Source organism: Adiantum capillus-veneris, chromosome 17 (assembly GCF_014529385.1).
Source record: "Adiantum capillus-veneris isolate H3 chromosome 17, ASM1452938v2, whole genome shotgun sequence".
Lineage (NCBI taxonomy): Eukaryota > Viridiplantae > Streptophyta > Polypodiopsida > Polypodiales > Pteridaceae > Adiantum > Adiantum capillus-veneris.
The window spans coordinates 43,473,194-43,617,372 of NC_140947.1; the positions used below are offsets into that span (position 1 = coordinate 43,473,194).

Below are 144,179 nucleotides of genomic sequence, written 5' to 3' on the forward strand. Positions count from 1 at the left end.
CTGACCATCCGAGCAGCACGTGCCCGCTTTTGACAGTGGAGACATGGTTTCGACCCTACTTCGGATGTTCTAGTAAAGGAGGCAAACATCCCCATCTAGGTCTGCTTTCTGGGTTTGTGAAGGGAGTACTTACCACTTTCATCCAGGATCAGCTCAGCCATCGGGACTGTCCTGGAGACACCTCGTACGGCAGCCTCAGTAGCTGCCAAGGCGACTGGCATTCCCTCAGTTTGAGTTTTGGTCAGAGACACTCACACGCTCCCGAAGGTTATTCTTTTGCCTCGGGCACATGGGGGTTGGTTTAGACAGAGTGTGGAGTATTCGGGCCTCTCAAACCAGTGCTTCATTTGTCGACAGATGGGCCATCTAGCAAAGGCATGTCCACGGAGGAGGCCTCGACCTACACCACAGCCTCAGCCCTAGCCTATAAGGGATGGCCTGTAGCCACAAACAGAGACACATCGCACACATGCAGAGCCACCCTTTGAGCCTAGGGCTCCAATGGAGGAGGGATGGCAGCCGGCCCGTGGTAGACGACGACAGGGGCCACAGCGTCAGCCTGGCACTCAAAGTGGCCCTCAGGAGCCTACTCAGCAATAGTGGGTTCCCACAGGGAACCGCTTTGGTCCTCTTGAGCAGGAGGAGGTCTCTGGTCCAACCCCCACCCCAGCTTCACCCTCGATAGCCCCTCCCCCCCCAGAGTTCCCCCCCTCTTCCTCATCCTCACCCCGCCTCCTGCTCCCGCCGCCTCTTCACCCCGCCCCTCTTCTCTGCCACTTCTCCCAGCTCCTTCTCCCCCCCCCCCCTCCTGCTCCAGTTCCACAGTTGACCCATGGGGCAGGGCCTTCTCCGATGGCTAGGAGATCTCTTGGCGGCACCTTTGCCACGAGTCGCCTAGCGAGAGAGGGTCAGCCTTTCTTATGGCCCCCTATGCAGGTACAGACATCTTCCCTTGCAGCTATCCCTCGTGGTCTGATGAGCATTGACATCCTGCGTCGATGGGACTTCTTTGACTATTGCTTCAATCGTTTTCTCAGCGATCCCTCAGCAGACCATGAGGCAGCCTGCCTGAGGGTCCATGCTCTGTTCCTTGCCACTAGGGGGACAGAGGCCTTGGACTCGGCAGTTGGTTTCTCCTTCCCCCTTTGCGGTAGGGCCCAGACAGAGTGGACTCTCGACTCAGTGTTGGGATGGTTGCACACACAGGTCCTAGAGTTCTCTCACCACATGGAAGAACTAGGAGTTACAGACTTTGTGGTCATTGGCCAAGTTTGCGGTGACACCTCCAGACTCAGCAAGATGTAGGCACATTGTGGTTTACTTCTTGCTGATACACAGTGCTTGCCATGCTATGTATACATTCATGAGGACTCCTGGACAGAGGAGGTTGCTTTACGTACGGCTCGCTCTGCTTGGGCTTGGGCTAGGCACTCGTTGTAATCATGCCTATCTAGAGGACGCTCGGATGCGGATTACTCCCCATCCAAGCCAGCCTCGAAGATAGCCCGTCTAGCTGCTGTGGCAGCATCTGTTCTCTTTTTCTCCCCATGAGAATCGTCTCATGGAACGTGCAGGGACTAGGTGGGCCCCAGTTTCAGCATCAGCAGGGCCGACTACGTCAAGAGCTTCAGTGTTGCCTTGTGGGAGGAGAGATTGATCTCCTTATGCTTCAAGAGCACCATTTGTGTGAGAGCCGCATTCGACGATGTGGTCAGCTTTTGCGTGGACGATATGATACTTTTTGGTCAGCTTCTTTTGGCCCTGGAGGCATCCAGGGTGGGGTATGTATGACTATTGCGGACTCATTGCAGTAGGCCATTGTGGGAAGAGGGATTATTGTGCCAGGCAGGGCTCAGTGGATTACTATGCAGGTTCAGGGTGGCCTAGTGGGTTTCCTGAACATCTATGCACCCAATGTGGCGAGTGCTCATGCAGAGTTTTGGTCACAGATTGTTGAGTCTCTGTTGCAGGCAGAACATTGGTGCATAGGAGGGGACTTCAACATGTTGGAGGACCCTTCTGACAGGATTGGTGGCAGCCATGCTACTGTGCATGGAGTTGAGTTGGTAGCTTGGGAGAGGTTTTGTATGACTCTGAGGGTCTCGGATGTGTGGCAGCACTCTGGTTTTGTGAGGCCCCCAAACAGTCTTGCCTTCTCTCGATCGGACCACAGAGTGGGAGGATTAAATCTTTCACGGATAGATCGCTTCTACACTAATGACCACTTCAGTGACTTGGGAGGGTCAGTGGGCATCCTGGCAGGGACCTCCTTCTCGGACCATGCACCAATGATCCTCACAGTGGCAGACAGGCAGAGGAGTGGGAGCACGATGCTTCGCATCCCAAAGAGGGTCTTGTTGGACTCAACACTCAGAGAGAGGGTAGAGGCTCTCTAGACAGAGGGCATGGACAGGCAAGATTCTCATGCTAACAGAGTGGCCTCAGGGCTAATTCAGATTAGCCATTTTTTTCTTCAGGAGTCTCTAGCTCGCAAGGCTGCAGTGAGAGAGGTGGAGCAGTGTCTCAGACAGGGCATTGCTTCATTACAGAGGATGCAAGAGCAGCATCCAGACAGTCCTTGGTTGGAGGAGCAGTTACAGTAGGCTTGACAAGAGCTTGCTATCACAGAGGAGAGGCGACATGAGTTTTCTTTCCACCGACAGGCATTTCAATGGACTCAGGTGGGCGACAGAGTGACTGGTGCTTTCTTTGAGGCAGTGGGACCTCGACACTCGCATGCCAAGGTCAATCAGTTGAGGAGCCCCAACGGGTCAGTTGCTTATGAGCCCGAGGATATGTGTGCAATTGCTACTGACTTCTATCGTGAGTTACTGTCTGCAGAGCCCCAGTCAGAGCGTCAGGATCATGCAGGGAGCAGGTTTGGGCACAGATGCCTTGTCTTATGACTGAGGAGATGCGTCAGTGACTAGAGATGCCACTTCAGCTTGAGAAGCTGCACACGGCTCTTAGGGCCCTCCCCCGTGGTAGCTGTCCAGATGAGGATGGGTTGACTCCCAGCTTTTTCTTGGAGTACTGGGACCTGCTTGGCCCAGATCTCTGTAGTGCTTTTCAGTACATTTTGCACATAGGAGTGATGCCTAACAACATGAGTGAGGGCCTGATCTACCTCATTCCCAAGGAGGGTGGCTCCTTGGATGAGATTCAATAGTGGCACTCCATCACCATCCTCAACTCAGCCTACAAAATTCTTGCCAAGGCTCTGAGTTTGAGGATTCAGCCACTTCTAGAGAGCCTTATACATGGGACCCAGACAGGTTTTTTCATACGACAGAGTTGACTGGGACTTTCTAGAGGGCACTCTACGCAAGATGGGCTTCTCAGATGCTTGGATCAGAGGGGTGTCAGCCTTGTACAGACATGCTCATAGTCAGGTACTTTTGGCAGGAGGTAGAGGTGATCGCTTCATGCTTACATGCTCAGGTTAGACAGGGCTGTCCTCTTGCCCCCTTCCTCTTTTTGTTCTATGCGGAGGCGATGAGGAGGTTTTTGATGTCACAGCAGGTTGGTCTACAGGGCTTAGCACTCCCTATTCGGGGAGATGAGCTACTGGACGTTGAGTCTGCCGACGACTCAGCCTTGTACTTAGATGGCCAGGAGGCCAACCTTCACAGATCGATGTGAGTAGGCTTTGGAGGCCTTCTATTGTGCATCGGGTGCACTGGTCAACTGGAGAAAGACAGTGGCTTTCTCTGTTGGTAGTGCTCTTGTGCTAGATTGGAGGTTTCAGATGGATTCCCCCAGGGACTGCACTTTGGTACTTGGGTTGTCAGGTTGGTTTGGACTTGTCTCCCGAGCAACAGATTGCTCCCCTTCTCCTGTCTATCAGGAGAAAGTTGTTACGTTGGAGCTCAGCACGACTTTCTTTGGTTGGCAGAGTAGTAGTTACCAACCAGGTGTTGTTGGCGACTATGTGGTACATCACTTCCTTCTAGATCTTCTCGAGTTCTTGTATCAGCCAAGTAGAGAGACTGATCAGGAACTTCCTTTGGTCAGGACGTGACACCATTAGGAGAAATATGAACCTTGCATGGGCCTTCTAAAGAATCCTAATTTTTAGGGATTAAGGCTAATGTTGTGTGGGGTTAAGGAGGCAAGGGCATTGAAGAAGGTAGTTTTGAGTAGGCTTTTCTAGCCTTTTTTTGGACAAATGTAGGATGTGGACTACTTTCTCTCTCTAGCTTTTTTTAAAAGGAAGGAAGCATAGGGATGTGACCACATAAGCAAAAAAGTGGGTCACTAAGAGTCAAAATATGACTTTTTTTAAAAAAAAAACATTTTTACTAATTTTTTACTTAAAACTCCCTCCCAACATATATACATATCCAAAAATCATTTTTTTGATTTTAAAAATATTTTCTCCCAAAAAGTAAAAAACACTTTGTTCTCTCCTCCTCCTTCCTCCTCCCTCCTCTCTCCCTCTCCTCTCCCTCCCTGCCCCTACCTTCCTCCTCCTCCCCAATCTCTCCCTCCCCCCCCCTCCCTCCTTCTCTCCTCCCATCTTCCTCAATCTCCCTACCCCTCCTCCTCTATCTTTTCATCATTTGCTTCTTCACACAACAGCTTCCATGGTGCTCACGGACCTCACAAATGGTTTGTTTCCACCACCACATACTCCGCACACCAAAAGCATGCATATTCTCTTACCCACGGCGTTTGCACCGAAGACCGCTAGTGAGGGTGATCAAAGGTCATCACAGGAACGTTGCACCGCTTGCGAGACCAATGTTGACATTTGGGTGGATGGCCATTTGTACCCTTACGATCTTATAAGCCGCTTCCATCCATCCTTTAATAGCCTTTTGACATTTCTTCAATTTCTTGGGAGGGGAGAAGCAGGCTTGTTAGGCTATTACAAGCGGTTGTGTATGGGTGCAGGTGCTTCTTTGCATGTGTGGATGCACGAATGTCAAGCTCTTCATCTCAAGACGACCGCATTACAAGAGATTTTTGCCTCTTCGGAGAGGGTGGTTAAAACTCTTGAACAAAAAATGCAAGAAAAGGATTCCCACATTAAGAAGCTTGCTGACACCATCACATACTTGAAAGAAACACCCCTTGGTGCAAGGGAACGCAAACGCACGTATTCATCCATTGAAACTCTTGCACATTCAGGAGGAGCGGATCCCGAATCCAGAAAGGTTATCCGTAGCAATGATGTTCACTTTAATGAAGCCAAATATCATTCTAAACCAGAGAGGATTGAGGAGATTAGAAGAGTTGTCTTCTAAGAAGATGGACCTGCACGTGCAAGACAAAATGTTAGGGCTCAAGAGGAGCAAGGACAGGATAGAGTGGAACCACAGGTTGTGGCTGAGCCTTAGCCACCTATTTTGTGTAAATCGGGACGTATCTCATGACCTCCTGATCGGTTTGTTCCATCTATGAACTATGTCATGTTGACTGATTGCAATGAGCCTTCATGTTACAAGGAAGCAGTGCAAATGAAGGACTCCGGGAATTGGCAATTGGCCATGCAGTCAGAGATGACAGCTCTGCATAAAAACCAGACATGGAAGCTAGTTAAATTACCACAGGGCAAAAAGGCTCTACCTTGTAAATGGCTTTACAGGTATAAGATCACCACTCATGATAGTCAGGCAAAGTACAAAGCAAGGCTTGTTTCCAAGGGCTTTAAGCAAGAACAAGGCATTGACTTTAATGGAGTCTTCTCACCGGTGGTCAAGATGACTACATTGAGATGCTTTCTTGCATTGGTTGCCATATTGGATTTGGTGTTGCACCAAATGGATGTCAAGACAGCGTTCTTGCATGGTGATTTAGATATGGAAATTTACATGCAGCATCCAGAAGGGTTTGTTGAGAAAGGCAAGGAAGATTTGGTATGCCAGTTGTTAAAGAGTCTTTATGGCTTAAAACAATCACCGAGGGCATGGTACCATAAGTTCCACAAGTTTACGCTTTCTCAAGGCTACAAACGTAGTGAGTTCGATCACTGTCTATATACAAAGAAGGCTAAGGATGGCAGTTGGCTGATCCTTATTTTGTATGTGGATGACATGTTGATTGCTGGCAAACACTTGGAAGAAATTTCAGCTTTGAAGTCAAAGATGGCAAAATCGTTTGACATGAAAGACATGGGTGAGGCAAGTCATATACTTGGTATGCGCTTTGAGAGAGACAGATCACAGAAGTTGATTTGGTTATCTCAAACAGAGTATATTGACAAGGTTTTGCAACGTTTCAATATGGAGAAGGGAAAGGCATTGAGTGTTCCATTTCCACCATATGTGAAACTTAGCAAACAAGATTGTCCTATGTCTGAGGAAGAAAAGGCTGAACTGGATAAGATTCCATATGCGTGTGCAGTGGGTAGTTTGATGTATGCAATGATTGCTACACGTCCGAATTTTGCATTTGCAGTGGGAGTGGTTAGCAGATATATGTCAAATCCCGGTAAGAAACATTGGGAGACAGTGAAAGGAATATTGAGATACTTGAAAGCTATAAAGAGTATGCGTATATGCTATGGGAGTCAGGAGCTAAGTGTAAAGGGTTTTACAGACTCAGATTATGCAGGTGACTTAGACAACCGAAGGTCTACGTCAGGGTATGTCTTTACATTGGCTGTTGGAGCAGTATCATGGCGTTCTAGATTACAAGATTGTGTTACTCAGTCTACTACAGAAGCTGAATATGTTGCAGCATCAGAGGCATGCAAAGAATCAATTTGGCTTAATCGACTGGTAACAGATTTGGGAATCAACGAAGAATTGCCTGTGTTATATTGTGATAGTCAGAGTGCTATACAATTGGCTCGCAATCCAGTTTATCACTCAAAGACAAAGCATGTGGATGTGAAGTATCATTTCATCAGGGAAATGCTCGAGGATAAGCAAATTCCGCTTGTCAAAGTTCACACCACAGAAAATCCTGCTGATCTACTTACAAAAGGACTTCCCTCAAAGAGTTTTGTGCATTTTCGCAAGCAGTTAGGTGTAGGGTAGTACATCACTTCTCTACATCTCTTATATATTAGCTTGTATAGTAGCTTCTATCACACTTAAAGTACCACATTGGACTTTAAGTGGGAGGTTGTTGGGGTATAAAGCCCAATGTGGTCGCCAAGGTAAGTGGACGGGCTGCCAGGTATGTACACATACTCTTTTGTTAAAACCTAATAAGAACTCACTATGCTCTACACATTACAGTAGAGCGAGTTCATCATATCGTCGTGCTCTTCTTCTCGCACTCTCTCTCGCGTCGCACTTCCGCTCGTACTCCTTCAAGGTCAACCTCGCAAAGAAGGCCACAAACGAAGATGTGTTCTCCCACATTGGGACATACCTACACATTCAGGACACAATGCCAACTTCCCTTTATGCTTCGTGCGCAACAAAGACAAGGGAAAAAGATAAGAAACAATCCATAAGTCCTTCTGAGAAGGGCTTTCTTTACACAATGTGGAACAATATTTTTGTGGACCTTAGAACGCTTCAATAAGCCATGCTTAGATTTTACGAGTTACCTGAAGAAGGTGACACACTTTACTTTTTTCTTTGGTATTGTTCTTATCATAGAAATTGAAGTTTAAGGTCTTGGCACTATTTATTTTGTAGTGCTTGACACAAAGTCTCTTTTGTGTTGAAACTCGATGAGTGTCAGATAGTGAAAGGCCAAAGGTTAAAGAGACTAAGTGTCACTCTAATGAACGAGGCTCTTTTGCAAACCAAGCGAAGGGATTCAGTTGAGCCATCTCCCACCCCATCTTTTAGAGTGCAATCAGAGAAAGACATTTGGTGGTTGGGTGCTATTGAGGTGCCCAAAGAGACCAATGGAGTACTTTCATGGATTTTTGAGAGAACTCTATGGATCATAGAAGTAATACACTCCCAAATTGCAGGTCAAAAGTTGGAGATCGAGAAAGCAACAACTCAATCGTTGACAGCAGGAATAGCGACTATCAAAGGATGCAACAAGAACCCAACACCAACATTGGGACTAGTCAACTTGAACGTGATGGTACATAGATATTCATGTCCTCATCAGTTTGTATGCTTACTAGATGAACACATGAATGAGACAATGATCCTTGGAATTCCTTGGATACGGACGTACAAGGTAGTACCAGATTGGGATACGAATCAGCTCAAGTTATCACCTAAAGGTGGACAACTCATTGTTCCAATTGCACCAAGCAAAGAGGAATGGAAAGGCAATTATCAACAAAGAAAACCACGAAGTAATTGATCTTCTCCATCCTCTCAACAAGAAAATTCTACCAGTATCATGCAAGGAGTCAGGCAAATCTGGGTACCGAGGACAAGTCGATTCAAATCTGGGTGCCCAAAACATCATCGATGGTACCAAAGACGGTTCCAAAAAGGTCAAAACACAGAGATGAGCTTCTCCGAGCAAGGAACCTAACACAAAATGGATTTGGAAGAAAAAGAAGCACTTATCTCCTCCGCAAACTATAAAACCAATCAAGCAATGGAGAGTTAAGTCTCAGAAGACTCCACCACACCATTCTGCACCAATCAAATCAAGCTACCAGTGGCGAGAAAAAGCTCAACAACAACCATTGTTGATACCAAAACCTCATATATACAATCAGCATGTTGAAGCATCCTGATGGCACAATCAAGCAGAGAGCACACAAGCTACAAGATTTGCTCTTTGGAAGACAGCATCAAAAAGCCTCGACATCAGAAACCCTTGAGTTAATCACTCAAGACCCACCTCTTGCACCGCATAATGGTTTAACCTACATTGATCTTCAAAGCATGGTAGAGCCAACCACGGCTATGCATAAGACACGATTGTTCAACCCATGCACACAATCATCCGAGAGTACGCCATCTACGAGGGGTGGAAGGGCACTAAGTAATTAAGGGCAATGTTTGAAGAGGGAGAAAAAAAGTTTGATGTTGACGTGTGATTTTTTGCAAAATTACCCAATAATGCCCTTATAATTCATCAACAGGGAAAATTTAACTGATAATATTTTTTCGATGAGTGTAAATAGTGTATATACTATCAGAAAATCATCAAAAAATAGTCCTTTTTTTTATTTTTCATCATTTTTCTTGATATTGAGACTTAAAAATGGAGAAATCTAACTTGTTCCTTTTGGAGAGAGAGCTTTTCGACCTCTTTCGCGCGTACTTTTCGGAGTCTACAGTTGTCCGTTTTCAGCGCCATCTCACACAGGACATGAGGGGTAAGTTCTTTACTCATCAATGATCCATTTTGTACGACTAGTAGCTAGTCTAAACCCCTAGAAAAAACCCTAGAATTCAAGCAGTACACGAAGACCTACGATCAAAAACTGACCATAGCAGCATGCCAACTCAACCAAATCGGATGGGATTTGAACTGTAGCATGCCCCAACATAATAGAACGTTTCTATATCATCAGTTGACCATTTGTAAAGGGTCGAGGGGGTCCCCATAAGAAAAGCTAGATTTTTGGCAGATGCCAGAATTGGGTTCTGACTCCACAGAAAGCTTGCATAAAAGGTGTATACACAATGTGCATGATTGGTTTCGTGAAATCAATCAAGCAAAGCCCTCAAAAATCAGAAAACGGCTCGAAGGTTACAAAGCATCAAATTCGACATACGACATCAAACTGACTCCAAATGAGCCAGAATTAGATGAGTTGCTTCACAACTATGTTGCGGACAAGTCCATACCCTCAAAAGTGACTACCCAACTCAACAGGTAGTGTAGTCACAAAAATCAGATATTTCAAAGTTGAAAAAGCAAAAGTGATGACGGCAAGACCAAACTTTTCTAAACTCAATTTAGGACTTGTTTTAGGTGTATAGAATGTGTTTAAGTCAAAAAATTTAAGTTTTGCAAGAAAAATGTGACTGCTATAAATAATCGTGATTATTTACTTTTGCACTATTTTTGCTTCAAAGTTGCATCATCACATCATCTATCACTTGTACACACCTAATACATGCCAAAATTCAAGTATGAGCCAAAATGATCACATATAAATTGCCAACAAATGCAAAGAAGTCTTTGCAAGCCAAATTCTTAGTTATGAGCCATATTTTTTGATCCAAATCACCTCATATCACATACACAAGGTCTATACAATGCCTAGAACCAAGTTGTACCAAAAAATGTCCATTTTGGTAGAAAAGTTTATAATCACGATTATTTACTTTTTGTCCAAAATGGTAGAAATTTGCAATTTTGCCATCATACATCCAAATTACATGATGCCCAAAGACACTAGCCAAGTTTGAACAAAAATGGAGCTCAGAATCTCAAAATCTCTTTACATCTACTGTTTCAGAGACCTAAAGCTTAAATCTGGCACCATTTTCATCCTATGCATCCAAATGAGCCCATATTTCACTCAGAGTATCTATTTGGTATACACTTCAAGCCTATGATGCCAAGTTTATAAAAAATTGAAGAAATTACTCACATGTAAATAATCGCGATTATTTACTTTTATTGCAAATTTTTTGTTTGGACTTTGTAATTTTGTTCCTTACATGTTTTTATGCATCTTTGCTTGTTCAAAAATTGATTTGAAGAAAATTGGACCAAAATAGTCAACATTTTAGACTGAAGGACATTTCAGAGAAAAATCTGTCAAATCTGTTAACTTTGACACTCTATTCACTGAACAGGAGCCATGCAAGCAGCAGAGAAAGCCAAGAAGAAGCTCAACCAAAAAGGAAAGTTGCAAGAGCTACCAGCATACCAACTAGACTCCGATTCAGTAAAGAATGCCAAAGCAACCTATCTTTCAAGAGAACAACTTGAAGAGCACAACACCACAGTGTTCACCGGCAGATTCAAGAGTGAGGAGGGACATCAGGTAGAGCTGCAACTTCTACCAAAAGAAGTGTATGATGTCGTTGCAAAACTCGAGACCAAAGAAGCCAACCGAAGGCTAGGACTCAAAGATTTCTATGAAAAAGAGCCGTGTGGAGTGGAGTTCCAAAAGTCTTATGAGCTTTTGTCCAGCTGAATAACATCAATTCACAAGAGATAAATAGCAGAAAGAAATGGAGGAGCTTGGTGAATTTCTTACAAAATTGTCAGATGCATGCAAAGCAAAAGATAAACAACTGACAGAAGTTACAAATGAACTTCTAATGACAACCCTGTCAGCTCAAAAGATCCAGGTTCAGTTAGATGTAGCAAATGCCTCCCTACAGTACTCCGAGCAAAGAATAAATGATCATGCAATTTTCCTGCGACAAATCCGAGAAAATTCCGCAATGTCCTCGATCAAAGGAACAGACGAGGTCTACAAGGCATTAGAGAAGAAGAATAAAGACCTCGAGCTGAAGCTTAGATTGGAGCAATCTCAACGCAGAGACCTGGCTTTGATGCGGGTCCAAAGAGAAGATGAGCTACTGAAAGAATTAGCAGAACTTAAAAGAGTCAACCAGCTATTGAGAGAGGGACGATCGAAAACCCAAGAAGAGGCAGGCACTTCAGAGAAGTCCCATGTAGAGATCCCCTCTATCTCATCCGTTGAGATAGAGACGCGGCCATCCGAAGAGCTAAGTGGCATGGAAGAGTTTCAAATACACATAAGTGAATCAGACACAGTGCCAATGATCCAGCTTTCAAAGGCTAAAGAAGATACACTGAAGGAAAAAACTACACAAGAGGTAGATGAGCAGTGGAAAGCAGCAATGGATTGGGAGCTGATAGTTCTTCACTCCATCAATGTTACACAACTCATTCCCAATCAAATCAATGTGCAATGGCACCAACAATCCGTGCCCTACCCTCTTATTAAAGTGGAGCTGCTACAAGTTAAAGAAAGGATTTATACTGACATGCAAATCGAGGGCGCAGATCAAGACCACCCGAAGTGGACGCTGATCTCGTTGAACAAGAACCCAAGGTACTTGATTTTGTTCACAAGAGCACCTGCAGCCCTGCAAAAGGATCTAACTTTCTATCATGTAACACGATTAAGGACTTGGCAAGCACATGAGGCACTACTAAAGAAGCGGCCAACTTGGCTGAATTACCCCAGATTGCCTACACCAACAAATGGACCACCGATGGAGGAGTACATGTACGGGCGCCATGTCCTTCTTTAGAAGCCTACCAGATTTATCATGTGCAATGTTATACAAAATCTGTCGAATGCTACTCATTTGCATCAAAGTGTTCCATGAGCTAGAGCAAGCAGGCGCCCCTTGGATATCATTCCTCAAGGGTAACAAAGGGTTGTGCTATGATCTCAGTGGGCAACCTTCCGAAGAAGTCCTCTATGGCTTCTACGCCATATGCATGTTTTTACCTTCTCACAATACGCTCGTGTTTGAGGAAGCATTCTACACATGGTTCTTCACTTGGCAAATGAAATATTTGGGCCAGTGATCAGCAACCTAACAGCACGCTTTGTAGGTTACTCAGCAGTGGAGCTAAAAAACAAATTCACTATGCAATTCTTATAGGTGTCAGATAAGGAAAGGAAAACCAGATATCAAAAGGCTCTAACAACACTTAAAGGCCGCCTCGCCAGCCGTCAACCCAAAGACTATTTCAGTCCATAAAGCTGTGTCAAGGATGACACAGGCAAGGAGGGGGGGAATGTTAGCAGTAGGCTAACCTAAATACCATTTTTCGAAGTTCTCATTGTAAAAACACTTATTATTTTGATAAATTGGGAATATTGTAACTCCTATTTTTTGGATAAACCTTGTAATCGATGAGCTGGGGCTACAAGCTTCCAGATTATATCAACGTGTCATGAGCCATCTTTGGTAGAACTCCCAGATTATTAGTTTTGACCACCAAAAACCTTGGCTAAGGTATAAAAGCCAATTTTTGTAAGTTTTGGATAATGAAATACAGTGTGAGCTAACGGCGCTCACTTCTCTCCTTCTCGCGCTTCCTACTCCCTCCTCGGTTATCACATTGCAGTCGTGTTTGTTGCATTGCAACCGCAGGTAAGAGCTCTACGCATTGACGTAAACACATCACGATATTTAGTAGCTTTTGGCATCGTCGACCCGCGGCCTAATTTCATCATAAGTAGGAATTTATGCTTCAAAATCAAAAACTAAGCATAGGCGGGGTATTGGGACATCATTGCTAAGCATTTAGGTGCATTCTGGGTCAAAAATCCACTGCTGTTAATAATCATGATTTTGGCACTTGACCTACAGTGGGGTTTGAGACCATAAACATGTGTGCTTAAGTCTTATAAACATGTCATAGAAGTTTTGTTACGTTTAGATGTCATTTGATGGTGTACAGGATATGATTTGTTTATCGATGAGCGATTGGCTTTTGGTGATTTTAGTCACTTACTTGAGTGTAACTTGAGTTAGACGCGATTTGTTAGTTGTTTTTTGAGAGATTGACAACCTCTTGTAGCCTCTATGCACTAATTGAGTCAATTTCGTTCCATGGATTGATAATTTAATTGTGGTTCTCGCTAAAACTGCAATAAGATAGGATAGTGAGATTAGACACGCTCGGATGGGAGAAATGAAACAACACACAGGACACAAACTCGACGTCTCTCTATAGCCCAGCAGATATCCAACACCCCAAGCCACACAGAATCACACATACGTACACTATCTGTAACTGGCACCGAACAGTCTCGCTTACGAGCAACTTTGGCTACACACAATCCCCTTTACCAACACACGCACCAATGCACCCATATCTGTACATCCACTCACACCGGAAGACCTCGCACACCTCGATCGGATACAAATCCACTCTCAACTTGCAACCACAATCAATCTCTCTCTCTATCTCAGCACACACACACAATCCGGAGCCGTCGCTTCCACGGATTCTCGACACGAGACAAGATGGACGAGATTGATAAAGTCCGAACACAAAAAAACCCAATATCCTTCATAACAAAAAAACTAGTACAATGGTGGTGTCGACAATCTTCACATTCTTCATCATATGGCGCATCTTGGCGGCCTCTCCCTTGCTCGCTCTTTTGTAGCTGGCTTCCCTCGTTGGCAACCTTCTTGCTTCGTTTATCTTGAAAAACTCCACAATGGCGGCCACTTCTTCTCGTTCAAAGGCTTCGACTGGCGCTCCTTCGCTCACAGTCCTTCTTCCAAAGCTCCTTCACTTAAAGCTCTCGATCATCTCTGTCAAACTGCACATGACGCCCTCTGAATCAGCCAGGCACGTCTGGCAACCTCTCCAAAACCTCCTTGCTCACGGCTTGTAGCCGTCACGCTACTCAAGGCGTCGCCTTCTTTCCTCATATGGAGCTAATCCCTGTATATTGGCCGCCCCCATTCTTTGGAGCACTCGACACCCCTCAGCCAGCCCCTTGTGGTATCCACGGTCCTGCTCATCAACACCTCGGTCCCTACAAGCTCGCCCCCCACCAGTCCTTGGCGAACTCCCCTTTCACTGCATGGCCACCTCCTCCTGCATGGCCACCCAGTGGCGCAACCCTTGTGGCCTCCTCTTCAACAGCGCCCTGTCCTATTCTCTTCAATCGACCCGGAGGTCATGCCTCCAGTGGCTGCAGCCCCCGCGGCTTCCTTCTGGACCTGCCCCTTGATCTCTTGGCCCCGGCAACTGATGGCGCCCTCAGCACTCTTGCAATTCCCTCCTTCTCCGGGCTTCACGCACCTATAGGCCCCTCACCTTCATGGCCTCCTTAATCCTCCTGTTCCATGCCCCAGGTGGCCCCTCCCAAGCCAGCCCGCCTCCTCCTTTCCTGCATCCCCTGCTCACCCACAGATGGCCCCCTTTGAGTGCACCTTGATCGGGCTCCCTTGCAGCCCCCTCTTCTCTCCCTATCCGATCTGCCACCCCTCTAGCTGTTGGAGTCGCCACTATTCCTTCCAGCAGCCCGTCTCTGGCCGCTCTCTAGTGACCCTTCAGCTCTGATGCCCCCCCCCCATCAGCTCACGGCTTCCCTTGTTTGGCATGCCACCCCGTTTTGGCAACTCCTGCTTTTTCTTATGCATGGCCACAAGGTGTCGCTAATCTTGCTCACTATCGGCTGCTCCTCATGCAACTCGCCAAAGACGGGCGGCTCTCCCCGGATTCTGCTCGTCGCCATCTATTGTAACTGCAGCTCGCCATTATCTTCAAAAAAACAATTTCCTTTTTTTATAAAAACTTTGACTTAGCTGCGTTTCCCGCGCTGTTCAATGGCCGACACCTCTCGATTCCCTTCTCCACATGCCTTCAACTGCGAGCCTCCATTGCATCATAAAACACTTCCTAGAAGTCACCATAGTATTGACAGCTAGATAGTTGCACAAATGAGCCACACCCAATGCCGCATACCACACCGCAAAGAGCACAAGCGTCGGAAACCTTGCACTCAATAGAGCTAAAAATCCATGAATGGCCTCCCAAATGCCACATTTGGCATACACACCACAATTGGGCCTGTTGAACATGTCATCAAGAGTAATTTCAACCCCGCACCCAACTGCCTACAACTCTCCATGCACCAGCTTCTGACATGTCTTCTTCACATATAAAACGGGCCTTCAACAATCTCGAACCACTAGGCATGTCTCGCACATTGTCAAATAGAGTGCACTGCAAACATCTTGCTCAAAATCCCATATCACAAGCTTCATAGCACCTTTATCCAGTATCCCTTGTTTTATTTCCAAGCTTGTGATATTAGCCTTTGCTCCTGCCACCTGTGATAGGAAGAAACACTGACCGTTTCCACTAGCAAGTGCTCATCTTTGCGCCCCTATCCCCTAGCTGCATCAAAGACCTTCCCAATGTTCTCATCATTTGCCTGCGAACTGCCATGCCTAGGCTTCTTGCGCTTCCATAGGTCGGCCATCTTTAGCTGTACCAACGCGTCCCACATCCTCCGAACATAGACTCCTAGGGCTTGGGCTCAATTATATTCCTCCTTCTCCTCCACCCCCACCAAATTCCATACTAAAATCATACTCTAATTTAAAAAGAAACCTTCATTTTAAAATGTTTTTTAAAGATGCTTCCCCTCCCACTACCCTCTCTCTATCTATCCCTAACCCCTAGGGGATTCACTCTATATACAAAACCGGTGCCACCTGCGAGCGGACAACTTTGATAAAACCCTTATATATGACTCGTATTAGGGAATATGACCCCCTTTCTATGCTTATACGACAATCCATGCAAAAAACTAGCATACCTCTATCTTACATATAAAATTTAGGTCTTACATGATCTAACTGAGTACAACTAATCAAAGAGCGTGTAGCATAGTGATTAGCAACGTACTAAGGAACCACTTCTATTAATAACTAGATGTACCCTCAATGTGTCTTAGTTTGACTTTCAAACTATGTGCCCATTCAGCCTGCACTCTAGCTACTCGTCTAATTTAGAACCATCTAAATTACTCACAAAACATGGTTACAAAGTTTTGTTAGGTTCTCCGTATAAATTTACATCTATACAAACTCTTTATAGATTTCATCCCTCAACAAATGAACTATATACAAATCAGTGTTAGTTCTTGCATGTATCTTTGTAGCTATTGACTCACAAGTTCGAAGGTAGAATCTTTTGGGAAGCCATGATTTTGAAACACAAAAACATCCTCTCATGTTTCTCTTTTCTCACTTCTCCCTCCCCCCCCCCCCCCCCCCCCCCCCATAAATATCATACCCCCTACTTTATTTTTAAGCTAGGGAGATAAATTACTGGGGGCCTATGCATAACTTATATGCTTATGTAACTTGTAAAAAAAAAAACCTCCCTTGCACTTACGTGGTGCAATAATTTTCCATGGTGAATCCCCCGGGCCCTAACCCATCTTGGAATCCCCCCTCAACTTCCTCTACCCTTAACCTTGCTTTCAATCATATCTTCACCCTCCTTAAACCCCTTCTCTCTTTCATTCCGTCCTTTCGCACCAAACCTTTCTTTGTTGAGGCCCTATCTTCTTTGAAGAACGACCATAGCATTGTTATCAAACCGGCCGATAAAAACCTAGGACCCGTTATCCTCTCCAAAGAGTGGTATAATAAGGAAGCCCTTCATCATCTCATGGACCCTCTTACCTACTCTAAAGTTTATGTCCCCCCTCTAGATTTTGTTGGTTCCCTCCTCACCTCCATTGTCTTAAATTGCTCCCTTCTCCCCAACAATGAGAGAGACTTCATCTTCTCCTCTTCACGGGTTAAACCAAAGTCTTGCCCCTTCTTTCTCCTACCTAAAATACATAAACCATCTCTTGTAGGCCGCCCCATTTGCTCTTACAAAGGCTACATCTTGGAAAATGCCTCTAAATGGCTCCATGCACAACTCTACCCTATTCTCCTATCCAAAAACCAACACCTCAAAGGTTCCCACTCCCTTGTCTTGGACCTCAGTTCTATCCCCTTTCCTCCCCATATTATCCTTTTCTCTTTTGACGTTGAATCCCTCTACCCTAGCATCCTGATCATGGAGGGGCTCTCAGCTCTCAAAAATACAATCCAAGAATTTTCTCCCTCTCCAAAAGTTTACTTCATTATATCCCTAGCCTCTCTCATCCTTAACCACCACTATCTCTCTTTTAAAGGAGAATTTTGGCACCAAACCAAAGGCGCAGCAATGGGATCAAATTTTGCAGTCGTTTATGCGTGCCTTTTTCTTTGTTCTTTAGAAGAAGGCATGAAACTTCTCACCTCCCCTTCTCTTCCGTACTTTAAGAGATTCATAGATGACGCTTTTGGCATTTGGAATGGCCCTTCATTTAGTTTAAAATAGCTCCTTCAAAGCTAATGGGCACCCTCTCCAAGAACATATCAAAATCTCTTCTTATATCTCCTCTCAAGAGGCTTTTATCTTGGATATCCTTTTCTTCAAAGGAGCCTCGTTTACTGCCTGTGGTATACTTGACTCACATTGCCACCAAAAAAGCCTTAATTCCTACAACTATATCCCTTGGCGGTCTTGGCATCCAACACACCAAAAGATTGCTTTCATTCTTTTGGAACTCAAAAGGTACATCATCCAAGAAATCTCACTTTCGAGCTTTATCACTATTCGTAACCTCTTCTTCGCAAGGCTATCCCCACCCCCTTTTGGAAGCTTGCTTCATTTTTGTCTCTTATGAAACTAGACCTTCTCTCCTTCACAAATTGCAAAAAACCAAGCTTTCACCAACCATTGTAAAAATTTCCTTGTCCCTCGTTACCCGCACTCTTAAGCTTTTCCGCTCCATAAACAAACCCCTCTCTAAACTTCTCGAAGATAATCCCGAGCTTGCACACCTTCCTAAACCGATCGTGTGAATTGGCTTAATGCTCCAAACCTTGGCACCCTCCTCTCAAAAAATCTCGGTCCTACCTAACCCTTCTGTACCAAGTTCTCCTCCACCCCGCTTTTACCCTTCATATGTTTCCCTTCTTATATCCTTTCCTAATCCTGGTAACCTTACAAGTCTCATTAAAACCCTTTTTTAACTAGCTCTTAACCAAGGCCCACAAAATCTTTAACTAGCCCCTAATATCTTGTACTCCCTCCCTTCTTCTTCCCACCAATTCCTTTCCCTCCCTTTTTTTCATGTACCTCCTAGAGTTATGGAGGAATAACTCACCATCAAAACTAGCCCCCTCCTCCCTAACTACAATACTTTGTACAATTTTTTGAACCAAGACTCCCTATTTATACCCCCTCCCTCCCTCTTTTGTTTACACCACTGAGATGAGATAATGTGGCAAAACGTGTTTGGTGTAAACTTGGTGTATTTGTCATTTTGCCCTTCCCCCATTCCACTCCACCCCCCCACCCCCCAAAAAAATTATCTAGCCCTTTGTCAATCACAAGTTTTGCTCGCTTTTATTTGTTAAAGTTTCAATACTCTTTCAAGGTAGAAGATAGTGTGCGTGTAGAATTGGTAGGGATTCTCACTTATAGGGTGCATGAAAAGGAGATTAAAGTGCCTGAAGTAAAGACCCTACCATTTCCACCACCAAAAAGTATTCCTAATTCTTTTACCTTGTTCTTTGATGGAGCTTTTTGACGAGCCACAAGAAAAGCAGGGGGAGGGCTAGTGTTGCTCAACCCAAGTGGAGAGGTGGTCATGAAAGAGAAGGTCAATCTACCAGGTTCAACTAGCAACAATGAAGTAGAATACGACACACTAATTCATGGTTTAAAGATGTGCATTGACCAAGATATACAACATCTCATGGTGGTAAAGGGAGATACACTTCTCATTGTGAAGCAGATTTTAGGCATTTGGGCATGCAAGAATAAAAGCTTAAGGACAAAAGTTCATGCCATTTGTAGGTTGTTTAATCAGTTTGAAGAAGTGCAACTATATCATATTCCTAGGAAACAAAATGAAGATGTCGATTTACTTGAACAACAAGCAATTACATGTGTTGAGAAATAAGTGGAGGTCATCATGGTGGCAGCAGCTGTCAAGCAACCAAGATACCAGGGATTGGATTCATTGGCTCCCAATTACCTACATTTTGGAGGGCGAGTTTCCACAAGACTTCACAAAAGCTCAAAAGAGGAGACTCAATACTAGCCTGTTTTTTTCATCATATCCATATATTATATTTATGCATAATCCACAACCATGCATATTTTCAAATCCCTAAGAATCAATTAGGTCATGCTCTTATGCAAGGAGGGGTTCACCTTTGGAGTCATATGCAAATTCAACAAAAGGGGGGCCACTGAATACTTTTTTGTGAAGAAAATAGGTATTTTGGTGGGATTTTCTATATCCATCTCCACTCCAAATTTGAAGTAGTGATTAATGACAAAATGTGGACCAAGAGCTGAATAATCACCTCAAAAATTTGGATAATTTTTGGAGCTACCACCGGTGAGATAGGATTTTTTGAGTGGACCCAGTCTACCCACTTTCCTCACAAGGTAACCCATAGTCTTCTTTCACCTCCTTTCCTACTTCCACGCACAAAAACACTCATTCCTCTCCATCCCTCACTCAAACCTGCAACTTTCATGGCTTCTTTCATCTTCTTCACCATTCCCATCTCTCCCTTACTCCATAGCTCAAAATTATCATCTCTACACACATAAAGCTCAATTTCTCTCTCTAGAATCAAACTCATATTACCATAGCCTCTTTGCTCTTTCATAAAAAGAGAAAAAATCAACAAATAACCAAACTCAATCTCTACAAAAGGAGGACTTTGATCATGAAAAAATCAACTTTTCCATGGTCACAAGAACTACACCGACAGAGTTGTACAACCGCTTCATTCACTAGAGGAGATAGGTGGAAAAATCCCTTTCCATCTTGTGGTTTCCATCAAATTGTGTATATTCTCATTCTTCTCTTACTTTTTATCATTGTATAAATCATGTGATGCACCTTGAGTGCATATTCCATGTAATTTTACCCCATCCTACTATACAAAAAACTATTAACACTAACCACTAACATACTAACACAAAATAGCCATTGATCTAACCATAAAAGACACCTCACCTCAAGCCTACATGTGCATAGTAACTCTCTCTCTCTCTCTCTCTCTCTCTCTCTCTCTCTCTCTCTCTCTCTCTCTCTCTCTCTCTCTCTGCTTCCTTAAAACTCTACTTTCACCTTATCTACCATCAATAATGATCTCTTTTGAGCCCACATCCATGACTCAAGCAGACAAGGAAGGCCCGTAATGTTTGGATATTCAAAAAAAATCATAATCCTGATTTGTTAGGTTATAAATTAGGATTTCCAATAATTTTAATGATAGGTATCCAACCTATAAATAGGCCCCTCTCTTTCTTGTAAATTACCTCCAATATCTCACATAGCACCCCAACACTCTATGCGTGAGGAGAGACTTAGGCATAGCAACCACTTTGTGAGCTTCACTTTTGGTGTGAGAGAAGCTTTCAAGCTACACATTACAAGTGAGAGAGTGTGAGTTCAAAATCTCAACACCACTATTGTATATGCTCCTCCATCATCAATATATTGACGTTTGGTGCATCAAAGACATGATTTGACGTTCAAATCTTCGTCCTTCCACTTGTGCAATACAGTTTGGTGAATTCAAGGTGACTTGTGTATTTTAAGTTTCTATCATTTGATCTTGTTTGATGTGTTTTCATTTGCCAATTTTGTGTCCATTGTAAGAGGGTATTGTGGTGAGAGGTCTCCCACACCCTAAGACAGTGTGTGTGTGTTGGCGGTGTTTAGCATTCACTAAGCTTTGGGTTAGTTTTTTTACAAGCTCTACGGTAGCATCATAACGAACCATCTCCATTTGCAAGTCACAAACAAGGTATTACGCAAGTTCAATTCCTCTCTTTCTTCCCTTTGGTCTAACTCTCTCTTCCGCCATTTGGTGGGTGTCTTTGTGTGAGATTGCTTGTGTGTGTTTTGTAGCGCATCTTCTTGGGTGTGACAAAATCTCTCTTGCATACTAGTTTGCATACCATAACTAGGTGGTGCCCCTTCACTTGTTTGGATGTGGGTTTGTTGTTGTTTCTTGCTTGTGGTTGCCCCAACCCCAATTGAGCAGTATGGGAGACTTGAGGGTACGTTGTTTAGAGGTCGCCTCTTTTGTTGCCCGCCCCAGACCACCTCACCATCACAGACACTATATCTTTCAAAGCCAGCCACTGCATCTAAAAGTTAATCAATGAAAGGTAAAGGGTAGGGATCTTTCTTGGTCTACATTTAATGGCTTGTAATCAATGAAAACTCTCCCATGCCCATCTTTCTTTGGAGTGACCACTACCGGGCTCACCCATTCAGCATTATCAACTAGCACAATGAACCCTACATCCAAATTCTTATCCACTTCTTCCTTTAAAGCATTCATTTTCTCCTTACCCATCCTTCTTAATTTCTGTCGTATTGGCTTTGCCCCTTCAACTAGTTCGATCTTCACAGGATCTCCAACAAAACACGTTATTTCCTGATATGAAGTGATGAAAAGATTTGGAAACATGTCCAACATTGTGAAGTACTACTCCTTCTTTCTCTTTGTGCCAAATCAGCACTCATCATATTTTGAATCAACTCTTTCTTCACTGGAAATTCCTATTTAGGCTGCATCAACTCTTCAAGTTTCTCTAGATGGATTGAAACATTTATATTCTCTAACACTTTCAACATTTTACCCACTTCTCTCTTCTCCTCGTCCAACAACAAGAATGATTATTCACTCTCGTCATAAGAAATGGAAGCAGTGCTACTTTTTGAATCTTCAGAACTATCTTCACTGGTAACTTCGAATTCATCATTTTCACTCACATCTTCTAGTGCCAAAGGTTGCTTGTTGGTAGTCATATCAAACACCCTCTTTTACTCTTCCTGCCATACACATAGATTGTGCCTTTGCCCCAATCTTGCACAGCACCAACAACTCTCAACCAAGGTCGTCCCAAAATGAGAGGAAAAGCTCCCAGGCCAGTTGGCATAACATGAAAGTTTACTATAACCTTCACATTAAAGACTTCAACTTCCAAATTCTTAATCAGCCCCAAACACTTCACTTTGGCATGGTTTGCTAGTCGAATCCTAAACCCAGATCTTCCGCATGTAATGAGACTGAGTCTCTCGACACATGACTGTGTGATCACACAAACTTGAGCACCTCCATCAATGTAGGCCTCTCCCATGCCCACACCTTTGTGCCAAGCGTTCACCATAGGAAAAAAGTTGGGTAACTCTCCCACAGCCAACACTCTAACTTGTCCATGCTTTGGCTCTTTCTATGGATTCACTAATGACTTCCACTGCCTCTTAAGTTTGGGCACCATATTCATCAACTATCCAAAAGTACAATCTACTTTTCTCGCAATCAGGTCTTCCTTTAAACTGTAAACTGTTTGGCCTTCCCCCAAAGGTAATTTCTTTTTTTTTGGGACTGGATCAGCATAGCCCTCCCTCTCTCTTTTGCCTACGGACATCATATCTTCTTCTTTCTTTTCAACCCGCACAATACCCACATGACCACCAGAGGTTGAGGCCTGATTTTATTTTTCAATACCTTGATCTCCCCATATATCCAATGCATAATCATTAGCCATGTTAGGAATTTGCTCGGGAAGTGGAAACATATCACCTCTCATCCTTGTTGGCTGTGAACAATAAGTGATGATGTGACCAAGTTCACCACAATTATAACAGGTAGGGATGAACCTCCTTTGCGGCTCAAAGACACCTTACCTTGTCCACAACCCATATTAGCGTTGGACTGAGCTTCACATGCCTAGGCCATTCCTCTACCACGTCCACGACCACGACCACCTCCACCTCCACCTCCAAGAACACACTAAGTCGCAATTTGTGCATCATCTCGGGGGGTGCACTATGTAATCATGTTAATGTATAACCTGAGTTCGAAAGGAGGGGTTTTAAAATGCAAAAATTTTAAGCAAATTAACAGAGATACATTAAAATAAGGGGTTTTTATATTCAATTTTGAAAATTTTTCCTAAAATAAGGGGTCATTTTATTCATTCAAACATGTTAAAAGAGCGGTTTTTTTAATACCTCGTGAACGCACATTATATAGGGGGGTACTGAACGGTGAACCCCCCGAGTGCATCATGGTCATCATGTCTTGCATATTTCACTATAATTGTTCAGTATTAGGAACCCTTTGATCAGGTTGGGCTCCAATCTCTGCCTGATTTGTCTCATTTTGGCCACCATTACTTTGCACAAGGACCGCTTTCCCATACTCATTAAGTCTTTGAGTCTTCCATTCTTTCTCCTTGGCGATAATGACTGCTTCCTTGAAGATAACGGGCCTTTTCAACTCAACTTTGAAGTTCAGACTTTCTTTTAAGTTTACCAAAAAATGGTCCTTCTTTAACATGGATAGAGGGATTTCATTTCCCAAAGCTCGGGTGAACTGCATGACAAAATCAGCAACACTTTGATTATCCTTCTGAGTGTACCCCAAAATTTCATGCCAAACTTCATCAGGTACTTCAATGGATCTGTACTCTGCCAAAAAGTCTTGCTTCATACAATTGTAGTCCAAAACCACCCCTCGAGTTTGTGCCTGCACCAACTCCTCATGATTTTGTAACCAAACTTTCACCTCATCCTGTAAATTGTATTGCAATAGCCGCAACAATATACCTTGGTTTAGTATATTTCGCACAGTAAGCAATTGACTTCCAATTTTTCAATAAAAGTCTGTGAATTTCATTAGGAAATCCATGAAACTGTGGGAACTCATCCGCCATGTTTGATTGCCACAAGAACACTTACATGTGACGTCGAAAGATCAAGCAATGTCGATGGATTGCTCCTATACCTAATCAACCTCACACTGGGTAACCCGGCCCCTAGTGCTTGGCTTCACAAAACCTCATGATCATCCAAAGGCTACAATCCAATCACACGACCGCCTCAATTGATGTCCAAAATTTGCACATACATAGGCGGTTGTCCATAAGGACCCACATCCCCTTTACATTCTCTACCTACAGAATAGACATATTTCACAAGAATTGGAGCATAGGAGCACTTTGCTCCTCAGTGGGGGCACCAAAACAATGTTAGCATGCAAACAATAAGAAAAATGATTGCCTCTATAGCCTTGCACAAATCACAGCGTCAGAAGAAAGAATCACTACACCGTCGAAAACCACTGTGATAAACACCTGTAGAGATTTATGAAGAAACCTTCAAACATGAAATACAATCAAAATTAGCAAAAACCGAGGACATCATTACGAAGCTCGTCTCATGGAGATGTCTGTAGAGTATCCATAGGCAAAAACCATATGAAAAATGAAAGAGTTATGGCCACTCGAAATGGAGGGTGTACTCTTTCTTGCTAAAAAATGGGCTCTGTGGAAGTTGTACAGGTGTTGCAGCTATTAAAATGGGGGTCTCTCTTCTCAGCCGACAAGGCTCTCTTTGTAGGCCTCTTTTAATTGGTTCATTTTTTGCCTTTTTTGGGTAGAAAATGAGGTGTCGGTGACCTTTTGACCAAGGCAATGGGGTGGGGGCAAGTGTCCAGGGACCAAAATTTAAAGCCAGAAGCCTATCCAACTGAGTGGGAACCCAAAAAATGTGTCCCTTCTCCCCCATGAAGCCCACGAGCCCCTCCATGGCCAAGCCTTGAGAGCTCCTCTCAACCTTGATACAACCATAATGGGCTCCCAATGTGCCCTATATACCCTCCACTCTCCCCTTTTCCCTTGCCATGTGGGATAATTCCCATGCCACATGGAAACATCCTCCCCAATCCTCCCAACCCCCTTATGCCCAATTCATTTCCAACTTCTCCCCCAAGCAGGAGAACTTCTCAGACAACCTTCCCCAAAGCATAACTTGGTGCTCCGAGAATCTTTACCCTGGCTGTGAGAGATGGTAGAGAGAGATAGCAAACAGATCATGAAGCACAATAGAAACCTTAAACTGAGAAGAATTAGTATTAGAAATCTTAATCAATAAAGTAATTACAAGAAGGGTCGTTAACGGCTTAGAAGGGGCATGCAAGAGAGCTTAAACACCTCTGCATGCCTTAACGACGACAATTATCTATCGAGAGGTTCTCTTTGTCCTGCTTCTCGGAAAGCTGTGCACTGAAAATTTGAAATATCTGCAATTCGGTGCAGAATTAGCCCCTATGTGTGAGATGCAAAAATGCTCAATACACTGTTTTCCTTCTCCCTTTGCGATCTGGTGTCGGATAGAGATCCTAGAATCACCAGTAATTTTTGGAAGGGTCTCTTTGAGAATTTAGGGACAAGGCTAAACTTCTCTTTGGCTTATCATCCACAAACAGATGGCCAAATTGAAATAGCTAACCTAACAATTCTTGATCTACTAAAAGCCTATGTAACGGAAGTAGATCAAAGATCCCAATTGGAGAAGTACTTACCCTTAGTGGAGTATGCTTACAATAACACTGTACATACTTCCACGGGAAAAGCACCTTTCGAGGTAATTGAGGGAAGATCAAAAAGTCCCTTGCTACTTTAGGTACATGGGAAGATCTTCGTTGCAGATGAGTATAATAAGGCCATAGGGTGTATATGTACTCATCATGAACCAACTACATATAGCATCCTATGGCCTTAAGGCCATAGGATATATACATACTCATCCTGAAACACCTACTTGTAGTACCCTATGGCCCTAGGCCATACGGTGTATATTTACTCATCGTGAACCACTTATGTATAGCATCCTATGGCCCGAAGGCCATAGGATGTATACATACTCATCCTAAAACACCTACATATAACACCCTATGGCCGTAGGGCCATAGGGTGTATATTTACTCATTGCGAACCAACTACATATAGCATCCTATGGCCCTAAGGCCATAGGATGTATACATACTCATCTTGAAACACCTACATGTAGTACCCTATGGCCCTAAGGCCATACAGTGTATACTTACTCATTGTGAACCACCTGCCAATGCTTGACATGCAAAAGGATTAAGGCGGAGAGAGTTACGCATCTTGCGGTGAGAGAGTGTCCCTAGTGGTTAGCAATACAGAAAGTTTTGATTGTCGGCTTCACAGCTAGCGAATAAGAAAACCTTTGCAAAGGCTCTGTTGATTAGACAAAGAATGTTTGCAGGTAGCAACAAACTCATAACTTTGGATAATTTTTTTATAAACAATTTAGGACTATCTTCATTAGACCTTGTTTGAGAAAGAATTGTTTCGGTGATTTTTTAAGGGATGTATGAAAGAATTCGTGCCCCTTTTCGAACACAAATCCCCCGACATTCTTGGTGAACCCAACGCGAAACGAGCTGGGGTGGGAGGTAAAGATGGAGATGCCTGAAGAGTTGATGCAGTTTATTGAAGATTACAATTCCAATAGATTTGATAAAAATCTAGCATTTGCAGATATGCCAAAAATGTTGGGCTTAATTCAGGGATGTTTGCAAGAAGTGAAAGCCATGAAGATGAAAAAGCAGATTGATCATGCAGTGGAGATGGCACTTGATGTCGTACATGCACAATATGGTATTTTTCAAGGACATGATCCAAATGGACTCCTTGCATGCTATAAAGCAGAGATGAAGAGCCGAGGAGTTCTAGAAGATCAGATGATTTCGAGTTTTGAAGAAGTGGTAACTTCCGAATTTAAAGATAAGGTTTGAGAACTGGCAGAAACATATCCCACACAGTGGGACTATTTTGCAGATAGGTTTGTTCATGAAACCTCAAGGATTATCGAGTTGGCAATGAAGGAGATTATCGAACGAGGCCAGATTGTTTTCTATAAGAAGAAGGGGATCAGATGCAGCTCCTTAATTATGATCAATTTTGAGAACATATTTCTGCAAGGAGTAAAGCCAAGGCAAATACAGCTTTGACAGTAGCAGATTCAACTTTAGAGGACCATATTTTGAGCAACCTAGCAAAGGGAAACAATGAATTTAATGCTAAAATAGAAATATGTGAATTTTCTAAAGATTGCTCGCATGGAAGTTACCTACGATAATGGTTCTGGTGAAGAGCTAGATTGTACAACAAATGTTTTTCAAGCTATTGACCTTGGCATGGGATGTTCTTAAAAAGTCTATCAAGAAGATGAGCCACTACACGCTACTAATGGATCTATCGGCACTATAGCTGAGCAGGATAACAGGTTTATTATAGATGATTGCATCAATAAAGCTATTATATATACAATACCTAAAAAATTACAGGAGGTTGATGAGCTGACACAGGATATGCTTGAGGGTATTCCTTCAGAGGGGGTGCTAGATGAACCTTCGCAGTGTTATGATAGATTACTAAGTAGCACGGATGCAGATAAGGAAGCAGAGGACGATATTGATGAGTTTGAAGATTGCCTAGATCATGCTGATTGTGAACAGGATATCGACAAAGATTCTACATCTATACTTATACATGGGATGCATGAGGAGATAACTTCTACTGTTTTGATGAATGTTGATATTTTGCAGAGTGATTTTTCTGACGATGCTATGGATGAAGATTTACAGGCTAAATTTGTTTTCCATGATGAAGTTGAAATTCCAGCAGGTAAAAATTCCTCTAATGATACAGGTCCAGAGAGTCCCAAGGTTTTTTGTAATGGCTATGAAGCTAGAGGGGGTGATGATCCTAAATCATCCTTGATACTTCAAATGGTACACATGTTTCTTCATTTTCTTGGACAATATGCCAATTATGGTAGGATTTGGATGCTATTTTTTTTAATGATGCTTACGTCAGTGATGGTTTGGCTACTAGTAAAAGGGAGTCAATGCTCTTTAAGGCTTACTGGTAACGAGCTTAAGTTGCTAGGATTTTATGGGATATGGGTACGGTGTTGCATTATGCTTCAAGTGATGCTCTATTATATTGTGGGGCCCATCAATGTTGTGTCATCTTAATGGTATTCGATCCAAGAGATTCTAAGGATCTTCAAAACCAGGTTCAATACGGAAGGTTACTTGTGGATATACATCTTGGTTGCATGCTATTTGATCCAGGAATAGCACACCTACTGATGGGGGCTTTTCACAAGCCAAGCTCCCATACCCCTCTTCTCTCATCCCCACCCCATGAAAACCCCCTCTTATGGAGGGAGTGATAAAAGGCATTGGAAAAAGTAAGAAAAAAATAAAGTATGATTATGTAAATATATAAGAAAGGTAAAATAGGCCACCTCATGCCTGCGGGGTAGCCCATCCCCACCTTGCCTCCTTTTTCTTCACTGTTGCCCCGCCGGGTGTCCCTTTTCCTCTCCTCCACTCAAAAGGTCAACCCCCTCTCTCTTCCCCTTGTCCTTTCTCCTTTCTCTCTCCCCTCAAGCTACCCCACCTCTCACCAAAAATGCATTATAACTCACCAATAATGCACCCTAACTCACATGCAACTTACCCTATCTTCCAAAATAGTATACCCCACCCCCTCTTTCTCTCTCCTATCATATCCCATGACCCAAATACCCCCCTCTCTCTCTAAAGGGCGCCATGTCTTTTGTCTTGTAGCTAAATAACCTCCCCCACACTCACACACACTCAGTTTCATTGAAAAAGGTGCCCACAGACCCATCCCCACCCGGTGGTTACCTGATTTTTCTTGTGTTCACACACATCTACACACAGATTCACCTATGAACACACTCCCCTCTCTCCCCTCTTGTAATTACTTTATTCTCCATGTCACCTCTCACTTTTTTTCATCAACCCATCTCTCTCTCTTAGTCTCTCTCTCATGAGACTGCTGTTCTGGCACATATACACACGGCCAGACAAGTGGGGCCCACAGTCACATGGCCTATGTAGATAATGATTTCTTCATTTCTAAATTCTAGAATTCCTCCCCCCTCCTCCCCTATATAAAGAGGGGTCACCATCACACTAAATACACACACAACATCACCAAAGAACACACTATGCACTGTGTGTGCCTAGTGCACACACACACACCCACACCATCACCATCACCGCAATCACCATGCTTGTCTTGAGCATGACCTCCACACCCTTGGCTATGGAAGATGAAGGGCAACCAAATGAAGGATGATGGCCATAACCCTCGTGCGAGTCTTCGCCATCAACTCCCACCTATCCACCATGTGCTCTACCACTCTTTCCGTTCTCATTCCCCTACCCTATGCTCCCCATTTCATCGCCTTATTCTCTAAATAAAGCTTGAGGTTTTGTGAGTATGTTTTCTTGCAATGTTTTGCCCATGTGAGGTGTGCGGAAATTGCCACCTAGTCTTGTGTTTGGAGTGAGCTTGTGTATGTGTGAAGGGTGTGCGGATTTGCCATCCTTTTGTGGTGCTTAAGTACTAAGCCGCTATACCCCCTCCCTCACTCTCTCTCTCTCTCTCTCTCTCTCTCTCTCTCTCTCTCTCTCTCTCTCTCTCTCTCTCTCTCTCTCTCTCTCTATCTCGATCTCGATCTCATTCCCTTTCCTCTTCATCATTACTCGCAAGCATCCATCTCTCTTGGATGAAAAATTTGTTATGGTGGTGTGTTGTTTGCGTCCTAGCCGCTGAAGCTAGGTGGTGCCCCTGTTTGCTTTACCATGACGGGCTCGAGGCGCGCCATTCGATCCCCGGTGTTTTAGAGGCCGTCGGGGTTCGGGGTTCGCTTTGCTCCCGTCATTTGGTGCCCCCACTGAGGATCTTTTCATGAAACCCTTCAGTTTACAAGACTGAAACCCCTAAACTATTGTGAATGGATGAATGGCTAGCAGGATTTGCTAATTGGACGACAGAAGAAGAAGAGCTCCAAGCACAACTAGACGAGCTCCGCATCTCCATCGAAGCTCGAGTGCCAGGCGTAACGGTAATCGATTTGCAGTGGGAGAGTCAACCAACACGCCAAACCCAGTGGATATACATAGGCCAAGTGCCAAGAAGAAGAAGGAGAAGGTCGAAACCCTGTCCGCAACCTACAACCAACCCACAACAACAAAATGGAAGGAGCTCTACACAATAGAGAATCAACACTATTCTACTTTGAGAATCGGGTAACTCAAGTCACCGAGGTAATTATCACAGTCAATTTTCAAGTCGCACCTGATGCTGCAGCACAGATAACGGAATCATTGGCTCACACTCTCACTAGAGAAACTAGGGATCTACTGAGTTTGTTTCAGGAAAGAATACCACCCCCTCCCACAAGCGTGGACAGTGACTAAGCACCTCTAAGCTTCACATGAATCAGTACAACCTACCTCAAGACAGATCACACATACCAACACGTGTACGCTCAATCAAGGTAATACTGGATTTGAAGGCTCACTACCAGCACGTCATTGACACCATGCTGGGTGGGGAGCAATTTTTTGAGGTTCTGGCATCAGATCAACCATTTGTCTTACCTTTGGTACAAGGCAATGTACCGTTTGAAGTTTTAATATATGTCCTAGTATAAGAGGGTATACACGCCTCCTTGTAAAGAAGAAAAAAAACTTTTGCAAGTTAAGCAGTGTGTCTTTCTAGCTCTCTCAGTAATCATGGCAAGTGTAGCATTTCCAACATTTAAAGGAAATAAGGGGGAGGATTTGGTAACAGAATTCCTAGATGACTTTGAAGTAGCATGTGTAGTGAGCAACAAAGATACGGATGAATCCCGGGTTAGAATATTTAAGCATCTTATGAAGCTAGAAGCTAGATCATGGTACAATGCACTTCCACAAGCAACCAAGGATGACTGGGAACCCTTAAAAACCGCTTTTAAGAGGCGCTTTGGGGGAGGTACCACTTCTGAAAAGTTGTGGGACAAGTTGAGAGACTTGAAGCAGGAGGGTCTTTTAGAATATGCCACCTATGAGTCCAAATTTATGGATTTGTGGGAACGGTGGGTTGAGTCACTGGCAAGGGGGGAAGCTGCACCCGATTTTCTAAAAAAAGATCGGTTCGCGCATGGCTTATGGCCGCTTCTCAAGGAGAAGGTGAAAGGTAGATTCCCGGCTACGTACGAGTTAGCCGTTGAGATTGCTCGCCTTAAGGACAAGAAGCTACGAATGAAAGCCAAAGAAACCGAGTCAACAGAAGCAGGAACATCGCATCGACCAGCAACTACGACAACCACCATACCACCACCACCGGCTCTTGGGGTAAGAGATGACCAACAAGATATGTTGGCCCATATTACTGACCAACTGCAGAATTTTTCTGTCCACTTAATACAGCAAGGGAGGAGTCAAGAAAGAGATCAAGACCCTAGAAGAGCACGACGACAAAACAGGGAGTATCATTGCTACAACTGCGGAGAAGACGGTCACGGTATGTACTACTGTCCCAAACCACGACAAAACTATAATAGAGGAGGTAGGAGGAACCAATTGTCACCCCCTAGAGAAATAACACCCCCACCCCGAGCACCACCCCCACCAACACAAATTCTACGTCCACCCCAGACACCACTACAAGCATCCATCCCACCTCTTCCACCAGCCCCACCACCTGATCGCCCTGTAAACATCATAAGACTAGAAGAGAAAGGAAAAGCCGTAGTAGTGGATCCACTCAGAGCAAAGGAGAGGGACAAGGGTAAGGAGAAGGTAACCTTTTTAGAACCACTTGAAGCCATGATTGTGAAAAGAGCTAGGAGGGAGAAAGCTACACAATCAGATGATGAGAGAAGCATGAGAGGAGAAACTAGCAAGAGGCCATCCAGGCCACGATGGAAATTGGGCATCACCGACTTCTAGCTAGGGGAAAGTTCAAAGCCCTATGATCTAACATTGGATGTGGCAGAGCAAGGACCAAAGATTACATGGCCACAACTGCTACATCTTGTACCTAAAGTAAGGCGACAATGGTCTAAAATGGTAAGTACAAGACGCTCCAAAACAAAGGTAGCCAGAGCAATTTCGGGATGCAGCATGGATGACATCCTTCCAATTGTCGACGTAAACATAAAAGGAAAGAGGGTTGGAAACACCTACATTGATGGAGGTGCACAAATCTGTGTAATGAGCGAAGCTAGATGCTTCGATTAGGGCTCGAGGTTGACAGGCCTTCTCCATGCAAGGCAAAGATGGCAAACAACGCAAAAGTAAAGTGTGTGGGTGTGGTAAGTGCCGTGAAAATCAAATCTTTCAACACTGAGGTAGAGGTAGATGTTTTTGTAATGCCTACTAAGGGGGAGGGCTATCCACTAATTTTGGGAAGGCCATGGTTGATGGCCATGAAGGCAAAACAAGACTGGGGTACTGACCTTCTACGCATGACCGGTAAGAAAGGGGAGACAATCTACTACGACATGAGGATTGGCAAGCAGAAGCAAATGAATCTGGAAACATCTGCAGATGAAACCACTAGCGAATCTTCCAGTTCTGAGGAGGAGACCACATCCACCGACAAAAGTGACAGTTCCATTGATGTGATGGGTATCATTATGAAGGATCCACAAAGGGTAAGCACAACTGGTGATCCATCACCAAAAGGGCAACCCAATGAAGAGGAGAGCAAATCACCTGGCCTAGGAGGAAGTAGGTTGAAGGGTATGTTGTCTACGGAATTAACACTTGAGGAGAAAGATAGTTTTTTGCAAATGTTGATGGGATTTCCTAACCTGTTCATTGACAACTATGAAAGAATCACAGGCATTACAGTGGTGGAACATCATATTAAGCTGAAGGAAGGGGTAAAACCAGTTGTGCAAAAGCTACAACGATTGGGGGTCATACAAGAAAAGGCACTCTTGGCCGAGGTAAGGAAACTGCTGGAGGCGGGATTCATCTATCCTGTAGAAAACTCAGAATGGGTGTCACCCGTAGTGGTGACGCCTAAAAAGAATGGTAAGTGGAGGGTCTATGTTGACTACAAACCACTAAATGCAGCTACAAAGAGAGACCACTTTCCTCTCCCTTTCTTGGATGAAATTCTGAATGAAGTAGCGGGTTTTGAATGCTATACCGTCTGTGATGGTTATTCAAGATACTTTCAAATACGGATAGCCTTGGAAGATCAGCTAAAAACCACTTTTATCACACCATGGGGTTGTTTTGCATACAGGGTTATGCCATTTGGTCTCACAAATGCACATGCCACATTCCAAAGATATGTCACATATGTTTTTCAACCATTCTTTGGAACATCCATAAGAGTGTTCATTGATGATTTTTGTATATATAGCTCCCGTATTTCACATTTAGAAAAGGTAACTGAAGGTTTGGCCAGGTTGCAGAGCCTAGGTGGGCAATTAAATGTGGATAAATGTCACATTGGGGAGAGTAAAGTCATTCTACTAGGCCATGAAATTTCAGCAAGAGGTATCAACGCCGACCCAAGTAAGGTGTCCGCACTCATAGCCCTACCTTCACCAACGACCGCACGTCAACTGGTCTCTTTTCTACAGAAGGTGAGGTATTTAAGTAGATTCATACATCTACTATCACAACTTGTTCTACCACTGCAACAACTCACTCAAAGATCAACTTTCACTTGGGACGAGGAAAGCGAACATCACTACAACAAGGTAAAGGAGGCTCATTGGGGGCTGTGCTACTCCAAAAGGATACGACGACATCTTTCATGAGGCCAATCTACTTCTCTAGTCGAATGATGACAGCAGGAGAGAAAGGTTTCACCCATGTGGAACACTTAGTCCTAGCTCTTAGATTTGCAACTACAAAGTTTAGGTCATATTTGTTGCCTAAGCAATTTGTGATTCTAACCACGGATGAAATATTTCCCTATGTTGTACAACACATGGATGTGTCTGCTAGAATTACTAAATGGCTAGTTCGTCTGCAAGAGTTTGACTACACGGTACAGGTAGAAAGCACGACAAGGGCAAGTTTGGGGGGACTCATGACCTACCAAGTCTTTGAAGGGAAGGAGAAGCAATCTAAGGAAGGAGAAGTCCGATTACCTCCAGTACCACCGATGGTAGAAGGAGCATACTCTCTCTACTTTGATGGAGCCTACAAGCGAGCGTCCGACAAAGCAGCTGCAGGCATAGTGGTCTTTGATGACACACTCCCCTCTCTCCCCTCTTGTAATTACTTTATTCTCCATGTCACCTCTCACTTTTTTTCATCAACCCATCTCTCTCTCTTAGTCTCTCTCTCATGAGACTGCTGTTCTGGCATATATACACACAGCCAGACAAGTGGGGCCCACAGTCACATGGCCTATGTAGATAATGATTTCTTCATTTCTAAATTCTAGAATTCCTCCCCCCTCCTCCCCTATATAAAGAGGGGTCACCATCACACTAAATACACACACAACATCACCAAAGAACACACTATGCACTGTGTGTGCCTAGTGCACACACACACACCCACACCATCACCATCACCGCAATCACCATGCTTGTCTTGAGCATGACCTCCACACCCTTGGCTATGGAAGATGAAGGGCAACCAAATGAAGGATGATGGCCATAACCCTCGTGCGAGTCTTCGCCATCAACTCCCACCTATCCGCCATGTCCTCTACCACTCTCTCCCTTCTCATTCCCCTACCCTATGCTCCCCATTTCATCGCCTTATTCTCTAAATAAAGCTTGAGGTTTTGTGAGTATGTTTTCTTGCAATGTTTTGCCCATGTGAGGTGTGCGGAAATCGCCACCTAGTCTTGTGTTTGGAGTGAGCTTGTGTATGTGTGAAGGGTGTGCGGATTCGCCATCCTTTTGTGGTGCCTAAGTACTAAGCCGCTATACCCCCTCCCTCACTCTCTCTCTCTCTCTGTCTCTCTCTCTCTCTCTCTCTCTCTCTCTCTCTCTCTCTCTCTCTCTCACTCACTTGATCTCATTCCCTTTCCTCTTCATCATTACTCCCAAGCATTCATCTCTCTTGGATGAAAAATTTGTTATGGTGGTGTGTTGTTTGCGTCCTAGCCACTGAAGCTAGGTGGTGCCCCTGTTTGCTTTACCATGACAGGCTCGAGGCACGCCATTCGGTCCCCGGTGTTTTAGAGGCCGTCGGGGTTCAGGGTTCGCTTTGCTCCCGTCACTACATTGAAAATGTTTGATGTTGATTGATACAGGAAATGTATGCTCGTGTGGGTATTATATTGCTCCACTATTGGGGCAATTTCTTATTATCCCATTTGATTCTGGAGGCTACTGAAGTGCAGCTTGCAGATTCAAGGATATCAATTATTTTCTTGTAGCAGGTTAGTTGGCACTAGGTTTTGTTTTTGGATTTATGCTATGAAGAAAAGAGTTTTGGATTTTGTTTTCAATAATCTTACATGGCTAGCTTGCAATTGACATCTTTGGATAGTTGATAAAGTATCTTCGCATCTTTTGAGTTGGTTCTGCTACCAAAACTTGAAGTAAAGGACTTGACAACCATTCCGTGTGCAGACAGAGTAAGGCATACTTGAGCTTGGTAGGGTTCTCTAAAGCGAGCTTGATGGTCAAGCCGTGTGCATCATTAACTAGAGCACTTGAGTTTGACGGGGTTCACTAAATAGTTTTTTCATTATTGAGTGCTTTGAAGACACGACATATACGGTTCAAAGATTTACGATGGACAGCTACCAAATAATTGAGCTAGAGCATTAATGATATGGTTTAAGCCTTATTTTGTTTTACATGTACTTATCAGTTATATGAGCTTGAGGATGGAAAAGAGATTTAAGTGCTTATTGCAGATGTAGATTGAAGACCGGCTGGCACAGACTGGAGGCTGTGCAGTTTCAGAGGGGGTGGATGTCGTGCGGCTCTGCTTCCATGATGGGAAAAAGAGAAAAGGGAAGCAGAAAAAGTCTATTTGAAGCGTACACATTTATTGAGCAGTGACCAGAGCTCGAGAACAAGCAAGGAGATCCAAAAAGTGTGTGTTTTATGTGGTTATAAAGGCCTAAGCATACATACTTCATGCTTGAAGAAAAGGGTTTTACATGTGAAAATGCTCTTAAGACATGCAAGGCAGCTTATGTAGAGGAGGACATGTGGTCAGTGGTGAAAAGGAAAGTGTGTGAGGACTTCGCACCTCTGCGTGAGGGAGGCCGAAAAAGTCTTAGTCTGTAAATTTTTTGTAAAACAGGCTTTTTGTGACAACGGGCCGTGATAGGAGAAGGAAAACAACGTTTTGAGCATTTTTTCATCTCACGCATAGGGGCTAATTCTGCACCGAATTGCAGATATTTCAAATTTTTCTGCGCACATCTTTCCGAGAAGCAAGACAAAGAGAACCTCTCGACAGATAATTGTCGTCGTTAAGGCATGCGGAGGTGTTTAAGCTCTCTTGCATGCCCTTTCTAAGCCATTAACGGCCCTTCTTGTAATTACTTTATTGATTAAGCTTTTCTTCTCAGTTTAAGGTTTCTATTGTGCTTCTTGATTTGTTCGCTATCTCTCTCTACATCTCCCACAGCCAAGGGCCCCGCGCCTTCCCGGCTCACCTTTCGAACACAAATCCCCCGACAATGCCATGGGTTTAGAAAAAAATACGCACGAGGAAGCTCGAGGTAACCAATGAAAAGTTTTAACCTAAGGCTCTGATACCAATTGTGAGCTCCCCAACCCCAGAAGATTGGGATGAATTGATAGATGGAATTCCTTTATTCTCAAGTTCTGTTGACTCCGTTTCCACGAAGTAGTGATCTTGGACATAAGGGTCATACACCACATGCCAAGTCGATAATCAAGGGATTTCAATGGGAGCTAATTTCTATATCATAAAGATAAAATCTCATTGGCATACTTAGGATCTATAAAAAATGTCTTTTTCCCAATGTTTACGATGCACGGTTGCCATTCATAAATCATAAATGTGATATGAGACTTATACTTAACTACTAGCTAATAATCTTGTGAAAAGTACCTGATTAATTGGGTCCACCCGTCCGTAGACATAGATCTGTTAGGATACTAGTCTCCCACTTTTCACACCATACTCACTCGTTCTTCTTGTTTTTTAACATTAGGAAAAATTCGGACTCTCAAAGGAGACCTATAAGGAGGTTTGACTTTGTCTCTTATCCAAAGTGGGCAATCAAGTGAAGTACATAAACGCTTTGGCAAAACCCTATCAACCAACATATCATTGGAAAGATCTTAGAAAGTAGGTTCTAAATCCCCAAACTCCGATAAATTTGGAGTCTATTTGTAGAAGTTATGGCCTCCCCACAGAAGTTGAAATGTGGGGAGAGATTTCATTTATAAGACGAAGTTGTCACATCAAAAAATGGGATCTTCTAGAATACAAGGAATCTGATGGCATGCTATATATCAATGGATAGATCTCAACGAGTACATTTTAAATCCAAAATGTTTGACAAGTTTTTATTTCATTTGTGAAAATTTTATTGTGTGCCCATTTTGAACAAGAGGGAGAAGTCAAAGTCCTTATTAAGGGCCCATTTGAGAGTCCAAAATTTTCCTAATGTTACTACCACACTGTTTTACATATACAAATAGGGTTCTTTTATTAGCTTTGAATACATATTTGTTTATACCCCAGGGGATTCACTCTATTTACAAAATGGGACGCCACTTGCAAGCGGACAACTTTGATAAAAACCCTATATACGACTCATATGAGGAAATATGACCCCCTTTTCTACGCTCATACGATAATCAATGAAGAAAAATTTCATGCCCCTATCTTACATATAAATTTAGGTCTCACATTATCTAACTAAGTAAAACTAGTCAAAGAGTGTATAGAATAGTGACTGGCAATGTACTAAAGAACCATTTCTATTGATAACTAGATGTATCCTCAATGTGTCTTAGTTTGACTTTCAAACTATGTGCCCAATCAGCTTGCGTTCTGGCTTCTCGTCCAATTCTGACCCATCCAAAGCTGGTGTAAATCAACCCTTGACCTGCTCCAAATCAGCCCTTATCTATGACTGGCTTGATGCAAAATTTGATGTGTGACCTGATCAAGAACTTTCCCAAAATTCATTCAATTTCTAGTGCATACCGATGACCAATTGTTAAAAGTAATCAGCTCGGGTCAAGCCCCCCCCCCCCCCCCCCCCCAAATAAATATGATACCCCCCTCCCTTATTTTTAAGCTTGGGAGATAATCTCGCATTATTTAACTAAGTAAAACTAGTCAAAGAGTGTATAGAATAGTGACTGGCAATGTACTAAAGAACCATTTCTATTGATAACTAGATGTATCCTCAATGTGTCTTAGTTTGACTTTCAAACTATCTGCCCAATCAGCTTGTGCTCTGGCTTCTCGTCCAATTCTGACCCATCCAAAGCTGGTGTAAATCAACCCTTAACCTGCTTCAAATCAGCCCTTATCTATGACCGGCTTGATGCAAAATTTGATGTGTGACCTGATAAAAAACTTTCCCAAAATTCATTCAATTTCTAGTGCACACAGGTGACCAATTGTTACAAGTAATCAACCCGGGTCAAGCACCCCCCCCCCCCCCCCCCAAATAAATATGATACCCCCCTCCCTTATTTTTAAGCTTGGGAGATAAATTATTGGGGGCCTGTCCCTAACCTATATGCTTATGTAACTTGTAAAAAAAACCCCTCCCCTGCACTTACGTGGTGCAGTAAGAAATCCATGGTGAATCCCCCGGGGTTCATACAACCCTTCAAACATCACCAAAGCAATTCAAACAAGGCCTAATGAAGACAATCATATATTTCAACATCAAAGAACTTTTTCGATTTCTTATGAGTTTGTCGCTACCCGTGGACTTTCTTTGTTTAACCAACAGAGCCTTTGCAAAGGATTTACTTATTCGCTAACCGCGAATTGCACAACCTTCCCATCTTGCTAACTACCAAACATCTTGCAAACCGCGAGGGATAAATAGAGAGCCGATAACCTCAGCTTAGTCTCTGCTAACCACGGAATCATCTTGCTAACCGCGAGACATCTCGCTAACCGCAAGGAACAAAAGACATTCTTTCAACAATTCTTCTCTTTAAATGATTCTTCAAACATGATCAACCAGCTCTTAATATCAAACAATAATAACTTATCAAACCATAACAATTTTTTAAGCAATAACAATTTATCAAACAGTGATCATTTATCAAACAATTCTTTCACTGTTCTACAAAAATATATGCTTGTTTCTTGTGAAAGAATCACGTTTCTTGGACAGTTTAAGGAAATTCTTAAACTTGACTTGTTGGGTCGCCATGCATAACAATGCAAAACTATTTTTTTTTCTTACTGGATTAGTGACATGTTTGATTACCTCTTGTATTTTAGGTTAGGTACCTTCAACTTCTTCTGGAGTCGATACCTCCACCTGAGTCATGATAGGAGTAAATGATACCTTCCTTTGCACTTTCCTTGGAGATGGAATGACAGGAGCGTCCTTGAAGCTTTGAGTCACTCGCTTTGGGTCCATCGTATCACAAAAGAGAAGAAGGAAAACTTTGCCTTGAAAAGTAGATTTATGGCTTCTTTGCTAGTCGAGAAGGTGACGAGAGAGAGAGAGAGAGAGAGAGAGAGAGAGAGAGAGAGAGAGAGAGAGAGAGAGAGAGAACTCAACAATCCGAGGGACAACAAGATGGTGATAGAGATGGAGATGGGTTGAGGGTGAGAGGTTACTTTTGGTATCAAGACAAGAGAGTTTTTGCTTCTGAGAACTTCGGTGTGTGTGTTTTGAAAGTGAGGGGAGAGGGATCTTTATACAGGCTCTCAAAGCCAAAAACAAGAGCTAAGAATAGCAAAAAGCATGAAGATAAGTTCGTGTGCATTCGTGGTTTTTTTATTAAAATATTTATTTATTTATTTATTTATATTTTTTTGTGAACATGCATCTTAATGCACGATTTTGAGACTCTAATTTTAGGAAAAGCTTTGCTTCCAAGAAAAGAAGTTCTAAACTTGATTTGCTTCTCTTAAAATACTCCCTCTTTTCTAAAAATACTCCTTCTCTCCTAAAAATACTTCTCATTTCCTAGAATTACACTCTCTTTCCTAAAATATTCCTCCTTTTTTAAAGTTCAACTCTTATCTTTATATATAATCTTGAGGCTTAAGTTTTCCATATCAACCTATTGTTTTCAAATGAATAAGAGCCATAATTGATAGTTCCATAGTTCGATTTTCGATCCAATTGTTCTGATAAAACTCTCTATGACTCAAAAAATGTGAACCTTAAACACGTTTGCAAAGTAATTAAAATAGTTTTTATTGAAAAATGTTGGGTACATTACACTTGGTTAAATTACTCCTATTGATTGAGTACAAATTGTGGGAAAACTTTGAATGATCACATAGATAGGACTTATAAGTTCTCCTCTAGGACATGCTATTATAGATTTGTTCAAATACATCATTTGAAATATCATATACATTAGGCTCACCTTCCCTCGGGCACATTGGAAACCTGATGCATCGCACCAGGTGGGAGTAGATAAGAGCAGTGGGCTTGTTGTCCAAAAGGACATAGGTATCATCTCACCCATTTACCTTCTCGTAGAATAGTCTCTCAATGACAAATGATTTTTTTTTAATACGGTCATTCCATTCATCCCTTTCAAAGTTTATGGTGGCATTGCTCAGGTCGTCGTGGTGGCTAGTGTATATGGAGGCATATATATCCTCATCCTCACTTCATCCCTAATTCTCAGCTATATTTGCAAGTACTCCCACCCCTCCATGTGCTCTTTGTTCGTGCATCTCCTCCATTGACCTTTGATACACACATGGAAAAATAAAGAAAATAGTATACACCTTAGCCCGTGCATATCTGTTTGACTATAGCCATTAACACGGTGAAAGGAACGAGACCCTTTGATGCGCATGCAATCTCACAATGTGTCTCTGTCAACATCACCAAGCTTGACCTCCCAGAATAAACAGTTGACTTTCTTTCTTGTCTATGGACATTCTTCTTTGAGGGTTGCATTGAGGAATGCAACAACACTCACACATCAATTTCTCATGTGTGAGAGATCTTTTGAGCACTGCACCAGCCCCATCGTGTTCACCCTTCATATGGCCACAAGTAAAGAAATTGACCATCATCCTGATATTGATCATTTTGAAGAATTGGGCTACAAAATAGAATGGTCACCTTGCTTTGAATTGTGAAGCAACACTATCAGACCACTACCCAATGTTTCTTGACACTATAGCCTTGACTTTTTAGCCACTCATTGTGCAAAAGAAAATAGTGTTTCATCAAAGATGTAGAAGGGACTCTAGTGCATCACATAAGTATGAAATGTGAACCAAAATTGTGACTTGATTTGAAGATCAATGCATTGATTGGATCTCATTTTGCACCTTGAAGGAGTAGTTCTCTGCAAAATCTACTACAGACACCACTACATCATCACAAAAGTTATCAAAACATTCCTTGAATTGTAGAGCCTACCATCTATAGACGTAGTTGTGTTTGATGAAGTTCATTAATTTGCTTTGAAGCAAGGAAACAAAACACATTGGATTGACCTACCAAATCACGAGGTCTTTTCAAGATTTTGTGTTACCTTTCTCATCCACTTCCTGCGTAGGAACCTCATCAAAAACCTTCGTAATCATCCTAGAGATATCATCACTCTATTTTCTTGGACACAACAACAGTCTATCAATGCCACAATGTTTTCATGTTCCCAAAAGAAATTTTACATGGTGATAAGCAGTGTCAATGGACTTTGGACACAATACACACTCCCATATGTCTGTTAAGCATGGAAATTTGGAATTCAATGTTGTGGATTGTGTTGTTCCATCATGGGAATTGAAAACAACACACCTACAAAAGCATGGCGTTCCATGTAGCCTGTATCTTCCTTGGTGCATCTGATTGAAGGCTTCCTTGAAGTATACAAGCTAAACATGGTATTCACAGCAACAAGTGTTGTGGTCCTTCAGCTTGCATACGAAGTATGGCTTCAGACCCTCAAAGAATATGAGGGAGATCCTAATGTTAGGATGAGCCTCCTAAAACCGCATTTAGAAGTATCTCTGTGAAATAGAAGACACATTATCAAGTAGAAACTACTTGCAAGCACAGTAGCACAATATAGTTAGATCTCACATGATTTTAGAAGCACTTGGAATCAGTCATGAGCACTTGGAAGCACTGAGATGTATTTAAAATCTTTTGGAAGCACCTGAAAGGACTTGAAAGATTTTTAAAGCACTCTACAACCTTTAGATAACTTGCAACACTCGAAAACCTTCAAAAGCAACGATAAATTGAAAAGAACTTGGACGAACTCAAAAGCACTGGGAAGTACTTGGAAGACCTTAGAAGCACTTCAGAATGTTTTGGAAGAACTTAGAAGCACTGGGAAGACCTGGGAAGACCTTGGAAGCACTTGGAGGCACTTGGAAGAACTTTGAAGCACTTGGAAACATTTAAAAGCACCCAGAAGCACTGGGAAGCACTAGTATGAACTTGGAAGCACTGGGAAGGACATGATAGCACTCAAAGGACTTTCTTCTGAAGCACTCAAAGTTTGTACTGAGCTCTTGAAAGCACTCTAAAGTATTTGGCTATTGGAAGCATTTGAAAGCACTTAGAAGCATTAAAAAAAACTTGGAATCACTTAGAAAGAAACATTTGAAATCACTCAATAGTATTTGGAAGCCTCTAAATTTTATTTAAAGCACTAAGAAGCAGTCATGATCACTAATCAGCACATGGAGGTATTCAGAAGCACTTGGCATGCTAACACACAAGCATGGATTATCAAGCACTTGGAAGATCTTGAATCATTTGGAATCATTATGGGACATTTTGAAACACTTGATGCACTAATAGGAAATCATGAGCAGTTGGAATAATTTATCAATCTTAGTCAAGCACTATATACCACTGTTAAGTATTATAATGGACTACCACATATGAAAGCAGTCGGAGGCACCTTCAAGCTATAAATGAATTTTGAAAAGACTACAAGCACATAGTAAAGCACCTAAATAACACTAAGTAAAGCATTATGACACACTCCCAAGATGTTCGGGCTGATATACCTGAGGCAAATTGAGTAGATGTAGTGGATGTAGTACATGCGCATTCTTGCATATTCTCTTTCGAGCGACATCATTCTTGTTTGGTGACATGCAGGTTTCCATTGACCAGAATTGAAACACAATTTCTCTGATTTTAGTCATTAAGATGCTTCCTCTATGCAATTGATAGTGACAAGAGTCTAAGGTAAGTCCCCCCTCCTCCACATCATGTTGCAGCCAAAAATTGGAAGCAATGACATTTCTTTGGTGAAGACCTAAAGCCTTGGCAACATCTCTACTACTTATTTGATTTTTATCCCCACTTGCTCCATTGAGGCATGCCATGATAGTAGCCCGTTTCAAAAACAGCTCGTTCGCTAAGCTAGTAAGAGATGCAAAGAAAGCTGACTCATCTCTATAAGAAAACCAAGATAAAATGTAGCATCATGAGGAGTGTATTTGCACAAGAGGGTGCTTGGCACCCAACATATATGATATATTGAGTGTGTAACTAAATAAAATAATTTCCGAATCTTGAGGTTTCAAAATGCATTCAACAGTAGAAAAACTTTGTACAATCCTATTGACGCTAAAATTGGTTTAGCACTCAGACAATATATTAACATTAGTATGCCCTGCACTATGGAATGTTAAGTCACTACTAGCGATAATTGCACTCGGGCTGTTCGGCATATTATAGCTGCTATATGGAGTTTCTACCTCGATCGTCTGCTTCACAGAAGACCTTTCAAAAGATGTGAATATATTTTCATTGCTTGCCTTGGAGTAGCTTTCCTCCAAGGGAAAATGAGGGTTTGTGTTGGCAAAAATATCGAACTGAAGTCTGTGCCCATCTACAGCCATCTAAATCATACATGCTCACAAGATTGTTGCGTTCAAAGCCACACCACCAACATTCCCTGCATCGTATGTAGCTGATAAAGAGAAACGCTGCAGTATACTGTTGTTGCTAATCTCAATTGTGCCCGCATTGGCTACCGCCTGCACACAGTTTAGCAAGAGAATGTCTTTATAGGTCGCAATATTGGCCATATTGTCTGTAAGGTTTTTGCTATCCCACCCAGCTGTTGAATGGCAAGTAGTGAACTGTTGTTGGAGGTTAATAAGTGCTGACGTATTGGTATGCATGTCTCTAGAAATTCCAGTACTCCACAATCTGTGTTCTTTGGCTTCTCCAACATCAAATCTCTTTATGTGGATAAAAGAATTATCTTCCACTTCTGCTCTTTGACTATTCTTTTTATCCTGGTTGACAGCATATGCACCTGCATGATTGACTACATGACTTCCATTGCAATGCTATTGCATCTTCTTGGAGCTACACATTAACCAACTCCCGCGGACACTATATTCTACATTGAATTAATCATGAGAGATGTTTTTTTTTGTTTGCAGATTGTTCCAAAATGCTTGTCTCATCAAATTTTCAAATAGGCTATCAACAGAGCTGGAAAAGGAGTGCGACTGAAGCCAATGGCTCATCATACCATGACTTGCACTATAAGTGGCAATATTCCCCAATGCCTTTCCCTCAACATTGAACTATCTACCACTAATCCCCTCACACTCTCTTCTAAAAGGGAAAGCGGCTAGCACTGAAGCCGTTGGCTTAAACTTGAGGATAACCATCATAAGATTAATTCAGTGTGATCGATCGTGCTAAGATTTTCTGCCCTCATGTCCACTTTGATGTTTACTCTTTCTATTTCTTTGGCCTCTCCCATTTGCATTGCCAATAGCTTGATAGCATTAGCAGAAAAATGTGTTGAAGGGGCATGCGAAGGCAATGAGTTTTGGTGATTCAACTCCAGATTAGGCCAACTGATCTCATCGATTAAAATCTGATACCTTTTGTTTCAGTAGCACTAGAATAGACCTCTGCCATGGGTTGAACGCACAAAAATCTGATCTTTGAGAGTGCTCATCACGTCCGCAAGCATCCAAAGTACCCTCCAGCTTGATGATCTACAAAATATAACCAGGGTTTGAAAGGTCTCCGGTACTCCTTTCTGGTTTTTCCCAGCTTCCTACTGCACGAGCAAATTGCGCGAAAAATAATTGGCATGAATCTTAAGAATTAGGCATGGGGACCTACTGCATATCATTTCCATGAACATTGAAGGATGGTCGAGGGCACAGGGTTGTTGAATTGCATGAGCTATAATTGGAGCGGCATAATGCTGGCCATAACTAGTTGTGCCTGCAGAAAGGAGTTGAGTAAGGTAGTTGAAGTTGGACATACAGTTGAGAAGGAAAATATTTAAGCCCATATCAACATCTTGGGTAGAGCCACATGCCTTCAAGATGCATGCATAGGTGATTGCATATGGACAAATGCCCTCAATTTGCTTCCATTTAAAACAACCGAAATCTTTCTAGCCCTGCTCATGTTGTGTGTATCTTGCAATCAATGCATGCAGGATATGGAAGCAAGAGTGAACACATCTGGTGTCATGCCAATGCTGCACATCTACTCAAAACATCTCAGAGCATCATCAGAGCGTCTTGGGACAAGTGTCCCCATTTCCCCTTTGAGAGAGAGGACTTGATAAATGCAAAAACAATTAATTAAATTAACTAATTTATCATTGGACCCCTTGGGAGGCCAACCAATTATAGGCTTTGTGGCTCTTAGCCCTACCCTAGTACAGATCCCCATTCCACATCTAAGCCATCCAGGCCCTTGGCCTAGGTCCGTTTTCTGTGGGTGTGAGGTGCAACAAAATCCACAACCCCAACATCCTTGGCACCTCTCGGAATGGTTCTCAAATCATATCACTATCGGGATCAAAACCATCATTGTCGGCTACCACATCTCTAGCCTGGTGATTGTACAACGAAACAACTAGAAGCCCATCAAATCTATGTGTGAACATGGCTAGCACCAAGGTCTCAACCTTCAACATGGTTTACATTTAAACAGAATCATAACAATATCTATCATGAAACTCGTAGAGGAATGGTTAAGAACTTACTGAATCCGTGAAATTGTCTACTACAACATATATGTGTGAAAACATCCTAAGGAAGATGATACAAAGATGGAAAAAAAATTCACACATGAGCCTCCTTAGTGACGAGTGCGAAGTGATCTACTCAACACGTCACCACAACTACACTATCCAACAATAAGAACTCTGTAGCTCGGGTGAACACATTGGCAATGACCTTGGTAGAGAATACATTCCAAGGGGGTGTGCCACTAATGCCAACATTAAGTTTTCAATGTGTCGATAGGTCCACCCACACAAGTTGCACCGGTTTGGAAGGACTCACTAAGAGTGAATGGCTACACTGGCTTTGCCCAATAGTGATGGATGTGGTACACATCAAGCCCCTGCATCTTGAACCATGAGATAGATTTGACCTACGTGATTTTGAGCGTCGCTCAGAGCCACCCTGCTCAGAATTTGAACTGCCACCTTGTTTTTTTCTCCTTTCAATCTATTTCTCTTTTGAAAAGTCCTCGAATTATTCAATAACTACTCGTCCTATCTTCTTTCCACTTGATGGTCCAGCAGTTGTTGTTTTTTGGTGTGGACATCCCTTGGATGTGCTAGGAGAAAGGCCATTGAGAGGCTAATTGATGGTGATACTTCCGCTTTTGTCCTTCCCCCTAACCTTTTTGTGTAATGTTGCAAGTCAAAACAATAGTGAGGACACTATAGAAAACCAAATACCATGTTGGTTACATACGGAGGAGATAAGTTACCGTTGTATGTTTTCGCTTTGTTTTTGGATAACTTGCCATCCACATAGTCCAAGAACCATGGGCAGTCTCTCCATGTATCCTTACCATGGAGTTTGTATATTCACTTGTCGAGATAGATCCCACTCTCCTCTCTCTCTGACTCCACCCATGCATCATTGGGATGCTTGAGGTATGGACTACGCAAACCTTTCTAGAGGGCGCCCAACCACCATCTCCAATTTACAATTACGACTCCATTAATCAAAACATACAATATGAATCATATACCCCAATAGAACTCAATAATTGAATACCTATATAGGAGGCGTTAAAAAATAATGCATTCAAAAGCAAAGAATAATTACTCCACAAGGCTGATGCGTGCATATGCAACCTCCAACTCTCTAAAGGGGGTCATTTTGCAACCCTTCTATCCCCAACACACAAGTAAAATATACTTTCAAAAGAAGTCCGTGCCATTCTCAATATTGGCGATGACTGTTATCTCCAATTCCTTCCGAACGAAGACGTTCTTGGTCTCCTTTAGCACCATATCATAGCTTGCTTTGTAATCCGCTTCTCTTGAAAGGTACTCTCTATTGTCCTTAGCCAAACAATTCTATGTTTTGAGCCGATACATTACATCAAAGACCTTCTATAGTACACAGCGTAAAGAAAAAATCATTTTTAAACAGAATCCCATAAAGTCATCCAATGCACGTGTATTATAAATTACAATTACCTTCCGTAATAATTGTGCTAGCAATTATATTGGTAGTCTAAGCCCTCTTAATCAATTCATTGTCGTGCCACGAAGCGCCCTCTCAACGTTTGCCCTATCCTCTTCATTGAGCTTGTCCAACAAGGACTGTGGGTCCACAAGTGCCAACTTTTGTATCATGAAGAAGTCGTGGGCTACTAGTGGTATGAGGCACATGGACTCGTGTGACCCTATTTTTTAAGATAACAATTTAGTAAAATTCAATTTCAACAAAAGTGATGTAAAAGACCTTACTTGTTGATCAATGTGGAGCACTAATAGAAATTATGCCATCTCCTTGGGGTCAAACTTCACAATCGTACACTCAACCTTTGGGGTTGAGAATTCATCCAACCGCTCATGCAATACCCAATCTTTCCACGCATGGAACCAATGATTCCCATCCCACACGATGAACATTTTCTCCTCCATGTGATAGAGCTCTAGAATGGATCTAATTTGGTCATCGAACATGGCAAACATCACCAACTCTCTCCCATAATTGCCATGCATATTAAATGGTACGATATCTTGCCCAAGAAAAGCTTCATACACAATGAAACAAGCCATCGTGGACTAATAACCTCTTTTGCCTATAGAGGTCATGAGTTCTACCACACAATCATTGTTCATTCTAATGGCCAAATTGTCCAAATAATGACAAAGAGAAATTTGTGGCAATAGGTGATTGTATGGCACAATATGTGCATCAATCTGAAATGTGACTATCAACCACAGATCCAAAGAGATCACTCAAAAGTCATTACCGGTATTTTGTGACTCTATGGTCGTCGACGTGATTGCACCCTTCGATGAAGTTATGTGTGCAACCATCAACACAGACGCAGCAACCACGGATGTTGTCACAAAAGAAGAACTGCTTTCTTGAGTCATGTGGATTGGGATTTCTTCTTGGCGGTCCAATCCTTTGGATTGGTTTCTTGTAAGAATCGGCATTTTTAAACAATAGGGGTGGAAACGAAGGAGTGAGAATGCGTCAAATGAGAGAGAGAATTATAGAAGGTGGGTGTGTGAAGAGAGGAGAGTGGGTGGAGAGGTAAGAAGAGAGGAATGGAGAGGGGTGTATGAAGAGAGGGAAAGATAAATAGAGAGGAATGAAGAGGAGAAGTAGAGGGTAATGAGAGGAAGAGTGGAAGAGAAGCTTGAGGGCTTGAAATTATGAGAGTAAAAGTGCAAAAGAGAGTTTTGGTATATGATTGAGAGTAAAAAGATTAAGAGCTTGAGAGTAGAGTGAGAGAGTATGAGAGAAAATGGGAGTGTAAAGGGAGAGTGTGAGAGTGAAAAAGAGAGGCTTGAAAGGTTGAGAGTGAGAGTTAAAGAGCGTGAGAGAAAAGGGAAGTGTAAGGGGACACTCCCCTTTTATAGGAAAGAGGGAGATTGATGCCCCCCTAACAATAGTCAATCTGCCCACGCATACACGGGCAGTCAATGTGGACTGTCAGCATGGACTATAAGCTACCTGCAATCCACGCGAGACATCCCCATGGACTACACAATCCACAAAAGAACCATGCGTAGACTGTGGGCAGCCCGTAGTCCATGCAGGCTACCCTCATGGATGCGAAGTCCACGAGGGCGACCCCATGGTGGTGTCCAGTCTTGCGGATGGGCTCGTTTATGGGGCAATCCATGTGGCCAACCATGATGGCCATGTGGACTGCCACGCGACTATGCCATCCATGGGGCCCACCCTATCTTTACGGTGTTTTGGGAGAGGAGGAAGGGGTGGAGAGAGAGAGAGAGAGAGAGAGAGAGAGAGAGAGAGAGAGAGAGAGAGAGAGAGAGAGAGAGAGAGAGAGAGAGAGAGAGAGAGAGAGAGAGAGAGAGGGATTTATCATCCATGTAGGTCAGATATGACCCATGGGACCATCACAAAAGCATTACATTGGTTCGTTTCTTCTAGGTGAAGCTATCATATATATATCAGTTAAGGACTGAGGGTCCAATTGACAGGGTAAAAAGAGGAAGAGAAAAATCAAACAAGATCTAAGGAGGGTTAGGTAGAGCCTTTTTAGGGGCTCAGAACTCTTGGATGATGGCTTTACCTCCCCAATATATTGCCCATTTACCTTCCTTGCGGGCTTCGTGCATCTTCTTAAGCTCATTCTTTTTTACCTTCAATTGATTTGTCATCAGCTCCTCGCTAATCCAAATCTTTGTCCCTTTGAGGAGTCGACATTGCCGTAACAATTGCGTTTTATCCTCTTTGTCCTTGAAAGTGAGAAGACATTGCTCGAGTGGCATTTGCCTATGTGTGTCGTTGATCCAAGAAATTTTTTCAAGTTTGATGTTAATTGGTTGGAGGATTTTGTTGAGCTTGGTGATTGCTTCATCGAGAGTGTCCTTGGTGGTGCACCATGGCGAGGGAATCCCGCCAATGCAAACGACGTTTTCTTCTTGGAGTCTTTGTTCGCGGAACTCCATTGTCACGCAAGTCTGCACTTTGCTTGATTGGCGGCTGATTGTGCTTGGGTAGCAGCGAGAAGGGCCGTGGCATCAAAACGTGCCTCAAGCTTGCTAAGGATAGGCTTTGAGGTCACGATTCTCCTCCATAACCCAGTCAAGGGCTGCTTGAAGTTGCCCAATCTGAGTGAGCGTGCTCGAAGCTGCTACAACTGTTGCAAAGCTTGGTCGGGCCCTTGCAATAAGCTTTGGGGCATTCATCCTCGGAGAAATCGAACTGTGGCGTGACAAAGCTCTAGGTAAATTTACTTTGAAGTAAAATAGGGGTACTCTGAAGGGTGCATGAACTATTGGGAGTAGCCAATTGTGTGGCGAAGGGGTACTCTGAAGGGCACATGAACTGTCGGGAGTAGCAGGGATGCGACGAGTAGAGGATGAAACGCGGTGTTAGAGGGTTGTGTTAGCTGAAGGAGGGCAAGCATGTTGTTTAACACCCCCACACGGAGCTGCCCTTCGCTTGGGGGAGACTCCCAAGCTAGGTTTGCAGAGACAAGCGCAAACTAGGTTACACACACACACACACACACACACACACACACAGAGGGGGGGCGGGGGGGGAGAAGGAAGAGAGATGGGGTGGAGGGGGAGAGAGAGAGAGAGAGAGAGAGAGAGAGAGAGAGAGAGAGAGAGAGAGAGAATATTGAAATGAAATGGAGATCCTAAACATGCTAAGGGGGGAGAGAGTGAGAGGACATTGATTTTTTTTAAGTTTAAGAAAATATCTTTTTGAGAAAAAAAATGCAATAATAAATATTATTCGATTAATCCTAACGGATACTTATTTTTACTTGCTATATAAGCTTAATCTCTTTTAATTTTAAGAGGATCTTATGCTATAGTACTTTTTATCTCTCAATCAACTTCCTTCTAAATATTCTTTTTTGTAAATATTCTCTCTCATATGGCTTGTACTCTCAATTCTCTGCTTTCATTCAATCTTTTTCGTTGTTTAATGGAAAAATAATTATACTTGAAAGTTTTCTATTTGATCAAGCTTCTCTTTTCAAGTATATTTCTCTAGATGCTATTATTGACATTGGAACAGAGCAAATATATGTGTCTTTGGAGCATGCTATCAATCATCTTGGTGAAGGTGCATATGTTTTGGAGGAGTGCTTGTCTAGTGTTTACAAAGTTAGCGTCGTAGCGCCATCATCAACACCATCTCCTAAGAGCCTCTTTGCCACCACCCCTTTAGCATTTCAACCAAACACAACTAAATTTATTGATTTGAGTATCCCTGATGAGAAACATGTGTCATTCCAAGATTGTTTGCAAGCTTCACCACTTGCAACAGATGGAAATAGTCGTGGATATTTTGAGGTCCGCATCAAAGAGGATCAAAGGTCCAACCAAAAGTTAGTTCATCTACAAGATCAGCATTGTTAAACAATTGTAAAAAAGCATAATGTGTTAGACTTTTTGGAGTAAACCAATCAAAAATCCGATTCGAAAAGTGGCAATGAACAATATGCTTCTTTAGATTCCCTTCCTTGCAAAATAACAGCTTTCCAGAGGATGCCCGATAAATCTGAAACAATAATACAATCAGGAGTTAAACATTTTCTTGATAGGGAGATTCTTCCCCCTACCTTTGACATAGCTTCTAGCTTTATTACGTCCGTCAGAGGACCCTAGTGTAGAAGAAGGGGATAAAAAAGATGTGATTGAGTGTGAAGCAGAACTTGTTAACATAGGCCTTTTGAGGTTAGGGACTCCTCTGCATCTAAAGAAGGTTTGAGAAGGGATAGGATATGTTTGATGCCTTTAGAAGAACTTAAAATAGAGAGCAGATGACTTGGTGCGTCTAACTTTAATTCTTTCAAAGCCAGCTCGTACATGAATTTCCTGATTCCTTCCTACATAATGGCTCATAAACTTTTAAAAGTACTTTTTGAAAGTAAGTTTATGCAATTTTTCAAAGTCAAAAATATCCTTAGAGCAACAAGAAAAAAATCCTTCCAAATTTAAGCAGATACCCGTCTTGCACAACGATATCCTTTAGTATTAATTCCAAGCCAGGTTTACCCGTGATACTGTATCCCACTAGGAGGAGAATGACTGCACAATAGGCGGGTCAAAACAGCCCAGCAAAAAATAAGGTTTACTCCCCACAAAAATAAGGTTTACTCCCCACAAATTCAGGCCGATTATCATATCTATATACCAGGTGTAGCATTCCCCTCAAGTGCCACAACACATGGTGTTAGTTGCGGGTATTTGATCCATAATAAGACTACCTTCGACAACATCTCATAGTTTCTAATAGTACTCCGCCCATTCTCTAGGGCCATCCAAATCCGGTCGGCAAATGGTATCACTAACTGGCACACAGTTTCACCAGCCATCAAAGAGATGCCAGCATACTTACCTTCAAAAGTTCAAGAAGGCCAGTACCAAAAGAGCCTTGTTGAGAGTTTCAAACAACATTAGTAAGTAAGTTGAACAGCAGATCAAGCCAAAACCTCAAACAGAGCAACAGTATAAGAAACCATTGCCAATAATCACACCCAATTGGTTATTCACAACTCTAGTTGTCTTAGTATCCCCAAAACATTTATTTTCCTACCAACCTGTTTAACCAGCAAAAACCATAGTATGTGAACCAGTCAAAGTTACCTGTACACATCATCAGAGACAATTACCTAATCTCTTCAAAAGGCAGCACAACACAACAGCCAGTAGGATAAGCCCATATATAATGACAATAGATTAGTTTGCAAGATGCCCCAACTCCACCAATCCTTGCAAATTAGTGTTTACAGAAGAGAGCCCAAAGAGCAGTATTATGAGAAAAAATATATCTCCTAAATCCATATCAGTTTTAGTCATCATTCACCAATAGCATAATCAGCCAGCCAGATCATGAATATAACCTCAAAACCCAAAAGCAATAGGTGAAGGTATTGCCGTATCAAACTACTATTCTATCATCCATATGAACGGCTCCGGCTATACATCCGGAACCACACTACACATAGTCCCTGTACAAAATGCAAAAAGTATGCAAGCTATTGGATATCTCCATTCAATACCCTTCGAAGCCATAATGCCTGTATACGAAGTAAGCAAGTTATCGGATATCAACATCCAATACAACCTGGAAAACCCATAAACTAACTATACACATAGTATGCTAGCTATTGGATACCAACAACCAGTACCACCCGAAGCCAGCAATTTGATCTCTACAATATCAACCCTTATATCAACAATACCCACGGTCCAGGCTGTCAAAAACAACCCAGAACCAACCCCAAAACAGTCCATAGTCATCCAAATTATCCATGCTAGCAGATGATACAACATACTCTAACCCGTGGTCCTAAAAAAGTCCTTTACACCAGCTTGTATACAGTAGTGGCTAACAGTTTGTGCAAACCTTAATCGGTGCCTAGCTTAGTAGGTAAATGTCAGATAAATTACTAGGGGGCCATGTCAGTGCCTGACATCCCATATTAGACGGCACCACCAATTTGAGCAGAAAATGATTGCTTGCATTAGCAAAGCCAAGGCCAGTTAGAGAGCAGCTATTCTCCCTCAACCCATAATCTAGTAGTCAAGCCACTCTTCCATAGAGTAAAGTGACTCAAGTGATTTCCAAGGTAAGCTCAAAAATAAGATGAAAATAGTAACTGTTGGTAGTCCTTCAAAGATAGAGCACTAACAGTATCCTGTAAAATACAAAGACAATCATAAAATACACGCAAAAGGTCAATTTACCAGACCAGAGCCTCACTAAGCATAAAGGTACTACTCTGAATCAGAGCTTTGAGCAACAACCTGCAAGCTTATAAGCAATCAAACCAAAGTACTCAGGTAATTGGTATGTCAACAATATGTCAATATGCAGGAGCAATTGGTAAATAAAGGAGACTACCATTTGTTGGTTAATCCATGAGGCAGATTTGCCAAACGTATTGAGCAGTACAAGGCTATCTAGAGCCAATAAAGGTATAATACCCACAACGGGAGATATGCCATAGCCATAGCTAGGAATACCAATCCACACCGATATCCCAAAGTACTCTTTCAACAGATTTTGCAAATTAACGTGGTAGCATTACTGACCCTTCCTGCATAAAAAATACCATTCTAACCTCCTAAAGCTTAAGTGTTCAATGTATTCATTATAATTTGCTACAAATGATAAGTGCTCAATAATGCCAATCGTAACCGATGCTACAGTCACCCCAAAACCATCCCATCTGGGAGATCAAAACATTCTCTACCAATCCATAGTCAAGACAAACAGGACCACACCGTTTTGCTAAAAAAAAATCTCATTCTAACCTCATTAGACTCCACCACCGAATTCTTGCTTGGGGCCATGCTTCGAAGCCCTCGGGTGTAGCTTGAAGAAGGTATTAGTGAAGGTGATACACACAGTAAGAGAACACACATACACTTTTTGCAGAATGAAGAACTAAGTGAGCCAGTGGCTCACCTTTATAAGGCTGCACATCTGGTTTGGATTGTCTCAATCGTAGTCGACCTATCTTTGGGAGAATATGAAGTGGCAGCAGAGAGGCTTTAACTCACCGCAGGTGTAGCGCAGTATCCAGGCTATCAACCTCCCCAAATAGCACGCGCCAAAAACAGGAGAGAGAGAGAGAGAGAGAGAGAGAGAGAGAGAAAAGAGAGAGAGAGAGAGAGAGAGAGAGAGAGAGAGAGAGAGAGAGAGTAAGCTAACCCACGTGCATATCATCAGAGAATGCAAGTATACGCGTCGACCAGTCCCACTCTCAGAGGTTAAGTCACAAGCCCATAATGTGAAAAATTCAATTACAAGTTTATCTAACTAAGAGATAGTTCATGCAAAGGACCTTTTTAATGGAGTAACCATTAGAGGGCAGTTCCTATCCCCCAAGCAGCACAAGCTACAGAGCCCGATTGTAACAGGCAAAACCAGATACAAAGAGAGAACAAAAGGAGGGAGTCTATCAAGGTTAAAAGTAATTTAAAGAAAAAAATGTTAATTCAGGATAGTCAGTCCAACAAAGCTCTAGCAAGATGCACAGCGAGAGAGAGAGAGAGAGAGAGAGAGAGAGAGAGAGAGAGAGAGAGAGAGAGAGAGAGAGAGAGAGAGAGAGAGAGAGAGAATATTGAAATGAAATGGAGATCCTAAACATGCTAAGGGGGGAGAGAGTGAGAGGGCATTGATTTTTTTTTAAGTTTAAGAAAATATCTTTTTGAGAAAAAAAATGCAATAATAAATATTATTCGATTAATCCTAACGGATACTTATTTTTACTTGCTATATAAGCTTAATCTCTTTTAATTTTAAGAGGATCTTATGCTATAGTACTTTTTATCTCTCAATCAACTTCCTTCTAAATATTCTTTTTTGTAAATATTCTCTCTCATATGGCTTGTACTCTCAATTCTCTGCTTTGGTTCAATCTTTTTCGTTGTTTAATGAAAAAATAATTATACTTGAAAGTTTTCTATTTGATCAAGCTTCTCTTTTCAAGTATATTTCTCTAGATGCTATTATTGACATTGGAATAGAGCAAATATATGTGTCTTTGGAGCATACTATCAATCATCTTGGTGAAGGTGCATATGTTTTGGAGGAGTGCTTGTCTAGTGTTTACAAAGTTAACGTCGCAGCACCATCATCAACACCATCTCTTAAGAGCCTCTTTGCCACCACCCCTTTAGCATTTCAACCAAACACAACTAAATTTATTGATTTGAGTATCCCTAATGAGAAACATGTGTCATTCCAACATTGTTTGCAAGCTTCACCACTTGCAGCAGATGGAAATAGTCGCGGATATTTTGAGGTCCGCATCAAAGAAGAACACCTTAACAAAGATCATATCGAGTATTGATCTTATTGTGAAGGTGATAGAGATTCCCAAATGTTACAATGATGTTGTCATTTTTTTAGTTTCCACTGACTAAGGGAAAAGTGCATGCAATGAACTCCATGGAACATTGATACGACTCTCATCTTTGGACAAAGCCACAAACATCCAACATACTCTTCTTCGGAGTTGCACGACAAAGTCAATGCATTGGATCTTTGAAGTGCATCAATGAGGTTTGTCCCAAACTTGTAACCTATGTGTATTCTAATTGTGCACACTTTTGTGGTAGTTTATTGAGGGCATCAACGCCCGACGAGGAGTGTGAGACTTCATCAAGCAAAGTAGTATGTCACTTTTGTTCCAGTGCTCCATTATGCATTGGAACTTGTGAATGTCTTGTGTAGTATGTGATGATGTCAGATGAGACATGCAATAGGATATTAATTCATCAAGGCATGTAATCTCATGACATTTGCGATGGCACATCAAAATCTCTCATGGAAAAAACCAAAGAAATGTTGAGAAGGGTCCTTGTTGTTGACCACCAAGCACGTGCTAAGAAAGTGCAGATATGTTTGGCAAAAAAAATAGTGTCGGGGACTATTCTTCAAGTCAATGGTGCAGGTCAAAAAAATGGTGAGCAACAATTATATGCCATGGCAGAGGAGATGGATCCCTCGATAACAATCCCTTTTCATAAAGTATAATAGGTTTCTTTCCAAAATATAATTTATTTTATGTAGAACTAATATGTTTGTAATGCTCCCTTCATTGAATTTATCCATTACGTTTTGACAATCTATTTCTTCGATGCGGAGTGGGCCGACCAAAGAATTATGTAAGAACTAGAAACTAAGCTTCCCCGGATCCTCCTCCCAACCTCCCTTTATATAGGCGGGCTCCTAGCCCCTTGCCCTAGATGGATCCCCTGTCCACACTGCCTAGCCCGACCCTTGGCCGTAGTCCATGACTATCCTAGTTCTTAGGGTACAGGACCCTTGTCCTGACATTACTCCCCCTTTAAAGAAGAGTTTTCGTCCTCGAAAACAAAAGTGGGAAACTTCTTCTTAAGGACACTAATGTTTTCCCAAGTGGCACCTTCTTCAGGTCAGTCTTTCCACTTGATTAAGGCTTGTTGTCGTACATGATGGCGTGTACGCAACTCATGGTAATCCATAACACGTTCAGGTTCATGCGGTAACGTACGAGGTTCAAGGTAATCAACCAAAACCTATTGGTCAATGACGTTGTCGTCCCCATGTAACCGCTTTCGTAGACGGCTTGCATGAAATACCGGATGAATGCGAGAGTGTGATGGTAGTAGTAATTTGTAGGCACAACTCACTTGAGTATTTTGAAAGGTCCACAATATCGAGGATATAATTTAGGTGTCGGTCCAGTTTTTAGACTTTCTGAATGTTCTGGCACACGTAAAAATACTTCCTCCCCTTTTTCGAAGGTAACTTGCCGACGTTTCTCATCAGCGTATTTCTTATACCGATCCTGTGCTTGTCGGACGTTCTGACGAGCAAGTTTCATCATATCCATGTGGTCTTGGAGAAAATCCTTAACCTGTTGGAGTTTTTCGGTTGCCAACCCCACCGTAACTGGTGACCTAGGTTGAAACCCGTACATGAGCATGAAAGGACTCAAGCCTGTTGTGACATGCTTAGAACTGTTGTAGGCAAACTCAAGAATAGGTAAGTATTCTTCCCAGTCTGTCTGTTTTTTGCTGACGTATGCTCTTAGCATATCCTCTAGCACCTGGTTCACCCATTCCGTTTGACCATGTGTTTCTGGATGGTCAGCTGTACTGAGGTTGAGTTGTGTACCCAATCGTTTAAATACAGCTCTCCAAAAGTGGCTGTTAAACTTTGGGTCACGGTCACTAACAATATGACTTGGCAACCCATACAATTTGTATAGATTGTCCACAAATAATCTTGCTAGTTCTGGTGTCTTAACCGTTGATTTGGTCGGAATAAACTTACATAGTTTAGTCAATCTGTCTACGACCACTCATACTGAGTCATGACCTCGTATAGTGGTTGGTAAACCTACTATGAAATCCATGGAGATACTTTCCCATTTTCCATTGGGAATTTCCAAAGGATGTAAGAGTCCTCCTACTTTTAGGCGCTCTGCTTTGTTAACTTGACATTTTTGGCAATGCAAGACATAAGCTTGAACAAAGCCATGTAAACCTGGACAGTAAAACTGTCGTCGTACGAGAGAATAAGTTTTTCTAATCCCCGGGTGCTCCGCACTTGGACTATCATGACATTCATAAAGAATTTGGCGCCGAATGTCTGTGTCCGTCGGTACACAAACTCTCCCCTTGTGGAGTAGGTACCCATTGTCGATGGTAAAATGCTTCCATCGCTGTAGTTCATCACTTGATAAAGGAGAACTAGGTGTGGAGGTTAATTGTGCACTACCTACATTGGAGTGAGAAGGATCCCTCTTTTGAACATGGCTCCACACTTTGGAATATGTTTCATCTTGCTCATATTTGCCCTTGAGAGATTCTAAAAATTCACTATGAAGTTCCGTGAACAAGAGAAAATTGATCTCTGGCATTCGACTGAGAGCGTCTACCACTATATTGTATCGGCCTTTGCGATACCTTAACTTGGCATCATATTCCTGAAGGATCTCGGCCCACCTGGCTTTTGCGACCCTTTAAATCTGTTTTTTGTGTAAACCATTTGATGCTTTCATGGTCAAACACAATCTCAAACTGAGCACCATACAAATAGTGACGCCATGTCTTTAAGGCAAACACTATTGCATAGAGTTCACGTTCATAAGCAGAGTAATTCTGTTGAGCTGCATCCAGCTTCTTACTTTCAAATGCAATTGGCCGTCCGTCTTGTAACAGGACTGCTCCAATAGCACGGTCACTGGCATCCGTTTCCAAAACGAATGGTCTCAAAGGATCTACAATAGCCAGTATAGGAGCTGTAGCTAATGCATCTTTGAGTGTGTCAAAACTCTGCTGTTGAGCGGAACCCCACTGAAAAGCCTTACCTTTGCCTTTTAGTTGGTCCGTCATAGGTATGGCAAGGTGAGCATAGTTTTTAACGAACCTTCGATAAAAACCTGCGAAGCCTAAAAAGATATGTAATTCTTCCATATTTTTAGGAGGTGGCCATTTCCGGATGGTATCCACTTTGGATTGATCCATGTATAGGCCATTAGCTGAAATGACATGCCCTAAATAATGAATTTCTTCCTTGAGAAAATCACATTTAGATTCCTTGGCCTATAACTTGTCTGCTCGTAACAACTCAAACACCTGCCTGAGATGTTGTAAGTGCTCTTCTTCAGAGGCACTGTAAACTAGAATGTCATCGAGGAACACAATGACAAATTTGCCCAAATATGGTTTCAAGACACTATCCATAAGTGTCATGAATGTCGCGGGCGCATTGGTTAACCCAAAGGGCATCACCAAAAACTCATAATGACCAAACCGTGTTCGGAATGCAGTCTTAGGTATATCGGCAAGCCGAATACGAACTTGGTGATATCCTGATCTCAAGTCAATTTTTGAAAAAAATCATTTATGAGTTAGCTTATCAAATAACTCATCGACCCTTGGCAATGGGTATTTGTTCTTAATTGTAATCGCATTTAAGCCCCGGTAGTCTACGCACATGCACATACTGCCGTCCTTTTTCTTCACCAAAAGTATAGGCGAAGCCCATGGTGAAGAACTGGGTTGTATAAACCTTCTGCTAAGGTAGTCAGCAAGCTGACGTTCCACCTCAGCAGCCTCTGAGTAACTCATACAGTAAGGTGGTTTACTAACAGGCTTACAGCCTGCAGTCACGTCAATGCCATGTTGCACTGAATGTGTCGACGGTAAACCTGATGGCAAATCATTAGGAAAAACATCTTGAAATTCCATTAACAATTTTTGTAACTGATTAGCAACGTTTGCTTGTGTAGAATTAGAAATTGGTGGACTAGAGGAGAGAGATGCGGCGTTGAGGAAAGTTCAACAGACTCAATGTTAGAAAGAAAATGAGACAGTGAATAACACAAGAAAACCTGTTCTATTCCATTATCAAAAACGAGCTGCATCAGCTCAGCAGTACAAATCAATGGTGATGATGGTATATCCTTTTCTCCTAACAACAACACATGTGCGCCATGGGAATCAAACATCAAACTGTTGTGCTCATAGCTACGCTTCAGTGATGGTCCTAGGATATGCAACCACTCCCTACCAAGAACCACATCAGCCCTTTCCATGTTCATAACTTGAAAATCCAAACAAGTAGAGTACCCTTGTACTTCCAACGGAACAGCTCGGCATTGAGTGTCCCATATTTTACTATCGTGTCCATTCATCATTGCTACCTTGTAGCGGTGGGTACTCGGAGTTTGAGGCTGCCCAACTGTGTGGTATGATGTTTCAAAGGCTGCCCAACTGTGTGGTATGATGTTCTTCTCCTTGAGATACATCCACCATTTGTAGGCCTTGCCTTCTAGAGTTAAGCTCGTTTGCAGAGCTCTTACTGCATCCGGAGTACGTCGCAAGGCGTGAATTCCATCCCATTTACTGAGGAAGATGGTCACTGCATCCTTATTGCGGTCCCGGTCTTTGCCCTCGAAAACTGGTGGTTTAAAATTCTTCAACAAATCATCTACTTCTTTGGCAGTGAGATGATGCAGTGGTTCATTAATTGTACCTTGCCCTTGTGGTCCAACGTGCTCATGCATGTGGGTGTCAGCAGTACTCTTAGTCTGCTGTTGCAGCAATTGAATGACTAATGTGAAAAGTTTAGTGACATTGTCATTTAAAGCCTTAAAATTTTCGTCCATGACTGTCATGCATGTCTGAAGTGCACGAAATTCTTGAATATCGAGCAGTTCATAAGTATCGTCTCCTGCTGTAGCATCGCGGGTATTCTCCTTGAGAGTATCCGGCCGCGAGCCGTCATTGGCAGGGTCGGGAGTACTTTGCTCAAAATCAAATGTCATGTTGATATCTGAATCCATGGCTACACAGTGCAGTGTAAGAAGTAATCAGAAAAATACCTAATGTTGGTAGCACTTGCAAAGTATAGCGAACTCTGTGTCGTAGCAGTGAATCGTCTCAGCACTTAATCGTACCCATAGCAGATTGCTATAATTAACTGGGTAATGATGTCTTCAACTGAATTGAACGTCGAATTTGAAGTCGGATTGTAAATCCCAAGCCACCGCTAAATCAGCAATTGATTTGCAACCGAGGATGCAGTGGCAAACACAGATCTATGCATAGTAGCCGATAATTGGATTTGCATCTGATGTAAACGGAAAATCGGTTCTTTTTTGTGGTGTGCGAAACTGCCAAATTTGGTTTGCAACCGGTTCGGAGTGATGAGGTATGCCTGCTCCACAAAGAGGTGCGGTTTTTTTTGCCTTCCACTGGATCACCCGAACTCAGGGGAGGATTGCCGGCACACGAGGGGTTGCCTTGCCTGTGGGAAGGGCCACTACTAGTGGCCAAGTTCAAGGGCCATGGCCAATAGGCCGTTGAATGGGAAACAAGCGATTTTTTAAGGGAAAAAAAAAAGCTAGTGAGCAGCCTCTGCACAGCACGAGTCGCTGAGGATGAAAGAGAAGCGATCCGAAGCCGGGTAGGGCCGAGAGATGTTGGCGCCCTGCTCTATTGCTCCATGGCGCCTCCTCCAAGTCAAGAACCTCCCGGTTTCATGCACCACACACTTCGTTCCCAAACGGAAAAGGCGTCCCGTTTTGGAAAAAAAAAGTCTAATTTTGGAAAAGCCCCCAAAAAACCACGGTTCTCACCAAAATAACTTGCTTTTAGGGATCTAAGGAGACCACGCCTATAGAGAGAGAGAGAGAGAGAGAGAGAGAGAGAGAGAAAGAGACTCATATGCTCTGATACCAGTGTAAGAACTAGGAACTAGGTTTCCCCGGATCCTCCTCCCAACCTCCCTTTATATAGGCGGGCTCCTAGCCCCTTGCCCTAGACGGATCCCCTGTCCACACGTACTGCCTAGCCCGACCCTTGACCGCAGTCCATGACTATCCTAGTTCTTAGGGTACAGGACCCTTGTCCTAACAAATTATTTGCTATCAACGCACTTCTCAAGTTGAAACAAGATTGCACTTATGATTTCTTCCAAGGTAGCCAATTTATGGGGCAGGGTAAGGAAGGGGAGAAGTGCTTTGTTTTCAAAATTTCAACGGTGGGTCCATCATTTGGGGTCGACCTAGTGAACCACATGAGGCGAAATGGAACAGGTGATATGTGCAGTACTTGGGTGCAATTTGATCACACTAGATGGGTCACACATTGGGTAACAATGGCGTACCATATATACGATCCAAGGTGTGTTTCTTTTCACATACTATGTGTTATATATCGCATTATTCCGCAAGAATATGATTTTCCTTCCTTTGTGGGATAGCATGCAAGACTCGCTCACTATAGCCACATGCAAAATGAAGGAAGAGGGCATGGACTCGCAATGCCTCTTTTGGGAATGCTTCAATGAGACATTGGTCAAACATGGGTGTGAACTTGCAAATTTGGGTTCATGGCAGATGAAGCGCAAGCAAAATGGAATGCAATGCACCATGTGTTCAATGGCAGTAATGACAATGTGATGGAGGGCCAAGAGAATGCTTGAGACAAGCCCCAGACAAGCATCATCCAAGGAGGCAGTTGTTGTCAAAGCTCGATTGATACGACAATGGTGGCAATTAGGAAATTGCATGGACAAAAATCTTACATACATGGATTCATGGTTAAGTTCGTCGGAGGTGCACATTGAGCATGGGGTAGCATCATGACATCTGTTGAAAAGAGCAGGGAGGGCCCCAACACTCCACACACAAATTTTGTTGAGAGCAAACATGGGAGCTGGCTTGCATGAGAGGGATTCAAGAGGCAGATTTTGTTGTATGATGCATGCACCACCGACCTAGCTAATGCAATTCTCCAAAGTACCAAAGCTATTTCCTACTTATAGTGAAAACATTTAGGGAAGGGCCCATCCTTACAAAAGCTTGCCGAATAGGTAAGTAATCAACTATCTTATGTCACCCGCCTTGTGAATGAAGCTATTGAGGGAACTTCTCGAAAGAAGAGGTTGTCAACAGAGATGATTAATATTGAGGATGAGTACTCATTGACAAAGTATAATTCAATCACAAAGGAATGTCCAAGTGGGCAGCCAAGGAAGGTAAATTTTATAGGTGAAGAGGTGTCAAACACCCCTCTTAAGAGGAATGAAGAGGAAGGGTCCATGGTAAAGGAGAGTAAAATTAACGAAGCAATGTGGGCTATTTGATGCACCCATAAAGGTAGCAAAGTGATGCATAGAGGAATGCCTAACGGGGGGAGAAGATATTGTAGGTTTATTGCAGGCTCTTGTGTGGGAGTTCCAACTCCCTCTTTTGAAGGATATCGCAAACATCCGAGGGGAATGATCTCAAAAATTTAATGGTTTTGGTTTTGTCATGAGCACATTTTACATTGTCATATTTTGGATAGCAATATCGACACACAACCTGGGCCAATACCAACTATTTGGCCAGTGTAAATTGGCACAAACCTTTCTCCGAAGGAAGTGTAAAAATTGTATGAAGGTGGGTATCAAGTGAAACAGGTTGCAAGGGAGTGTGCTCCACATATTTTGGTAAATCATTAGGAAAAACATCGTGAAATTCCTTTAATAAATTTTATAAGTAACTAAAAACCTTTGCTTGTTGAGAAATAGCCATTGGTGGAAGAGGTGAGAGAGAAGCATGCGGCGTTGAGGAATATTCAATAGATTCAATATTGGAAAGAAAATGAGACAATGAGTAACACAAGAAAACTTTATCTATTTCATTATAAAAAAGGAGTTGTATAAGCTCGGCTTTACATATCAGTGGTGAGGAAGGCACATCCTTCTCTCCTAACAACAACACATGTGCGCCATGGGATTCAAACATCAAGCTGTTGTGCTTGTAGCTACACTTCAATGATGGTCCTAGGCTATGCAACCATTCCCTACCAAGTACCACATCTGCCCTCTCCATGTTCATAACCTGAAAATCCAAGGATGTGGAATAGCCTTGTATTTCCAACGGCACAGCTCGGACTTGAGTATCCCATATTTCGGCATCATAACCATTCATCATTGCTACCTTGTAGCGGTGGGAACTCGGAGTTTGGGGCAATTTGAGTTTTTTCACTAATGCATAATTAATGAAATTGTGAGTGGCACCGTCTCGGTGTGTGTTACTTCCACCGTAGAGAATCGTGAGGAAGACTCAAGAGGCAGTAGTTGCACCGTGTGCACTGCTTTCTCCTTGTCATGAGCAGCAAATTTCCCCTTGGGACAATCCTTTTTGCCATGGCCACTTCCCAAGCATTGAAAGCATAACTTCTCTTTTTTATCCTTATCAAAGTCCGCAGAAGAGAGAGGACCACGGGACCCCTTGGGTTTTTTAGCTACTTAAGAATTGTCTACTATAAATTTCCTTTTATTGTGCCCATACTATGTGCGTGTATTACCATGTGTATTAGCAGGCATGTGATTATTATGTGATTTCTTTTCATCTGGATCATCATGAATGTGTGCTTTCACTATGGCCTCCTCAAGTGTTTTAGGGTCCTGAGTCTTGACGTGCTTCTTAAGCTCTAGTGTCAGACCGCAAATAAACCCACGTACTTGTTGAAAGGTGTCTAGTCCTTCCAACTTGAGGATAACATCAGATAGTGAGAGATATATTCAAGTAATGATGGGTGTTGGCGCATGGAACACGTTTTCCGAGCCGTCCAATTTCGATTTGCCTCATTTATAGGCAAAAATATAGCCTCAAAGGCTGCCCAACTTTGTGGTATGATATTCTTCTCCTTGAGAGACATACGCCATTTGTAGGCCTTGCCTTCCATAGTCAGACTTGTTTGCAGTGCTCTGACTACATCCAGAGTACATCGTAAGGCGTGAATTCCATCCCACTTCCTGAGAAAGATATTCACTGCATCCTTATTGCAATCCCAGTCTTCTCCCTTAAAAGTCGGTGGTTTGGTGTTTTTCAACAACTCGTCCACCTCCTTTGCAGTCGCGAATGTGCAAAGAATTCGGAGATGGACCTTGTCCATGATCAGAAGGGCCTTGCCCCTGATTGGCAGTGTGCTCATGCATGTGTGTGTTAACAGGACCCTTGGTGTGCTGCTGCATAAATTGTATCACTAACGTGGATAATTTAGTGACATTTTCATTTAAAGATGCAAAATTTCCTTCCATTACTGAGATGCATGTCTAAAGTGCACAAAATTCCTGAATATCGAGCAATTCATAAGCATCATCACCTACCGTAGCGTCGCGGGCACCCTCCGTGAGAGTAGCTAGCCGCAAGCCGTCATGGGAAGGATCAGGCATATGATGCTCAAAATCAAAGGTGATATTGATATCTAAATCCATGGCAACACCGTGCAGTGTAAGAAAGAGAAAGAAGAATACCTTGATTTGAAAAACAATCCCGTAGCCGTAGAATGTACTACAAACGGTAATTAGCTATGCTAATTACGTTGGTTGTCAAAGAGTTAACCAACCCGTAAGTCCACCCATTCACGTAGACTGTTTGAACGCGTTGCCGTTGATTCTAGCTTCCTTGAAAACAAGTGATGTTGGATACTTGTTTGAAAACTTACAAGCCGTCGTAGATTAAGCTTGATACAATACTGCAATTTCGTACAGTAATTATCAACTGCTATGTGCGGAAAAAGACCCAGCCCTTTGCCGATGGTGGCCGAGTATGCTTGCTGATGATGGCCAAGTACGCCTTTGTAGGCTGCGACCACTGTGGGTACTCGCCCTAAACTTATTTTAGGTTTGCCCTAAAGTTTTTGGGGCGGCCCAATATGGCAAGGCCCAATCTTGCAAACGATGGCAATGGCAGGCAGTGGCTTCGTCTACGAGCAAGAGGGGAAAACTCGAGAGACAGCGCGCTGTGGGGCTCGACCGAGGCAGCCCCTGTGACGGGTTTTGCCCTCCGCCTTGCGCGCACCTGTCGAGCTCAAGGGCGCTCAAGTTGGCCCTCCTCGCCTCTGCTCACTCCTCTCGATGGGGTCGGATCCCGTGGAGACTAGGGTCTTCGACGCTCCCTGCTAAGCAGCCATGCCCGTTGTGCGGCTTCCTGTGGCTTGCATGACATGAAAAAAAGAGTAGCTCTTCATGCCTATGTCCCCCAAAAAAAGAGTGGCTCTAATACCAGTATAAAGCCTAGGGTAGCTAGACCTTGGAATCCTCCTCCCAACCTCCCATTATAAAGGCAGTCTCTTAGCCTCTTGCCCTAGACGGATCCCTTGTCCACACTGCCTAGCCTAGCCCTTGGCCGTAGTCCATGACTCCCTGGCCTTGCCCTTGTCCTGACAATGCTGGTGATCCTACCAATGTCACTCTTTATCAGGGATGCCTTATTTATGTGAGATTTATGTATGCAATACGAGGCCAGTTATTTAGTTTTCAATCTCATAGATTACTAGATTTATGCATAGCCCAAGGTCTAAGCATTGACAGGCTGCCAAGAGGATCTTTCGTTACTTGAGTGGAACTTTACATCTTGGGTTGTTTTATCCCAAGGGGGATCATTGCTTCCTGATCAAAATGATTTTTTGGACTCATATTGGGTTGGTTGTTATGACACGTGCGTGTCCACAAGTGGTTTTTATTTCATGATCGTCGGTAGTTCGTGCATGTCATGGCTGAGTAAGAAGCAACCTATTGTGGCCACTTCCAATTTTGAAGCTGAGCACAGGGTAGTCTTCACAACTACGGTTGAGTGTGTATGGCTCAGATGCCTCATAGTTGATTTGGGTGTTAGATAGGACACTGCCAACATCATCTACACTGACAGTCTAAGTGCATTGGCAGTTGCAAGGAAACCGGTTTTTCATGCTCGCATGAAGCACATTGAGGTGCATTGTATATATACCCATCATCCTAGGGCTAACTTATATTTCTATAGTGTACTAAGAAATACACTCTTTGTTGTGTGCCTTGAGCTTCTTCATCTTCTCCAAGCTGTGTGTGCATCCCTACAACCCTAAGTCTAGCATGAACGGCCCTCCCCACCATGAAGCGCACCTCTTAAGGTGCTCCTTTTTTGTGCCAGCCATGCTCCAAATGGTATTGGTTCACTGGTTTGTATTCATTCTTGCAAGTGAACATTCCCATGGCCATTGCCATCAACCCAAGATCCGCAACCATGCAAGCCGTTGGTCTCACGCCCCTCTTGAGATTTTGTGGCTTGCCCAAAATCGTGCCTCCCACCTCCATCTCCATGGCGAGAGAGATCTTGTAGCCGAAAGAGCAAGAGATCCCGAGAGAGAGAGAGAGAGAGAGAGAGAGAGAGAGAGAGAGAGAGAGAGAGAGAGAGAGAGAGAGAGAGAGAGAGAGGGGGGGGGGGGGGGGGGGGGGGGGGGGGGGGGAGAGCATCCACGCATGCTACCATGGCTCGTCCATGCTTCCCCCCCTCCTCCATGGTTGCACCTCGTTGTGATACCAATATAATAGACTAGGGACTAGCACGTGCACATCTCCATCCAACCATGCATAATATAGGTCCTTAGCCTGCTAATTATAGGCCCCCTGTAGAGCATGTGTGTCTTGGCCCCCCGAGGGATTCACCATGGAAAACTTATGGCACCACGTAAGTGCAGGGGAGGGGGTTTTTTTTACAAGTTACATAAGCGTATAAGTTAGGGACAGACCCCCAATAATTTATCTCCCAAGCTTAAAAATAAGGGAGGAGGTATCATATTTATGGGGGGGAGAAGTGAAAAAAGGGAAAAATGAGAGGAAGTTTTTGTGTTTCAAAATTATGGCTTACCAAAAGAGTCTTCCCTTGAACTTGTAAGTCAATATCTACAAAGATACATGCAAGAACTAACAATGCTTTGTATCAGTGCTTGTTTTGTTAGTTCATTTGTAGAGGGATGAAAGCTATAAAGAGTTTGTATAGATGCAAATTTAAACGGAGAACCTAGCACAACTTTATAACCATGTTTTTTTGAGTAATTCAGATGGGTCAAAATTGGACGAGTAGCTAGAGTGAAAGCTGAACGGGCGCATAGTTGGAAAGTCAAACCAAGACCCATTGATGGTACATCTAGCTATCAATCGAAGTGGTTCCTTAGTACATTGCCAGTCTCTATGCTACACACTCTTTTTTACTTAGTTAGATAATGTGAGACCTAAATTTTATATGTAAGATAGGGGTATGATAGTTTTCTACATTGATTGTCATATAAGTGTAGAAAGGGGGGGACTATTCCCTAATATGAGTCGTATATAGGGGTTTTATCAAAGTTGTCCGCTCGCAGGTGGCATTCCATTTTGTATATAGAGTGAATCCCCCCGGCTTGGCCCTTGGCCTTGGATTGTCTTACCCTAGGCTTGACATATAGACTCTTGGATGTCATGCCAAGGGAAACCTTGGGGGGTCAAGGACTGGGCCAAGGGCCAGCTACTACGTGGGCAAGGAATCCTACAAGACCAAGGGCCTATAAATAGGGAGGTAGGGAGGTGGATTCAGTCAAGCAGTTCCTCAGGGATTAACACTGGTATCAGAGCTTAGGAGATTTGTGAAAGAGGGCGTGGCCTCTCATCAAGTGCATGTGGTTGCAGCTCATGCAAAAAGGGGTAAAGACCAAGAAGAAGCACTGCGTGCAGCAACCCTAGCCAAGAAGAAAGGGATCGGGTCGACCTGCATAAAATCGTGACAAAACGGGCTCGTCAAGGTCGCAAGGGGAGCGGGGCCCTTCTCGTTGCTGAGGCGCAAGGCATAACAGACCACAACGGTCTCTCTCTCTCTCTCTCTCTCTCTCTCTCTCTCTCTCTCTCTCTCTCTCTCTCTCTCTCTCTCTCTCTCTCTCTCTCTCTCTCTCTCTCTCTCTCTCTCTCTCTCTCTCTCTCCACTCTCGCGCGCTACTGTTGTCCGACGCCATCGCTCAACAGGCCTCCTTTTCTCACTTAGATGCCCAAGTCCAAGGGCCTTAGGGCAATTAAAATTGCTCCAAGGGAGGGTGCACCCCCCCCCCCCCCCCCCACCTCTTTGCTCTCCGTTCTCGGCACCGCGGAAAGTCGTTGTATTGGGGTGAGAAACCGAGGTGTAGCACAGGTTGTCTACACGCAGAAAATTTTGAAAATTCAGAAATTCATACCACTTCTTCAGTAAGTGAGAATTCAAGAAGGCAATTACGAGAATTCAAGAGAAGGACTGTAATTTGTGGTTCAAAACCCTCGCCATATTCAATACTTTTGAGCGAGATCTGCACCGTGGGCCGGATTCAAATGGCAATTTAATCAATAACAACACTTCTTGGGTAGCCTCTGAGGCTATCGATCTTTGGAAAGGAATTTCTATCCACAAATGAAGCGGACACAAATTGGTCGGCTTGGGATACGTGTTCCATGTGACAATAGAAATCATTGTTGGAATATATCTTGCACTATTGGGATGTCATCCTCAACCTCGAGGGGGTAGATATCTTTCAGCAAGTGTGTGGGTTTATCCACGGTTTGACACCAGAGCTTAAAAACCATGTTAAGACTCAGGATCCCAAAACGCCTTAGGAGGCTATAGTGCAAGCTCACATCCACGATGATCCTGATGATAAGACACAGCACAATCACGTGCCTAAAAATACACATGGTAATACACGTACATAACGTGGGTACAATAAGACAAAGTTTATAATAGCCAATTCAAAGGCATCCAAGAAACCTAAGGGGTCTAGAGGGCCTCTCTCTACAGAAGAGTTTGAGAAGGCAAAAAAAGAAAAGTTATGTTTTCAATGTTTAGGAAGCGGCCATGGCAAAAAGGATTGTACTAATGGGAAATATATTGCCCAGGGCAGGAAGAGAGCACTGCACATGGTGTAGTTGTTGCCTCTTAAGTCTTCCTCACATTTCTCCAATGTGGAGGTAACACACACCGAGGTGGTGCATGAATGTTGTGTAACAACCTCCATGTGGCAGCATACCTTTAGTCCACATGAGCTAGTGCGTATGCACGGATCTATTCAAGGACACAAGGTGCGTATCTTGGTAGACGACAATGCCACGCACAATTTCACTAATTGTGGGTCAATGAAACAACTCAAGTTGCCCCAAACTCTGAGTTCCTGCCGTTACAATGTAGCGATGATGAATGGCCATGATGCTGAGGTGTGGGACACTCAAGTGAGAGTTGTATTGTTGGAAACTCAAGGGTATGCCACATCCTTGGATTTCTAGGTTATGAATATGGAGCGAGCAGATGTGGTACTTGGTCGAGAATGGCTGCATAACCTAGGACCGTCACTTAAGTGTAGCTACGATGAGCATAAATATACATTAAAACACTTTAACCATGCACATAAAATGAGAATAACCAATTAAGATTAACAACTTGATGAGAACTGGATTTTCTTGGAGCCGATCCCCCCCAAAAGAACTTGTATCATAATCCTCTAAAGAGAGAGCTTTGTTACAATACATGTGTGTGCTCTTACGGAGCCTTGCCTGAATCAAGAAGATTGTGTTATTCAAAATTCCATGGTATAACCCTCCTTTCCAAACCCTAAACACCCCAGTGGGGAGAAAGGAACTGCAGAGGAAAGAGGAAGATGAAGGTGAAAAGAAGTATTTTTCAAGCAAGAGAATTGATATTCCATGTACACTTGCTCATGGGGAAGCTCTTAGCATAGCTTAGTAATCGAGTAGTAGAGATGGAAAAGAAGAAACTTTCAGTCTGATGTTTGTATCCCATATGGCGCACATGTGTTGTTGCTAGGAGAGAGGAATGTGCCTTCATCACCACTCATATGTACAGCAGAGCTTATGAAGCTCACTTCTGATAATACAATAGAAGAAGTTTGCTTGTGTTACTCTTTATGTTATTTTATTTCAAATGTTGATTCTGTTAACAATTCCTCAACGCCGCATGCTTCTGTCTCTTCTCTCCCAGTAATGGCTTCTAATCTCTCTCCTAAACAAGCAAATGTTGCTAATCAATTTAAAAAATTATTAATGGAATATCAAGATGTTTTTCCCAATGATTTACCACCAGGATTATCGCTGACACAATCTGTGCAACATGGCATATATGCGGTTGCAGGCAGTAAACCACCCTACAAAATGAGCATTCTAAGGCTACTGAGGTGGAACGTCAACTTGCTGACTATCTCAGTAGAGGGTTTATTCGACCTAGTTCTTCACCGTGGTCTTCTCCTATCCTATTGGTGAAGAAAAAAGATGATAGCATGCGTATGTGCATTGACTACCGTGGTTTAAATGCGATAACTGTTAAGAAGAAGTACCCATTACTACGAGTGGATGAGTTGTTTGACAAGCCCACTCATGCTCATATTTTTACTAAGATCGACTTGTAGTCGAGATATCACCAAGTACGAATTCAACTTGCTGATATACCTAAAACTACATTCCAAACAAGTTTTGGACATTACAAGTTTCTGGTTATACCCTTTGGGTTAACCAATGTGCTCGCAACTTTCATGGCGCTAATGGATAGTGTCTTGAGACCGTATTTGGGCAAGTTTGTTATCATATTTCTCGATGAAATTCTCGTGTATAGTGCTTCTGAAGAAGAGCACTTGCAACATCTACGGTAGGTGTTTGAATTGCTACAAGCAAACAAGTTATCTGCCAAAGAGTCGAAATGTGATTTTCTCAAGGAGGAAATTCACTATCTAGGGCATGTCATCTCAGCTAATAGGCTACATGTGGATCAATCCAAAGTGGATGCCATTCGTAGGTGGCCTTCTCCCAGAAACCTAGAAGAGTTACAGATTTTCTTGGGATTTGTAGGTTTTTATCAAAGTTTTGTTAAAAACTATGCTCACATTGTTGTCCCGATGATAGACCACCTGAAAGCCAAGGGGAAAACCTTTCAGTGGGGTGCCACTCAGCAAAAAGGTTTTGATGCTTACAAGGACACATTAGCTACCACTCTTTGAAGCCATTCGTTTTAGAAACAAATGCCAGAAATTGTGCTATAGGAGCATCCCTTCTACAAGAGGGAAGGCCAATTGTATTTGAAAGCAAGAAGCTTGATTTAACACAGTAGAATTACTCTGCTTATGAATGCAAACTCTATGCAATAGTGTATGCCTTGAAGACATGGCAACATTACTTGTATGGAGCTCAATTTGAGATTGTGTTTGACCATGAAAGTATAAAATGGTTTACACAACAGACGGATTTGAAGGGTCAAAAAGCCAGGTGGGCTCAGATTCTTCAAGAGTATGACACAAAGCTCAGGTATCGTAAAGGACGATACAATGTGGTAGTTGATTCTCTTAGTCGTATGATTGAGATCAAATCTCTTATTTTTACGAAAATTCGAAGTGGATTTTTGGATTCTCTTAAGGGAAAATATGAGCATGACGATGCATACTCCAAAGTGTAGAGCCATGTGAAAATGAGGGATCCTTCTCTCCAATGTTGGTAGTGTGTTGTTAACCTCAACACCAGTTCTCCTCTGATGAGTGATGAACTACAGAGATGGAAGAATTTTTCCATCGATAATTAGTACCTACTCCACAAGGAGAGAGTATGACGAACACAAACATTCGGCACCAAATTCTTTATGAATGTCACGACAGTCCAAGTGCACGGCACCCAGGGATTAAGAAGACTTCTGCCCTCGTACGATTACAGTTTTACAAGCCAATTTTACAATGCTATGTTCAAGATTATGTCTTGCATTGCCAAAAATGTCAAGTTAATAAAGCAGAGTGCCTGAAGGCAGGAGGTCTCTTACATACATTAGAGATTTCTAATGGTAAATGGGAAAGTATCTCTATGGATTTCATTGTGGGTTTACCAACCACTATACGAGGTCATGATTGAGTATGGGTGGTCATAGACCCGTTGACTAAACTATGCAAGTTTATTCCAACCAAGTCAATAATTAAGACTCCAAAATTAGCTAAGTTATTTGTGGACAATCAATACAAGTTGTATGGAATGCCAAGTAACATTGTGAGTGATCATGGACCCAAGTTTAACTGTCATTTTTGGAGTTGTGTTCAAATGATTGGGCACACAACTCAACCTCAGTACAACGGATCATCCTGAAATATATGGTCAGATTGAAATTGCCGATCAAATGCTAGAGGATATGCTACGAGCATACGTTAGCAAGAACCAATCAGATTGGAAAGAGGATCTACCTATTCTTGAGTTTGCTTACAACAATGCTAAGCATGTCATGACGGGATTTAGTCCTTTCATACCAATGTACGATTTCCAACCTAGGTCATCGGTTACGGTGGGGTTGGCAACTAAAAAAATCCAACAGGTCAAGGATTTTATCCAAGACCATATGAATATGCTGACATTGGCTCTTCAAAATGTTCGTTGACAAGCGTAGTTTCATAATAATCAACATATAATTCTCCTAAATGATTTTCTCATGTTAAACTGATCATTTAATATGGGGAAGTGCCAGGGGAGAAAAAGCTAGAATATTGGTTAAGCTAGCAGACCGACCACAATAGGGATCCAAAGGAGGGAAAATAGGGATCCAAAGGGGGGGCCATCTGCAAAAGAGCAATGTGCAACAATGGGCTTAAAAAACCCTAAGGTTCAGCCCATTAAGACTTCCAAAATGCTAAGGTTCCAAAATTCAAAGGTTGTGTCTAAAGGTCAAACATTAGGGGAATTGGATGCTTTGTGTGTGTCCCAAAAGTCTTTATCAAGGCCTACAAAGGAGGGTACGAGCCCAAGAAGTAGGGGATGAGAGAGAAACTCACACACACACACACAAGCTCCCTCTGTACACAAGGGGAAAGAGGGACACATGTCAGCTCCCTAGGCCAGATGCCCACAAGGTGTACTCAAATCCTATTGGATGGCCATGGAGGTGGACCAATGAGAATTAGGCTAGAGTAAATCTAGTTATTTAATTTAAAAACACTTAATAAAAGAACCAATAAAAATTACGCTCTCTAGAAGACTATTGGACAGTCTCCCAAGGGGACCAATGAGCATTTAGCAGCCCAATGGCTTGCCTGATTCCTATTGGCCAGGAGGCAAAGGGGTCCAATGAGAGTTTAGTTGGATTAAATAATTACCTAAAGCTCTCACAAAAGGGGAAAGGGGGACACATCAGAAGGCTATCACTTGTGCTGCTTAATTTCCATTGGCTGAGGCTGGGGAGGTCCAATAGGGCTATAGCATGAGTAATTAGCAAGGGGGGTTGACCAAGAGAGAGAGGGGGCTGATTTTTGCAAGGCATTAGCACACACACACTCACACAATCTCATGTGTGAAGCAAAGAAGACTCTCTCTCTCTCTTCTCAAGCTTTAATGGAAAGCTTATCACCTACTCCAAGCTTGTGAGAAGGGAGGCCTACACCAATAACTCTTGGCTTTGTGATGCAAATCCAACCAAGAGCCTGTTAAGTATGGAGCCTGATTTACCCCTTGTAACTTTCTGTGGTAAAAATGCACATTTGTAAGTCCCCCATTATGAGGAGAATCCATCATGCGTGAAGAAAAATCACTCACCGGAAATAAAAATCACTCGCCGAAAACCAAAATTTTAACGCCCACTGGAATATTCCTTTTCGCCGGAATATTATGGCCGGACAGCGGCCAGAAAGTGGTCGGAAAACAACCGGTCGGTTGGCTGGTGGCCGGTAGTCAATGGCCGGTGGCTGGTGGTCGAATTCAAAAGCGGATTTGTCTTCCCAAGGGCGGCCATACATGGGCGGATTGGAGGGTCCGATTTGGACTTATCTACACATGGCTGCCTCTCATGAGAGAGGGAAACCCTTTTGGCCTATAAAAGGAGGCCACTTCTATACACATTTCATAGTGTGAAGTTGATGCAACAAGGTGGGTGTGAGGTGGTGAGAGTGAAGCAAGGCGGGAGCTCTATTAAGGGTATAGTCCCTAGGGCCAGGGCCATGCCTATATAAAGGGTGGTTGGGTGGTGGACTCTTAGGCTCTAGTCACCCCTGTCTTACACTCCTACCCTATCGCATGAACCTAAACGTGTTCTTGATTATCATGAGTTGCATACACGTCATCACGTACGTCAACAAGCCTTAATTAAGTGGAAAGACCGACCTGAAGAAGGTGCCACTTGGGAAAACGTTAGTGTTCTTAAGAAGAAGTTCCCCACTTTTGTTTTTGAGGACAAAAACTCTTCTTAAGGAGGGAGTAATGTCAGGACACCGGCAAGGCCGGACTAGACAAGGGCAGGGCCGGGCTAGGCGGTGTGGAACGGGGAGTCCAACTAGGGCAAAGGGCCAGGGGCTTTGCTATATAATGGGTGGTTGGTTGGTGGACTCTCAGGTTGGGTGGTGGACTCTCGAGCTCTAGCTTCCCTTGTCTTACAACTACGTGGATAGGGAATCCTACAAGGCCAAGGTCCTATAAATAGGGAGGTAGGGAGGAGGATTCAATCGAGTAGTTCCTCAGGGATTTACATTGGACATGAAGTTGAACTTTGGCCCATGGTTTATCAGTGCAATGTATGGCTATTCTAAGTCTCCCACTTTTACTAGGGTCTCAATAGTTGCTCTTGCTCAAAGACTCCTGGAGTAATAACTCGTGAATTGAATCGACTTCATCTTCATCATCCAAGAAACGAACGTGCTTTACTCCCCCTATAGACTTGTATCATCCAACAACAGTTTCATCACCTTGCTTACCATAAACATGTACTCCTTGCACTTTTAAAGTTTCTCATTCACCCTGAACATGGATAACTTCAGTAAGAGACTGTTGCTTTCTCTTGATAATGTCAATGATTTCTTTGTGGAACTCCCCCTTTGCTATGCCAAGGAATTCACCCAAGGTAAATTCATCCTTACCATTCTAAATCCTCTCTTCCAAAACCTTTTTGAGAACGGTCACTGCCTCTATATCAGATTGGAGCTTGTAAGCTGGACTCTTTGCTTTACCTTTTGTTGTTTCCTTCTTCTTTTCTTTAGAAGCTTCCTATATAGGCACTTCAGGTATAGGTATATCTTGTGGAGAAGCTGCTCTGGGAGGTGAAATCTTCTGCTTAATGCAAAGCCACTTTAGTCATTTTACCCTTCATGGTAGATTTTATCACGTATGGCCACAATTCTCCATACTTCTTCTCCACAATTTTATCCTTCATGGTAGATTTTATCGTGCATGGCCACAATTCATTAGATACTTCTTCTCGTACCTTGGCTCCCTTCTAGCTAATAGGCTTTACCTTCAGCCCATAGGGGGTTGCCTCAACCATTGAGATAGCATGGCTTGTCCTCAACTAGCTTCTTCATCCCTCCTTTTCCAAAGTTTGTCCTCAAGGGCTTAACTGGTTCACCTGAGTGAATCTTGCCATCTTTAAAGGAAAAAATCTCCTTAATCAAAGCATCTTTAAATCTTTCACAATCTATGTACAAAGCCTTCTTGGTTTTGAGTTATTTGCCTTGTAGATTGGCCTGATGCTTTCCCTTTTTCTTCTAGTCTTGCAAGCTTTAACTTCAGCTCTTGCATTCCTTTAACAATATCATCTAAAATGGATTTTTCGCTCTTTTGAACCACAATAACAAGCTTTATGGAACTGTCAGGAACACTTGGGACTTGAGGAGGGTTGAATATCATCTTATCTCTTCGTCATTGTCACTTAGCTAGAAGTGATACTGCATCTTTGACCTCATTCCAATCGGTCCTTAAGACATGTTCAACATCCTTGTCCTCAAGTAATAACCCCAACTTCTCTTGAATCTCCTTCCCTTCAGCTTGCAAAAAGAGCCCCATCTTCTCTCAATTTAGGGTATCTTTTTTAGTCCTTGAAAGTTGATCATAACGCCGTTTAAATTCCCTTAAAAGTTCGGTAGGTGAAAGTCCCTCTTTTGACCTAACTACTCACCCTAAAAAAGTTCTCTTTGTCACCCTTTCGGAGTCCTCCATGAAATACCCTTTCATCAAGGCTAATTTGAATGCTTCCCAATGTACCCTATGCTCGTTTCTAATTCTCGTTACATGCTTTCTGATCTCAGGAACCTCAACTAGCTCAAAACTTTGTACCTCCATTTCTGCTTCAGGTACTCGATGTAGTTCCATCTCCTTTACATACCCACAAGGATAAATTGTTACATATTTACCATCAAATTGGTCCATTTTCTTCACCATTGATTGAAGGGATTTGATTGAATAAACACGCAAAGGCTTGAAACGTTTGCACTATGACCGGATCAAACCACATCCCCTTTTTCTCATGTTGCTCCATAGCTTCAAAGTTTTATATTGATACCTTTGAAATAGAACCCTCACCCTAGTTGTCATAAAATCTAATATCTAATATCTAACCAACCCAAATGATTTTCTCATATTAAATTGATCACTTAATGTGGGAGAATAAACGGGAACAAGTGTTAAGATATAGACATGTGCTTATAGATCTAACTCAACACAGGGCCAATGGTAAAGGGGCCCAAATGAGAGATGGTCTGTCAAAGAGCAAGGTTAACCAATGGAGCATAAGACCTTAGGGTTAGCTTCATTGAAGACCTCCAATAATGTGTGTAAAAGTCCTTTGACCTTAGGTAAGCTAGGGCTGAGCTTGAGGCGAGAATCTGACCTAGCTCGAGGTGCTAGTCCTGCTTGTCAACACTCTCATTGTGTGCTATGCAAAGTGCAAGAGCTCCCTCTCCTTCTCCAAGCAAGTAGAGGTTGAGAGCCTACACCAACACTCTTGGCTATGGAGTGCAAATCCAACCAAGAGCCATGCTTCAATGCTTAAGCTTGCCATCTCCTTCTTCTTCATTACTATGCTATTATGTATGCTAGCAACAAGAGTTATGCTAGGTGAGGAACTAATTCTTTCTCCTATGAAATGTTTCTTCTTCCTCTTCCCTACCCTCATTCCTTGCTAGCTCTCTCCACCTTCGAAGGTGTTTGAGATCTTGGGACTGAGGCTTGGGATAGTTAAAACTTTCTTCAATTTTATGTTATGCTTGTGATGTACGAAGCTTTCCATCTTCATTGCATCACCTAGGTCACAAGGAACACAAAGATTGTATTGTAGCAAGTCTCTCTTAATGGGAGAAATCATAATACAAATGCCTATTGGAGGGGGGACCGCGGCTCCACATAAATCCGGTCCTCAATTGTTGTCATGTTCTCTAATTCTCTCTCTTGCAAAAGTATTGTTCATGCCAAGTTAACTAATTGCTATGATGATGTTGCTATCTTCAATTATGTTCACCTGCTATGCTCACAAAGTCATTTCTCAAAAGTACTCTCATTAATTTCCGCTACTCTCAAGCTAAATAGGCCAATTCCATTATATTGGTATCAAAGCATTTGGTTTCTCTTTTCTTGCTTAAGAAGAGAGGTCCTTAAGTAGCCTATAAATGGTTGATGTTGCTAATTATATTAGGGTAAGTGGAACTATGATCTATTATCGATTTTGTTGAGCCCACTATGTGGGGGATGTTGCACACCTCGGGAGCTTTGGACTTAATAATGGAGTCGTTTTAGACTTGCCTACGACTTTACCATTATTGAGCCATAAGAAGTCCGAAAGGAGCTAGCCCTCGGCAACTCTTCTATGTTAGACCTACTCCTCTACTCTCTATAATTAACCACTTTGAGCCGTGGGTGTAGATACTTAAGAGCCGATTTTCAAAGGCTTATAAGAGGAGTGGCAACTAAGGTTTTGAATTGCCAAAGCATACACTAAGTACATACATAAATTTTGTTAACATGGCTGACAATAATCAAGAGAGTAGAATGAACATTGATAGTTTTGATTTTGCACATGAAGGTGCTAATGATGATGCTCCCATGTTTGTGAATTATCTCATCACTAGGTTGCAATAAGCTATGGGCAACCCTGCTTTGCAAGCCGAAGTTACTCAACAACTTCATGCTTATGGAATTTCCCTTCCTCTCCAAGAGGAGAGAGAGCTTAGGAGGCCTCTTGAAGAGACCCCCAAAAGAAGACTCTCTCCCATTCGAGAGGAGGAATCCAAAGGGCAAGAAAGCAATGAAAGTTTAAGTTCCTCTGAAGACGTGGCTCCACGAAGACGGCGGTCTAGATGATCGCCCACTCCTCCCAAGAGGAAAAGATCAACACATAGTCCTTCTCCTCATCACTCTGAAAGGTAAGAGAGGAAACAAAGGAAGAAAAGGGCTAGGAAGAGGTCACCCTCTTCTCCTTCTTCTTCACCTTCCTCCTCTTCCGATGAAAGTTATGGCTATTCTCCTAGAGAATACAAGAGGGGAGGACATAGCAAATCATTTCCTGCATGGCAAAGGTCACAAAAGCTAAAGAAGTTCAAGGAGGGAGGAAAGAGTATCTCTTTTCTCACCTATGATGGCACCTTTGGTGCTACCGACAAAGTGTTGGCCTTCATCCAGCAATTTGATGCGGCCTTTGGAGATGAGGGCTTCACAGAGTCCTCCAAGCTATGCCATGTAGCTATGCACTTCCAAAAATCAGCTCGTCAATGGTGGGCTAGCCTTCGTGGCAATGGTGAAGCCCCAAAGACATGGAAAACTCTACGAGTTTCCATCATAAAGCAATTCCTTGCAAGCGATGCAAAGGACAAAGTTCTTACCGAATGGCGCAGCTTGAAGCTTCTCTCTCATGAGTCTATCCACAAGTACGTAGACAAGTTTTGGGATTTACATCTCAAAGCTACTGTCTGATAGACTTTGCTGAGCAAAGGCAGCAATTCTGTGCGGGATTACCTAAAGAGATGGCGGAATACATCAACTCTCAACGGCTTGGTACTATTAGCAAAGTAATCCATCACACCATGGTTGCTTCATGCATCAATTTCCATCAAGGGGCTAGACGTAATGTCAAGCCCATGGAAAACAAAGACAAAAATGATGCAAAGGGAAAAACCAATGTTCAAAATACTTCCCAAGTCACTTCCAACAACAACAACAACAACAATAATCGGTCCAAGGAGAAGGGTGTTTACAAAGGTAAAAACAAACTCTCTCCTGAAGAGCTTGAAGCTTTTTGCAAGGACCACAAGTGTTTCAAGTGTGGGGAGCAAGGACATGGCTATCGTTCTTGCCCCAAGAAGAATACTCGCAATGAGACTCCTAGGGCTTCCACCATCGAAGCTCCAAAAGAGGATGCTCACTTTCCTATGCTTGGGGAAAGGTAAGAGAGCATGATGCCTTCATCTTGTTTGACCCTGGCTCTACTTTGAACTTCATATCAATGGAGTTGGCCACCAAGTTGGGCATTCAAGCTTTTGAGATGGGAGATATGGTAATGACTGACGCAACTTTCAAGGGACAACAAGCCTCCGTTACTCCCTTGATTGGGAAGTTGAGGCTTCATGTCCAAAGCTATGTCGACAAAGAAGACTTCTTCATCTCTCCTCTCCAACATGAGGATGCTATCCTACGGGCGCCATGGTTTGATCGCATGGCTACCAACATGAAGTTCCCTGAAAGGAGAATCTACTTCACCTACAGGGGAAAGAACATGTATATAGATGCTAGTGAGCGTGGTCACACTATTCCACTTGTAAATCCTCTTGCTTTTGATAAGTCAATGAAGAGCTCAGTTTCTGCGTACATGATTTTTGTCAAAGAGTCTCTAAAAGATACTAATGTTTCATCAAATGTAAATGGTAGGAATCAAGAAGAGTTAGACTTGTCTAATTTTCTAAAAGGATTCCAAGGTGTGTTCATCGATGATATCCCTATGGACTTACCTCCAACACGAGGGGATGATGACCATCGCATTGAGCTTCTTCCAGGAAGCTCACCGCCTAACAAACCTCCTTATCGAGTCTCACAAGCTCAACAAGAGGAGATCATGAGGCAAGTACAGGAATTGGTAGTCAAAGGGATGGTGAGGCCTAGTTCCTCTCCCTTTTGTTCTCCAGTCCTTTTAGTGCAAAATAAAGATGGTACATACCGTATGTGTGTGGACTATCGAGCACTAAACCATATCACTATCAAAAACAGATTACCCGTGCCTCGGGTAGAAGATCTGTTTGATAAGCTACAAGGCTTTACCTACTTCAGTAGGATTGACCTTAAGAGTGGTTGTCATCAAATAAGGATAATGGATGAAGATATCCTAAAGACCGCGTTTTGCACAACATTTGGTCTTTATGAATATCTAGTCATGCCTTTTGGCTTGACTAATGCACCAGCTACGTTCAATCGTTTGATGGAGAAAATTTTTAGACCTTATCGCCAATTCACTGGAGTGTTCTTTGATGATATCATCATCTACTCCAAGTCTTCGGAGGAACATAAGCAACATCTCCAAGTGATTTTTCAAGCATTGAGGGAGAACAAGATTTTTCTCAACCAAAAGAAATGCGAATTCTTCCTTCAAGAGATTCAATACCTAGGTCATATTATCTCTCACGATGGTATCCGTATGGATCCATCAAAGTTAGAGGTAATAAAACCATGGCCTAACCCACGAAATCTACATGAGCTACGAAGCTTTATTGGTATGTGCGCATACTATAGATGCTTCATAGCAAAATTCTCTCAAGTAGCAGGACCACTACATGACATAACTAAGAAGAACGTTAAGTATGTATGGACTGCTAAGGAGAAAAATTATTTTGAAAAGCTCAAAGAGAAGCTTACTTCCCAACTAGTCCTCGTGCTTCCAGATCTCTCAAAGACATTTGAGGTCCAATGTGATACTTGTGGTGATTGCCTTGGAGCAGTTTTGCTTCAAGAAGGGCATGCCATAGCATATGAGAGCCGAAGGCTCAATACTGATGAACGAGTCTTGGGCATTTATGAGAAAGAGCTCCTAGCTATTCTACATGCCCTAGACACATGGAAGCACTACCTATTGAGGACTCCATTTATCCTACGAACTGACCACCAAAGTCTCAAGTATTTCATGACGCAAACCAAGCTTTCCGACAAACAAATGAGGTGGGCAAATTTTCTTTTGCAATTTAATTTTCATATTGCTCACATAGCTGGTAAGCACAATCAAGTGGCCGATGCACTTTCATGACGACCAAAAGTTAATGCGGTCTCTATAGCTACTCACAATGATCTATCCTCTATGATAGATGAGTATGCTACTGACCCTGACTTTAGAGACATAATGTCAGCCCTTGCTTTGGGGAAGAAAGAGGAACCATTCACCTTGCAGGATGGTTATCTTCTCCATGGCAATAGGCTATGTGTTACCCATTCCCTTCGTGATAAAGTTATGTATGAATCCCATGCTCCTCCATATGCGGGGCATAGAGGTATTCAACCTACTCTCCGAGGAGTAGAGACGTACTTCTATTGGCCTACCATGAAAGTGGACATACAAGAGTATATTTCAAAATGTGTAGTATGCCAAAAGGCCAAGTATGATAGAGGGAAGCAACCTAGATTACTCCAACCATTTCCTATCCCAAATTCACCATGGGAGAGTATATCCATGGATTTCATCTTTGGATTACCCAAGTCTATCCATGGAAATACATGAATATGGACAATAGTCGACAGGTTTAGCAAGCAAGCACATTTTATTCCTGTCAAAAAGACTATTAAAGCACATCAAATGGCAACTCTCTTCATATCTCAGATTTTCAAGCACCATGGATTACCCACATCCATCGTGTCAGATAGAGATCCTAGAATGACCAGTAATTTTTGGAAAGGTCTCTTTGAAAATCTAGGAACAAGTTGAATTTCTCTTCAGCCTATCACCCACAAACGGATGGCCAAAGTGAGATAGCCAATCTTACGATACTCGATCTACTCAAGACTTATGTTACCGAAGTAGATCAACGCTCACAATGGGAAAAGTACTTACCTCTTGTAGAGTATGCCTACAATAATACTATACATACTTCTACAAGAAAAGCACCTTTTGAGATCATTGAGGGAAGACCTAAAAGTCCCTTGATACTCAAAGTACATGGAAAAATCTTCGCCGCCGATGAGTATAGTCGTGACCTACAAGAATCTTTTCAAAAGATTAAGGAGGCTATATCCATCTCTCAACAAAGGCAAAAAGCTATTGCTGATAAGCACAAAAGAGCCTTAATGTTCAAAGAAAATAATTGGGTCTTACTCAAGTTTCCTAAGGCTCGATTAAGGCAAACGACGGGCAAAAATTCTACGGGCCATCAAAAGTATTATGCTAAACTAGCAAAAGGATACTATGGTCCTTTCCAAATCTTGAAGCCCATCAATGAGATGGCTTATCAACTCAAGTTGCCCAACCATTGGCTCATACACAATGCCTTTCATGTAAGCCTACTTAAGCCCTACAAAGAAGAGCCACCAATTGAACCAATTATTGAAGACCCTCCTGAAGCTGAAGACCAAGAAGAGGTGCTACAACCCGAAGCTATCCTTCGGCATGAAGACAAGGTACTACGGCATGGTAAGATTATCCGACGGTATCTTATTAAGTTCAAAAATTATCCTTTTGAAGATGCTAGATGGATGCAAGGAATACAACTTAAGGATAGTATGAACCTTGTCAATGCTTACAATGCTACATTAGAGTAAGCAAATGTACAAATTTCTTTTAAATGACTCATGTTTTTGTCTTATAAGACTAGTCCTCTTTTTAATTGTGCACAAATTTACCTAGTATGCATGCTGAGAATCATGTTTGTGATGACGACGTCTCTCAAACACCAAGTAGAATTTGCCACTCTACTTTGGGAGAATAAATGGACTAAAGAGCAGACATGCTTGCGGCAGCTATGTCTCCCAAGCACCAAATGGTTTAGTCATCCATCTTGGAAAGATGTCGTAGGGTAAAAAGAGATCCTCTACCTGCTAAGTAAAATTGACTAATGACTAAGGCTTTATCTCTTCTACCTCATAGTCGAGGACGACTATGATTAATGTCATAAAACCTAATATCTAATATCTAACCAACCCAAATGATTTTCTCATATTAAATTGATCACTTAATGTGGGAGAATAAACGGAAACAAGTGTTAAGATATAGACATGTGCTTATAGATCTATCTCAACACGGGGCCAATGGTAAAGGGGCCCAAATGAGAGATGGTCTATCAAAGAGCAAGGCTAACCAATGGAGCATAAGACCTTAGGGTTAGCTTCATTGAAGACCTCCAATAATGTGTGTAAAAGTCCTTTGACCTTAGGTAAGCTAGGACTGAGCTTGAGGCGGGAATCTGACCCAGCTCGAGGTGCTAGTCCTGCTTGTCATGCTTGATGATTGAGGTGCTTGAGATGCTTGAGGTGCTTGATGATTGAGATGCTTGAGGTGCTTGACATGCTTGAGATGCTAGGGTTGCACTTGAGGTGAGAACCAGGTGAGAACCCCACCCAAGCTTAAAGTGCTTAAGGGCCAAGCTTGTGTTGGGAACTGGGCCTATGGATGAGGGGCTTGAGGTGTCAAAAAGTCAAATATTCAATCCCTACAAGGAGGGGGCGAGCCCTACATGAGGGGGGATGAGAGAGAATGTCATAATAATCAATATCTAATTCTCCTAAATGATTTTCTCATATTAAACTGATCATTTAATGTGGGGAAGTGCCAAGGAGAAAAAGCTAGAATATTGGTTAAGCTAGCAGACCAGGCCACAGTAGGGATCCAAAGGAGGGAAAATAGGGATCCAAAGGGGGGGCCATCTGCAAAAGAGCCATGTGAAACAATGGGCCAAAAAGACCCTAAGGTTCAGCCCATTAAGACTTCCAAAATGCTAAGGTTCCAAAATTCAAAGGTTGTGTCCAAAGGTCAACCCTAGGGAAAATTGGATGCTTAGTGTGTGCCCTAAAAGTCTTTGCACATCCCTACATGGGAGGGGGCGAGCCCCAAAGGTAGGAGATGAGAGAGAAAGACACACACACACACACAGGCTCCCTTTACACAAAGGGAATGAGGGACACATGTCAGCTCCCTAGGCCAGATGCCCACAAGGTGTGCCCAATTCCTATTGGAAGACCCTTGAAGTGGACCAATGAGAATTAAGCTAGAGTAAATCTAGTTTAATTAATTTAAAAACATTTAATAAAAGAAACCAATGAGAATTAAGTCTCCTAGAAGACTATTGGGCAGTCTCCCAAGGGGTCCAATGAGCATTCAGGAGCCCCATGGCTTGCCTGATTCCTATTGGCCAGGAGGCAAAGGGGTCCAATGAGAGTTTAGTTTAATTATTTAATTACCTGAAGCTCTCACAAAAGGGGAAAGGGGGACACATGTCAGAAGGCTATCACTTATGCTGCTTAATTCCTATTGGCTTGACCTGGGGAGGTCCAATGAGGCAAAAGCCAGACCTATTTAGCAGCTAGGGCTCGCCCAAGAGAGAGGGGGGGCTGATTTTTGCTTGGCATTGACACACACACACTCACACTTGACCATGTGTGAAGGAAGAATACTCTATCTCCTCCCAAGCTTTAATGGAGAGCTCATCACCTACTCCAAGCTTGTGAGATAGAAGCCTACATCAACACTCTCTTGGCATGTGGATGCAAATCCAACCAAGAGCCAAGCTTCAATGCATGCTCATCTTCTCTACCAAGCTAATTACAAAGCTAAGCTATGCTAATATGAGTGATTATGTGAGGAGATGTACATCTTTCTCGTAAGATACTTCTTTTTCCTCTCAATCTACTCTCATACCCTGCTAGCTCTCACCATCTTCGAAGGTGTGTGAGGTCTTGGGTCTGAGAACGGGGATAATTCAAGTTGTGTTTGATTAAGTGTTTTGCTTGGTGTATGAAGCTTCCATCTTCATTGCACTAGCTAGTCTTGAAGGAACACAAAGAATTGTATTGTACAATGTCTCTCTTGATGGGAGAAACCATAATACAAAGCCTTTTGGAGGGGGGACCGGCTCCATGCAAATCCGGTCCTCAACTGTTGTCAATAGCTTAATATCTCTCTCTTTTGAAAGTATTGTCGATGCTATCTAACTAGGTGTTATGCTTTTTGTTGCTCTCTCCACCCAAGCACTCTTGTAATTCTCATTAGGAATCTATTCTAATGAAATGCCCACTATGTTCATGCTAATTTCCGCTACACATAAGATTTTAGGCCATTAAATGTTACATTGGTATCAGAGCTCAAGGTTTCTCTTTTCTTGCTCAAGAAGGGAGGTCCTCAAGCTAGCTACAAATGGTTGGTATTATTAATTGCCTGTGAGTAAGTAGAATAGGGATTTTTCAGCCTTGCAGTGCGCCTGCCTTTGTGCAGTTAACGGGGCATCACCGTCGAGAGCTATGGTCTTAATAGTGGAGTCCTACGGGGCTTGCCTATGGCTTAACCACTATTGAGCTATTAGAAGCTTGACAGGAGCCGGTGCTGTCTTGGTGTCGAAAGACCCTCTCTTCTAGTCCTTGCAATTAATGGTATTCGAGCCGCGGGTACAGTAGCTTGAGTGCTTTTTCTAAAGGGGTAAAGAGGAGTAGCAACTAGGGCTTGAAGTGCCAAAGTACACCTAAAAAGTTTACACCTAAAAGTTGTTAGAATGGCTGACAATAGTAAAGAGAGTGAAATTAATGTTGATAACTTTGATTTTGCTCATGAGCAAGCTACTAATGATGCTTCAATGCTTGTTAACTATCTTGTTTCTAGGCTTCAACAAGCCATGGGCAATCCATCTCTCCAAAGTGAAGTGCAACGGCAGCTCCGTGCTCACGGGATTCTCCAAGCTCATCACCATGACGAGAGAACACCTAGGAAGCCTCCTTGTGAGACTACCAAAAGAGGTCTCTCTCCGATTCGGGAAGAAGAAGAGAATCCATATGAAGGGCTCAAGAACTTACTTCTTGATGATGCATCTCCTTCCCAAAGGAGAACTCAAGAGCCTCCACCGAAGGAACGAGAAAGAAGCGAGTCTCCCGCCACCTCGGCGGAGATGGCTCCACGAAGACGGCGGGCTAAACGCTCTCCATCACCACCAAAGCGGAGAAGACCATCACACTCTTCTCCACGCCATAATTCAAAGAGGGATGATAAAAAGCAAGAGAAGAGAAAGAGGACACCCTCTTCTCCATCTTCTTCATCCTCTTCCTCTTATGAAAGCTATCGTGAAGACGACAAAGATCAAGACAAGAAAAAGGCGAGAAAGAGGTCACCCTCTTCTCCACCTTCTTCAAATTCTTCATCTTCTGAAGAAAGTGATGGTGCAACTTTTGAACCATCAAAAAGAAGAGGCCATAGGAAATCCTATGCCGCATGGAAGAGGTCGTCCAAGCTGAAGAAATTCAAAGAGGGAGGGAAGAGCATCTCTTTCCTTACCTATGATGGCACCTTCGGTGCTACAGACAAAGTTTTGGCCTTTATCCAACAATTCGATGCGGCGTTTGGAGATGAGGGCTTCACAGAGTCCTCTAAGCTACGCCATGTAGCTATGCACTTTCAAAAGTCCGCCAGACAATGGTGGTCTAGCCTACGAGCCAACGGTGAAGCTCCACGAACATGGAAGGCTTTAAGAGCTTCCATTATGAAGCAGTTTTTGGCCACCGATGCCAAAGACAAAGTACTCACCGAATGGCGAAGCTTAAAGCTCTCTCCCAATGAATCCATCCACAAATATGTAGACAAGTTTTGGGACCTACAACTCAAAGCCACTGTCTTCAAAAAGTTGGATTTTGGAGAGCAAAAGCAACAATTTTGTGCGGGCTTAACCGAAGAAATGGCGGAGTATGTCAACTCCCAAAGGCCACGTACCATATCGGCGGTAATACACCATACTATGGTGGCCTCGCGAATCAATTTCCAAACGGGGGGTAAAAGAAATAATAAGCCCCCGGAAAACAAGGGTTCCAATGAGCCTAAGGGGAAGGACAATGTCCAAAAGTCTCCTAAGGGCAATTCCAACAAAGCTAAAGAGAAGGGAGTTTACAAAGGAAAGAATAAACTCTCTCCTGAAGAGCTTGAGCGTTATCGTAAAGATAACCGGTGTTTCAAGTGCGGCGAACAAGGGCATGCGTACCGCGCTTGTCCCCAAAAGAACAACCGCCAAGATCCTCCTAGAGCTTCTTTGGTTGAAATCCAAGAGGAGGAGATTCATCAAACTCACCACAAAGGATCTCCTCTATGCCATGCTTGGGGAAAGGTAAGAGAACATGATGCTTTTATTCTCTTTGACCCTGGTTCTACTCACAATTTCATATCTATGGAGTTAGCCACCAAGCTAGGCATACAATCCTACGAGATGGGAGATATCCTACCCGCAGACAGTGCCTTCAAGGGGCAAGAAGCTTCAGTCACTCCCTTAATCGGGAAATTGAGGCTTCATGTCCAAGGCTATGTGGACAAAGAGGACTTCTTTATCTCTCCTCTCAAGCATGAGGATGTAATCCTAGGGGCACCATGGTTTGACCGCCTGGCTGCCCATGTTAAATTTCCTGAAAGGAGAATCTCCTTTAAGTTCATGGAAAAGGACATGTATATAGATGCTAAGGAGATGGGTAACACCATCCCCATTGTACATACACCAGCTTTCAACAAGTCAATAAAGAGCTCTATTTCCGTGTACATGATTTTTGTTAAAGATTCTCAAAATGAACCTAATGCTTTAGCAAAAGAAAATAAAAGCAACCAAAAGGAATTAGAGTTATCCAATTTTCTCAAGGGGTTTCAAGATGTCTTTATTGACGACATCCCTTGTGAGCTACCTCCTAAACGAGGTAATGACGACCATGCAATTGAACTTCTTCCAGGAAGTTCACCGCCTAACAAACCTCCTTATAGAGTTTCTCAAGCTCAACAAGAGGAGATTATGCGGCAAGTGCATGAGTTAGTTGAGAAGGGCATGGTTAGGCCTAGCTCATCTCCATTTTGCTCACCTGTGCTATTAGTGCAAAAGAAAGACGGCACATATCGTATGTGTGTCGACTATAGAGCACTAAATAGGATCACTATCAAGAATAGGTTTCCCGTTCCACGGGTAGAAGACCTATTTGATAAGCTACAAGGATCGACCTACTTCAGTAGGATTGACCTAAAAAGTGGCTATCATCAAATAAGGATAGTTGATCAAGACATTGTAAAGACCGCATTTCGTACTACATTTGGTCTTTACGAATACATTGTCATGCCTTTTGGCTTGACTAATGCACCAGCCACATTCAACCGCTTGATGGAGAAGCTGTTCAGGCCTCATCGAACCTTCACTGGAGTGTTCTTTGATGATATTATCATCTACTCTAATTCATTGGAGGAACACAAGCAACACCTCCAGGTAATATTTCAAGTTTTAAGAGAGAATAAACTTTATGTTAATCGAAAGAAAAGTGAATTTTTCTTGCAAGAGATTCAATATTTAGGTCACATTATCTCTCAAGATGGAATCCAAATGGATCCATCCAAGTTAGAGGTAATAAAAGGATGGCCTAAACCAAGGAATCTTCATGAACTAAGAAGCTTTATAGGTATGTGTGCATACTATAGACGCTTCATAGAAAAGTTCTCACAAATTGCGGGACCATTACATGACCTAACAAAGAAAAATGTTAGGTATACGTGGTCTGCTAAGGAGAACAATGCTTTCGAAAAGCTTAAAGAAAAGCTTATCTCTCAACCTGTGCTTACACTACCGAATCTCTCAAAACCATTTGAGGTCCAATGTGATGCTTGTGGTGATTGCCTTGGGGCTGTTTTGCTCCAAGAAGGGCACGCCATAGGCTATGAGAGTCGAAGGCTCGACCCTGTTGAGCAAGCTCTAGGCATATACGAAAAAGAACTCCTTGCAGTTCTACATGCCTTAGACTCATGGAAGCACTATTTATTGGGGACTCCTTTCATTCTGCGAACGGATCACCAAAGTCTTAAGTACTTCATGACGCAGACCAAGCTCTCCGACAAACAAATGAGGTGGGCAAATTTCCTTTCGCAATTTCATTTTCATATTGCTCACATTGCTGGCAAGCATAATCAAGTAGCCGATGCACTCTCAAGACGACCGAGAGTGAATGCGGTTTCCATAGCAACTCACAATGATCTATCTTCAATGATAGATGAGTATGCTATTGATCCCGATTTTAGAGATGTGATTTCAGCCCTTGCATTAGGGAAGAAAGAAGAACCATTTACTTTACAAGATGGTTATCTTCTCTATGGCAATAGACTATGCGTTACTAACTCACTACGTGAGAAAGTAATGTATGAATCTCATGCTCCCCCATATGCGGGGCATAGAGGGATTCAGTCTACCCTAAAGGGAATTGAAACATATTTCTATTGGCCTACCATGAAAGTGAACATACACGAGTAGGTTTCCAAATGTGTGGTATGTCAAAAGACAAAATTTGATAGAGGGAAGCAACTTGGATTGCTTCAACCCTTGCCAATCCTAATTCACCTTGGGAGAGCATATCCATGGATTTTATCTTTGGATTGCCTAAGTCTATCCATGGGAATACGGGAATATGGACGATAGTAGACAGGTTCAGTAAACAAGCTCATTTTATACCTGTCAAAAAGACTATCAAAGCCCATCAAATGGCAACCCTCTTCATTTCACAAATTTTCAAGTACCATGGCTTGCCAATGTCCATAGTGTCGGATAGAGATCCTAGAATGACCAGTAATTTCTGGAAGGGTCTCTTTGAGAATTTAGGAACAAGGCTAAACTTCTCTTCGGCCTATCATCCACAAACTGATGGCCAAAGTGAAATAGCTAACCTAACCATTCTTGATCTACTAAAAGCCTATGTAACGGAAGTAGATCAAAGATCCCAATGGGAGAAGTACTTACCTTAGTAGAGTATGCTTACAATAACACTGTACATACTTCCACAGGAAAAGCACCTTTCGAGGTAATTGAGGGAAGATCAAAAAGTCCCTTGCTACTTAAGGTACATGGGAAGATCTTCGCTGCAGATGAGTATAGCCGAGACCTACAAGAATCTTTCCAAAAGATTAAGGATGCTATCTCTATCTCACAGCAAAGGCAAAAGGCTGCTGCTGACAAGCACAGAAGAGCCCAAGCCTTTAAAGAAAACGATTGGGTCTTGTTAAAGTTTCCCAAGGCTCGATTAAGGCACACGACGGGCAAGAATCCTACGGGCCACCAAAAGTACTATGCTAAACTAGCAAAAAGGTACTATGGTCCCTTCCAGATTCTTAGGCCAATCAATGAGATGGCCTATCAACTTAAGTTGCCCAATCATTGGCTCATACACAATGCTTTTCATGTGAGCCTCTTAAAGCCTTACAAAGGAGAGCCACCTCAAGAACCAACTATTGAAGACCCACCGGAGATCGAGGACCACGAGGAGGTGCTGCAGCCCGAGTCCATTCTCCGACATGAAGACAAGGTATTAAGAGGCGGTAAGACTATCCGACGATATCTTATTAAGTTTAAGAATTATCCTTTTGAAGATGCTAGATGGATGCAAGGCATACAATTAAAGGATAACCTAAACCTTGTCAATGCTTACAATGCTTCCCAAGAGTAAGCAAATGTACAAAATGTTAAAAATGAACAAAAATTTTTGTCTTATAAGACTCTCTTTTTCTTTATTTGTGCACAAAAATGAAGTAGTATGCATGCTTAGATCAAGTTTGCGGAGACGACGTCTCCCAAACACCAAGTAGAGCTTGTCACTCTACTATGGAAGACTGATAGGACTAATGTGCAGACATGCTTGCGGCAGCCTCAGGCTCTCAAGCGCCAAATGGACTAGTCATCCATTATGGAATGATGTCGTAGGGTAACATAGGGATCCTCTACCCGCTAAGAAAAGGACTCATGCATATGCTTTATCTTCTCTACACCATAGTCGAGGACGACTATGATTTCAAGAGAGAGGTAATGTCATAATAATCAATATCTAATTCTCCTAAATGATTTTCTCATATTAAACTGATCATTTAATGTGGGGAAGTGCCAAGGAGAAAAAGCTAGAATATTGGTTAAGCTAGCAGACCAGGCCACAGTAGGGATCCAAAGGAGGGAAAATAGGGATCCAAAGGGGGGGCCATCTGCAAAAGAGCCATGTGAAACAATGGGCCAAAAAGACCCTAAGGTTCAGCCCATTAAGACTTCCAAAATGCTAAGGTTCCAAAATTCAAAGGTTGTGTCCAAAGGTCAACCCTAGGGAAAATTGGATGCTTAGTGTGTGCCCTAAAAGTCTTTGCACAGCCCTACATGGGAGGGGGCGAGCCCCAAAGGTAGGAGATGAGAGAGAAAGACACACACACACACACAGGCTCCCTTTACACAAAGGGAATGAGGGACACATGTCAGCTCCCTAGGCCAGATGCCCACAAGGTGTGCCCAATTCCTATTGGAAGACCCTTGAAGTGGACCAATGAGAATTAAGCTAGAGTAAATCTAGTTTAATTAATTTAAAAACATTTAATAAAAGAAACCAATGAGAATTAAGTCTCCTAGAAGACTATTGGGCAGTCTCCCAAGGGGTCCAATGAGCATTCAGGAGCCCCATGGCTTGCCTGATTCCTATTGGCCAGGAGGCAAAGGGGTCCAATGAGAGTTTAGTTTAATTATTTAATTACCTGAAGCTCTCACAAAAGGGGAAAGGGGGACACATGTCAGAAGGCTATCACTTATGCTGCTTAATTCCTATTGGCTTGACCTGGGGAGGTCCAATGAGGCAAAAGCCAGACCTATTTAGCAGCTAGGGCTCGCCCAAGAGAGAGGGGGGGCTGATTTTTGCTTGGCATTGACACACACACACTCACACTTGACCATGTGTGAAGGAAGAATACTCTATCTCCTCCCAAGCTTTAATGGAGAGCTCATCACCTACTCCAAGCTTGTGAGATAGAAGCCTACATCAACACTCTCTTGGCATGTGGATGCAAATCCAACCAAGAGCCAAGCTTCAATGCATGCTCATCTTCTCTACCAAGCTAATTACAAAGCTAAGCTATGCTAATATGAGTGATTATGTGAGGAGATGTACATCTTTCTCGTAAGATACTTCTTTTTCCTCTCAATCTACTCTCATACCCTGCTAGCTCTCACCATCTTCGAAGGTGTGTGAGGTCTTGGGTCTGAGAACGGGGATAATTCAAGTTGTGTTTGATTAAGTGTTTTGCTTGGTGTATGAAGCTTCCATCTTCATTGCACTAGCTAGTCTTGAAGGAACACAAAGAATTGTATTGTACAATGTCTCTCTTGATGGGAGAAACCATAATACAAAGCCTTTTGGAGGGGGGACCGGCTCCATGCAAATCCGGTCCTCAACTGTTGTCAATAGCTTAATATCTCTCTCTTTTGAAAGTATTGTCGATGCTATCTAACTAGGTGTTATGCTTTTTGTTGCTCTCTCCACCCAAGCACTCTTGTAATTCTCATTAGGAATCTATTCTAATGAAATGCCCACTATGTTCATGCTAATTTCCGCTACACATAAGATTTTAGGCCATTAAATGTTACAGAGAACACCCACACACTCACACAAGGCATGCATGGTTCAAAGAAAGCAGAAGGGACACTTGTCAAGTTCCTCCTCATGTTGCCCTCATGGTGTGCCTGAAGCCTATTGGTTGGCCACCCAAGGGGTCCAATGATAATTTAGGATATTTAATTAATTGATTTTTCATTTATCAAGTCCTCTCTCTCAAAGGGGAAAGGGGGACACTTGTCCCAAGGCTACCCTTGTTGCTTGTAATGCCTCCTGCTTGTGATTGGCTAGGCCTGGAGGGGTCCAATGAGCTTCAAGCATGAGCTACAAGGGGGGGTTGACCCAAGCAAGCTAGGGGGTTGCTTAGGGGGTATACTCACCCACACACACTCACAAACACTCTCATTGTGTGCTATGAAAAGTGCAAGAGCTCCCTCTCCTTCTCCAAGCAAGTAGAGGTTGAGAGCCTACACCAACACTCTTGGCTATGGAGTGCAAATCCAACCAAGAGCCATGCTTCAATGCTTAAGCTTTCCATCTCCTTCTTCTTCATTACTATGCTATTATGTATGCTAGCAACAAGAGTTATGCTAGGTGAGGAACTAATTCTTTCTCCTATGAAATGTTTCTTCTTCCTCTTCCCTACCCTCATTCTCTGCTAGCTCTCTCCACCTTCGAAGGTGTTTGAGGTCTTGGGACTGAGGCTTGGGATAGTTAAAGCTTTCTTCAATTTTATGTTATGCTTGTGATGCACGAAGCTTTCCATCTTCATTGCATCACCTAGGTCACAAGGAACACAAAGATTGTATTGTAACAAGTCTCTCTTAATGGGAGAAATCATAATATAAATGCCTATTGGAGGGGGGACCGGCTCCACATAAATCCGGTCCTCAATTGTTATCATGTTCTCTAAATTCTCTCTCTTGCAAAAGTATTGTTCATGCCAAGTTAACTAATTGCTATGATGATGTTGCTATCTTCAATTATGTTCACCTGCTATGCTCACAAGGTCATTTCTCAAAAGTACTCTCATTAATTTCCGCTACTCTCAAGTTAAATAGGCCAATTCCATTACACTAGCTTGTATTGTGTTGGGTTCACCAAAATTGTGTCAAGAAGTATGCAGTACAGTTAGGAAAGCGTCGTGCCTCTGATTGTGAGGGTTCGTAGTAGTGCAATCAAGAAAATCACAAATGATTTGAAGAAAATACATACTTTAAACGAACAAAATTCCAGCCATGATCTTCACTCTAAAAAAGAACCACGATCAACTCAAAACTGTTGTGCGTGTGACGATTTGGTGTAGCCTCGCTCCCAATCGAGCATGTACAATGCCTATTTGCCCTATCAAAAACCCTTTCTTCCTCCTTCAATTCTTTGCCAAGGCCATTTCATGGAAGCTTCATAGGCAAGCCACACACCTTTTTGAAGAGAGGAAACCCTAATTGGAACCCTCGTACGCTCGAATATGGGATAGGAACAACGTGGGACTGCACTAGCACACCATAGAAAAAAAACCTATGTATCCCTTACGAGAGAGGCTTAAAGTGCTAATATTTCCCTTCACAAAAGCTCTTCACTTTCTATTAGTCATGGCACTGTGAGTGATGTAGAATTTTGTGCCTTTTCGGCCATTTTTGGGTTATTTTTGACCACTTTATGGCCATTTTTAGCTCAAAAATGCCCCTTTTCTCCCGAAAAAAGTTCTAAGGAGTCGGGAAAGATCCCTAAATTTGTGAAAAAAATCCCTTGGGCTCAAATTACATGATGAAACTCATTTTTCCACTTGGAAAGAAATTTAGATGCATCATTTACGGTTGCGTACGAAACCTACTATTTTTGACCAAGATTGCCTGCACTGAACTTTTAGGCGAAACAAGTGTGCCATCTCCATGCTCTTGACATATGTACATTTCTAAACCAAATTGGGCATGTTTTAATGTGATAAAACATGCAACATTTCCATGTCCAAGGCCATGCCTGTCTGGCAAGGTATGTACATAACTGCGACTGTGGCAAACTATTTTCACACATATGACACTATGTACATTGTAGCATTTGGTCCACATAACGAAAGGCATAGAAGTTGAGGTGAAAATTTTGATTTCACATTATAAACGTGCCACAACACGACAATAGATCAACATTGATCACATTTGGGTGACAAACACAATCACCCCAAAGACTTTTGGAACTAACTATGTGTACTGGTGAGACTACTCAGGCCCCTGTCACATTGGGGCACCCGTCCCCCCATCTTTTTGAGCATTGGCACGCAATAGCTGTCACACACGGTTTTTCAACTAAAAGTGCCCCTTCATGGACAACGAATAGCGCATGACTAGCTGGTAGTGTCTCCGCATCCCACGCTGGTCGTCGTTAGAGTTCAAAACCAGTGATACTCCTTCGCGCGACACTTTTCGTGGGTAGCCAAGCGTTTTGAAAAGTTGGCCGATGGGGTGAGGCTACCCCTCTGACACGGACCGAAGGCCATCTTTTGCTTTTTGTTTTGCCTATAACTGCAGGCCACCTAAACTTGGCCGCTCATTCCCTGCCCCAGTGTGACAGGGGCCTCATCCACTTGCATTGCACTCTAAATCAAACCCTCCAGTACTATGAGCATTGAGCTCAGTAGGGTTTCCCACCTAAAGTTTATACGTAGGAGGATTACACTTGCATTGCTCAAACCCCTCCAATACTATGAGCCCTAAATCTCTCCGCTATTCTTTGTAGGGTTTCCCACCTACAGTTTATACGTAGGAGGATTAAACTTAACCTACTATGAGCATCGAGCTCATAAGGGTTTCCCACCTAAAGTTTATACGTAGCAGGATTACACTTGCATTGCTCAAACCCCTCCAGTACTATGAGCCCTAAATCTCTCGCTATTCTTTGTAGGGTTTCCCACCTAAAGTTTATACGTAGGAGGATTACACTTAACCTAGCTCTTTTTCGGATACTGCTCCTGCGAGGATGAGTTCGTCGGAAGAGGCTGCTGCTCCAGCCGCAGCCACAGTGCCAGAGTCTGTGTTGAAGAAGAGGAAGCGCGATGAGCAATGGGCGCTTGCAAAGAAAGAGCAGGCGCATCAAGCCAAATTGAAGAGCATCGCTAATCGAAAGGTCATCTTCAAGAGGGCGGAGCAGTATATCAAAGAGTACAGGCAGCAGGTGCGGAAACATCATCATCCTCATGTTTGTGTGTGTGGATATTAGCCTTGTGGTTGTTGGGCTGATGTTGAGATGCCGTATAGGCGGCAGATCTGATCAGACTGAAGCGGGAGGCAAAGCTAAAGGGCGGTTTCTATGTCGACCCTGAGGCCAAGTTGCTCTTCGTCATCCGCATTCGAGGGTAAGCAGAGCTTCAAGCAGGCGGTTTTGTCGTTTTTCTGGTTTCTAAACAGTGATCCAACACATTTCTTCGACTCTTGGCTGATATGATGTAATATGCCCGTCAAGAGCTAGTGATGGTTTTCTTTTGTGCACTATTGTGTATATTTTCTGATTTCTCGTTTTACAGTATCAATGACATGCATCCCAAAACTCGGAAGATTTTACAACTCCTTCGTTTACGACAGGTAAGGTTTTGTTTTTTGAATCCGTTATCAGGGTTTTGCTATTCTTTAGGTGGATGATACTTACGCTCATTAACAATTGAGCAGATCTTCAATGGAGTGTTCTTGAAAGTGAACAAAGCTACTATAAACATGCTTAGAAGAGTGGAGCCTTATGTCACATATGGGTAAATTTTATAAGAGTTGGGCCCCTAGCGTTGAGCATGTGGATGAGTCGGTTTTTTAACAAGTCTGCATTGTGTAGGTATCCCAACTTGAAGAGTGTTAAGGAGCTGATTTACAAGAGAGGATTTGGCAAGGTTAGCAAGGCGAGGATTCCTTTGACTGACAATTCAATCATCGAGCAGGTTGGATTCTGTTTTGTAATGTTTTTGTCCTCATTGAGAGGATTAGAGAAATTTGATGATGGAGTAATCTTGTTTGTATCATCGTTTATTTTAGGCCCTCGGGAAGACTGGCATTATCTGCATTGAGGATCTTATTCATGAGATTTACACTGTCGGCCCACATTTCAAGGAGACAAACAACTTCCTTTGGCCCTTTAAGTTGAGTGCTCCTCTAGGTGGCTTGAAAAAGAAGAGGAACCACTTTATTGAATCTGGAGATGCTGGCAACCGTGAAGATTATGTGAATGCCCTCATCAGAAGAATGAACTAGCTAGTACGGCTATCTGACTAATGTTGGTTGTGGCAAGCTGTTCAACCATTCTCAACTGAGCGCTGGATTTTTTCTTTCCGAACTTTTGCTAATTTAGTTCAAATTTTGAGCATTTGTGCTGATTTGGAGCCTTGGTTGCCACTTCTTTTCCCATTTTTCTGGCTATGCAAGATAAATGCGGCCCTTTATGCACTTTATAGATTAGCTTCTTGACTTGTGTCTTAAAAAGGACAAGTTTGTCTTTTGAAAGTAGGGCCCAGCTTGACTATGGAATGATAATATAATTTTTAGTGCCTAAGGTCTTCAAAGATGGCTTGTTTTTACACGGTCTAGTTTTGATGTGTGTTTTGAATTTACTGTCCTCGGTTTTTCACTTAGGTGGCCATTTAGGGACCTCAGTGCAGGAAAATGCGACTATGTGAAGTTTCTATCTTATTTCTTTCGAGCTGGTTTGTTGCCCCTGTTGACACTATGAGAACTGAAGATTAGTTTTTAGTGGTGTATTTAGTTTGAATATCATGTTTGGGTTTGTGTTTGCTTGGTGCAGGTGTTTCTAGAGGTGTATGACTTCTGTTTCAGAGTTTGTAGTATGGTAGACCAAAGCTCATGGGTAACTAGCCTCGGTCATTGGAATGATTCTATCATGGAAGACTTTCCAAATGAATCGATGATGATCCATAATATGTTGTTGGGTGAATTTCTACTATAGCCTTTTCTAATTTAGCACAGGGTGACTACTATTGGTAGCTGTAATGTAAAAAGCATAGGTATTGTTAGTAGCCAACATATGATTGCTTTGCTGGACATATCCTTTTTGAAGCAAATGAGTGATGCCTACAGCTAAGGGCAATATTGCCCCACACAAAGAAATGCAAATACTAGTATCCAAAGAGAGGCTTCAAAACCAAGGAAAGTCAAGTCATTGTGTAGCTCTGAGCTCTGGAGTTTCAAGTCAGTGTTTCATGTACTTGCCTGTGTTATTTGTGCTAGCATTTTTTGTTGGTTCAACGAAGTCAACAATCCTGTGTGTCAAGGGCTTGGAGGACTGAGATGTTTATTGCACATTGCTGCCTAAATATTCTGGATCACATGATGAGTGCCGATGACACATCTCATTCTTGTAGTCCCTGTCTGCCTGAAGATTTGGAGGCAGCAGATAATACTATAGCTAAAGTAATTGTCGGTCTACAGCATCTTGCATATCTTGTGGTTTACCTTTTGCACCACCTTTCGTGTCTGTTAGGGTGATGTATGGGCACAGAAATAGGATGACGAGCTTTTCTAGTGCACAGGTATTTAGGATGGAGGAAGCTTCTCTGTTCTAGGGTTGCTTAATTCTTGCGAAAGATTCCTCTGGGAGAACAATAGAACTGTGTATGAGAGATGTTAAGGGCATATATTTATTTTATACAGTGAGTTCTGTCTCCACCTTGATTTGGATTTTGAAATGCAGTGTAGGATGTTTGGCTCACAAAAATGTGCGGTACAATGTATGAAATAGATCAGTGTTGCGACCTATCATGGTGGATTTCATCATGCAATGCCCTAACAACACTCTGCAACATTATGATACAGGAAATGGGATTTTGCAAGAGGTTGCATCTCTGTTTGGTCATGTACAACAAGAAAATGTCTAATTTGACACATTTACTGGTTATTTGGTTATGGGAGTGTTGAATATGTACTCTTTGAATGTTGCTTCATGTAAGTAGTCTTTTTTGTTTATCATCTTACACCACTTGGGGATTGGATTGAAAAAGAAAATTGTTTCCTAGCTATCTTGTGAAAAGAGTTTTCATTGGTTGTGATGGTTTATCGTGTTTGATAGAAGCTTCCTTGAAGTAGGCCGTAGCAGTGCATTTGGTTCTATTCGGTATAATAAGTGAGGTTATGCTATATAGAGTGCTTGCCAAAGCCTAGTGCACTGGTGAGAGTATGTGATAGGGGAAATAAAAGTTAGTATGAAGAGATTGTAGGCACAACCTTTTCAAATCAAGAGATTATTCCTACAATTGCATGTTGTGATGTTGGTCTACGGAAGGCCTTTGTAAAGCATTGAACTCGTGGGAGCATTTGTTGGGGCTGGTGGACATAATTATTGATTAGGGCCAATGCGGAAAAGTAATCTAATAATATTAGGTCATCATGACTAGGGAATTAACACTTGATTCTTTGTGTAGAAGGCATGGGTGTACTCTAGTTCATATTATGCTCTATGCATGTATTTTAGTGAACATTATACAATATGTTGTTGATATTGTCTTGGTATTCGAGTAATTAATTCTCCGTTTACATGTTTTGGATGAGGTGCATTTGAGAGGCCTCTTGTTGAACCTTAGGAAGACCAAGGTTTTGGTTTGACATACATCTAGGTAGCTCAAGAGTAGAGCCTTACAACTAGCTCATTCTAGCTGGAGGGTGAGGTGGTACTATTTAAATTCCCTACAATTACCTTAGATGTTTGGAATGAGTTGGATGTGTTAGCTATTCTAGCTTGCTACTTAGAACTAGAGATGTTAGATTCGGAGAATTCAGATAGCACTTCAGACTAGCACTGTAGACTATTGGAAGATAGAAATTGAAATGAAATGACGAGATTGCAATTGAAATTGAAATTGGAATTGCATTTAGAATAATCAGTGTACAATCAGTGAGCATTAAGTATGCTAGTAAATGGCTTTGGAATTACAGAAAGAGAGCGTGCAACAGGTGATTACAAAGTGATATGAAGATCACAGGAGTGTAAAGAGTCTTAAGAGTACAACTATCTCAAAATCTTGGCGTCTAAGGATCTTCAAAAATGAATACTGTGTCCCATTTATAGGCTCTCAAATTAGTATTTGACTGACTGTGCATTGTCAGTAATTGTGGTAATTCATTGGTTTTGCTTTTGGAAACTTCAGATTTTTGCCATACCTGCCAGAGGTAGTTCTCGCCTTCTACATTCCCTCCTTTCTTGAATTTTGGTATATACCAAAATTATTAGATAACGATTCCCGGACTTGTTTTGGGATTTGTTTGTTGCATTTTTCAGTGGCGACTGGGCGGTGCTATTAATGGTGCGGTTGTCTCTAAGTGAACTGATTGGATGATTGAAATTCGCACTGGTGATGGAATTGCTGAAGTTGGTTGCAAGGCCGAAATTGATACTGGTGCTGACTCCTCTACTGGTTGCATGACTGAGTTGATGTAGAACAAGTCAAGTAGTTCCTCTTCTGGTTTTGGTTCTACTATGGAATAATATAACTTGATCTTAGCCCCATTGTATACTCCAAGCAACAGTAGACTTGACAAATCTTTGAGTCTCACTGTTTCGTTTGAGAATACCCAATCTACCTCATAGGGCCTTGACCAAGCTATTTTCAGATTTGGTTTCTTTGGTCCCAATTAGGACTTGTATAGCAGTACTAAGTTACCTCTCTGGACTCTCTGACTTTGAACCTACAGACATGCCAATTCTTCCTTCTTTATTGCACCACTTCGTGTTCCAATAAAGCTCTATGTTTTATCTCATCCAACTGTAGCAAATCATCCAGCCGTTGCTTCAAGTTTTGATTAAAATCAATCTTATGCTTAATTGTCAGTCGTAAACTTGGAATGACAATTTCCATGGGCACTATTGCTTATGTTCCATAAACCAGTTTAAATGGAGTCATTCCCGTAGTGATCTTGTAAGCAGTTTGGTATGCAAAACGCTTTTGTATCATATATTCCCCCATAAAGAGAGACTTGGTACAATACAAGCTTGTGTTCCTTGAGACCTCGTTGGTGCAATGAAGATGGTAGACTTCATACACCAAAATTATGCCCTTAATTAACCTGCAAAAGATTTAACATATCCTCGGCCTCAATTCCAAGACCTCAAACACCTTCAAAGGTAAAGAGAGCTAGCAGGGAGTGAGGGAAGGGAAGATGAAGAAGAAGTAACTTACGAGAAAAAAATAGTCTCCTCACTTGTTATTACTCTTGTTGCTTAGCATAGCATAATAGCATAGTAATGGAGATGAAGGAGATGGCAAGCATGTACTTTGGAGCATGGCTCTTGGCTGGATTTGCATTCCATAGCCAAGAGTTGTTGGTGTAGGCTCTCAACTTCTCAAGCTTGGAGAAGGAGATGGAGTTCTTGCACCACACACTATGAGAATGAGAGTGTGTGTGACTGTGTGAGAGTATATGGGCAAGCACACCCCCTTCTTGCTTGGGTCGGCCCCCTCTTCTAGCTCATGCTTGATGCTCATTGACTCATGTCAAGCCTAGCCAATCACAAGCCTAGGTCAATTCAAGCAATAGAGGTAGTCTTAGGACCAGTGTCCTCCTTTCCCCTTTGAGAGAGAGGGATTGAATAATGCTTAAACAATTAATTAGCTAACTAAATTCTCATTGGACCCCTTTAGAGGCCAACCAATAGGCTTTAGGCACCTGATGAGGGCAACATGGGGGGAAGCCTCACCTTATGAGGGCAACATGGGGAGGAGCTTCACGTGTGTCCTTGTTGCCTCTTTAGACTTGGCTTGCCTTGAGTGTGTGTGTGTGTGTGTGTGTGTGTGTGTTCTCTCTCATGCCCTTACTTGTAGGGCTTGTCTCCCCTTGTATAGGGATGTTGTTGACTTTTTGGAACACCTCAAGCCCCTCAAGCACCTTAGTCATGAAACACCTCAAGCACCTTAGTCATCACACACGACAAGCATCTCAATCTTGGGCAGGGTTCCCACCTCAAGGTCAGCCCCAACTTGCCTAAGATCTTAGGTCTAAGGACTTTTAACACTAGCCTTTGGAGGTCTTTAATGAAGCTAACCCTAAGGTCTTCCAAGCTCCATTACTTGCTCATTGCTCTTTGGTAGACCATCTCTCTTTGTTGGACCCATAACAAGAAGTAGCCTTCTCTCCCTCTTGGTCCCGTACTGAGATATCTCTAAAAGCACATGTCTATATTCTAACTCTTGTTTCCATTTATTTTTCCACAATAAATGATCAGCTCAATATGAGAAAATCATTTGGAATAGTTAGATATTAGATTTTATGACATTACCTCTCTCTTGAAACCATAGTCGTCCTCGACTTTGAGGTAGAGAAGATAAAGCCTTAGTCATTAGTCTACATTTCTTAGCGGGTAGAGGATCCCTTTTTATCCTACGACATCATTCTAGAATGGATGACTAATCCATTTGGTGCTTGGGAGACTTAGCTGCCGCAAGCATGTCTTCTCTTCAGTCTATATCATACTTTCCAAAGTAGAGGGACAAATTTTACTTGGTGTTTGGGAGACGTCGTCATCACAAACATGATTCTAAGCATGTATACTACTCAAATTTGTGCACAATAAAATAGAGATCTAGTCTTACAAGACAAAAACTTTGTTCATTTAAAAGAAACATTTACATTTTCTTACTCTAATGTAGCATTGTAAGCATTGGCAAGGTTCAAACTATCCTTAAGCTGTGTTCCTTGCATCTATCTAGCATCTTCAAAAGGATAATTTTTGAATTTAGTAAGATATCGTCGGACAATCTTACCATGCCATAGTACCTTGTCCTCATGCCGAAGGATAGCTTCAGGTTGTAGCACCTCTTCTTGATCTTCGATCCCGTGGGGATCTTCAATGATTAACTTTGATGGATCCATACGAATACCATCTTGAGAGATAATGTGACCTGAGTACGAAAGAAAAACTCACTCTTCTTTTGGTTAGTGAAAAGTTTATTCTCCCTCAAAGCTTGAAAGATTACCTGGAGATTTTGCTTATGCTCCTCGAGAGAATTGGAGTAGATGATGATATCATCAAAGAATACTCCAGTGAACTTGCGATAGGGCCTAAAAATTTTCTCCGTTAGGCGGTTGAATGTGGCCGGAGCATTTGTCAAGCCAAAAGGCATGACAAGATATTCATAAAGACCAAGTGTTGTGCAAAAATCAGTCTTTACAATATGTTCATTCACTATCCTTATTTAATGATAACCACTTTTTAGGCAATCCTACTGAAGTAGTTAGAGACTTGTAGCTTATCAAACAGATCTTCTACCCGCGATACGTGAAATCTATTTTTGATAGTGATCCGGTTTAGTACTCTATAGTCAACACACATACGATATGTGCCTTCTTTCTTTTGCACTAATAAGAATGGTGAGAAAAGGGGGAAGGAACTAGGCCTCACCATCCCCTTTCATACCAGTTCATGTACTTGCCTCATAATCTCCTCTTGTTGAGCTTGATAAACTCTATAAGGGGGCTTATTAGGCAATAATCTCCCAGGTAGAAGCTCTATTTTATGATCATCATCCCCTCGTTTTGGAGGTAACTCCATAGGGATGTCATCGATAAAAACATCTTGGAATCTATTTAGAAAATTAGACAATTCTAATTCTTCTTGATTCCTACCACTTTGTTTTGGTAAAACATTAACATCATTCAGAAACTCTTTGACAAAAATCATATACACGAAAACCGAGCTTTTCATCGACTTATCAAAAGCAGGTGAATTTAAAAGGGGTATAGTACGACCTAACTCATTGGCATCTATATACACGTTCTTTTCCTTGTAGGTGAAATAAATTCTCCTTTCAGGGAACATTGGCAGTCATACGGTTGAACCATGGTGCCCCTAGGATAACATCCTCATGTTGGAGAGGGGAAATAAAAAGGTCTTCTTTGTCAACGTAGCTTTGGAAATGAAGCCTCAACTTCCCAATCAAGGGACTAACGGAGGCTTGCTGTCCCTTGAAAGCTCCAGGCGGTTGAACCATGGTGCCCCTAGGATAACATCCTCATGTTAGAGAGGGGAGATAAAAAGGTCTCCTTTGTCGACATAGATTTGGACATGAAGCCTCAACTTCCCAATCAAGGGAGTAACGGAGGCTTGCTATCCCTCGAAAGCTCCATCGACAGTTACAGAATCCCCCATCTCAAAGCTTGTATGCCCAACTTTGTGGCCAACTCCGCTTGCAAGACATTTGTCCTTCTTTAACATGGTTGGAGGAATTTCAACCCCCAAAGATGTACATCACTTTTTCCAGAATGCATTGAATACCTTCACAAAGTCTTCTATGGTCTGGCCTGTACCATTTCATAAGTCGTAAACTGAGGAGTTTGGGATGATTGCAGCAGTTTGGGCTTTCCAAACATTATCTAGCATCTCTCTTTAAACAAAAGTAGAAGATTCATAGCACCAACGTTGGGTCTTGTTCATCAACAAGAAGGAAAGAAAACTCCATTTTCTCAATGAAAATTTTGACACTTTCATTTGATTTTCCATAAAACTTTGGAAAATTGAATTCCATGTCTCTCAAAACTTGTAAATTGAAGGTAACTTGAAGCGATTCCTGTGGTAGACACCAAATCACTGTTGGGGAAACAAGATCAAGGGGCACCTCTATAGCAATGTCTCCCAATAGTTCTCAAGACAAAAATTCAGCACCACAAACCGTATCAAAAGAGCTCCCACTACACCACAACTCAAAGACAAGTGATCCCTTGGGAATTTACAAGCACACACCCACCCAAAAGACCACAAACTAGGAAGCACCTTCCTTGGCATGGATTGACAACACACGTCAACCAATGTACTTGAGGAAAAGATCTTCCCCCTTCATCAATTGATTCTTCAAAACCACAATTTCAAAGTGTTCATATGCCACCAAACATGTAAGCCTTCACAACTTACCCTACACCAAATTGCTTGGGGGCTACCATATCCTCTACCGTGTGGAAAACAAATTGTATCTTCCAAACCATAACTCCAAAAGGGAAGATTTCAAGCTTAAAAATTTCTTTGTAATTTCTAAAAGAAAGTTTTGAAGACATTGAATTTACCACTATGTTCAAAATCGTCATGAACAACAAGTTGCCATGGTACGAGTACATGTAGGAAAGGCTAGTCCAGTGCAAAAACCTACATCAAAAAGCATGGCAAACCCAAGACCTACTTATTTTTTTGAACTCTTTTATGTTTTTCACATGATTTTAAGTTATATATAAGTCATACTTCAAAAAACTTACTAACAGGCACTTAAGGCAACTTGCTTGCAAATGCTATCAAAGCGGCTTGCACTGCATGTACATGTGCTTGCTAAAGCAAGATAAAAAGACCACAAAAAGAAATCTCAACACACAATGTCATGTCCATATGTACAAATTTACAAAAAATGGGATGTTCAAAATGTGCGCAACATCATGAAGGTGATGAGGCTGAAGGTGGAGAAGAGTCCCTACACCAAGAGGGGCATTTTTGGATCATCCTTGTCTCCATCTACCACACGGATTGCACCTAGCTCCATGGAGGCTTTGATGAAGTCAATGATGGAAATGATGCTACATCAGGAGGCTCAACTAGTTGCAGTTGAAAGGAAAAGGGTGGAGATGATGCTATAGTAGGAGGCTTAGTGGGCTTCAATCAAAAGGGGAAGAATGGATCTAGAGAGGAAATGTAAAGCTCTTTATGTAGCTACTGAAGAAAAGAGGGTAGCTACGGAGCTAGAGTGTGAGAGGGAACGTGAAGCTCAACGCACAATTTTTGGGAAGAAAAGAGGGCAATTATTAAGCTAGAGTGCAAGGCCTTGAGAGACCAACGCATGCAAGAGTTGTTCTTTCAAGTTCTCTCTTCCAAGAGAGATCCTCCCATAGAGGTCGACGCGTCATCACGTAGACCAAGTAGATATGATCACTCCAACAATCGAGTCACAAAAAGTATGTACGATGGAAAGATGGATGCATCTATGATTACTCTTGTTTGCATCAAATTGCTTCTTACTTTGCTACTAACAAGAAAAGAAATAAGAATAAACTTTTGATTGTTGCCACACATTTGTTGGGTGATGCCATTAATTGGTATCAAGCGTAGCAAGAAGCATAAGGATCTCTTTATGCCACAACAATACCTTCATTAGTTGAGAGAGGATTGGTGAGGCCTCAAGAAAAAAGGGACTCTCGTTATGTCTTCTTCTAATTGTATTGTGCAAATTGGTGTTCAATTGCATGAGTTGGACGAGGATCGCAAGAAGGCTTTCCTCTTTGGGTTGGAAGAGTATATCATATACAATGTGCAAGTTATCAGCGCTACAGACTACAATGACACCGTTAGAATTTCTCTCGTGCAAGAAATGAAGCACAACAAAAGTAAGCATAAGGAGAACAAGTCAAGTACCCTGCAAAACCCTCATAACGATAACAGTAATGGACAAATTAAAATACCCGTTCTTCTCAATCTTCCACTACACCTAGAGCACAAAATCCTTCACCTAAAAATAAAGAAAAAGCTAAAACTCAAGAAATCGCTAAGTTGACACCTGATGAAAAATCTACTCAAGGAATAGTAGGAGGTTGGTTAAGTCTTGAAGAAAGAATCGAGTATGGAGAAGAAGGAAGATGCTTTAAGTTTCATACTAAAGGTCTCATGAAACGAGACTGTCCTAAGAAAGAACCCACACAACCCACATCTTCTATAAGTGTCACAAATGAGCTACCTAGTGCGTCCCAAGTTTCTAATGATCATCCAGATGAGTCTCTAATTAAGTGTTATGGTCATGTGAATGGTCATTGCATTGTGATCTTGTTTGATTATGGAAATATTTATGATGTGATTATTGACTCTCTTGTGAAGTGCACACGCTTAGAAGCTATTCCAATAGAACCTTCTCTTCTCTTCTCATTGTACATAGGTGTGTGTAATGTTACAAATTATCTCCCAAATAAGAAAAAATAGAAAAATAAAAATCCTAAAAAAATTATGATCCATTCTTTGCGTGTAGATATTTCCCCTTACTTTGGGCCTAACTATATTATAATTTTAATTACTCTACTATATAAGAGTTATGTGTATACTCTTTTAGGTGTGTGTAAATACCAGGCCTAAGTAAGCTACCTTGCATTTTTACCATCCAAAATACATTTTAATAGCACCCATGTATACATCTCATGCATTTGATGTCCTCACTCAAGCTTCCACTAAGTTAGGCGTGACATTCTAGAAAAATTCACAAAAAATCCTTTCATTCCCTCAATATAATTTTTCTCTTACCTATTACATCTATTTTTCTTACAATAGAAAATTAAATTCACAATCACCTACCATGCTAATCAATAATTGAGGGACACCTATTTTATTTTATTACTATTAATATTATTTATATTTCTAGCTCTTTATCATAAAATCCTAACACAAGTCAATACACTAGTTGTTTGTTCTTCCCTCTTGTAAATACTTTATTTCACCAAAACCTCTCATCCATACATGTGTAAAGGGAATATCAATTAGCAATTTCATGCCATGATGCATGGAGGGACACACTCTTGGAGCCACATGGAGGATCAACCAAAAAGGGACCACAAGAAGACTTCTTGCAGTCCTAAACCATATATGTTTTGGTGTAATTTTTTGCATCCATCTCCCATCCGAATTTGAAGAAGTCATCAAATGACAAAAGGTAGTCCACAAATTGAATAATATCTCTAAAGTTTTTCATAATTTTTGAAGCTACCACAACCGGTGAGATATTGTTTTTATGGTGGATCCCAGTCTGTCCACGTTTTCTCACAAGTCACCCTAGTCTTCTCTCACCTTCCTTCACACTTCCACACACACTCATTCCTCTCTAATTTACCCTCAAACCTGCACATTCCATGGTTTTCATCACCCTCCTCACCATTACCCTCCTCTCTCACACCCATAGCTCTTTTTTGAAGCTCTATCTACATGCATTATCTCCATATCTCTCTCTATTACTCCCATATTACAATTTTATTTCACCTTTTCAAAAGTGCATAAACATTTAGCAAATCAACCATGCTTAAAAATTTGTAAAATGAGATTTTTTATCAACAAAAAAACTTATACTCTTGGTGGAGTTCACTATGGCGGCAACGTGAAGAGAAGAAGAAGAAGAAGAAGAAGAAGAAGAAGAAGAAGATCGACGATCATTTTCAACAATCTACGCACGGGTGAGTCCAAGATATTTCAAGGGTTTATCCATCTCATTCACCCCTCTTTCCGCAGCCCTTCAAGTCATTCTAACCATTGTAAATATATTACTAACTTGTTTTGGTGATTACTGACACTAACTGCTAACACTTTCTTGTAAATTGCACCCACTCTACTCTACCTTGGAGTAGGCAACCTCACACAAAAAAACACTCACCTCTCTATAATCTTCTCCATTTCACCTTAATAATTCTCTCCTCTTGAGCCCATATCCATGTGACTCAAGAGACAAGAGAGCCCTACTCTCATAAGAACATATAAAAAAATTTCATAAACATGTTTTTCTATGTAAATATTGATTAGGAGATAATCCTAAAAAGGGCTCTCCTCACCTAAAAATAGAGTCTTTTTTCTTTTGTAAATGGTATGATCTCTACACTATTGCTCACTACTTTGAGCGTTTCATTCTCCATCTTAGTTGTGGGAGAGAGAGTGAGCTCTCTATACACCATTACTTGTGGTGTATATGAAAGCTTCTTTGAGCTAGTTGTAGCATTGCAAGGGAGTGAGTGATTCATAAATTCCAATCAAAGTTGTACCTACTCTTGCACATCAATTGAATCAATAATTTGGGTGCAAATGCGGTTCAAAACTCTCTTTTTGAGTATCTTCAATTCGCACTTTGCAACCTCATCTCGTTTGGTTTACGGTAACACATTTTTATTTTGAGATTCTTTTGTAGTATTTGCTTGTATGTGACTCAAGAGCTCTTGTGTTTGTTTTGTTACTTGGGGAAACATTAGAAGAGGGTTGTATGGTGAGAGGGTTCCCGTAACCCTAAGATAATGTGTAGATCGCAACATTATTAAACTTAATTATGTTTCTTGACTCTCCTCCAAGTTGTAGGTACACCTGCATAAATCATTAAAATTGAAGATAAATACTTGCACTATATGTATGTATATATATATATATATATATATATATATATATATATATATATATATATATATATATATATATATCTATCTAGGTGTTTGGTGTGTGTATTTGTAGCATTGATAGTAGTGTTAGTGTACACTACCTTCTGGCTTGTGTTGCTAAGGGATTCTTCTCTTTTGCATCCTAGTTCTCTTTCTAACTAGGTGGTGCCTCTTCACTTGTTTGTTGGATGTGGGTTTGTTGTTGTTTCTCTTGTTTGTGGTTGCCCCAACCCCAATTGAGCATCACTGGAGCCTTGAGTGGTGCTTAGAGGTTGCCTCTCTTGTTATCTGCCCCGGACCCCGTCTCAAGTTTGGTGCCCCCAGTGAGGAGGGCTTGTGTATGTTGTTATGAATAATTAGCCTTTAGAGTAATTAAGTAGCTTGCATGAATCACAGAAACTTTTATGACCCATTTGTTCCCATTGCAAGGCAAAAAGTGCATACCATTGCAAGCACTAAATTACAATTTCAACGAATAATTAGTAGAATTTTGGGACCTCTTACGTTGGCCGAGATAAACACTTCAGTAAATCCTTTTATTTTGCCTCTCATTAGGTACAACCTTAGTTTGAACGTCTATATTTTTGTTTTGTCTTAAGCATTAGGTCAAACAAAGCTAGAAAATGCAAAAAAAAATGGTGGCCATAAGGTCGCGCAGGTCAGCCATCCAAAACTGATGGATGGACCATTTGCGCGCCCTTGTGGCCACCATTTATTTTGCACTTTCTAGGTTTGTCTGCCCCATAGGATACTTAAAAAGTTAATATTTGATTTATATTTAACTCTTCACGTTCAGAAGCAATAAACTCAAAACACATGGATAATAGACACAGTAGACACAACTGTTAATCATTTTTTCATTGCAAAGTCATCTCATTACAAAGATAAGGGTATGCAATACAAAAAGAGGGGTAACTTCGGCTAATGCTGGAAGTTCTGTCGCAATTGATGTGCAAGATGCATATCTTTTGGCTGTATTGTCACTCGCTTTGCATGTATGGCCCATAGGTTGGTATCTTCCAACACCGAAATGATGTGGGCCTCTACAACTTCTTGAATAGCCTCTAGCACTATTGCTTGCATTCTATACTAATTTCCATAGCTTTGAAGCACCTCCTTGACTGTGCGAGAAAAGGGGGCATGTCGAATTAGAAGCTCTATAGTCTTCTGGTAGTGCCACATTTCTGCAAATGCCCTTCCTATTTTTCGGCGTCGCTGAAGTTGTCTTGGGGACACCTGCACATTTGCTGGCTGGCGGTGTTTAGGCTTCTTGAAAAACTTTGACTTGCACCTGTTTACATGCTTAGGGGCTGGATCTATAGCCTCTTCTGATTCATCCTCTTCCCTTAGCTACTGACCTTGTGCTATGGGGAGAGTTCCCTGGCCTTGAGGCAGTGTCTTCCCCCCAATGGGCACCGTGTATGCACGGTATATCAGCTCGCTGCCATGGTGGCTCTGTCTCTGATTCAATGTCTGTATGGACCACCCAAGTTGTGGATGGTCCTGCTTGTGATTTGTGGTGCGATGGCTCCTCCCTATTAGACTCTGGTGTTTGCTAGGCCTCTTCTTCTCTCCAACGCTGGGCGCGTTGCTTCATTCTTTGTCTAGGTGTTTCTTCTTCTGGACGTAAAGATTCTTCAGTCCTTGATGACTCTTGTGCCCTACTACCATGCCCACTGCTAGAAGAGTGCCTGGAACGGCTAGGTGTTCGTGGCCGTTTTATTGTGCCTTTAAGCCATGCCAGCTTCTCACATCCTTGGAGGGTGTTTTTGTTGGCAGGGGGATGCTCTTTTGCGGTTTGTTTGATGCGCGCCATTTGGTATGGTAAGAGCTCACATGTGCTTAAGAAATGAGTGGTTTATGAGAGCATGCAATATTTATAAGGGCCCATTTTTAAAGGGCCTTGTTCACACTAATTTTGGAAAAAACTATTATTTTTTAAATGAACATGTCGTTAAGAGTTGGACCCTGCGTTCATGTGTAGTCACTCGTGCAAAATCCACTTTGACCCTTGTCGCACTCTGCATTGGCGCCATGCAGCATGCTTGGCTGGGCCTTGCAAAATTTGCCACTTGTTTCTATGCTCTTGATGACTTCATTTCCGTACTTTAATAGCAATCTTGGATTGTCGCGCACGCTCCATTGTGAGCTTACGAGCAAATTTTGTGCGAAAAAACCAGTTGAACATCTCCTCCAAATAATTGGATTGCACCATTCCACCACCATGTCGAGTATTTTTGAAGTACACCCCCCTTGCTCGATAATGGGACTTCTCCATGCCTTGAGTGCTAAAAATTTCAAGCGATCCATATTTGTGCATAAAAAATGCACCATGCGCAAACAAGATATGCTGTTCACATAAGTAAATGATCCACATTATTTAATGAAAACAATCCCTTGTAATAAGTTCACCACATAACATGGCTTAGCATGTAATGTGTGATGTTATTTTCACCCCAAGAAAGGGTGAAGACCTTGGTAAAATCCGCCAAGGCTTCTTGAAATGATTGGCGTTGTTCTTCTATTGTGTTGTTAAGGCCCATAAGCTTGACTATTTGATCAAAATGTGCCCAAACTTGCTTGCGCTTGTTTGCAAGCTCGCCATTTGAATCATTGTCAGTAGTAGCTTTGCATAACTCCTTCCAAATCTCCCAAAGGTTACCTGCATGCTGGTTGGAGCTGTTTTGAGCAGCATATCGACTTGGCTTTCCTTGGGAAGCTTTCTTATAAAAGTGTCTAGATTTTTGTCCACTCATTGACACTTGTTGAGCGATTTCATGGGGCTCCTTGAAGTTCTAATTCCTCTTGTTGGGTTGCAACCAAAGCGCTGAGATCTCCTTGAGCCACCCGAATCTCTTCCTCTTTGTAAATTTGTTGAGCCAATGCATGATCAAGCAAAGGATCACTAGGCTGCTGTGCATTCTGGTCAGGAGTAATATCTTCCATAACTGAAATGCAAAATAATAAACTTTCGTGAGACATGTCTTAGCACTTGAAAAAGAGAGATGGTTTAGAGAATTAAACGATCCAGCTTGAAATACTTTAAAACCTCAACTTGAAGAACTTTAAAGACGTAACTGAAAAATACGATTAAAGATGTGGTTTGAAATATCACCACACATTGCACACCATTAATGCCAAAAAAGTTGATTTTACTTGTTTAATCATCAATAGGCCTCAAACCAGATTCAATTACAATATGATAGCCAATATTATGGCGTCCATTCAAACAAAGGCTTAAGTCCCATATCTTAGGTCTATCCAAGGGTTTGGGGGATTTTCCAATAGCAAGATGTTTGTTTACATTTCACAAAAATTCGCGCTTGAGAACCTCAGTGGGCTCTGGAATACATGCAAGCAAGCGTCTGAGAATATATGAGAGACTCTATATATCAGATGCCTTGGTGAATGGAGGAGGATTGGTGCTGATATTTTCAGGGACAGTCCATGTATAATCTTGCTCAAATTAAGCTCTACATTGAGGGGGGAGATTTGGCAGCTTGGGAAGTGTTGCCAAAGTGCTTGATGGTGTACTTTGTCCCCAGTCCACAATGCCAGCATACACTCCTTGCTCGCCAAAATGGAGTAGAATATTTCTAGCGTATAGATCATTGTGAATGAATTTGTGACTATGCATGAATTTAATCATCTACAAAAGAGCATTGCAAATTGGCAAAATGTTGTCTGTGAAAGCTGCTGTACAGTTGTAGATGTGTGTTGGAACTCTTTGATTGTAGGCTTGCTTCCATCATGATGACATGCCTAAATCCACTGCTCAAGATGACCTCCATTCCAAAGCTTGAAGATCAACATAGGTCTTTAGAAATACCGAACAAGAGAACGATGAAAAATCATGCCACAATGCTGAACAGTTGTAGCAGTTGCCTCCTTTAGCATGATCTGTAATGTCGGCTTGCTTCCTATTTGGTCTTTTCATATCTTCATTGCATAGACGGGATCTTTGAAGAGAGGATGAGCTACTGATACTTGTTTCACATTTGCAAAACGTCCCTCACCTAATTGGCGTTTGCAAGTGAAAGATGGAATGCTCCCCAAGTAAGTGTAGGACATGAGGACACATCGTATCATCCAGGTGTACAGCTAAGGATTGAGCACTTGATGGAGGAGGTACATCCTCTTCTATCCTAGGATGTTTTGAAGAGCCTTCGATCTTATCTTTTCTCTTCAATTCTAAATGTAGCTATGCTACAAGTTGCATTCGCTCTTTGATTCCAAGTTTGGTTTTGATTTCTGGATGAACCATACTTTCAAAACTTCTAGTGACCTGGCCTAATAATTGCTTTACTGTGTTATGCATCACTCCATTAGTGCACAGAGCTGGGTCAAACAAAACTGGGAATGCACTACACAACTTCAGCCAACACTATTCCACAAGTTCAATCACAAAATCATTGAAATTTGCCTGCAGTGGATCAAATGATCGTCGCAAATGATCGTCTGAAGCTCCATAGAGAGACAAAATTTGACATCACTAATGATTTTGCGATGCTGACACGTTAACTTTGTCTCTACCATGACTGAAGCATGAAAATACATGAAGCAAATATAAGTAAGGTAAATCTAGAATAGATAAAAATTTGACATATATGATTGTAAATAATTCTAAACAAAAACATTTCATGGACAATAATAACCTCCCGTAATGAAAGATCTAAAAATTTCATGAACCATAATAGCAATAGTAATGAAAGACGTGATGGTCAAATTAGCATTCAGGATTGAAGGATATAAAATATATATCTCCTCCTTGTAGTGCGACACGATGGTCAACAACAACCAGAGATGAAGAATCCATTAAATCCAATCTCCTTGCACTGCAACGCGATGGTAAGCAACAACCAAGAACGATGGATTTAAAAACTCTAAACCCCTCCCTGTAGTGCGACACGATGGTCAGCAACAACCAGAGACGAGGAAGCTATTAAATCCAATCTCTCTGCAATGCAATACGATGGTCCGCAACAACCAAGAATGATGGATTTAAAAATCTTAAACCCCTCCCTGGAGTGCGACACGGTGATCAACAACAATCAGAGACGAGGAATCTATTGAGTCCAATCTCCTTGCAGTGCGACGTGATGGTCAACAACAACCAAGAACAATGGATTTGACAATTCCCCTCCCTGTAGTGCGTCACGATGGTCAGCAACAACCAAGGATGATCAAATCCAATCTCCTTGCAGTGCGACAGGATGGTCAACATCAACCAAGGATGATGGATTTTAAAATCCTAAACCCCTCCCTGTAGTGCGACACGGTGGTCAACAACAATCAGAGACGAGGAATCTATTAAATCCAATCTCCTTGCAGTGTGACGTAATGGTCAGCAACAACCAAGGACAATGGATTTGACAACCCTAAACCCCTCCTTGCAGTGCGACATGATGGTCAATAACAACCAGAGATGAGGAATCTATTTTTTAATTCGATCTTCCAATAGTGTGATGCGATGGTCAGCAACAACTAGGAAGAAAAGATGTAAGATATCTAACTCCTCCCTATAGTGAGACTCGGTGGTCAGCAACAACCAAGGACAAAAAGTCTAATTGTACAACCTAAGCTACTCCCTGCAGTGCGACATAGAGGTCATCAACAGTCAAGGACGAAGTGTCTAAAGTCTAACCCCCCTTGTAGTGTGTCACGATCGAGGGTCAACAAAGTCAAGGGCGGGTGTCTAAACCTACAGACTAACACTGAGGTGTAAGCAAAGGACCACAACAACAGCGCTAGTAAAAAACAAAATACAAACTAACACTGAGGCGTGAGAAAAGCTCCACAACAACAGTGTTAGCAAATAAATTGCACAAAAAAAAACATAAAGCAGTACAAGAAAAATCACATGCTTTGTCTGTCTCGGCTCGCGCCTGCTCTGCTCTCTCTCTAGAGCTCCAACAACTCTGTCTCTAGCTCTCTCTAGAAATCACAATCGCGGCAGTTCGAACAAACTGCTGCGGTACCTTTTTTTTTATAAGTCTAACTATATTTCGATCGAACTACGTTTTATTCGGATATGCGTGTATAATACGGATATACAACGTATAACTTTGTAATATACGTACAATTTATAATATACGGGCGTATAAATGCAACTTAGGTACGTACTAAATTGCCAACAGTGCCAAGTAAATAAGGCAGAGCACCTCAAGGTAGGTGGCTTTTTGTTACCATATACATGTGGTAGTGATGTGCGTGAACACACTAGGACCGCCCGGGCATTTTTTCCCTCTTTAGGAGGTTTTTTCCCCCGTGCATTGTATATACGCCCATCACTCTAGGGCTATCCATCTTTCCATTTTCATACTAAGTAACACACTCTTCACTGTGTGCCTTGAGCTTCCTTCGTCTTCTCCAAGCTGTGTGCGTTTCTCTGCAACCCTAATTCCAACAATTGGTATCAGAGCAGGTTGCGTCCTCCCGAGCTTAGTCGCCAGCTGCTCCAGCACACGCCTGCTCACTTTCTCCGATTTCAGTGAGGTTTGGCGAGCGTTCGCAGGTCGATAAATATTTTGGATTTGGGCTCAATTCGGCCTCCCTTTCCACTACAGCCAGGTCTGCACAGGCAATTTCGTCATTTTGTGTAGAAATTATGTCAGTGTCGTTTTCTGCATAACAGGTGCCTTACAGTCTTCTACGGTTTGTGCTATATAGCACATGTTGTTCCCGCTCCGTTTCTCCTATTTTCGGGCAGTTTTCACATCAGGTACAACATTTACCATGGCTGACAACAACAACACAGATGTGTTCAAGATGTTTGCTGCTGAGGACAGGTTGGATGGGGACAATTACCCTATGTGGGCTTATATGATGCAACATGTTCTTGTGTCAAAGGGCGTCTGGAATATTGTGCAGGGCATTGATGTACGTCCTGGTTCAGAGGATGTAGGCGATGTTGAGGATGTTGCAGGTCTTGCTGCAAGGATTGCAGCTGTTAGAGTTATGTTGCCTACGGCAGAACAAGCTCGTTGGGATGTTAAGGATGCGCAAGATCATGCATTGATTGCGTTGTCTGTGAAGCGCACGATTGTTCCTCACATCCGTTCAGCAAAATCTGCAAAACAGGCGTGGGATATTTTAGCAGGTCTTTATGCAAGCCTCAATGAGGCTAAAATTGCTTTCCTGCGTAAAGAGCTGGAGTCGAAGATTATGCATGAGGAAGATGATATGGACACTTTCCTTGCAGGTGTTAAGGATATCAATGAGCAACTTATTTCTGCAGGTGAAGTTATTTCAGACAGTTCCCTTGTGCAGACTATTCTTGATGCCTTACCAGATTCCTACCAGACTTTTGCTAGTACTTGGAGATTGATGACCCAAGGAAATCCTGAAGTTGTCAAGTTTGATGCATTATGCACATTGCTGTTGCAAGAGTCACTTTCTAGAAAAAACAGGACTAGGCAGCGTGCAGTTGAACAACAATGCAGCCACTTATTATGGTTCTGCTGCGAGTGGCAAAAATTCTGTTCCTAATGCTTCTGCTGGCAAAAATTCGTCTGGAAATTCTGGTGATAAGGGCAAAAAGAAGATGCGTTGCCATTATTGTAAAGCTAATGATCAGTTGATCAAGTCGTGTCCTAAGTTGAATGCCAAAGAGGCTAAGAAGAAAGAGGGTGTCTCCACTGCAAATGCTGGTTCTACTACAAATGCAGCCATTGTTGAGTCTTCTGTGAAAGGAGACTGTAATGCTGATGTTGATGCAGAATGGGCTTTTAGCGCAGAGTGCACTTACAATCCTGCTGTCCATGATGCATGCTTGTCAGTTGCTGCAGATTCACATGTGTGGTATTTCGACAGTGGTGCTACAAAGCACATTACCTCACATCGTGAATTGTTTACCTCTCTCGAGTCTGTCCCTCATGGGAATTCAGTCACTTGTGCCAACAATGCCTAGTATCCAGTTCAGGGAGTTGGAAAGATTGTGCTTACTGCTGCAAATGGCAGTTCCTTCACACTTGTTGATGCACTTTATGTACCTGGGATCAAGAAGAATCTCTTGTCTGTATCCGCACTTGCTAGACTTGGACTTGTAGTCAAATTTGTGGATGACAGATGTACAGTTCATGATCTCAGTTTTGGTGATGAAATTGTTGCATCTGGCCTTTGGTGCCGTGGGCTGTATAAGCTCACTTTGTATGACAAGTGTGGAAATTTTTTTGCAAATGCAGTTGCAGATTCAAGGGCTATTTCAGATGCAAAACTTTGGCATGCACGTTTTGGTCATCTGAATTTTGCCAGTTTGTTGCGTTTGCAGAAATCTGATATGGTTGCTTCTTTGCCGCCTCTTGAAGCACCTATCAAACATGTTTGTGAAGGCTATATTTTGGGTAAAATGCAGCGTTCTAAGTTTCCAAAGGATGGGTCAGTTAGGGCCACATGCAGGTTGTAGCTTGTGCACAGTGATGTTTGTGGGCCCATGCAAACTCCGTCCTTGGGCAATTACCTGTACTTCGTGACTTTCATTGATGATTACTCCAGGCATGCATGGGTATTTCCGCTTAAAGCGAAGTCCGAAGTTTTTATGTGCTTCAAACAATTTTTGGCTATGGCTGAATATGTCTCGAAATGTACTATGGGCACCCTCCGTTCTGATCGAGGGGGGGAGTATATGTCTCATGAATTTAATGCATTTCTGGCTAGTCGTGGGATAAAACACCAATGTACAGTGCCTTATACACCTCAGCAAAATGGTGTTGCTGAGAGGAAAAACAGGTCACTGACGGAAATGGCACGATGTATGGTCAAAAGTCAAGCTTTGCCGCATTCTTTTTGGCTCGAGGCCATCATGTGTACTGCCACTTATGTACTTAACAGTTGTCCTACGAAAGCTTTGCAGTCTATTACTCCATATGAAGCATGGCATGATAGAAAGCCTTCTATTGAGCACATGTGTGTTTTTGGCTGTTTGGCATATGCTTTGGTGCCACAAGTGCAGCGCAGAAAATTGGATGATAAGGTTGTCAAATGTATTTTTGTTGGTTATAGTGCTGAAAGCAAAGGTTACAAGTTGTATCATCCGCAAACAAAACGTATTCTGGTTTCTCGAGATGTAGTGTTTGTGGAAGATTCTGTTCAGCCCTTGCTGTCATGTACTAGAGACAGTAATGTAAGCTCACAGGACATTTATGACACTTTGTTGCCTCTTTTCAGTGGTGGAAATACGAATGTAAGTTCCAATGAGGCAAATGTACAACCTATGGGGGTTTCTGAAAATGTCACAGATCAGCCTATTACTGATGCAGATGTACATGATGTACTTGATGAGGAAAGGGTTGAAAATGTGCAGGCTAGAGGTATGCCAAAATGGCTGGTGCACACTTTGCGTGACAGTAAATTGGATGCACCTTTGTCTAGTCGCACTCGTTCAGGCTCTCGCCATGCATCTTATGCATCTGATTGTTATGCTTTAGCTGTGTCTAGCTTACATGATGATGAGGAACCTCTGTCTTTTGATGAAGCACAGAATTCAGAAAATTGGATGGCTACCATGCAATCAGAATATGATGCACTTATAGAAAATGACACATGGACTTTATGTGATTTGCCTCCCGGTAAAAAGGCCATTGGTACAAAGTGGGTTTACAAGTTAAAACGCAAGCCGGATGGTGAGATCGATCGCCATAAGGCTCGACTTGTTGCAAAGGGTTATGCACAACAAAAAGGCATTGATTATGAAGAGACTTTTGCTCCCACTTGTCGTATGACTACTGTGCGTTTTCTATGTGCATTGGCAGCTCATTTTGGTTGGGATGTACATCAATTAGACATTGTTACTGCTTTCTTGAATGGTGACATATTTGAGGAAGTTTATGTAACGCAGCCTCGCGGTTTTGTCATAAAAGGACAAGAGGACAAAGTGTGGAGATGTAACAAGGCTTTGTATGGGTTGAAGCAATCTCCTCGCGCTTGGTATGAGAAAGTTGACACTCATTTGGTAAAACGAGGCTTTCGTAACAGTCCAACAGAAAGCACTTTGTATGTAAAGCGTGAGGGTGATGTACTTCTCATTGTGGTTCTTTATGTAGATGATTTGCTGATCACTGGACCAAATGAGAGACATATTGCTGAATTTAAGGCTGATTTGAATGCTACTTTCAAGATGAAAGATTTGGGGTTGTTGCATCATTACTTGGGTATATAGTTTAAGCAGTGTGATGGTGGTATTGCCTTGTGTCAGAAAAGTTACATAGAGACATTGCTATGTAAGTTTGGACTTGAGGATTGCAAACCTATTGCCACTCCCATGGAAACAGGTTTGAAGTTGAGTCTACATGATGCTGGCGATCCTGCTGATGTCACTCTTTACCAAACTGCTGTTGGCTGCCTCATTTATGTATGCAACACCAGGCCAGATATTCAGTTTGCAGTCTCACAGGTCAGCAGATTTATGCATAGCCCAGGGTCTAAGCATTGGCAGGTTGTCAAGAGGATCTTCCGCTACCTTAGTGGCACTTTACATCTTGGCTTGTTTTATCCCAAGGGGGGATCATTGCCGCCAGACTTACATGCTTTTTCGGACTCAGATTGGGCTGTTTGTTTTGACACGTGAGTGTCCACAAGTGGTTTTTGTTTCATTCTTGGCAGTTCATGTATATCATGGTTGAGCAAGAAGCAACCTACTGTGGCCACTTCGAGTTGTGAGGCTGAGTACAGGGCAGTCTTCACAACTACGGTTGAGTGTGTATGGCTCAGACGCCTTATGGCTGATTTGGGTGTTGGACAGGACACTGCCAACACTATCTACACTGGCAGTCAGAGCGCATTGGCAGTTGCGAGGAACCCAGTTTTTCATGCTCGCACAAAGCACATTGAGGTGCATTACCACTATGTCAGGGAGAGGCTCTCAGCAGGAGAGATCAGCTTGGCTTATGTGCCAACACAGGACAACCTTGCAGATCTTTTCACAAAGGCATTGTCACATGAGAAGCTTGAAGCTTTCCGCAAAGCTTTGGGCTTACTCCCCTTTGTGGACTGATCCTGTCCTCAGGGCATGGCACTTCCCTTTACTCATGTGCCAGCTCTCGTTCACCGCATCACTCCAGGGGGGATTTGTTACCATATACATGTGGTAGTGATGTGTGTGAACACACTAGGACCGCCCGGGCATTTTTTCCCTCTTTAGGAGGTTTTTTCCCCCGTGCATTATATATACGCCCATCACTCTAGGGCTATCCATCTTTCCATTTTCATACTAAGTAACACACTCTTCACTGTGTGCCTTGAGCTTCCTTCGTCTTCTCCAAGCTGTGTGCGTTTCTCTGCAACCCTAATTCCAACACTTTTTACATCCTTTAGAGATTCCACAAGGTAAGTGGGAGAGTATCTCTATGGATTTTGTAGTAGGACTACGTATTACAAATCGTGGACATGATGCCATATGGGTAATTGTAGTCTGTCTCACAAAGATGGTCTGATTCATTCCCACTAAGACTATGGTTAAGACACCGAAATTAGCACGGATATTTATAGAGCATATATATAGACTCTACGGTCTTCCAGCTAGTATCATTAGTGACAGAGATCGAAAATTTTATAATCACTTCTGAAGAGCTATGTTTCAAAAGTTGGAAACTAAACTTAATCTAAGTACGACTGATCATCCAGAAACAGATGGTCAAATCGAAAGAGTTAATCAAGTGCTAGAGGATAAGCTACGAGCGTACGTTAGGAAGAAGCAAACCAATCGGGAAGACTGCTTACCTATATTGGAGTTTTCTTATAATAGTTCAAATCATGTGACTATAGGGTTTAGTCCATTTATGCTTTTAATGGATTTCAACCTGGATCACCCGTTACGGTAGGGTTGGCTAAGGAGAAGATACAACAAGTGAAGGATTTTCTCCAATACCATGTTGACATGCTTCGAGTTGCTCGACAGAATGTTAAGAAAGCTCAAGATTGATATAAGAACATCGTCTTGCTACTTTCAAAGAAGGAGACAAGGTTTTCCTCAAGGTTTTGGAGCATTCAGAACGTCGTCTTGATACTTTCACCACACTATTGTGGACCGTTTACCATTCACAAACGTATAGGTCAAGTGGCCTTTAAGTTAGCTCTTCCAGAGCACTCACGAGTTCATCTTGTTTTCATGTTAACCGTTTACGAAAATAGCTAGGACAAAATGATAATGTTATTGACACAGGTGTGTTAGTTGACCTTATCGAACAACCAAGCATCCCTCATGAGCCCGAAAAGATTTTGGATTCTCATGAGCCGTTTACGAAAATAGCTAGGACATAATGATAATGTTATTGACACAGGTGTGTTAGTTGACCTTATCGAACAGCCAAGCATCCCTCATGAGCCCGAAAAGATTTTGGATTCTCATGAGCTTCACACCAGACATCATGTCAAATGACATGTGTTGGTAAAATGGCTAGATAGACCTGAAGAAGGTTCTACATGGGAGAATGTCTCCACACTTAAAAATGTTTTTCTACGTTCGTTTTTGAGGATGAAAACGATTCTTTAAGGGGGGGGGGGGGGGGGTTAATGTAAGGACATGGGTCCTACGGGCAAGGCCATCGACAGAGCCGGACAGTGTGTACGCTAGGTTGGGGTAAAGGCGATGTGCCTCACCCCGAGGCGGGCGCCCAATGCCCGGTTGCCCACTGACCCTTATTCTTTGTTCATATATAGAATAAGGGGTGTAGAGTATTAATATTCTCTTCACTCCACTAACCCACACAGTGGATGCCTGTGCATCTCCCCTTCCCCATTTCTCTTCTTCCCTTCTCTTGCATGCTACCACGCACGCGCACTTCCGCACGCACGCATCCGTGCACTCATCAACTGGTTTTTCCTATCATAGTTCGTGTGAGATTACACCCAAGATCTAAGCTAGGTCTTCTTCATGCAAAGCACACACTTTTGTAATAACCAAATTAATGAGATTACTTGACCTATGAGAGAGAGAGAGAGAGAGAGAGAGAGAGAGAGAGAGAGAGAGAGAGAGAGAGAGAGAGAGAGAGAGAGAGAGAGAGAGAGAGAGAGAGAGAGAGAGAGAGATGAGATTACTTGACCTATGAGAGAGAGAGAGAGAGAGAGAGAGAGAGAGAGAGAGAGAGAGAGAGAGAGAGAGAGAGAGAGAGAGAGAGAGAGAGAGAGAGAGAGAGAGATTTATAACACCCAAGGGCTTTAATTGATTAAATGTATGCTATATTTTTCACCCACCAATAGATTTGGAATCATTACAAAAATGCTTGGGGTTGCACTATGTAATCATTTAATGTACCACATGAGTTCAATAAGAGGGGTTTTAAAATGAAAAAATTCAAGGCAATTTAATAGAGATACATTTAAATAAGGGGTTTCTATTGTGAGGTAGACTAGGTCATCAATCCAACATGGAGTCCAAGTCATCAATCCACTCCCTCAATAGCCAGTAACGGCCGCGTAGCTAAGATCTTGGCTAAACCCTATCTTGGGTTGGTGCCCAATTGGCTACTAATAGAGGTGAAGATGCCTGGAACAAGGGCAATTAAGTAGCCACTTCTAAGTTTTGTGTATTCAACATTTGTGGAGTTGACAAGCACAATTTTTGGTATGTCCATGCCCTTCTTGCATAGCATAATTTCTCATGCCAGCCGCAGCTATGAGTCACCCAACTTCTCCACACCAACCCCCTAGTTCTCTTGTATTTGAGGATGCCTCTATGCATCTGGAGTTCATTACATAGCCCGTGAAAATGGAGCACATGTTCCAGGTAGTATCTAATATGCTTTTGCAAATCAACCACACTAACCAACCCCTGCTCAATTTCTTATCATCTAGCAAATTTTCATTCATGGGTGCCCATTGCAGCTCTTGTATGACCAAGGGGCTCAATTCAAAGGTGAGATTATCCAGGTATTAACCCAAAGTTTGGGGTTCAAACAATTGTTTACTTCTCATTATCATCCACAAACAAATGGGCTGATAGAGAGATTAAATAGGACAATCGAATAGGTCATAGATACATTTGTAGACCCCTTACACCAATATTGGGATCAAGTACTCCCATTTGTAGTGCATGTGTATAACACCTCAGTCCACGCATCTACAAAGGCTAGTCCCTTTTGAGCCCTCTATGGGCATGACCATCGTCTTCTACCTGACAAGCGTACACTTTAGATCAAACCCAAAAAATTTGAGGCAACCGAATGGTTGCTATACCTGCAGCAATGGCAACCTCTCCTCCGAAGTGCACTTCATCATAATCTCCATGTTGCTCAACAAAGGCAAAAGTGCATCTAAGACGAGAACCACCATCACATGGAATATGTGGATAGAGATTTAGTCATGTTGTCCTTCCCTTTGCGTCGCAAAGGGCTCAGTGAATCTCTACTTGATCACTAGGTGGGCCCATATAGAGTTGTCCAACTCATCCGCACAAACACCTATCATTTCCAAGGATTGTCAAATTGATTAATCACTACAACACATGTAACTAGGATAAAGCCATGTACCATTCCCCACACAAAATTGGGACTAGCCAATGATTGAATTTCTTGCACACAATTTTAGTTTGGCCCCTAGAATAAGCATTATTTTTTACGGGGGTGATGTGAGGTAGCCCAAGTGATCGATCCACTCTTGATTCTAGGTCATCGATCCACTCCCTCAATAGCCAGCAATGGCCATGTAGCTAGGATCTTGGCTAAACCCTATCTTGGTCATCGATCCACTCCCTCAACGGCCACGTAGCTAGGATCTTGGCTAAACCCTATCTTGGGTGGGTACCCGATTGGCTACTAATAGAGGTGAAGAAAAATGGAACAAGGGCAATTAAGCAGCCACTTTTGAGTTCTGTGTATTCCACACTATATTCAATTTTGGAAAAAAATCCTAAAATAAGGGGTCATTTCATTCATTCAAACATGTTGGAAAAGGGGTTTTTTAATTACAAGGTGAATGCACGTTATATAGGGGGGTACTAAATAGTGCACCCCCCAAGAGAAAATGTTAACATTAGTCCTGTATTTGGAAACTCAAGTGTGCCTAAAACACTAAAGTGTCCTATTTTTCTACCAAGTATTGGCAATTTATTTGTTAAGCTAGAAAGAAGTCTTTTACACGTTGCTTCTACCATAGGTTGGTTATGTGGGAAAGAAAATGTTGATTTTTTGTCCATGTCAAAATATAAGACCTATGGAGAGAATTGCGGTAAGTTCTAAGTAGTAAATTTTACTAAAATTTCAAGTTGTTTTGCCAAAAAAAGAAAATCATCAGTACTTAGTGTTTTCGTTAGTGTTACAAAACAATGGGATGACCTTCAAGGAATAGTTTCCAAGTCACTTGCAAGTTATAAACATAATTTTATACTTGAGTACATGCTGACAAAGAGCATAATTTTGGCCTTTCAAAGGTCCTCTCATGGAATTGGGCTTATAATAGTGCAATTTGATAACTGCAAATGACTTTTTATGTTGAAACCAAGAAACTATGTATTTTTTCGGCTCCCTTGCTCATTTATATCTCGTTACTTCAACCCTATCTTGATTTTTTTATTGTACAAAAACTCTTGAAAATCTTGAGTCCTCCACAATAACATTGAAACCAAGGTTTTAAGTCCCCACTTGTGTATATACCATGTACTTTGATGCATTTAATTGATCTATGTGGAAAGTTTGAAGTTATTTGAGGTTTTGCATGCTTATGTCTCAAGAATTAAAATATCAAATTTTGGCCTACTCAATTTTGAATATTTGAAACGATCCAATAACTTTGCTTACAAAAGCACTTCTATTTTCCACCTTGAGTCCTCAATGGAGAGGGTATCACTTTCTAAAAGTCACAAATACATCAAAAACATATTTTTCTTTGTATACAATGATATGCTTGAAATTGTCACATCAAACACGGAGAACTCTCCATTATTTTACATACTCTCAAAAGTAAATTATTTTGCACATGAAACTTGCAATTATCTATAGCACAATTGTGGAAAAGTTGGGTATAATTTTCTACAAGGTCTATTTATCTTTTCCTGAGCTTACAAAGTCGATTTCTTTAAACCATCAATCACAGTCCACTTGATGAGTATATTCCTTGATCATGATAGCTTCTAAAATGCAAGGTTATATTTTTAAAAGATTTTCTAGCTAACATATTTAAGCGTATCAAGAGGCATTTCTTAAATACATTATTTGATGCAAGTAACATTTAAATTAAATCTATTAAAAAAAGGACACTTAAGTATCCTATATTGGTACCAAACTTGTGACTAGTGTTAATGGGACTTTGAACCTTCATATACATTAAAGGGGATTGCATGAGATAAAATGGAGTGCTTATACATCATTCGGAGTGTCAATCACATGCACCATATCATCCACTTCCTCTATATCTGAACAGTATGAATCCACATCTTCCAGATCCCACTCAATTTCATCATCAGAATGGGCTTCACCTACGTGGGTCTGAAAACATCTAAATTTTTGCTTTGTAGCTCGTGTAGCGATCCTTGCTGACTTGTGCATTTATTGCATATTACAAAAGACATGACTAAATTTACATCTCATTTTTTTACACATGGTAAGCAATCACTAACTTTTCTAATTGCTACATTTTTTTCTAAATATCACACTTTAAACTTAAGTTTAAACTTTTTATTTATTGCTAAAATAGACTTTATTTCTAATTAATAGCTCAATGATTTTTTTTTGGGGGTTTTTAGAGTTCACCCTTGAGGTGAACTTAAAGAAAACTTTTCATTAAAGATGTCGATAATGGTAAAAGGCTCATGTATACTTTATATAGAACATTTTATTTTGATCAAACTATATTTTGATCGAATTGCTAAAAAATTATATGAAACTGTGATTTGGCTTATGTGGCACCATATAATACATGAGGCTAATGTGGCCTCACCGTGTCCTGCATTACAATTGGCGTGTGCAAGAGAGACGGAGGGTGTGTACTTTGTAGCTAGTTGAAATCTCTAATGAGAGGAAGGTGCTGGCAATCAAAAGAATGAAAAATGTGTGTGTGTGTGTGTGTGTGTGTGTGTGTGTGTGTGAGAGAGAGAGAGAGAGAGAGAGAGAGAGAGAGAGAGAGAGAGAGAGAGAGAGAGAGAGAGAGAGAGAGAGAGAGAGAGAAATGAAATGATATATTAAAGTCTTCAAAAGGCCAAAGTGAGCTATGAGACAAAACAATTTTCAAATGGTGAATCTGATACAATGTCTGTGTAAACGATTGAAAAACTAAAAATATGAAAAAGTGAAACTGAACTGAGCTAAAGTGAAATGGAACAAAATGAAATGGGATAAATTGAAATGAAATAAAAGGCTGAGATGCTAGAATCAAGATCCTATCCTATGATATCCAGCATTGGTCTTTGGCAAAGCTCATCAATGTCCTCCTTAGTGAGTACTTTGACTGGGCATCTCCCATGTCATGCCAGAATAGTCCGGACCCTCTGGTGCAACTTCCATTGATGTCCGATGACCCTTGCAATTGTGGGTGTCTTGATTTCCCTAGCTCAATGGCCTTGTCAATTAATGTACCTCTGGTACAAGTAGACCCTGAAGTCTGTTGGGATTCCTTCTCATCTGAATGTCGTGCATGTAGTCTAAAAAAATTAGTGATCTCCCTTTGTGAGTGTCTCCTACTGTTTGGGCTCCTCAAGAGGCTCTCCCTATGTCTACGCAACTCCAATAAAAATAGCCCAAGGCATCTCTGATCTTGGTATCTCATAACTTTGGCCAGTGGTCCAAAATCCTATGTGAATAGGTAGTGGAAACAACCTTGTATCTCATAGTAGGTTGGGCAGTGACAAATGTGATGTAACTCTATCTCTGGATCTATATGGCATAGCTGACAAATCCTGGCCCCTACTCGTACTCCTCTAAATCTACTAGTCTCAATATCTAACTAATGTGGTGATGTGCGCAACTGTCCAATAGCACATCGTAATCCATGGGATAGATGAGTGTCCATGTAGGTAGGTATGATCACAAAACCATCCTCTGTAAGCTCAAGGAGATGGTCTTTGTAAAAATCCATTTTCGTGCCAAGAACACGCATAGGCTGTATGCATGTCCTCCTAGTGTCTAATGAATCAAGTCCTGTTGTCGGATAAGATGAGTGATCTCAGTCCATGTGAGAGACAAGGAGGGTGCGTCCAATGAATACTGTAAGGGGGGTAGTCTATCCATGTCAAAATCATGCAATTTGAACCAAGCTATCATCTATGCATACCAACAAGAGGTGTCTCCCTGTGAGGCAAGCTGTCGAATAGACTCCAATGCTAGATGGGCATATCTATCTTTGGGGAGATCCCAGATACTGTGCATGAAAGAAATGGATCTGGTCAGTGCCTCGATGACCAGTGGAGGAGCAGCGAGCTTTGCATGGATAATCTCATGTGGTGCAGAGGGATTGGCCCTAATCATCCGAGAAATCATAGATACATGAGGCCTCTCCATGCACTTCCATCCATCAGTACTATTAGCCCGGGCTATTGCAATCCACCAATGGCCCCCAAATCTGCACCCCATAAACCATAGATGATGTGACCAAAGTATCAAAAAGCCATAGTTTCGTTCGAGGTTCCTGAAATTGTACTTGGTGAAAACTAGAGGAGAAAATAGCATATTGCAATGTAAAGTGGCCTCCTAGTCTCCGCTCTCACCTTGACCCACATATACCTGGCATGCTCATCTCTATGGACAATACGAATGAGGGACTGCAACTCCTCCCTGAATGAGACTGCCACACCTCCTGACCCAAGTCCTCTATACTCTAATCTCACCTCCTATCTACAATTAGTCTCACAACAATACCCCGACACTCTAGGCAATGTTCGACCAGGAGTCTGGTGTGTCTATAAGTAGAAAATAATGTCTCTTCCTCTGAAGCTATCCTCAAAGGTGCCCACACCTAGCTTCAATGACCCATTACAATTCCATGCTGCTAGTTTTAGGCTTTTCCTATAAGTCTCACACCTTCATGCAGTGCTTTTTTCCAGAATCACTACTCTCCCTCCTTTGTAAAAATAATTTTTTCCTTTCTCTCTGGCCAGTGTGTGCCCAATCATAATGGTGTGATAGTTCCCAAGCATCATTTGATCTCTTGCCTTGAAAATAAGCACAACAGCCGACATACTCCAAGTGTCAGGAAAACCCTCACACATGGCTCAATTGAACATCAGTGCTAGGAGTTCTGCAAGCATATCTTGGGCATGTATAAAGTGCTTCGCTACCAATCCATCATGATTATATGCTATCCTAGTCCTCATCCTATCAATAGATTTCTTCACCATCTCAACAGTAAAGAAAATGCATGTTTCTGGACATGGCATCGGGGGGGGGGGGGGGTTGGTAGAGGCGGTTTTCTTGAAACTGTGTAAAGAGATGTTACATACTCACCCCAAGTCTCAGTGGATGTGATAGACGATGGAGGGGAGTGCTCATGAAAGAATATCCATGCCTCACCTGAGTCCTGGCTCAAAAACAACTTATACAATTCCTTCTCTAGCTGAGCGAGATAAGCCTTTTTCTTCCGCTGCACAAGTTGTCTCGAAAGAAAATCTGTGATTGTCTATGAGTAATGACTCCCAAAGACACCTCTCTCTGAAGTGTGGCTCTCATTTCTCTACACTCCTCATCATACCAATTGTTTTGGGGCATGTATGCTCAGGCTGGTTGTGTGGGTATGCCTTTGATGCGGCATCATGTGGTGTCTCTGTCAAAATCAGTCTATGACGTGAAAATGTATCGGGTATGTGTGGATGTCTATGTCATTCAAGCTATGATGAACTAAAAAGAGACTGTAAACATGAGAAGGGCATGATCTACTGCTACATTGATAGGCTTGGGCCCGCTGATTGTAAAATCCTGAATAGAGGGTATAAAATTGGGTCGAGCCAAAACATAATCCACTCTGCTAGCCCCATGTCTGTGAGAAAAACAAGTGAACCCACTCGATGCTGGAAATATTTGTAGACCATTCAAAATGGCCAGTCCATGTGCAATCCTCATGTCTATAAAATATCCCACATAACCCATGTTCTCCTCATCCTGCAAACACCTGGTCAACCCCATATCACTGACATCCAATTCTCTCAACATATCCTTTGAGGTATTGTAGAAGACTGTCTGAGAGTGGTCCATCCTGGCATTGAAGTACCCTAGAAGGATAACATCCCCATCTCTAGAGAACTCCCATATATCCTCATCCAAAATCATATAAGGTGACTGTCCCTTGGGGGATGCATAGTGAGATGTACTTGGTGGAAAATAGCCGAGAAAATAGCATATTGCAATGTAAAGTGGCATCCCAGTCTCCATTCTCACCTTGACCCACATATACCTGGCATGCTCATCTCTATGGACAATACGAATGAGGGACTGCAACTCCTCCCTGAATAAGACTGCCATGTTACCATATACATGTGGTAGTGATGTGTGTGAACACACTAGGATCTCCGGGGCATTTTTTCCCTCTTTAGGAGGTTTCCCCCCCCATGCATTGTATATACGCCCATCACTCTAGGGCTATCTATCTTTCCATAGCACACTAAGTAATACACTCTCAGTTGTGTGCCTTGAGCTTCCTTCGTCTTCTCCACGCTGTGTGCGTTTCTCTGCAACCCTAATTCCAACAATTGGTATCAGAGCAGGTTGCGTCCTCTCGGGCTTAGTCACCAGTAGCTCCAGCACACGCCTGCTCATTTTCTTTGATTTCTGTGAGCTTTGGTGAGCGTTCGTAGGCCTGCTCATTTCGGCCCCCGTTTCCACTACATGCAGTCCGCACTGGCAATTTCGTCATTTTGTGCAAAATTTTTGTCAGTGCCGTTTTTTGCATAACAGGTGCCTTACAGTCTTCTACAATTTGTGCTATATAGTACGTGTTGTTTCTGCTTTGTTTCTCCTCTTTTCGGGCAGTTTTCACATCAGGTGCAACATTTACCATGGATGACAACAACATAGATGTGTTCAAGATGTTTGTTGCTGCTGAGGACAGGTTGGATGGGGACAATTACTCTATGTGGGCTTATATGATGCAACATGTTCTTGTGTCAAAGGGCGTCTAGAATATTGTGCAGGGCATTGATGTACGTCTTGGTTCTGAGGATGTAGGCGATGTTGAGGATGTTGCAGGTCTTGCTGCTATTAGAGTTGTTTTACCTACGGTAGAACAAGCTCGTTGGGATGTAAAGGATGCGTAGGATCATGCATTGATTGCGTTGTCTGTGAAGCGCACCATTGTTCCTCACATTCGTTCAACAAAATTTGCAAAACAGGCCTGGGATATTCTAGTAGGTCTTTATGCAAGCCGCAATGAGGCTAAAATTGCTTTGCTGCGTAAAGAGCTGGAATTGAAGATTATGCATGAGGAAGATGATATGCACACTTTCCTTGCAGGTGTCAAGGATATCAATGAGAAATTTATTTTTGCAGGTGAAGTCATTTCAAACAGTTTCCTTGTGCAGACTGTTCTTGATGCTTTACCAGATTCTTACCAGACTTTTGCTAGTACTTGGAGACTTATGACCCAAGGAAATCCTGAAGTTGTCAAGTTTGATGCATTATGAACATTGTTGTTGCAAGAGTCACTTTCCAAAAAAAACAGAACTAGGCAGCGTGCAGTTGAATAGGATTTTATTGCTTCTCAAAGAAAGGGTGGTAACAACAATGCAACCACTTCTTATGGTTCTGCTGCGAGTGACAAAACTTTTGTTCCTAATGCTTCTACTGGCAGCAATTCGTCTGGAAATTTTGGTGATAAGGGCAAAAAGAAGACGCGTTGCCATTATTGTAGAGCTATTGATCAAGCAATTTTCTAAGTTGAAGGCCAAAGAGAGAGGGTGGTTCCACTGCAAATGCTGGTTCCACTACAAATGTAGCCATTGTTGAGTCTTTTGTAAAAGGAGACTGTGATGTTGATGTTGATGCAGAACGGGCTCTTAGTGCAGAGTGCACTTACAATCCTACTGTCCATGATGCATGCTTGTCAGTTGCTTCAGATTCACATGTGTGGTATTTCGACAGTGGTGCTACAAAGCATATTACCTCACATCGTGAATTGTTTACCTCTCTTGAGCCTGTCCCTCATGGGAATTTAGTCACTTGTGTCAACATTGCCTCTTATCCAGTTCAGGGAGTTGGAAAGATTGTGCTTACTGCTGCAAATGATAGTTATTTCACACTTGTTGATGCACTTTATGTACTTGGGATAAAAAAGAATCTTTTATCTGTATCTGCACTTGCTAGACTTGGACTTGTAGTCAAATTTGTGAATGATAGATGTACAGTTCATGATCTTAGTTTTGCTGATGAAATTGTTGCATCTGGCCTTTTGTGCCGTGGGCTGTATAAGCTCACTTTGTATGACAAGTGTGGAAATTTTTTTGCAAATGCAGTTGCAGATTCAAGGGCTATTTCAGATGCAAAACTTTGGCATGCACGTTTTGGTCATCTAAATTTTGCGAGTTTGCTGCGTTTTCAGAAATCTGATATGGTTGCTTCTTTGCCGCCTCTTGAAGCACCTATCAAACATGTTTGTGAAGGTTGTATTTTGGGTAAAATTCAGCGTTTAAAGTTTCCAAAGGATGGTTCAATTAGGGCCACATGCAGGTTGCAGCTTGTGCATAGTGATGTTTGTGGGCCCATGCAAACTCCGTTCTTGGGCAATTACATTTACTTCGTGACTTTCATTGATGATTACTCCAGGCATGCATGGATATTTCCACTTAAAGCGAAGTCCGAAGTTTTTATGTGCTTCAAACAATTTCTGGCTATGGCTGAAAATGTATCGAAATGTACTATGGGCAGCCTCCGTTCCGATCGAGGGGGGAGTATATGTCTCATGAATTTAATACATTTCTGGATAGTCTTGGGATAAAACACCAATATACAGTTCCGTATATGCCTCATCAAAATGGTGTTGCTGAGAGGAAAAATAGGTCTCTTACAGAAATGGCAAGATGTATGGTCAATAGTCAAGCTTTGCCACATTTGTTTTGGCTCGAGGATATCATGTGTGCCACTTAGGTACTCAACATGTTTCCTACAAAAGCGTTGCAGTCTATGACTTTATATGAAGCATGGCATGGTAGAAAACTATCTATTGAGCACATGCGTGTTTTTGGCTATTTGGTTTATGGTTTAGTGCCACAAGTGCAGTGCATAAAATTGGACAATAAGGCTGTCAAATGTATTTTTGTTGGTTATAGTGCTGAAAGCAAAGGTTACATATTTTATCATCCACAAACAAAGCGTATTTTGGTTTCACGGGATGTAGTGTTTGTGGAAGATTTTGTTCAGCCCTTGCTGTCATTTACTAGAGATAGTAATGTAAGTTCACATGACATCTATGACACTTTGTTGCCTCTTTTCAGTGGTGGAAATTCGACTGTAAATTCCAATGAGGCAAATGTACAGCCTATGGGGGTTTTCAATTTTTTTTTGATCAGCCTGTTATTGATGTAGATGTACATGATGTACTTGATGAGGAAAGGGCTGAAAATGAGCAGGCTAGAGGTATGCCAAAATGGCTGGTGCACACTTTGCGTGACAGTAAATTGGATGCACCTTTGTCTAGATGTACTCGTTCAAGATTTCACCATGCATCTTATGCATCAGATTGTTATGCTTTGGCTGTGTCTAGCTTACATGACGTTGAGAAACCTCTATCTTTTGATGAAGCACAAACTTTAGAAAATTGGATGGCTGCCATGCAATCAGAATATGATGCACTTATAGAAAATGACACATGGACTTTATGTGATTTGCCTCTTGGCAAAAAGGCCATTGGTACGAAGTGGGTTTACAAGTTGAAACGCAAGCCGGATGGTGAGATCGATCGCCATAAGGCTCGAATTGTTGCAAAGGGTTATGCACAACAAAAAGGCATAGATTATGAAGAGACTTTTTCTCCCACTTGTCGTATGAATACTGTGCGTTTTCTATGTGCATTGACAACTCATTTTGGTTGGGATGTACATCAATCAGACATTGTTACCGCTTTCTTGAATGGTGACATATTTGAGGAAGTTTATGTAATGTAGCCTTGTGGTTTTGTCAAGAAAGGACAAGAAGACAAAGTGTGCAGGTGTAAGAAGGCTTTGTATGGGTTGAAGCAATCTCCTCGAAAGCTGACACTCATTTGGTCAAACGAGGCTTTCGTAATAGTCCAACAAAAAGCACATTGTATGTAAAGCGCGAGGGTGATGTACTTCTCATTGTGGCTCTTTATGTAGATGATTTGCTGATCATTGGACCAAATGAGAGACATATTGCTGAATTTAAGGCTGATTTGAATGCTACTTTCAAGATGAAATATTTGGGGATGTTGCATCATTACTTGGGCATACAATTTAAGCAGTGTGATGGCGGTATTGCCTTGTGTGTCAAAAAAGTTACATAGAGACATTGCTATGTAAGTTTGGACTTGAGGATTGCAAACCTATTGCCACTCCCATGGAAACATGTTTGAAATTGAGTCTACATGATGCTGGTGATCCTGCAGATGTCACTCTTTACCAAACTGCTATTGGCTGCCTCATTTATGTATGCACCACGAGGCCAGATATTCAGTTTGCAGTCTCATAGGTCAGTAGATTTATGCATAGCCCAGGGTCTAAGCATTGGCAGGCTATCAAGAGTATTTTTTATTGAGGTGCATTACCACTATGTCAGGGAGAGGCTCTTAGAAGGAGAGATCAGCTTGGCTTATGTGCCAACACAGGACAACCTTGCAGATCTTTTCACAAAGGCATTGTCTTGTGAGAAGCTTGAAGCCTTCCACAAAGCTTTGGGATTACTCCCCTTTGTGATCTGATCATGTCCTCAGGGCATGTCACTTCCCTTTACTCATGTGCCAGCTCTCGTTCACCGCATCACTGCAGGGGGGATTTGTTACCATATACATGTGGTAGTGATGCGTGTGAACACACTAGGACCGCCAGGGCATTTTTTCCCTCTTTAGGAGTTTGCCTCCCCCCCCCCCCCGTGCATTGTATATACGCCCATCACTCTAGGGCTATCTATCTTTCCATAGCACACTAAGTAATACACTCTCAGTTGTGTGCCTTGAGCTTCCTTCGTCTTCTCGAAGCTGTGTGCGTTTCTCTGCAACCCTAATTCCAACATGCCACACCTCCTGACCCACGTCCTCTATACTCTAATCTCACCTCCTGTCTACAAGTAGTCTCCCAATGATACCCCGACACTCTAGGCAATGTTTGACCGGGAGTCTGGCGTGTCTCTAAGTAGAAAATAATGTCTCTTCCTCTAGATCTATCCTCAAAGGAGCCCATGCCTAGCTTCAATGACCCATTACAATTCCATGCTACTAGTTTTAGGATTTTTCCATAGGTCTTGCACCTTCATGCAGTGCTTTTTTCCAGAATCACTACTCTCCCTCCTTTGTAAAAAGCAAATTTTCCTTTCTCTCTGGTTGTCCTGATCTTTGGCATCTTCTCTTGCATGTGTGCTATGTGTGCTAGGGTGAGATCATCCCCCAAGAAAATCCCAGTCTTCTTGAGTGCTGGTCTCTTCTTCAAAAACTCCTTCCTAGCCTCCCAAGTAGGAAAGCACATAATGAGCGCTCTTTCTTTGGAGATACATGTCCCATCATTCCCTTCCTTCCCTTTCTTCCCCACTCTCCAAGCCCATGTGTGGGTAGGCTCGGGGATGTTCATTCCTTTTGGAGATACATGTCCCATCATTCCTTCCTTCCCTTTCTTCCCCACTCTCCAAGCTCATGTGTGGGTAGGCTCGGGGATGTTCATTCCTTTTTAGAAGTTCCTTAACTTTTTCTTCCACATTGTCAGTGTCTTTGAGACCAGTGATAGGTACATGAAGAGCTCTTGTCTTCCTCTTTTGCTCCTCCTCCAAGGTCAAGTTAATGATGGTAGATGGGGGTGTGGTAGTAGATATTCCTCCTTTTCCTTTCTTTGCCTTTTCTTGCATTTGGAAAAGCCTATCTGCCCATGAGGAAGCTTCCAGTGTTTTTTGTTGCTCCCCCTCCTTAAGAGTTTTTACCTGCTCTTTGATATTGTTCAACTCCTCAATCACTTTGGGCTGGTCATCTTTAGCGTTTTCTAATTTACTTTTGCATTTTGCTAATTTTCAGGGCATCCATTTCATTTTCATATGCTTCTCCATCTCTGATTTCCAAACCGTAAAGGTGGTGATTGTTGCATCTAAATCCTTTCTCCAAAGGACTTGTGCTACCTCTATTTTTGCCCCCATCCTTTTCGGCATTTTTGCTGTCAGTTCGTTGTACCACTGGACTTTGTACTCCTCCTTGGCTTTGACAGGTTCTTTTTCCATGTCTGCACTCATGAGATTGAGTTCAACCCTAATCATCATCTAAACCTTTTCATACATGATTTCATCCATGATCTTGTTGAGCTTGCCTGCTCGAGCATAGAGTTCGGTGACTGAAAACTATCCCGTATCTTCCGCCAAAAAGTGGTTGTCGCCTTGGGTGGAGTCTAGTAGTCATCACACTCTTCATTCATAGCTGAGTCCATCTAAGCACCCTCCACTAGGTATAGAGAGTCTTGTCCCCATGGCGCAAGTCGGGAGGTTTACAAGCCTTTGATTGCCTTGCATGCACCGTAGAGCATAGTAGGGGGGAGAGAGGGAAAAAAGGGGGAAAAAGGGGAAAAGGACTTCCACCCTTTGTGTCTCACGGCATGTGGGGACGCATTCGCCTGGCTTATGAACTCGTGTGCGCATTGTAGAGAAAACTAGAGAGAAAGGTTTTCCCCCCTCCCCCCTCTCCTCTGCAATCTCCCTTCTTGCCTTGGTCCTCCGCTTCCCTACTGCTCCTCACGTCCTTTGGATTCAGACACACACAGAGAGAGAGAGAGAGAGAGAGAGAGAGAGAGAGAGAGAGAGAGAGAGAGAGAGAGAGAGAGAGAGAGAGAGAGAGAGAGAGAGAGAGAGAGAGAGAGAGAGAGAGAGAGAGAGAGAGAGAGAGAGAGAGAGAGAGAGACCTACTGTAGACAGAGAAAATGAGGAGAGAGAGAGAGAGAGGGAGAGAGAGAGAGTGTGTTGACTTGAAGAAACTTTGAAGCCCAAATTAGAGGCTTGCTCACCTTTGCGCACTGGCCTTTATACCTGCGTGCTGCCGAGAGAGAGAGAGAGAGAGAGAGAGAGAGAGAGAGAGAGAGAGAGAGAGAGAGAGAGAGAGAGAGAGAGAGAGAGAGAGAGAGAGAGAGAGAGAGAGAGAGAGAGAGAGAGAGAGAGAGAGAGAGAGAGAGAGAGAGAGAGAGAGAGACTATCAGTGGGTTAGGGTTTTGCCATGGCATGTTGTCTTGCGAGATGGCCTGATGTCAACGAGTTATGGTTTCGCATTGGGAGAGAGATAGATAGATAGATAGATTTTATTATCGCCCTCGGAGGTCAAATATGACCTATGGGACCAAAGTTACATGTGATGTAGTATGTGTATGGATAATGAGTGACTCTTGATGCTTCAAAATTGTGGTGAGCTGAGCACTCTAGTAGTGTGTGATACTCAAACTCTCAAACTTGCATGAGCATAGTATGCACAGTCAATTTGACTCTTCCCCATTGTCCCAACGCCCTGTCTCGCATCAAAGGGAATGGGAGCTAAGCGGAATGGCTGCGATAGTGCGTATAGCAGACAAGGGGATAGGCTCAAGCATGTAAGAGTGAGTACGGTTTCCTCTTTTAGCGAAGAACATGGTTTTGTAGTTGGGGGCAATATGGGTGGTGTAATGTATGAAGCGTGACCCACCGGATTTCTCCCAAGCCGTAATACATTGGCGTCGTAGAAAAGCTTCATTCACTTGGGAGTCAATTGAAGTATCATGTAGCAAGTGTAATGCATCCCATCTCCCAAACCACTATCATGTACTCCATTACCCTTTCCATGCCCATAACCTCAATTGGAAGAGATCCCGACTCAAGAAGATGAGCATATATGGTGTTTGTGTCTTAACTTGGAGAAAGTTTGTAAGAAAACTCTTTTGGACATTCTCAAACTCTTTCCAAGTAGACTTTGAGATGCTCCTGCCCCACACTTCAACTCCATAAAGAAGAACGGGTGTCACCAATGCATCAAAGAGGTACTTCTTGAGAACCCAACACTTGATGTTTTCCGCATTACACATGGTCTCAAATGCATAACATGCTCTCTTTCCCACTTCGAAACGACGCATAGCACATTCATGCCACTTGTGATTGGACGGAACCTCAAGGCCAAGGTACTTAAAGCTCTCAACAACTTCAAGTGTCTCATTGTTGTACACAATGCATGGCTTCTCCTTATGGTTGGTTTTCACAAGCATAACCTTTGTTTTGGATTCATTCACAACCAGTCCACTATGCAAGCAAAAGTTCTCAAGGACAACCATAAGCTTTTGTGCATCTTCTAAAGTGTGTGCTAGAAGCACTACATCATCCACATACAACAAAAGCATGATTACTGCATTGCAAATAGTGACCTCTTCAATGCCTTCTTCTTGCATAAAGTCAAGTACCATTTGTTCCAATTGATCGATGGAGAGAGAGAGAGAGAGAGAGAGAGAGAGAGAGAGAGAGAGAGAGAGCTTGTATAAGCTGCAATCAAACAGGGCAGATGGTGCACACCAAGCGACAACAACATTAACGATGGAGGTAATTGGGTGTTATGTATTGTATAGATTGCAGGAGATCAAAGGTGAACATATTGCACTAAAGAGTTATGTGTGTTGATTTGACAAGAGTGTTAGCTGGTTTAACCCACTATGGGTGCAGTATGGGGCACCTGATTGGGTCATTGAACTGGTTAAAGGCTTCCCCCAAATGCCAGACGCTTTAAAGCTGAAATGTAAATGTGTTGCACAAGTGAGTGAGCTCTACATGCTGATTGAAACAAAGTGCGAGATGGTTTAAGCGGCTATTGGTTTGGTTAGGGGCACCCCAATCGATTGATTGGGCCATTGAACTCAATAAAAGGCCACTCAAATGCAAGGCCTTTTAGAACGCTCTCTCATAGGCCTTCCACTATGGAGGGCCTTTCACTGGGTAGAGCATCCACTTTTAGTGAAACAAGCAAACACCGTATAGAGCGGGCGACAATAGCGAGTCATGTTCAAGATGTTGGTCATATGGCAACAACGGTGCAAAGTACTATAGATGCTCGCAAGTTGTTCTCTGCATGAAAATTGTTCCAGACTATTAAAAGGTGCTACATTAATTTGGAGGGTGGTAGCATTTTTCGAATAGGCACGTTCAAGCGTGCAATAGGGTTTGGACCACTTCCATTGCTTTTCGAGGACCCTCCAAATGCCTAGGCCTATGGGGAAGACCTCTAGCCACACGAAGGGAGAGAGAGAGAGAGAGAGAAATTTTAACGTCGTAGGAAACTATCCCCAGAGAGAGAAAGTGCACACATGAGCCGGTGGAGGGTGCGTTTGTTGGTACTAGGAACGCAGCTCACCGATCGTATGTTTGCGCACATGTGCTGCGGTCGTTGCTACTCATTCCATGCTGGCAAATTGTGTGCAGGCCTTCAGGTTATGCAGTGAGCTCCACATCAGCAGTTGTAGCTTTTGCAAGTTCTGTGCGCAGTGCAGTGCTCGTTCCGCCACTCGAACGTCTCAATGTTCACGTTCACGTGCACGTGGTGAAGGGGGGGGGGGGGGGGGGGGGGGGGGGTTCATTGCGGTGACGCCGGTGAAGGGACCGTTTGTTTTCTATATGGGCGTGGCGGGCCTAGCTGATGTGGAAGTCCCTTTTTGACTGAACGTCCAACGGAACGTCTCCATGTGCGCAGCACAAGAGAGAGAACGCTCTTGGCCCTTGGGGGTGTTTCACATGGGGGTTGGAGGCGGTGCCATGAATAGGGGCAGCGGCGAGGGAAGGATCCCTGCATGTTGTAAAGTCAACGTTACAGGTGGGTAGTGCTAGAGGAGTGGGAGTGGGGCACCCTCCTCAAACAACAGAGTGAAAGAAGGGAGGCGCGCCAACTCGGGTTGGCGAGTTAACGCGGCAACGGGCAGCCTGGAGGAGTGCGCAGATGTGCTGTTGGATATGCCTGCCTGCATGCCCGTCGAGAATCGAGAAACGTACTAAACAATGCAGTAAAAACGTAAGGCGAGCTCTAGTACTGCGCTCTCTCTCTCTCTCTCTCTCTCTCTCTGATCTTTGCTTCCGCACATCCACGCACGTCTACACACACACACACACACACGCACACAAGCAACCATATGCACAAAAAAACTAATCGCCCTCATTATCCCTGAAATCCCACCTTTGCCCCTCATTCTCACTGGCTTCCTCCAGCTCTCCAGCTTGCTTGCCCTGTACACAAAGCAGCTCCACTTGCTTGCCCACATGCACATGATGATCCATTTTGGCATCTAGGGCAAGCCTGTGGTGAGCTGCTGCTGCGTCACCTGGGACCTCCAGACACCTGTACTCACCTCCTCTTTCAAGCTAGCATCCTGCCTGTGAGCGTCTTCATTCCTTTCAATCCAAAGAGATGATATATCCAATGTAGTGGGACACATGGTTTCTATGTGCAGGATCTGGTTATACGCCAGAGCTTTGTGTTGAGAAGTCATCATCGCCACTCGGGGATGGGATCGTCGTTGCAGTTACAATTGGAGCAAACAAGAGAAGAGAGTCTCAGATTGATCATTTGCTAGAGCCTTCACATTGCAAAAGTCTGCAAGAAGATAGATAGGGCTTGAAGGTGTGCGCCTTAAAAGACCTTCTCTTGGGCAGTGTGTGTATATATATACATACATATACACTACAGGGATCTAGGGAAGGGGTTACACACATATATTGTAGAGCTTGGTACATGCCAGCCCCCACCTTTGTGGCCTCCCCCCCTTCAATCGCATCATGATAGCCAGCAGGTCTCTACACATACCCTTCAAAGAAAGGGCCATGATAGCCATGGCCCTCTGCCTTCTCATGGCTATGTCAAGAGTACCGTCCCCTTCGCAGGCACTCTACATAGGCCGTCATCTCACGGAGCTCCAACAGCGGCATCTTGAGGAGGAGCAAAAAGTCCATGTCGACGGATTCTACGGCGGGGCACATGGAAGCCGACGAAGCGTGTTCGAAATGGCCCCATCCCTTGAGGATCTGGAGTTTGAGAATGACAGGCTCAAGAACGCCTACATTGCCTTGCAAGCATGGAAAAAAACCATTTTCTCTGATCCTTTCAACTACACCGCCTCTTGGGTCGGTTCGGATGTCTGTAGCTATAAAGGAGTGTTTTGTGCCGATGCCCCTGATGATCCGTGTGAAACTACCGTCGGTGGGATTGATTTCAACCATGCTGACATGGCTGGGTATCTACCAGAGGAGCTTGGCCTGCTTACAGATCTCGCCCTTTTCCATATCAACTCTAACAGGTCAGGTCTAAGATGGGTTTTCTATGTCATACGAGCATTTGGGATTTGGGTATTAAATTTAGGGCCAATGGCATTCTTTTGTGGATTGATTGATTGATTTTGTTCTCTATTTAGACCTTAAGCTTGGTGTGTGTAATGAGTGTTCAAAAGGAGGGGTATTTTAATTCATACAATGTATTTTATTTTAGGTTTTTTAATTGAAAATGAGAAAAGACCCATAAGTTAAGCAGGAAAAAGGGGTCATTTTATTGCCTCACGATATGCAAATGCTGGTTATTTTTATGAAAAAAGATTGAAGGGATGTGATATAGATGGTTTTTTATAAGTGCACCCCCGGGACCGACCTTATCTCATTGCACTTCATCTGCATCAACATGACAATAATGTGTTCTTTTTTGTAATGTTGTCATGGCAATTGAACTCGGTCTTTATGCACACATACCATCATCACCTCAATGGCTAAGGCATGTATGCTGACTCAGGAAAGAAACATTTTTTTCTTTTGTTTTTGCACTATTGTTAAATCTCTATTTGAGCTTTGGGCAAATAATCAAATGCTGAACAGGTTTTGTGGCCGGGTACCAAGTAGCTTTGAAAAGCTCAAGCTTCTATTCGAGCTTGATCTGAGCAACAACAGATTTGTGGGTGGTTTCCCCTTTGTGGTCCTTTCCTTGCCGAGCCTCCATTACCTTGACATTCGCTACAATGAGTTTGAGGGCGAGCTTCCGAGCAGTCTCTTCGAGAAAGATGTGGACGCCATCTTTGTGAACAACAACCGTTTTGCAGACGGCATTCCCCTCAATCTTGGAAGCTCACCAGCCTCTGTGGTGGTGTTTGCAAACAACAAGTTTTCTGGATGCATTCCCCCCAGCATAGGCAACATGGGTCCTACTCTTAATGAGATAATCTTCGCAAACAATCAGCTCACCGGATGCATCAATCCGAACATCGGAACGCTGCATAATTTGACAGTTTTGGATGTAAGCTCCAATCAACTCAGCGGGACTCTCCCAGTTACCATTGCCCAAATAACTACTCTAGAGCAGCTGAATGTGGCTAACAACAAATTTACAGGTGAAATCCCGGCGGCGATATGCGCTCTGCCTAACTTGGAAAACTTCACTTATTTCAATAACTTGTTCACTGGGGAGGCCCTCAATTGCCTGGCTCTTCCATCAGTGGGGGTAGAATTTAATGACAGATTGAACTGCATTCCTGGGCGTCCGGGCCAGAAAACTTTCAAAGCATGTGCTTTGGCTTTAACTCATGGCAAGAGCTGTGATGAATTTGTGTGTGGGCCTCCTCCTGGCCCTCCTTCCCCTCCAAAGACAACTGGCGGAAGCCCTCCCCTGTCGACTACCCCACCGCCTCTGAAGACATTGCCATCGCCTCCCAAATCATGCCCCAAGAAGCATGTGCCTCCTCCCCCAATAGTAGTGAAACCTCCACCCCCTCCACCTGTCATCACAAGCCCTCCTCCTATTGAAACCCCTCCCCCTTCGCCATCCTCTAATGGGTCCTCCGTTCACCGGTCATCCCCTCCACCTGTCATCACAAGCCCTCCTCCTATTGAATCCCCTCCCCCTTTGCCATCCTCTAATGGTTCCTCTGTTCACCGGTCATCCCCACCGCCTCCGCCTCCATCTCCAAACCCACCCCCACCCTCCTACCCGTCACCACCACCCCCACCTACCTATGTTCAAACACCTCCTCCAATGTCACCACCACCTCCACCACCTTACATCTCTTCACCCCCACCATATTCTCATGAATCCCCCCCTGCACCCCCACCATATGCTAACGAAACTCCGGTCCCATCCTCGCCGCCCTCACCCCTTGCGTACCCACCATATGAGTATGAGCCGCCTTCTTATTCCTACAATCCACCACCTGCACCTCCTCTCAAAGAGCCCTCAACACCTCCACCCTACATAGACGAGCCTCCATCTCCACCGCCATATGTCGAGGTACCAACACCAGCATACCCCCCGGAGTCATATGAGCCAGTTGCTCCTCCAGACGACCCAGTTGAATCCCCTGCATCACCACCAGTTGAATACGAATCACCTCCATCACCGCCAGCAGACTACGCGCCACCACCATATGAGGCGCCCCATCATGAGTATGCTCCTCCGGCAGAGGCACCTTGTGAGCCTCCCCAGGCATCTCCTAGCCTTCCCTTTGAGGGGTCATATGAGCCACCATATGAGGAGAGCTATGCATCTCCCCCTCCACCACCTCCATACACAGGTGAACCTACACCAACCTATTATACCCCACCTGTAACCTATGAACCACCCTCATATGATTCTCCCTACAAACCCCCCTCTGGTTACTAGGCGCCCAGCTAATCATTTTTGGGCATCTCTGCTTTAGCTTCTAATTGATTCCCTGATGAGAAGCCCTGCAAGTTCTCCAAGCTGCAGACCGCCATAGCCTGCCATACTAGTAGCTTCATTCATTCTATTGGTTCTCTCTCTACAAGATAAAAAACAGGAAGGCAAAAACTTGTTCCCTTTTCTAACATCAATCAAATGGTATCCAGGGTGCCATTGTTTGAGGTGTTGTGAAGACTTAAACCATAAGTCTTTTTATGTCTCTAATCTCACTGGTTAGGAATAAGTTAATGTTGGTCGGTCATTTTTAAATATCATTATTTGAGTCTTCTGTTTTTCTATATGTGATTAATTTCATTTTCTATATATATCTATATGTGATTACTTTTTAAAAGGAATGTTTGTTTGCACTGGATGCATTGTCCATATGCTAAGCTAATTGTGCAAAAGCCTCCAATTTTGTAGATTGTGCCCATTCCAGTTCCACTCTACTGGCTATTGTTTCATTGCATTGATTTGATAGAAGGTAAACATTCAACCAAAATAGGAGACTGAATCTCGTGAAACTAGAAGATAAACATTCAACCAAATTAGGAGACCCTAAACATTCACTAGAAGGTGTACACTCCACCAAAATAGGAGACCCTTAACAATCAAAAGTCATCAGTACACTTTGTTTAGGTTCCTATTTTGCAAAGTTTAGGGGGTAGGGTTTGTGTAATACTAATATCTCTCCCCCCCCCCCCCCCCCCACCCCACCAAAAAAAAAAAAAAAAACCACCACACACAAAAACACAAAAACATCATGTGGATCATTAACCATCTACAAGCTCAAGCTTTGCTTCTAGGCGTCTCCATCTAGACTTGACTCACAAATATGTATGAGATTAATATAAGAAATAAAAAGTTTGGATGATTTTCAAAGATGTCTTAATAAGTCCATGAAGCGTGCTAAGGAGACTCTTTGACAAAAATCATATACGCAGAAACTGAGCTCTTCATTGATTTATCAAAAGTAGGAGAATTTACAAGTGGAATAGTGCGACCACTCTCACTAGCATTTATATACATATTCTTTCCCCTGTAAGTGAAGTAAATTCTCCTTTCAGGGAACTTCATATTGGCAGCCATGCGATCAAACCATGGT

General features: G+C 42.5%; 2 protein-coding genes and 1 pseudogene across 3 annotated transcripts; all 3 read left to right on the forward strand.

Annotated features, from left to right (window-relative positions):
- The first annotated feature begins 15,722 nt into the window (after positions 1-15,722).
- LOC147437122 (uncharacterized) lies at positions 15,723-70,226 on the forward strand (annotated as a pseudogene).
- A 25,933-nt stretch (positions 70,227-96,159) lies between these two features.
- Positions 96,160-97,594, forward strand: LOC147437123 (large ribosomal subunit protein uL30x-like). The gene is made up of 6 exons (XM_086486745.1): positions 96,160-96,413; positions 96,497-96,594; positions 96,763-96,820; positions 96,905-96,984; positions 97,062-97,164; positions 97,259-97,594. The coding sequence occupies exons 1-6, from the start codon at positions 96,219-96,221 to the stop codon at positions 97,472-97,474; spliced, it is 750 nt and encodes a 249-aa protein (XP_086342871.1). The 5' UTR covers positions 96,160-96,218; the 3' UTR covers positions 97,475-97,594.
- A 41,653-nt stretch (positions 97,595-139,247) lies between these two features.
- Positions 139,248-143,371, forward strand: LOC147437124 (uncharacterized). 2 transcript variants are annotated; one of them, XM_086486747.1, is made up of 3 exons: positions 139,248-139,417; positions 139,854-140,696; positions 141,262-143,371. In XM_086486747.1, exons 2-3 carry the CDS (start codon positions 140,179-140,181, stop codon positions 143,033-143,035), a joined length of 2,292 nt encoding a protein of 763 aa, XP_086342873.1. In that variant the 5' UTR covers positions 139,248-139,417; positions 139,854-140,178; the 3' UTR covers positions 143,036-143,371. The 2 variants fall into 2 exon arrangements, with proteins under 2 accessions (XP_086342873.1, XP_086342872.1); XM_086486746.1 differs by lacking the exon at positions 139,248-139,417 and having other exon boundaries at positions 139,427-140,696.
- Positions 143,372-144,179: the final 808 nt, after the last annotated feature.

Bases quoted from the DNA above. Each gene is read 5' to 3' on its own strand.
- LOC147437124 (XM_086486747.1), top strand. From the start codon at position 140,179: ATGATAGCCAGCAGGTCTCTACACATACCCTTCAAAGAAAGGGCCATG. The intron at 140,697-141,261 runs GTCAGGTCTAAG...AATGCTGAACAG, and splicing joins TTCCATATCAACTCTAACAG to GTTTTGTGGCCGGGTACCAA.
- LOC147437123 (XM_086486745.1), top strand. From the start codon at position 96,219: ATGAGTTCGTCGGAAGAGGCTGCTGCTCCAGCCGCAGCCACAGTGCCA. The intron at 96,821-96,904 runs GTAAGGTTTTGT...ACAATTGAGCAG, and splicing joins AACTCCTTCGTTTACGACAG to ATCTTCAATGGAGTGTTCTT. The intron at 96,985-97,061 runs GTAAATTTTATA...TGCATTGTGTAG, and splicing joins GAGCCTTATGTCACATATGG to GTATCCCAACTTGAAGAGTG.